We start from the raw sequence: 144179 nt of genomic DNA, 5'->3' as shown, positions 1-144179 counted from the left end.
CCAGGAGTGTCACACAGCCTGCCTGAGACTGAGAGTGACTTGGGAATGAACACTTTTTCCTCTTCACTGAATGCTGTAGGGACATGCCTGGGGGCTGTCTGCCACCCAAAGGGACACCTAACACTCTCCTAGATCACAGATCAGAAGAGACAGATAAAGGTCTGAATTTCCTTCTCCATTTTGTGGATGACTTGTGTGAAGCCTGCTTGCTTGCTTGCCCTAGGGTGAATTTTGCAGAGCAAACATCATGATACCAAAGTATACCACGTGCTATATACCACAGCTAACAGACAGGTATAGACAAACAAGATATTTAAAGCCTGAAACTCAGATGATAAAATACTAGATGATTAGCAAGGTAATTTTACTCCATTTGTAACAAATGTGCTCATTTGCATGAGGAGTGCAATGAACGTAGATTAGATGAAACAAAAGCACAGAGATTGGGCAGTTTTCCTCTTTTATGCAAAGACTATAATTAGTCTGTATTTTGATATGTGATGGTTTGAAAATATCTTAGCTGAATACAGAGCAAGTGTAACTTCCCTGGAAGTGTTTCACCTGCTGTTAGATGCTTAAATTGAATTGCTGGATTCTTTTCATCAGACCAATTAGATTATCTTACATTCTTACATATGATGTGCCCCCCCCCCTCCAACCCCTCTAAACATACTGTTTCCCTGGAATGGGCTTTTTAATTGAGCCTTGCTTATTGCCACTGAAATCAAGCACGTTTTGCTCATAGTGCCAAGAGAGCCCTAACTTGAAAATAATTTCCAGTTACCATCACTGAAATCTCCTACTTGTCTGATGCTGTATTGCTTGAGATGTATGAAGTACTCTTAGAAAATAAAGACCAAATCAGTTTAATTCTTCCTTTGAAATGTCAGTGTCATGCCGCTTTTATGTAGGCATATGCATATTGAGTATTATTTTCTGAGTATAATTGCCTTAAGTGCTGTTGATTGTGCGAAGGGAATGGTGTGTTCTCTAATTCAAGGGTATCAGAGATCCAGGTCCTAAAAATGCTTAAGCATGTGGAGAGGGCCTCCTCAAGGGATGACACAGACATCCAGCTACTCTTGTGCTCAAGGCTGGGGTCTGCATTTAGCAGAGTGATACTAGGAGACACACTCTACATCTTATGCCTGAGCAGTGCTGGTTGTTGGAGGGAGAGACTTGGCAGGAGAGAAGTGATGGGAACAATTGCAGGCAGGAAAAGAGCTGTGTGGATTGAGTGTTTGGAATGAGATGGAAGTAGCCAGATGGGACACAGAAAACAGCAGGATGACAAATGAACAGAGGAAAAAGAGGAAGACTCAAATATGTGAATCCAGTGTGAGGCAGTGATCCTTCAACTTATTGGTGGCAGTGTGGAAAAGGTTGAAACCTGTTTTCAAGGTGTTTCTTGAGGGCATGTGGCTAACTTCAATCCACTCTTTTTCTGAATTGTAATGCAAAGAAAACTAAAGGAGGCTTGAAAACATAGGCTGGACAAAATTAGCAGTGCTGGAAAGTCAGTCTAGTTTGAAGACCACTAGCATTTATAAGATCTGCCAGTTAAAACTCCCTGCTCTTACTGAGAACTCTCCATCTCCTGGAACATTCCTTCTGTTCCACACTGGATGATTTCTTATGAGCAGCACCCCACAGTACAGTATTAGAGTGCTGGAATCTCCTTATGTTCAGCCTCGCTTGCTGACTAGTAAACACTTCATGGGATCCTGTCATGATCACCCTCTGTGCAGCTTCAGACCTGCACAGAGCAATGTGTCTTGATGTAGTGGAGGTAGAAAGACAGTATAAGAAAGACATGGGCCTAAGCAGATACACCTAGTGGATCCAGAGAAGAGCCATAAAAATTATCAGAGTGCTGGATTGCTTCTCCTTGGAGGATAAGATGAGACAATTTGAGCTGTTCAGACTGGAGAAGAAAAACCTCCTAGAAGACTTACAGCACCATCCACTACTTAAAGGAAGGTTATAGGAAAAATGGGGATAAGCATTTTAGGACCTGCAGCAATGGTTTTGAACTACAAGAAGGTAGATTTAGAATTAGGGAAAAAATTCTTTACTGTGAGAGTAGTGTTCAGAGAAGCTGTGGATGCCCCATTCCTGGCAGCAGTCAAGGCCAGGCTGGGAAGAGCTCTGAGCTATCTGGTCTAGTGAAATGTGTTCTGGCCCATGGCAAGCAGTTTTGAACTAGATGACCTTTGAGATCCCTTCTAACTCAAAGCATTCTATAATTCTAGGATTCTGTGATTCTATGATATTTAGACTAGATATAAGGAAGAAATATTTCATTATAAGGGTAGCGAAACACTGGCACAGGTTTTCCAGAGATGTGGTGGATGCCCCATTCCTGGAAATGTTCAAGGCCAGCTGGGACAGGTCTCTGAGCTACCTGATGAAGATGTCCCCTGTTTATTGCAGGGGTCCTGAGCTACAGGATTTTCTAAGATCCCTTACAAGCCAAGTCTTTCTATGATGCTATGAAAAGCAGGAATAGGGTGGGAAAGAAGTAAATGTACAAATATCCACAGTCATTGCACTTTGAGCATTGCTGCAATTGATAGTAAAGTGCAATTTCCTTTTTCATGCATGAATGTTTTGCAAAACACTCATTTTATGGCTCCTGCTTCACAGAGATGCTTGCTCCCTCAAGGTAACATCTCAAGAAAAGTCCTGTCACAGCTTATGAATGAAGGAGGGAAGCTTGTTTTAAGAAGGATGAAGCCAGAATTTTAGAAAGTGGTTGAGAATTTTCATTGCTTTAAAGAGAGAGAGTTTTATTGGTGAAAGAAAACACGACTAATCTGTGAATAGATATATATCTAGAAACCCCATATTTTCTGAACACTGTCTTCTACAGGAACACAAAAGACAAGTGGAAGACAGCACCTATATTTGCTTGTTTTGCTTGTTTCTGTGTAATCACTTCTAGTTTTCAGGCAAGTTCAACCCTTTCTTGCTTTAACTACTGAAGCTTCTGAGTCCTTGAACTACTCAGCTGCACACAAACCAGCCTGTGGGAACACCACGATCATGTGCCTCTTTCAGGGAGCATCTCACAACTTTATGCACTCCTTTCTGTGTATGTGTTTGTTCATCTGCTGCATTTCACACAGCTATGTTGAGAGAAGCTAAACTATGTTTCAAGAGGAGAAAAAACTGTTTTAGATTAGTAGTGCTGTGCCTCTGCTTTCACACGACAATTACTGCCTTGGTGTGTTGACAAAAGGGGCAGGGGAAAGTTTCTGGGATTCTACTCCTTAAAATGACAAATTAATTGTTTCCCCCCCAAATTAAATGACAGAGATAGAACTCATCCTCTTCTGCATGCTTCTCCATAACTGCTGTCTGTTTTGTGAAACAACACCTACAAAAACATGAGTATTTCAGTCTGGTAACTGATGAGGCTGGCAGCATACTATGGAGTGGAAACTACAGCTGGTCTAGCTCTGATCCTGCATGAGGAGGGCAAAAGGGGAACACTTAGCCTATCCTTTCTTCTGCTGTGCAATGTATTCACTGGAAAATGAGCTCCTACTTATGCCCAGCTTCCTCAGTCCCAGCTGAATTTGCAGCACTTATTGTATAGTTAGAGGTAAAAGTTGGAGATGGCTCACAAAATGGGATAGAAAACTGGCAGTGGTGGGGTTTTGTCCAGAGCCCTTTGATTTAGAGCCTCAATATGGCCAAGATGAGGGGACAGTTTTCTGAGTCCTTCCAGCCCTAGGTGGTCAGGAGCTTTAACTGAAGTGTGCTTTTACCCTTATGGTTTGACCTTGGCTGGATGCAAGGCACCTACCAAAGGCACTCTCTCACTCCTCTCCAACAGTGCACAGGGAAGAGAAAATACAACAAAAATTTCATGAGTTGAGATCAGGACTGGGAGAGATCACTCACCAAATACCATCACTGGCAAAACTGACTCAGTTTGAGGATATTAATTGAATTTATTACTAGCAATATCAGAGCAGTATAATGAAAAATAAAATAAGTATTAAAAAACATTTCCCCCTCCTCTCCCCCCACCCCATCCCAGCTCTACCTCCTTCCCCAGAGGAGCAGGTAGACAGGGAATGGGGGTCAGTTCATCCCACGCTGTTTCTGCTGCTGCTCAGGGACAGGAATTGTTCCCCTGCTCCAGCATGGCATCCCTCTCACTGGAGACAGTTTTCCATGAATTGCTGCAACATGGATCATTCTAACACAGGTGCAGTCCTTCAGGCCCAGTCTGCTCCAGTGTGGGTCCCCCACAGAGTCACCAGTCTTACCAGGAAATCTGCTGAATCTCCTCTCTCCATGGGTCTGCAGATCCCTGACAGGAGCCTATTCCAGCATGGGCCACCCATAGGGTTACAGCCTCCTCCAGGCACCCACCTGCTCCAGTGTGGAGCTCCTCCATGGGTTGTGGGTGGATCTCTGCATCCCCCATGAATCCCCTGGGCTGTGGGTGGATCTCTGCATTCTCCATGGATCCACATGAGCTGTGGGTGGATCTCTGCATCCCCAGTGGATCCCCATGGGCTGTGGGTGGATCTCTGCATCCCCAGTGGATCCCCATGGGCTGCAGGGGCACAGCTGCTTCACCAAGAGCTGAACCATGGGCTGCAGGGGAATCTCGGCTCCAGTGCCTGGAGCACTTCCTGCCCCTTCTTCTGCACTGACCTTGCTGTCTGAAGAGCTGTTCCTCTCTCATATTCTCATCCACTTTTCTCTAGCCACAATTGCATCTGCAAAGTGACTTTTTTCCCTTCTAAAATATGTTTCACAGAGGCATTACCATAACTCTTGTCTGTCTCAGCCCTGACTAGTGGCAGGTCCATCCTGGAGCCATTTGGCATTGGCTCTGTTGGACATGGGGCCATTCTTATAGTCTCCCCACCACCAAAGCCTGTCCACACAAGCCCGATACAAGCCCCTCCTGCTGACTCTCTTTTCCTTTGTGTGAAGCAAGGTGTCCCTGTGCACAAAGACAATTTCTACAGGTCCCATCTAGAAAGGACATGATTTCTTGTAAAGACAAGGCATGCAGGGGAGAGAATAAATTTTATTAGCTAAGGCAAAAATCAGGCAAGTTCTTGTATGCATGTCTACACGAAGAATATGCATGTGAGGGAAATATCAGTGATAAAAAGCTGGAAAGCCAAAGGTAAACATATGCCATCTTCCAGAAACCCCAGCTAATGACATTTCCTGATATGACTGTCTGCAAGGGCTCGTGGAAGAAGGCAACTTACTACACTGCAGGTGGCTGGGCAAAGCCCTGGAAATATCTCACTTCCAGTTTAAGAGCAGGAAGGAAAAGCTTGTCAATTCCTCTAGCTCTGCGGGAAGCTTTCAACTGGTGTTTTTAGAGACTGATGTCCTTTAAGCTAGGACTCAGCAATCCCACCCAGACTTGTGAATGTCCACGTTCATATGAGTTTCTAGACAAGAATGATTTCTCTGGTGAGTCTTCTCCTCTGGTATGTGAGAAGCAACATTTCAGTGGTTCCTTGCAACTGTTGGAGACTTTACTGACCTGAAGACCACTGTTTTCCAGACCTCAAAGAGAATTTGTGAAGAAAAGGCAAAAACTTTTTTAAACTGGATGAAGTGAGCAGGGTTGTCTTGTCCAGATAAAAAGCCTGAAGGAAAAGCCGTGCAGAGTTTCAAGGGTACTGTCAAGAATAGAGTTTTCTGAAGGTATGCATGGATCTCCAGAGTCTAATGTAAGAGGGGAGCAGTTCTGTAGGTGTGTGCCGTCTTGGGTGCCTCCAACAAAAGCAAGAAGTCAGTTAATGAGGTGCTGAAAGGTGAGGGTGGAGCTTCTGGGGATGTTATTTCAAAGAGCTAAGGGCTGCCAGAGGATGAGACTCCCAACTGAAATGGAAGATGGGGAGCTCTTAATTTCTGTGCTTTACAGAAAGCAACCACCATTTTCCCAGGCGTGTACATGCTCATTTGGGAGATTTCACTGTTCAATGTGTGAAGTTCTGGCACAGATGGGTTATGAGGGAAGGCAGAAACCCCATATCCATGATGTGGGCACTAGCGCTGCCTGGAGGTAAGTATTGCTTCTGCCTTAAGAGGCTCTAACTTGAGGGCCTCACACAGGCAGAATGTGGCAGGAAGGGAATGTGTGAGAGCCTTTGGTATCACCCTCTGCAGACTGGGATGGGCCAGGGCTGGCGTTTCAGTGCTTATGCTGAGGCAATGGCACTGCGACTGTGTGAAGCTGAGCAGCTGCACTGGGGATGCTGGGACAAGGCGTAAACTGAGCCCTGGTCCTCCACAGGCTGATTTTGGTGGATTTTCAACAAGTCCTTGAAAGCAGATTCATGCCCACACACACTGTGAAACTCCACCCCCGGCCCCTGGCCTCTTGTCTTACAGAGGCTGCTTGGGGACAGAGCAGCTGGAACTCCCTGCATGGAGATGTGCTGTGATGTCTTCTGGAGAACCAAGCAACAAGCCAGACACCAGCCTTTACATTCAGTTGTCTGCTATGTGCTGCCATTAATCCACTTCAGTTTCTTTGGCAGCAGGAATCAGAATGAATTAATTTGGGATTTTCAGGCTGTTGGATGTTTTTCCTCAGGCAGCTTTCTGTTGAGTACTGGGCTTTGGGGATTAGCTGCTATTTAAAGCAGCAGTGTGTGAACTTTCCTGATGGCTTGTGCTCTGTCCAACTGAGACAGAGGAAGAAGTGATGCATGTGGATGCTAGTCAGTGCTCTGCCTTGGCTTCTCCATCCCTGGTGGGATTGATCTTGTCGAGTTTCTAGGATGTAGGCTTTCAAATCTTCCTGTGTGCTGGGGTCTGCTGTGTGGCAGCTAATGAGAAACCTGTACAGTCTCGATCTCTCCAGGAAGAGAAGATGCTTTACAGCTGCTTCTTTGGGGCTAAAGCAGCTGCTTTTTGCTGTTTGCTTCTTGATGGAGACAATTCTATCTGCTGCTTCTGCTTGCAGAGCTGCCCCAGTGGACCTGTCTTCATTGTTGGAAGTAAAGCTACTAAATAGAAAGATCAAGCTATGAAAAGGTGGCAGGGGAGTTTGGGGAGTGGTGTAGGGACATGAGGAGCTGCTGTGGGACAGAAGCTGTCTCCAAGTTGTTCAGAGCATAAGCAGGAGCCTGTGACCAGCTCCTGAATGCACTGACCAGGGGCTGCCCTCTCCCCAGCCCAGCACCAGCATGGGCAGGAGGGGCCACTGCAGCAGCACATGTTGAAGAGGGTGTGCTGTGTTTCCTTGCCTGCCTGAGTATTCCAGCATGCCATTCTCATCTTCCATACCTCGATGTCTCTACCTCCTTCTAATAGACTCTGACTTGGGTGCACACAGTATGGGTTACAGCAGTCTATGACAAGAGCCTGGAGTCTGGAAATTACTTGCTGAAAGGCAGGTGTTTCAAATCTCACACAGAGACTGAGATCTGCAGCCTGACTTTCAGATGAGTTTAGTAGATCTGACTTTCAGATCCCAAAGGGTTTAATAACAACTACTTGGAAACAAAACAACAGAACTACGCAATAGGCTTGTGTAACTGACATCAAGTTTTCAGCTTCTTTTTATGTCCAGCTCCAGTTTTCCCCCCCTATTACATCACAAAATAGCTTTTGCTTTGCTTTGCAGTGATTATTTAAAGGCGGAGCCAGGATAAAAAAATAGAGTAGGTGCAGTGGGACTTCTGGTCTTGATCTTGCAAATGGGATACTGCAATGCAGGGTCTGTGAGATCCACAGAGGAGGTTATGTTTGATCACAGCTGGCCCAAACTTCAACTGGCCAGAACCTGATCACCAATCCTGTGCTCAGAAGCTATAGCTCTGTTTCCTGAAGCAGTTGCAAGAGCAAGCCTTGTACTAACCCTGTACAGATTTATCCTTTGACCTTACCTGTAACCTGTGGTTTAGAAACATGAATCTGTTTTTCAAAACATTTAGATAAAAATCAGTGTTCGCCCCACACCTTCCTATTTTCAAACTAGGAATTTTTAACTGGACAGAAGTATAGGTCTGTGACAAAAAAGACAGCAGCTAGAACTGTCCTGGTGATGGATTTTGTATTTCCAAGTTACTATAGAAAAGTTTTCAATCCAGAAATATTTTAGCTGGCACTTGTTTAAATTGGATTCTCTGAAAATAGCATGAGTTATTTTAGAAATCTTTTCTGCCTTGAGCTTCTTAGTACCTATTAGGAAATTTTAAGTGTGCATTCACTATGCTAAAAGAATAATGGAGAACTCAGAGCAACCAGTTCTGTGGGGGATGCTTAAAGCATTAACATATTTTGAAAAGATTATTTCCAAAATAAGATACCTAGATTTGAAAGTGATTGTAATGTGAAATTCCTGCAGTTGAAAGATAAAGAGTGGGAAATTTGGAGAGCCATGTATGTGTTTTGGGTTAGAATTAAGCGTTTATGTGTGCATTCTTCCAGCCTGTTACTATAACATTATTTATATCCATTCATACATAACTGATTTAAAAGTTATTCACTCTAAGAGTTGGATTCTGTGATCTGAGAACTTTACATGGAGATACTGAACTATGTTCTGACAACTCAAAACAAATAATATTGTTTGTTATTATACAGCTGGTTTTATTGTTTCTCTTTCTGTACACTGGAGGAAATTTTCCTTTTGGTGGGAAAATTACCACTGATTCCACAGCAAGGAGAACAAACCTTTGCCTGTGCCTTTATTTTGGATGGAGAAGTATGTGCTAGAGAAAGCCACAGGATACTGGATGGGGATGCAGAGGAGTGTGCTTCTGCCAGATTCGGCTTTGGCCAGCTAGGAGCCCTCTGAATTTGGAAATGTCAATATTTGCTTCTCTCTGAAAACCTCAGGTAGCTTCAGGATCCCCAGCTGATCTGGTGAAGGACTACTGGGAGGAAGGGTGGGGGATAATTGTATTATAGGCTGGAATATCAGCAGTGTGCAGGAGTATTCTTGTAAGCTCCTGGGAGCTATTCTGAAAATAAGGAAATACTGCAAGGTAGCGACAGCCTGTAGGGGTGGTAAAACTAGTGCCTATTTTCTCTTGTGAGTCACAGGTCCACCCCTGAAACTGTCCTTGCAGCATCCAGAATGAACCCTCCTCTATTTATGCAGTCATGTCCCCATTTATGGACCTTTTCCTGTAATGTGTGCTTATAAAGTACTGAATCTCCCCAAACCCCCAACATGCATATCAAAATGTTTGGAATAAGCCACAGCATGAAAAAACTCTTCCTCCTTGCTTGTACTGCTGCTTGAAGACATCAGTTTAAGCATTACCCTGCTACTGCTCAGTTCTGAGGGACAGAGGTTTCTGTCCCCTGCTTGGACTGCTGCAGCTCTTTCTCAGTCCACCTCCTTACAGAAAGTTGCTGCTATTCAGTCAATTAATTCACTGCAAACACACAGGGTTTCAGAGCTCTGCATGGCTCTTAATCCAAAACCCAAAACCTAAATATATCTGATCTGCATTTATTTTAAAAAGTGATCTGTAGTCAACTGAGTTATTTTCCTTGTGCAATGAGCTGACAAATGTACTCTTACAAACGAAGGATAATGTCTGCATTTGAGGTTTTCTCCTTACTCAGAATTAACTCAGCCCTCAAGCTTCCTTGTTTTATGTTCAGTGCCTTGCAACAGCGCCTCCATATTTATCAAAGGAAACATGAGCTTTTTGAGAGTGTCTTGAGCAATTGTCGAGCCAAACAGCTACTGGTGGGTATTAAAATACTTCACTAGTTAAAAGTGTTCATACAATAAACATTTGGTAACAAACAAGTGTTCTGGAAAGGCACTAAAATGAATCCAAATCAAATTGAAACCCATTATGGTCATGTCTCACCTGGTCCACATTAAATGGATCTTGAGAGAGTGTTTGAATATATCCCTGTGGAACTTCTCCTCAAAATGCCTTCTAAATGAAAACACATTAAACAATTTTTTGTCTAAAAAATCTTTCCCAGTGCCCTTCAAGCCCCAGTGCTTTGGAGTATTTTGGGCTCACACTAGTGCTAAGCAAAATCTTTAAATTTGTAGTAAATAAATACCCTGGAGAAAACACACAATGAGGAAGAAAAGCCCTGGTTGTCTTTGTGAAGTGGTCCTTCTTTCTTAACACTCCCTAATGACAGGACAGGGGACTTAGGTCAGATTTCCAAGCACAGCTTCACTTTCACAGCAGTTGGACGTATCCTCTTGTTGCTTTGGACAGAATGCAACCATGGAGTAGACCTGGGACAGACCCTTTCATGCATTCAACTCTTTCTCAAACAGCTGGAATGCCTTCAAGTTTTTTCCAGCAACTGGGCACAGAGAGGCAATGTTAATGCACCTTCTTTACCTTGCAAGGGGCCACCCTGAACTTTAGATCAGTGATTGAGATATTGCTGCAGATGCATGCTGGATGAAGGAATGACACAGGTCTGGAAACTATCAGCCTGACACCTTGGTCAAATCCTGGTTGCCCCAGGTGCTCAAGGAATACACATGATGCATGATGCAAGAATATAAAATGAGGTGGGATCTGGGAGACACTCTTTCCTTCACATAATGATGTGAAATTGCTGGGTTGTGTCACTGCTCAGTGAATGGCTGTGCCCTGGCACAGCAGGCATGGCAAGGGGACAGGAGCATGGATCCTCCCTGCAGTGCCACTGTTCTGTGGTGCTGAAGCCATGGCCGTAGAACCACTTCCCTCCTTCCTTGCTCTTGGCTTTTGCTACACAAGGTACAGAGCTTGGTGCTGAATCCCACTCTGCTCTGGAGAAACTGTCTCCTCCAGGAGGTTCTTCTGGCTGGTTTGGCATATTGCAGTCAACTAAGACAAGGGTGTGCTGGTGGCAGCCCTTCTCAGACTGACAAAGTGGGACAAACCTTGCTGACATGGCCTTGGATGTGTGCCAACATATCCATTGATAGGTAAATCTGCCTTTGTTTCTAGGAAGAGAAGGGATCCTCCTGTCCACTTGAAGGAGACAGATAACAGTGGGATGTGGTGCTGGATTGGATCCAGGCATCAGGGGGCACAAAAGAAATTACAATACTAAGGTTGTGATAAACACAGATTAGAAAGGAATTACTGAGATACGTACAAAAGAGCCTGGAACCCATTCGAGCTGGGTGCAGATAAATTGTTTGGATGAAGTCTTGCCAATGAAGAAGGTAACCCATATACAGCATGATAGATCTTATGCTGGCTATTCACCCAGAGGACTATCCTAGAGCGGGTCTGGGATACAAACAGCATCATTGGGATAGAAATGGAGCAACCGTGTCACCTCTGTGCTTGCTACTGGGGTGACTGCAGCAGAAATGCTGTGTCCAGCTCTGAGCCTGCAGCTCAGAAATGTGCTGCTAATTTGGAGGAGGCTCTGAGAGGAGGGAGGAATACAAGTAGGATACCAGGAAACTTGCTTTTGTAGTGAAACTGTTGGGAGTTCAATTTATTTGACTTACCACCCAGGAGGCCACTGGCTGACTGGATCCAAATCTGTTAAGTACCTACTGAAAACAGAGATGTGATGACAGAGGGCTTTTCAGTGAAGCAGGCAGACAGATAACAAGACCCAGTTGCTGCAGCTTAAAACAAAACAAATTCAAAGCTGAAATAAAGGGCAGTTTTTCCCATCTGGGTTAATTGAGGGCTGTGGTGGAGTCTCAGTCCTTTTCCAGAGGTTGTCCTTGAACCTCAGCATTCCTGCTACGTGGAAGGGGCAGACCAGCAACCCCTACCTTGCCATTCATATGGGGAAGGCTGATAGGGCAGTGTGGGCTTGCTTTAATCCCACTGTGGCCCAGTCTTCTTCTCCAGAGTGACTTGCAGGTGTTGCATCCTTCAAAGTGGAGGAATCACACAGGAATGCAGCAGCAATGCCTCACCCCCCTGGCTCATCTCAGGGCTTGCTTTACTGCTTTCTGGGGACACAGGGCAGGCTGGACCACTGGCAGCCTCCATGGTGCTGGTGCTGCAGGAAGCAGTGCCCTGGTGTGGGTTGCTTGGCCAGGGGTCTGAGGTGAAGGCACTGCCTCTCTGTTGATAGTGCCCAGACTGCACAGCCACTTGAATACTAGAGAGAAGACTGCCTTCAGATTCAGGGATCTCACACCATGTCCCTTCCTTCCTTTATCTGAGCATAATCCTTTGCTTCCCCTGCTCTTCCTGGGCCCCAAACCTGGCTGATCCAAGTGCAAGGCAAGCCTGTCCTGCTTTGGCTTATGATGCTGAGAGTACAAGGGAGAGAAAGAAGAACTGAGGGGAAAAGGGCCACAGCTGGATGCCAGCTGTGCTTTCCTCTGTGCTACTTCAGGAATGGAGAGAGCATGCCGAAAGTTCTTCCTTAGCCTAGGCAAGGAAGGCCATGGACGGAAGAAGAATTGGCTGGGCACATGGAATTATGAGGGTAAAATCAAAGCATGTATGTTTGGGCTGTCTATGTTGCCATGACTCTAGATGGTCTGCAGAAGACAAACATCATCTTAGGTGAACTGAGACTTGTCTCTTTCTTGCACGGGACTATCACATCCCCATTTCATGGCAGACAGCTCTCCTGGGTTCTAGATTCTATGCTCTGTTGTGTGCACCATGAAACAGGATAACTTTTAGGGTTGCAGGTCTATAAGATGACTATGTTTGAAGACAGTAATGGAAAAATGATCATGACAACTGTGCGTTTTTCCTCCAAGAGAAAGTAAGCTTGAATGAAATCTTTGCTATCAATCTGGGATCTGAGTCTGGAGGTGGAACAGATAGAGCCTGGACCTGAGGTGTTGACATGGCTTTGTCTATTGCTGTATTCAAGTACTTTATTGCTATTCCTGCTATTGGATATATTAATGTTTTATAAGACCTTGCACAAAAGCTCAGAGAGGGTTTCCTTGCTATCTGAATGGCCAAATTCTCACTGGTAGCTCAATGGGCAAATTTTCACTGTTATGCCAAGGACATATTCTAGTGTTCAGGAAGCTATGCAAAGTTCTGTCCTAGCTATGGAAGTAGCTGTGGAAGTTGTCGATACTGTCTCTGAGACTGTATGAGCTTTTGAACAAAAAGGGAAAGCACAGAGATTTTCTGTGAGCTGCTGTGCTCCACTAGGCAGTTACACACTGCATTTGTTAATAGCAAACTGCTGCTCCCTAACAAAGGTTTTTCTGCTCTTTATGAAATACTCACTGTAACACTGAAGTACTCTAAAGTGGAAATTTTTTCTTTGCCAGGAAGAAGACTGTAAGACTCATTTGGGTTCAATGTTTCTTCCCTTGGGGGAAGGTGAGAAGGCTACTGTATGCATGATGCAAGTTGCTTTTATACCTATATTTCATCTGGTTCTAACACAAACCTTGGAGACGATAGCAAGAAGTGACTATCAATTACCCAAAGATATAATGTTCTTCTAACAGGGGTCTAATGCTGGTTCTTCCTCTGTCATAAACATTTCAGTCTAGTAGGTGTAGACCCGAGTGATGTGCCCTCTGCACGTGCAGCTCCAGTGGCCCCACAGCTGCATATGCCAAATTCGTGTTTTGGAGGAAAACATGTTTTATGGTTGTCCAAGTTCCCCCTGGTTTTGGTCTGTGGGGAGACTGGCTGCAGATCCTGGGATTTTCTTTCCCTTTCTTTACTCCTAGTGTTTCCCATGGTGGCAACCTTCTTTCTCCACTGATCATGCCTGTATTGCTTCACAAGGCAGGGAGGAGACAGCAGGTGCTGGGACACAGCGAGCCACGGGAGACACTTGCAGCTTCCTTTTATTGACTCCAGAGGGCTTCTTTTCAGTTTGCAATCTAAATGGCTTTGGACTGCATAAGGCAAATCCTTCCCTGACAGACTCTCTGGAGACTGCATGTGTGCTCAGGGCTTGAATCAGCAGAAGAACTTTCAGTGACTCCATATACTTTGAATAAGGCATGGAAAGTTAGGCCAGTAGTGACAACAAGGGAAACCAGAGAATGAGTATCTGAGAAGCACAGGGAGAATAGAGAGAGAGAGAGACAGGATGGCTCTTCTAAGGTCTTTGATATAAAAATATGTAATAAAAGCAAAAGGAATCATTTTCTATTGTAAAAAAAAGCCGATTTTATAATGAGTGAGTAAGAGATTTCAGTTCTGACAGGAACGGCTGGCTCTGGGTTTGTAAAACTGTTATGCTTCCAGCTCTTTCACATATACCATCTTTGCTGAAAATGATGTTTGGTTGAAATCTGCCTTATTTGGATGTTTGCCTGTAACTCCAGATGTTCAATGTCCTGATCAGAGTTGTTATGCAGAAATTTAGAACTGAAGCACTGCAGAGGAAGTGGTGTGTTCTATGCAAGTGCCATATTTGCTATACACTGATATGGATGTTTTGAACCTTTTGTACACAAAGCAGAGGAAATCACTCAGGATCCCAGGGGTTCATTGCATGATCTTGTCCATGATGTGACATGTTCTGTGCAGTGAGCTGGACACAGAAACATAGGATCATAGACTGGTATGGGTTGAAAGAGACCTTAAAACATTACCTAGTTCTAAATCCCCCACCATGGGCAGGGACACCTTCCATTAGACCACATTTTTCAAAGCCCCATCCAACCTGGCTGTGAGCACTTCCAGGGATGGGGTACCCATAACTTCTCTGGACAACCTCTTCTAGTGCCTTCCCTCCCTCACAGGGAAGAATTTCTTTCTAATATCTAATCTATATTCTTGTATTTTAATTTTAAACCATTTCCCCAATATCTAATCTATATTCTTGTATTTTAATTTTAAACCATTTCCCCTTATCCAATCACTGCATGCTCTTATAGAAAGTTTCTCTCCATGCATGGACATGATTTCTCTCCCAGAATATCCTCCATGAGGACAAACATGGCAGGCCTGTTCAAGGAGAATATATATGATACTGAATGATTAAAGTGTTTTCATGATTAACAGGATATTGAAAATCTCTGCTTCACAAGATTAAGGGAGATTATCTGCCCCCTGAGACTAAGATCTCCCTTTTGCTGGAGAGGTCTATAAATGAAATGGAGGAAATGCTTGACTGGGACCAGAGATCACAGATCACCCAGCTTCAGTATCCAGTCCTGGACTGTGACCAGTGACAAATGCCCTTCTGGACAAGGATAATATGGGAGATAGCGTCTGGAGACTATTTGGCAATTCACCTGAAATTCTGTTCTTGATACCTCTGACAGATAAGTTTTGTTGAGAAAAGACTTTTTCCCATTTTGTTTTTAGGCTGCTGCAGAGTTCAATGGCTCTTGTTCTGTGGTGTGGGAGTAGTGATTTCTGCTGCTCCAGGACTGCCCTCACCATCCTCAGCTGTCCCTCCCCAGGGGAAGTCTGTGCCACTTGTCACACAGGGCAGGTGTCCTTTCCCTGGCCCCGCTGTCTGCCTCTGGCTCTTCTGCCCCACATGGCCACCTCTGCAGCAGGTCACCTTGTGTGAGTACCAGCACTTCTCACTCTTTCCCACCTCTTAATCACTGATGCTCAGAGCACATCACCTCAAGCACTTTCTTCTTCCAGTCATGGTTATCTTTGCTGACCTTTGGGAAGCGGTCTTGCAAAATGTATCTTATTTGCTGTGAGCTAGAGAGAAGGTAAATTTTAATTACTCTCTGAAACCAATGGGTTGGACAACATCTCCCTGCAGCCCCTAAGTACCGTGCTTTCTGTTCTGTAAATCAGGTGCTTTATTAGATCCACTGTAGCAGAAAATGAAATGTAAAACTAATGTAGACTAAAATGTAGACTTATTTTAGAGACAGTAGTAGCAGAATTAAGAAGGGAAATATCTTTGACTTACTGGGGGAAGTCATTTAGGAAGAAATTGGAATGGTTAATTAGAGAAAATTATCTCTATCTAATTCTCAAAGGCTAATTTAAATGTTCCAGTCTTTTTCATGTAATGAAAGATCTATTTTAATAGCTTAGATTATTATCAAGGAATGTAACTTTAGTGGTTGCAAAAACATTAATAAATTTTTCATGAAAAAAATATTGTTAAAGTGGATCTGAATATTATGACAGAGATGTAATAATCATAGTGGGCCTCTTTTTTAAAAAATTATTATTTTATTCTTGGGGGGTGGAATGTTGGGGGCAGGAGGAAGACAGGGAAAGGGATCTATCAAGCTTTTCAAGTTTCATGTACACTGTAAGTGCTAGAAACTTTGAGACCAAAAGCTCTATCCATGGGATTCCTGAATTTTATGCTAAATAACAAAATAAACATTTAACCTCTTGGCAAAATCTCAGGATTTATAAGGGTGTAAGTAAAAATACTTATTTTATACAGGGGATATGATATTGCAAGTTCCCAAAGCATGTTGTTTGTTTGGTTTCAACTAAAGAAAAGTCTTGTGTTGACTAACTACCCTTTTTCAACTTAAATCTTTTACTCAGGCTTTCATTGTTAAAGTGAGAGCTTGGGAGTAATATTTGACAACTTCCCCAAAGCAGAGTTCTGCCTTTCACCTGCTGAAGACCTGAGGTTTTGCAGACTGTGCTGTCTGTGAGGTGGCAGTAGATGATCATCTTGCAACTGTAGAGCAGCTGCGAAGACCAAAGTGAAAAACACCCTTGTCACATTACCAGTATGCTCCAGTCTCCTCTGCCTTGGCTGGGACTGACTCCTCTAATGCAGTAGTTCTCTTCTAGATGAAGAGACTTCTCTCCCCAGACACCTGGCACCTGATCCCTTGCTAAAGCTCTGGTTGCTCATGAGAAGCTTTGGTTGGATTTTACCTATTTTCCAGTTAGAAGAGGACATTACTCCTTTTCAGTCTGACTAGTTTCCTGTGCTGCCCGGGCTGTCCCACCTGATGTAAAGGGTGCAGTGCATTAGAGAAAAATGATGAAAGAGGGCCTGGAGACAGTCTGTGACTGCCACTATCACTGTGAATGTGCTGCACCAGAATTTGTTTCTGTGGGCACTGTACTTTTTCTGGAACAGTACAAAGCATTTGGACACCAAATTAATTTCTTACTTTAATTTACCTTCATTCTCACAAGAATTAAAAACAAGCCAGCCAACAGCTCCTCTGTCAGAAAACCTTTTTCCTTCAAAAATCAGTAAAAACCTGTTGCACAGTTACATGAGTAACAGCATGAGTCCAGGCCCCAGCCTGTGCCTGGTCATCAGGAATGAGGGAGAGTTTGTATGGGAGACTCCAGGAAACTGTGTTAGGGAGTCAGCAATACAGACCACACAGGAATAGCCTTTCATTTTCTCCTGAGAGATGGTAAACCTATAAAGCCCCCTTTGGGAAGGATGAATGACATTTAGTCATTGGGTAGATAACCCAAGCCTCATGACAGTATCTGCAATTACCTAATGAGAAGTCATAGGCTATTTTTTCCCTTTGGGAGATATATTTTCCATGCAGTTATGCATCTTCTGCAGCAGGGATACTTTGCTTCTTCTAGTGTAAATTCTGCTTTTCATTGAGGTTTTTGCAAAGGAGTGGGACAGATTTTGCTATGTTTGTAAAAAATAAATATGCAGTGATTTGATTTTTCAGTAGAATAATTCCATTCTGACAATGTTACTATAATAAACTTGCCCTTATTTGGTTTGGTTGGCTGGTTGATTTGTTTTTGTTTTCTTTGTGGTTTTTTATAACCCAGTTCTGACAATATCGTGTTTTGAAAAACATTAGAGGTGTGGACTAATTTCCACAAAAGTGGTCAGGAGTTCACATCTTTTTTATACAAATGTGATGTGGCAGCTTTGAGATCAGAATACTGACTTGTGAAGTAATCTTTCTACCTACAAGTCTTAATGTTATGTACTCTATTGACAGCTAAATTCCATGATGACTCTTTTGTGCCAAAGCCAGTGAGAAGGGCATGTACTGTTCTGATGACTTCTTTTCCAACTGTTTACTAGCATCTAGCCCACAACTTTGGTAATCAGGATCAATAAGAATATTCTTTTTAAATGACAAAAAGGAGTTGCAAGAAAGCAATCAGCACATTCAATCCTATGTTTTCAGGCAGAGATTATCCTTCAGCTTCATTGGAGGCTGGAAAGAAACAACCTGCAAGCAGCTTACTCAGTAATAACCCAATGCCCAAGACTTCTGTGTCTTTCCATGGAGCAGTGGATGCTGGCCAAAGGATTCTTCATCACTGAAGTTTTCTAGTATCACAGACACTATATTTACAAGTGCAATTAAATAGTTTTGGAAGGGATTATGTAATAGCACATGGGACACATGGAGAGTAAAGACAGATTCTGATCTCATTTGGATTAAATTTAATGTGGAGAAAATGCAAGAATTAAAGCAAAGATAGTTCATATGCAGCTACTGTACAATCTGAGTCTCAGTTTGCTCCAAGCTGTCACATGCCTCTGTCCATCCCCTCAGCCTTCTTCCCAGTGCTCAGGCACTCAGGCAGCTGCTAACCTGATGCTGTTGTGCTGTCACAGGAGGGTGGGTGCTGTGTGAGGAATCCTGTTTCTTGGCCCTTTGTTTGCTCTCTGGCTTTGCAGAGCTTCGAATCCACCAGCAGCAGACTCCTGCCAGCTGTCACCATCAGAGGGCATGTCAGCAATGTGGCTGTACTCAGAACAATGGTTTCATGTATCTTCTATGTGCATCTGTGATGCCCTAAATGTAACAGTGCAAATAGCCATGGGGAAAGGGAACTTGCAGGGGGTAGGATGGAGCTGCAAAAGCAGGAGACAGAAAAGTCTGAAGTGGCAGGGCAGAGAAGAGATGGGTAGACTGGGTATGAAATGTAGGGGCAGAGAATATCAGATCTTTGAAAGGCAAGTGAAGGAAAGAGGCAGACAACAGTTAAAGTGGCTCAGATCAGTGTGGAGAGCTTCCACTGAACAGCCCAAAGGGAGAAAGGGAAGTCTTTCCTTCTATTTTTAGCCAAGCAGCTGAATTACTGCACTTCCCTGCCCGCGGGGGTCAGGCAGTAATGGAAGCCACCCTCTGAGCAGGCACTGAGCAGGAGCAGGGCTGTGCTTTGCCTGCTGGCAGGGCTCATCTCCAGGCACTGTGTGACAGCACAGGCCTCCCCTGGGCTGGAGTTCAGGAAAATGAAAATGCTAAGGGGTCTTGTCCGTGCTTGGGCACCTGCTGGCCGCCCCAGGGGACTGAGCCATCGAGGATGCAGGTGGCCCTCCCCTCTTGATTTCTGGGCACCACAGCTTCGCAGGAGCAGCGTGTGCTCCGTGGCGAGCATGGAGCGAGCCCATGGTGAGCTCCCCATGAGCCTCGTGCAGCCCAGCCAGCCTTCATCTCTGCACTCAGTGCAGCCCCTGAGCCTGTGAGCTTGTGTGCCACATCATTTTGGGTGTGTTTGGTAAATCCTCTACTCTCTAGAGAGATCATCTTCCTGATTTATCATCAAGCACCTTGCTCTTTTCCAGAGGGCAATTCAGTGCAGCTAAATTAGGTTCCTGCCTTGCTTTTTGCTTTGGAAGAGCCTTTTTCTCTGTCTAATGACTGCAGAGTACATGCTTCCAGCTCACATGCTCAAGTTAGGTTATGCTGTGTATGTACTACTGATTATTCCTGGCCTTGTTGAGGTAGTATAATCTCAGAAATACAGATCAAGGCTGAGGGTGACAAAAGAAGAGAGAAAATCAAAGCAGTCCTGACATGAGTGTTAATAACACTTTAAAAGGCTTGGGATTCCTTCTCTGCAGGGAATTCTTGATGTTGTATTCCCAGGAGACATTTTCATTGATGGTGGTTTGTGGGGAAGTATAAAAAATCAGTTCATTGTGCAGATATTTTTGTTATTTTTTTTTTTTACTTTTGTTTTTTTCATCACAACTCTGAAGCTGGTGTTTGAGGAAGAAATAGATGAACTGGTATCACCTTTTCATCCTTTAAAGGTCTATGAAGAGGAGGTGAAATGTAGCAGATAATTCATCACTGCCAGGATAATGTCTTTTATGCAGAACATGGCCATCAGGTTTCATTTTTGGTTTTGCATTTTTGATTTATTATCCCAAAGGGTGGGCACAAAAGGGCCACAGAGGATGGGGGTTTCATGTCTCTCTATTGAGATAATTCTTTGCAGTTCAACTTGTAGCCTGTGAAAAGCCAGGCTTTGCTGAGCCTGTGTGGTTTGGAAAGCATGGGTTATTGTACTGTTGCTTGTGGTGCCCTAGGAAGAGGCAGAGCTGATTCATCCCCTACAGATTAAGAATGGTGTGAATATGGTGACTACAACCTAAAGGGGCAGAATCTAGTAAGAATGGCCCCTACCAGCATCACAGGGCACCTGTGGGTACAAACCTCATCCTGCTGCATTAGGTGTTGTTGATTAGTTTAGTTTGTGGGTATGTACAGTTTATGGTGAGAACAAATGCCCTGCCCAGATGCTGCCTGGGGGGAAGAAGGATGAGCTGGTGCTGAGTTACAGCAGAGCAGGACAATCCCCTCCCTTGCCCAGCTGGTGATGTTGTGCCAGATGCCCCCAGGACACAGGTAACCATCATGGCTGCCAGGGCACTGCTCACTCATGTTCAGGTTGCCATCATCCAGGACCCCCAGATCCCTTCCCATGACACTGCTCTCCAGCCGCTTTTTCCCTAATCCATCCATACATCCAGGGTTGTCCTGTCCCATGTGCAGAATCAGCACCTTCCCTTGTTAAATGTCACACAATTGGTGATTGCCCAGACCTGTAATTTTTTAGGTGTCCCTGCAGAACATGTCTGCCTTACAGGGAGTCAAGACCTCTTACCAATATCTCCCTTGGCTCTTGAATAACTGCTGAGCTGAATTTGGGCAATTTATCCCAGCTGCTGCTCTGAGTCTTTCAGCTGGTGAATGCACTGCCAGATTCTGAGGCGGACCTGAGTGCAGCAGGTAGATGTCTCCTGTTGAGCTCAGAGCTGCAATCTGCCTGCTGGCCCTGAGGAGGAAGGGTATCACCCCACACACCCTGCTGAGCTTGGCTGCAATGTGATCTTACTGTAGCATCTGCTTTTTATGGCTGAGAGACAGCATCAACTCAGGACCAGCTACGATCTCTGACCTGGTACTCCCTTCCTTCTGCACTAGCCTGCACCTCTGGGGCACCAGTGGGGGCTTAGTGGTGTTGTGGCCAGCAGTTCATAGACAGAAGCAGGGGAAACAACCTTCTGCTGCATCCCACTTATGCTCTGTTGGTTTTTTTTCTTTTTTTTTCCCTCTCCTCTCTGTCTGGAATTTTTTCCCATTGACATGCTAACATGGCAAGTGATATGGGGAGGCTCCCTGTCCCTTTTTGGAGTTTCTCTCGCAGGGCGGGGTGGGGAGGGAAGAGAAGAACACTTGGAGATCAGGGGCAGGCAAAGGAGATTGGGGCCAGCTGCTCTCTAGCGCATTTTGGCTCTCGGAGGAGAACAGCCCCTGGAAATCCTCGCCTGCCATCCCAACCCCGGGAGATGCCTTTCCTCGGCTGTGGGACCCCACACCCCTGCTCCGACACTCTCCCCCTTCTGCCTGCCATCTCCAAGCATCCTGCTGGAGCACCGGGACCGACACCGCCCCAAGGACCCGTGAGCAGAGCCTCTCCTCCACCCTTCCCATGGGGAAACGGCCTCCGTCACCCCCAGCGCTCCCGCAGCCCCGCGGGATCACCACATCTGTCCCTGCCCCTGGGAGCTGCTGGCACTGACTGCCAGTGGGATGGGAACAGCAGCACAGGGGAAAGGTGTCCACAGCCAGAAGAACTGCTGCTGGGGTCCTGGGCTGTTTGTTGGCAATTTCATACCTGTTGTTGTTTTGTTTGCCTTGTTTTATACATATATATATATGTATCCGTAAAGAACTGTTATTCCTATCCCTATATATTTGCCTGAGAGCCCCTTAATTCCAAAATTATTCTAATTCAGAGGGAAGGCCCTGCTCTTCCCTAGCACATACCTGTCTTTTCAAAACCAAGACATGCTCCAAGATCTGGGCTTTGTGTGCCAGTGCAGTCCCAAGGTGGGGACTTGATGTCATTCTTCCTCAGGGTAAGTTACTGCAAGAGGAGAAAGACAGGAACTCCTCTCATAGGTGAAGGAAAAGCATATGAAAAGCAGAGAAAAACAAATGCTCAAATATCAGTCACTCAGCATCTCTGTCCTCATTTAGGAAAATGCACAGAATGAGTCTCCACCTATCCTCTGGCTGATCTTGGGGAATCCAAGGTTCACTTTTCATGGATGGGAGCCAGGAAATTGATTTTCCCTGGTGTTGGGGGTGGGTTCTTTCTCTTTTCCCTCTGTGGAATTTTCCCCATTGTCATGCTAAGATACCTGTTGACTGGGCCCTGGTGACAAGGGGGAGGGGAGAGAGAGGAGGGAAACCCTGTGAGATTCAAACTGCCAAAAGAGGAAGCGGAAGGCTCTGGCTTGGCCCATTTCCCCCCGCGGAGTTTGGACGAGAAGGACGATCACCACCTCAGCTCCATCCCTGCCATCCCAATGCCGGGAGCCATCCTCACTGCTGTTGGACCCTGCACTGCTCCCTTCTTGCTGTAACCTGCCATCATCCAGCACTCTGCTGAGCACCAGGACCCACACCGTGAGCAGAGGGCTCTCTCTCTCCATCTCTCTCTCCCCCTGGGACAGCTCTGCCATCACCCCCAGCCCTCCTGCGGCTCTGCGGGACCCGCCCGCTCCCAGCACCAGGAACTGCAGCTCAGGGAAAAGGTGCCTGCAGCCAGAAAGGGACTGGGACTGAGTTACTGTTCTGTTTGTGGGTAATTTCATAGCTGTTGTTGTACTTCTTTATCTTGTTAGATATACTAGTAAAGAACTGTTATTCCTATCCCCATATTTTTGCCTGAGAGCTCCCTTAATTTCAGAATCATAATAATCTGTAGGAAGGAAGGATCATTTCCTTAGCAAACACATGTCTTTCAAACCAGGACAGATTTTGGTCGCCCAACGTGAGGCCCGAGGGCATTGAGAGGAAAGGGTGAAAAAGGAATAACAGTTCTTGAGTTACCTCAGTTTTGTGTTAGGTGGCATCATGTTGTCCAGCTTACCGTGGTTTGGGCTCCATGTGGCCACAGCTTTATCTCTCCCATTTGCAATCCCTTACTTGAACATGGGTCCTATAACTCAGGCGGCTGTAACTATTATCCAGTTAATTTTGTGGGCTGATAATGTGAGAAATTAATGGATTTTTAACTTCTTCTGGAAGGTAGGCACGTGGATTCAGGGCTATCACACTCTAACTGTATGTTTTTGGGGTTACTTTAACAATGGTATATACTGTGAGGATATGACACCAGGAAAAATTTTGTCCCAACCCCTTTCACAGTTCTTTGGGTCTGCTCCACCAGCTTTTGAGGGGTTCAAATCTCTTCTAAGTAGTAATGATATCATACAGTGGCTGACATTGCTAATAGGCCTTGTAAACCTGTTCTATTTAACATTCCGAGATGAGGGGAGATTGACTTGGATGACAACCCTGATATGTCCCCCAAGAAGTAGGGATTCTGCCCCAGAGCCTGCCCCTGCCCCTGCCCCAGAGACTAAGGATTCTGCCCCAGAACCTGACCCTGCCCCTGCCCCAGAGACTAAGGATTCTGCCCCAGAGGTTAAGGATGTTGCCCCTGAGCCTGATTCTGCCCCAGAGCTCACCTCAGAAAGGAACCACCCAGAGTGGGTGGGGTTTCTAGTGAAGGAGATGGGCCAGATGCTGAAGGAGTACCTTTCCCCAGCTCTTGAGAAACTCTCCCCTTGCCTTAAAGAGGGAGAACCTGATGGTACAGCAGTGGAACCCACAAATGTTACATCTCTCCAGGTTCCAGCTGAACTGCAAGGGCACTCACAACCAGCAGCAGTTGCCCCTGTGGAAACTAGAAAGTCTAAGGTGAAAACAAAGCACCTAGATAATAATGATCAGAAAGCAGGGCCCTCACAACCAGCAGGGGAGCCAGAGGTTGAGATCATCACCGAGTCCCTGTCATACGAGAGTCTCCATAATCTATGTAAAGACGTTGTACGAAGGGGCTGTGAGGCTTTTACAACGTGGTTACTGCGGGTCTGGGACCTTATGGGTACAGGTGTGCAGCTGGATGGTACTGAGGCAAGGAATTTGGGACCCCTGACCCAGGACTCAGGTGTGGATCACGTATTCGTAAGGGAACCAGGCCCCCTTTCCCTCTGGGAGCGGCTTTTAATGAGTGTAAGAGAGAGGTTTGTCCATAGAGAGAGAATGCAGGAGCACCACCATAGAATGTGCTGGAAGACCGCTGAGGAGGGGATCCAAGAGCTGAGAGAAGTGGCAGTACTGGAGATACTCTTTGGGAGGGGTGGACAACATGACAATGACCCCGACAAGGTCAGGTGCACAGGGCAGATGTTGTGGAATCTGGCACACCTGGGGCCATCTGAATACACCACATTCATTGCAGCCATTAATGCTGACACCAACCACGAGACAGTGGGTTCTGTTGCCAATAAGTTCAGAAATTTTGAGAGTATGATCAATGGCCTAATGCAGGCTCAAGTCTCTGCCGTGATTAGGGAACTCAGAGAGGAGTTCAAGGAGGAGATAAGAGGGGTGAGGGAGGAGATGAGGAAGGTCAATGCAGCACCAGTGCGAGTCACAGATCCCAGAGTTAGAGCCCAACGTCCCCCAGCTAGGGATAGAGGATACACCCCACGAGCTGACCTGTGGTTCTTTCTGCGTGACCATGGGGAAGACATGAGGAGGTGGGATGGGAAACCCACTTCTGCCCTGGCAGCACGGGTGCATCAACTCAGGGAGGGAAACACTAACCAAGGGAGCTCCACTAAAGTGAAGGTAGCCTCAACTTCCCATAACCAAGATGCAGGGCATTACAAAAGGGAGGATGATTTGTCAGATCCCCTTGAGGGAACCTCTAGTCTGTATGCCCAGGAAGGAAATAATAACCAGTGCTAGAGGGGCCCTGCCTCTAGACAGGGAGAGGCACGGGAAAACCGGGTCTTTTGGATGGTGTGGATCCGATGGCCTGGCACATCAGAGCCACAGAAACATAGAGCATTAGTTGATACTGGTTCACAGGTCACCCTAATACCATCAGAACATGTGGGGGAGGAGCCTGTTTCTATTGCTGGAGTGACGGAGGAATCACAGGAATTGACTTTGCTGGAGGCTGAGGTGAGCCTGACTGGGAAGGAGTGGCAGAAGCATCCAATTGTGACTGGCCCAGAGACACCGTGTATTCTAGGCATAGACTTCCTCAGGAATGGCTATTACAAAGACCCAAAGGGACTCAGGTGGGCTTTTGGAATAGCTGCTGTAGAGGCAGAAGGCATTAAGTAATTGAACACCTTGCTTGGACTGTCAGAGATCCCATCTGCAGTGGGACTCCTGAAGGTGAAGGAGCAGCAAGTGCCAATTGCCACCTCCACAGTGCACCACCAGCAGTACAGGACAAATCGAGGTGCCGTGATCCCCATCCACAAGATGATCCATGAGCTGGAGGGCCAAGGGGTGGTCAGCAAAACCCACCCACCCTTCAACAGCCCCATCTGGCCTGTGTGCAAGTCTGATGGAGAATGGAGATTGACTGTGGACTATCGTGCATTGAATGAAGTGACTCCACCGCTGAGCGCTGCCGTGCTGGACATGCTGGAACTCCAGTACGAGCTGGAGTCCAAGGCAGCAAAGTGGTACGCCACCATTGACATTGCCAATGCATTTTTCTCCATTCCTCTGGCAGCAGAGTGCAGGCCTCAGTTTGCTTTCACCTGGAGGGGCGTGCAGTACACCTGGAACCGACTGCCCCAGGGGTGGAAACACAGCCCCACCATCTGCCATGGACTGATCCAGGCTGCACTGGAAAAGGGTGAAGCTCTAGAACATCTGCAATACATTAATGACATCACTGTGTGGGGGAACACAGCAACGGAAGTCTTTGAGGAAGGACAGAAGATCATCCAGATTCTGCTGGGAGCTGGATTTGCCATCAAGAGGAGCAAAGTCAAAGGTCCTGCCCAAGAGATCCAGTTCCTGGGAGTCAAGTGGCGAGACGGGTGGCGCCAAATCCCCACTGAGGTCATCAATAAGATCACCGTGATGTCTCCACCAACCAACAAGAAGGAAACACAAGCTTTCCTAGGTGCCATTGGCTTTTGGAGAATGCACATTCCTGAGTACAGCCAGATCGTGAGCCCTCTCTACCTGGTCACCCGGAAGAAGAACAAATTCCACTGGGGCCCTGAGCAGCAGCAAGCCTTTGCCCAGATCAAGCAGGAGATCACTCATGCTGTAGCTCTCAGCCCAGTCAGGACGGGACCAGAGGTGAAGAATGTGCTCTACTCTGCAGCCAGGAACAAGGGCTTGTCCTGGAGCCTTTGGCAGAAGGTACCTGGTGAGACCCGAGGTCGACCTCTGGGATTCTGGAGCCGAAGTTACAGAGGGTCTGAAGCCAATTACACCCCAACAGAGAAGGAGATCTTGGCTGCTTATGAAGGAGTTCAAGCTGCCTCAGAGGTGATTGGCACAGAAGCACAGCTCCTCCTGGCACCCCGACTACCAGTGCTGGGGTGGATGTTTAAAGGGAAGGTCCCCTCTACCCACCACACCACTGATGCCACATAGAGCAAGTGGATCGCCCTCATCACACAGCGCACCTGTATCGGAAACCCAAATCGCCCTGGGATTTTAGAAATAATTACAAACTGGCCAGAAGGTGAAAATTTTGGTCTTGCCGATGAAGCGGAGCAAGAACAAGTGACCCGGGCTGATGAAGCCCCGCCATACAACCAACTGCCAGCAGATGAAACTCGCTACGCTCTTTTCACGGACGGTTCCTGTCGCATCGTGGGGATGAACTGGAAGTGGAAAGCAGCCGTATGGAGCCCCACACGACAGGTTGCACAAGATACTGAAGGAGAAGGTGGATCAAGTCAACTTGCTGAACTCAAAGCCGTTCAGCTGGCCCTGGACATTGCTAAAAGAGAAAAGTGGCCAAAGCTTTACCTTTACACTGATTCATGGATGGTAGCCAATGCTCTGTGGGGTTGGTTGGAAAGATGGAATAAAGCTAACTGGCAATGTAGGGGAAAACCAATCTGGGCTGCTGATGAGTGGAAAGACATTGCCAGTCGGGTAGAGAAGCTACCCGTAAAAGTTCGTCATGTAGATGCCCATGTCCCCAAGAGTCGGGCTAATGAGGAGCACCAACACAATGAGCAAGTAGATCAGGCTGCAAGGATAGAGGTGTCACAGATAGACTTAGACTGGCAACACAAGGGAGAGTTGTTCCTGGCTCGATGGGCCCACGATGCTTCAGGTCACCAAGACAGAGATGCTACCTATAAGTGGGCACGAGACCGAGGGGTGGATCTCACCATGGACAGTATTTCCCAGGTTATCCATGACTGTGAGACGTGTGCTGCCATTAAGCAAGCCAAGCGAGTGAAGCCCCTCTGGTATGGGGGCAGTGGTCCAAATATAAGTATGGGGAGGCCTGGCAGATTGACTACATCACACTGCCTCAGGCACGCCAAGGCAAGCGCTACGTGCTGACCATGGTGGAAGGCACCACTGGATGGTTGGAGACCTACCCTGTGCCTCATGCCACTGCCCGCAACACCATCCTGGGCCTGGAAAAACAAGTCCTTTGGAGACATGGTACCCCTGAGAGAATTGAGTCAGACAATGGGACTCATTTCAAGAACAGCCTCATAAACACCTGGGCCAGAGAACACGGCATCGAGTGGGTGTACCACATTCCTTATCACGCACCAGCAGCTGGGAAAGTGGAACGGTGCAATGGGCTGCTTAAAACCACCTTGAAGGCACTGAGTGGGGGGACTTTTAAGAACTGGGAGATGAATCTACCAAAGGCCACATGGTTAGTGAACACCCAAGGTTCCACTAATCGAGCAGGCCCTGCCCAGTCTAAGCCTTTGAGAACACCAGATGGGGACACGGTTCCGGTGGTGCACATGAAAGGTATGCTAGGAAAAACTGTTTGGGTGAACTCTGCCTCCAGCAAAGACAATCCAATTCGTGGGGTGGTTTTCGCTCAAGGGCCAGGTTGTACCTGGTGAGTGATGCAAAGGGATGGAAAGACCCGATGCATACCCCAAGGAGACTTTGTTTTAGGGTGAACTACCTACAATACTGTGCCTGTATCTGTAACTGTATGGATGTCTATAATTTGAAGATTTTAATTTGATGTAGCATGATGGTAGGGAAAAATTCAGGGTGGATAATGTTGGGGGTTGGTTCTTTCCCTTTTCCCTCTGTGGAATTTTCCCCATTGTCATGCTAAGATACCTGTTGACTGGGCCCTGGTGACAAGGGGGGGGAGGGGGAAGAGAGAAGAGGGAAACCCCGTGAGATTCAAACCTCCAGAAGAGGAAGCGGAAGGCTGGGTCTTGCCCCATTCCCCCCGCGGAGTTGGGACGAGAAGGACGATCGCTGCCTCAGCTCCATTCCTGCCATCCCAATGCCGGGAGCCATCCTCACTGCTGTCAGACCCTGCACTGCTGCCTTCTTACTGTGAACTGCCACCATCCAGCACTCTGCTGAGTACCAGGACCCACACCGTGAGCGGAGAGCTCTCTCTCCATCTCTCTCTCCCCCTGGGACAGCTCTGCCATCACCCCCAGCCCTCCTGCAGCTCTGCGGGACCCGCCCGCCCCCAGCACCGGGAACTGCAGCTCAGGGAAAAGGTGCCTGCAGCCAAAAAACACTGGGACTGAGTTACTGTTCTGTTTGTGGCTAATTTCATAGCTGTTGTTGTTCTAGTTTGTCTTGTTAGATATACTAGTAAAGAACTGTTATTCCTATCCCCATATTTTTGCCTGAGAGCTCCCTTAATTTCAGAATCATAATAATCTGTAGGAAGGAAGGATCATTTCCTTAGCAAGCACCTGTCTTTCAAACCAGGACACCTGGGGATGCCAATAGCAGTACCTGCTAAGAATAGGCAGCATTCCTCGCACTAAAAGGCTCGAGAAGGGCGTATCTGCCTTCAGAAAAGGGCTGTAGGTAGCCCCAGTAACAATGGATGATTATCGAGGAGGTTTTGGAGATGACTAGTAGAATTATTTTAATATTGCTGAGATTTTATTATACCTGAGATGTGTTAGACCACTGAGAGCCTTGGGCAGACTCGTTTTTATTATTGCTTAAGCTGACATGATAAATCACTCTTGGTACCTGGACTTAGCTAAATCTGATGCAGCAACTGTCTCTACCTGCTGTTCTTGTTGTGCAGATTCTGCAGATAGGATCTGTGCTGTGATTTGAGCATTAAATATTTGGGGTATATATAAACAATGAGATTTTCAGGAAGCTGAAAGGTACATGAACAAGACTGCTGCATGTTTGAATCTTGGCTCATTTGGAAATTCAACAGATGAAACTATCTTCTTCAAATTTTGCTGGCAGAGGTGTCACAGCTGTACTTGGAGCACTTTTCCCTTTCTGGCTTTACTTCATAATTCCAGCCAATTTGACATTTCTTCTTCTGCTTCAGAGCTGCTGTTCTGCAGCCTTCATCCCCACAGGCAACACATGGTCCACAGTGGTTTACAAGAAGGTATTTATTTCCTTGGCTTCAACTCAAAATCTAATTTGCTCTGTGTATTTTGAGGTGCACATAAACAGATACCTCAGGCAAGCAAGGAGAGTGACTAAGAGGCAAGGATGTGCTGTGGGTGCACCCTGGAAGTGCTGCTACATTATGTAATGAGGACCTGGGCTCAACGTAAGCATTAGGTCACAGCCTCGAACACATTCCTGCCTCTCCCAGCAGATTTGGACTAAGCTGCTGACACCTAAAGCAGCTTCAGTGTTGCTTCAGTGCTGCTTTAGTGTCTGCACAATAAGCAAGGCTGAATGTACATGGTTTTATTGCTCTCTTGCCTGTGCCAAACCAACCCTAGGCAATATCTTGGTTTTGGGGGCAAATGAGGGGTAAAGCAACCAACCAAACAAACAAAAGAAAAAAAAAGGAGAGAACACAAGAGAAACTGTTGGTAGCAGTTACTATTCAGTTCAGTCAGATGACAGCATTTTATTATCCCTTGCATGGTATCCAGGGGAGCCTCAGGAGCTCCCTAGCAACAATATAGCAGGAAAAGGAAGTGTCTTAGTTCTTGGGGCTAATGTGTTTGTGCAGGGCTATTGGCCCGTGGGCGCTATCTGTCCTGGTTGTCATAGTATAGAGAGCTGCTACCGCCTTCTGCAATACTGCCAGGCAGCAAAAATGGCAAAGGCAGCAATTTCTGGAACTGAGATAGAAGAGAAGGAGCAGACATCATCTAAGGAGCCACGTGGTCAATCCATGAGGAAGAAAATACTTCTCCGGTCATTAACTGAGATGCATGGCTAATCTGTGAATTTTATAGAATAAAACTCTTGTGATCTCTGTGTTACCCGTGCTCTCCTAAAAATTCAGCTTTTCAAATTCCTTTCCCTCTTTTCTGTCTCCATTTAACCATCCCTTTATCCATATCTAATGCTTCCTTGCCTCTGAAGAAGATGTATATGATCCTGCCATTGTTCCTCCTACTGCTGTATCATGGCAAAACAGGAAACCATACTATCTATGTTCCCTCAGGACTGGCTTTATTAAGGATCCCAAATTTCCTTGACAGCAAAGCTTTCAAAGGCTTAATGTAGTCCTCTAAAACAAGAAGGTACTGAGATTCTCTAGGAACTGAGAGACCACTGAGACTGGAGACAAATGGCTCCATGTTGAAATGTCATCTTGCAAAATTGATTTTAGATTTTTAATTTTGAAATTGTGCTTAGACATGTCTCCCCTTTATTTATACATGGCATCAGTGCATCTTTAATTTCCTCTGCATTTGGGATTTATTCACCTGTTGCTATTCCCCTGAAGGGCAGCAAGACAGGAAAAATTTTGCATGAATTCAGCTTCGGCTAAAGGCAGTACCTGAGAGCTGGTGTGTCCCTTCAGTTCCTCCAGCCCTCTGCTTTGTTCCACTTGGCTAAGCTGACACATAAATTTCTGTAGGAAAACTGAGCTGTTGACAAAAGACTCCCTTACTCTCTCATCATAAAATCTTGGAAAAAACCTAGTGTGTTGCTCTCTTATCTTCACATATAAGCTCTGTTCTTGGCAGGCACAGGTGCATCTTTTTCCAGGGATGGGATCACTAGGAAGAAGTTCTTAGGTGGCCTCAGGTGTCCATGGGACAGGTAGTTCCCTTCTGTTACTCACCAGGGTGCAATTTCCAGGCACCATGTTAAGGTAAGTGCTGCAGACTCCTGGAACAGAGTGTGCCTTTCTGGTTGGGAACATATGAAGCATTTTGTCTAGAACATTGCATTTTTTCCCCTAGATTATTTGGATGACTGGAAAGGGATGGAGTGTTCTTCCTCCATGGCATACATTGCTTTTCCCTGTCATGACATGAAACGTTTTCCTCACTAAAGGAAATGTGGACATAGCTGTGTAATTTTTCTGTACTCTAGAGTACTCTGACAAGACAGGAATAACATTTGCTTCACCACAAATGCACACTGCACTGCAGACACCTTGTCATGGTGTGTCTCTCCTCTATTCAACTCTGCTATGGATACCTGTATATTATGACACTTTCAACATCAGCAAGGCGTACTTCTGCCAGCCTCATAGCCATCCACTATCTCCTGTGCTCGGTCATTTGGAGATGAATCTGTGTCCCCCCCACCCAGTTTGGTGCTATTGCAGCATTTCTAACCATGATGAGCTGAGCAGAACCTGGGCTGATGATTCATTACTGGAAGAGTGTTGAGCATACAAATGAGAGGGTACAATCAGCAGTGAGGCTTGCTTTGCGTATTTCTGCTCTGCTTTGCTTCACCAGTAGGAACATTTCTCAGACCAGCACCAGCCTGCAATTCTCTGCAGCCCTGATGGCAGCCTCTCTAATGATGTAGCACTGTAGAAACTCCTCTGACAGGCACAGGAAAGGAAAACCTGTACTTACTGAATGTAAAGTGCTGCTGGCATGCACGTATGCTAAGCTCCTCCTTTACTGGTGGCCTTTATCAGTTTGTTTTATTAGTCAGGCAAGTGAGGAGTTCAAACAAAGACTGAAAGAAAAAATAATGGACATATGCATGTCACAGCCCACCTCATATAAATCAGTGTGCAATGATGAACCATTATTATTTGTGTGCTTCTAGATACTTGTAAATGGCCACAATCCAGATTAGATGCTCTCTGTGCCAGTACATCTGATTGTCAATAAGAAGCAGCTGGACTCAGCTGAAGCAAAAGCTTTTTCCTGCATGTGACAGAAGAGTGTTGCTAAAGTTGGCTGATTCCTGGGCTGTGTAGGATATATTCCAACAAGAATGTTGTGGATTTTTTTTGCTAAACACTTTCCAGCTTTTTTTTTTTTAAGAAATGTACTCAGAATTTCCCATAATGCATTTTGCAAAGCTGACAGTCAGCATTTTATGTGATCTTTTCTCCTTCTGGAAATATGAGGTAGGGTTTTTTGTGTAATTCTATTGACTGTAGTGATTTTATTTCCATTTGTCCACATCAAAGAAGTCAGAATCAGGACCTGACATTTATCCACTGGTGGCTGAAAGGCAGGTGGAGGTGGAAGGGTAAAAACATCAGTGAAGAAAACAAAAGGATTAAGATACCAGCCCTGTTACAGAAAAATCTCCTATTAATGCTTTGGTGGCCAGCAGAAATTCATATCTCACTAAAACCAGCAAGTGGTGGTGTGGTAGATCAGCAGCTCATCCATTTTCATGCAAGAATTTGAGTACAAGAACTCTGCATCCAGATCTGGGGTCCCAGCACAGAAAGGACATGGACCTGTTGGAACAGAGGAGGCCACTGAGATGATCAGAGGAATGAAACATCTCTCCTATGAAGAAAGGCTGAGAGAATTGGGATGTTTATGCCTGGAGAAGAGGCAGCTACAAGGTGATCTAATTTGGCCTTCCAGTAACTGAAGGGAGCCTACAAGAAAGAAGAGGAGAGATATTTCCAGGAGCATATAGTGACAGGGCAAGGAGAAATTACTTCAAACTGAAAGACAGTAGATTTAGATTAGGTGTAAGGAAGTTGTTCTTTACTGTAAGGGTGGTGAGGCACAGAAACAGAGAAGCTGTGGCTGTCCCATCCTTTGAAGTGTTCAAGGCCAGGTTGGATGGAGGCCTGAGCATCCTGGTCTAGTGAAAGTTCTCCCTGTCCATGGCAGGGGTGTTGGAACTAGTTGGTGTTTAAGGACCCTTCCAACAAAGGCCATTCCATCCTTCAGTGATTCTCTGATTTATGATCTCTTTGGGGAAGCAGATGAACTGGACTGTCATGCTGCCTCCCAGGTAACAAAATGGCTTGTTGTCCCTTTGCATTAGTTATTTGTGTTCAGATTGAAGTGGTATTTCTAGGTTGAAGTGGGTAAATATTTGTTCTGATGATGCAGTCTGATGCCCATCTCCTCTGAGCAATACAGATATTCATAGAAGCAAGGAAATTTAGCAAGCAATAGCTCAGGAAACTCACTCTTTCCTATTTAGAGCCCTAATTAGACCAATTAATCACTGCTGCTTCTGCCATCTAAGCTTTCAGGCTAGAATATATTGTCCTCTCTTGTCAGAGCAGAAATGTAAAAATGGTTTCCCTTTACCTGACACTTTGCCAGTACAGCCTTTATCAGTGTCTGCCTCCTACCAGCTTCTATCTTTCCTGAGAGCAGGAGTTGAAAATGCAAAGAACAAAATGATGTGACTGTTCCAAAAGCAAGAAGAGGTGTGAAATTTTAAGAGATCAGCTTCTACTCTGTTACGTGGGTTTAGCTGGGTGTTTCTGTTTGCATTACCTTTCCTGGGAATTTCTTCTGGGTTTCCATATTACTGTAGCAAGGTGACCATTTCAGGGGGAAATATCCTGACATTTTCACTGTATACAGGGGTGTTCTTTCCATTTGATGTAACTAAAACTACCCCATACAAAATCCCTTCCTATTGAAGTTCTCTAGGTATGTGCCCAGGAGAGGGCAGGATGAGAATTAGGTTGCCTCTTTGTATTTGCTCCTTGCCTGCTCCATCAGTATTTAATTTAACTGGTTAAATGTGATTGTAATTCTGCTCCCTCTGCTTCCCCATATATCAGTGTGCATCAGGTGATAAGCTGTAGGGGCTGGAGGTCACAGGACTGCACCCTGGCCCTCTCTATATCAAACTACATAACTCTGTAAGTTAGGAGATTAGTGTTTTGGTCTCCTATGTGTTCTTGTGACAATAATTTCTCCTCCAGGAAATAAAGGCATTTCTTTTGGCACCTTAAAGGCATTCCTTTTGGCACCTGACCTGGTGTGCTGTGCCCTTGGGTGCGCTGAGGCTCTCTGCTGCTGAGGATCTTGGGGGCCTGCAGTATAATGTGAGAAACTGAAGATCTGAACAGTACCCTGCTTACCTTTTTTCCTGATAAAAACTGTATTGGTATCTTTCAGGTTCCACTGGGGCCCCTGATGGAGTGTGACAGAACAGCCAGGTGTGGCTCCACGATGCTGGCAGTGCCTGCTCTTCTGCTGCGATTTAGAGACTGAGTGGGGGTGCTCTGATGTTCTGCTGCAGTGCTGAACAGGATGGATAAGCTTGACTCTGCAGTGGCAGTAGGGAAGATGAAGATGGCCATCTGTCAACAGCCAGCATACACATTTTTCACACACACACACATTTTTCACACACACACATTTTTCACACACACACACACACCTGAAAAGTCCCAACATGTAGCTATGAACACAGAGAGTACTGGACTGCAAGACTAGTCTAGTCATGTATAGAAGTTTTTGAATATCATCTGGAGACTTGCAGCATTCCCACTTGCATGCACAAGGGAAGTTGAAATTCATGGTCTTTTTAGCCTTTGCTAACATTATGAATGGTCTGACAGTAGCATTGTGAAATATCAATTTTCTTCTGGTGTACTTTTTGCTGCTTCTTTATCAGTCAGCTTCTAAACCTCTTACAGTGAAGTATTTCTCTGAATTTGAGATGTTAACACTAATGTTTGTCTTTTTGCTGCCCTTGATGAAAAATTAATGAACCATGAATGAATCAACGCTCCTGCCCTCTTTATGCTTTTTTTTCCTTTTCATGCTTGGATGCCAAGATGCATTTACTGAAACACAGGAGCAGTTGTTTTTTGACTTTTGAGATAAATCCATTCAGGAAAACTTCCAACAGGGATCCTCATTCTTGTACCTCTGGATCTTGCAGACCTTAAGCAGTCAAGAATTGCCACAGCCCTTTGGTGAAGGACAGCCCAGAGCAGCTTATAGCTCTTATAATGTGCCAAATATATTTTGTTGCTCATTTCTATTTATTGCCTTCCCCCCATATTACTGATTGAGTAATTAGTGATTGAGTAATACAGTACACCATTAGCAGGGTCCCCCCCTAAGCAAAGAGGCAAGAGACAGCGAACACCTGGCATTCCTGAGCTGCTCCTTTGGAGAAGTTGCTAGAGGAAGCAGAGGATAAATATTGATTGAATCCAAGCCACAACTTAACACCTCTGTTGTAAAGGTCTGCAATTGGATCCCTTTGTTTTGTTGGAGGGGGTGGGGGGGGGTAGCAATAAAGACACTGCTCTTCCCATTCCACTTAACTTGAGCAACTTGCTTTAACTGAACCAACCCAGAAGCAGCTCCCCAAATGCAGCCAAGCTCCTGCTGCACCCCAGGACCACTGCACAACTGATCTGGAACTTGGCATTGTGACAGCAATCTGCTTTCCTCATTGCTGTAACACAGAACAGCATTTCACCTGGGCTGTGCACCTCCCACCTTCCCCACTCTCGACAGGTGCACAGAACGGTGCCACAGCACACTGACTCCCAGGAGCTCCCTGCACGTAGCCAGCTCCTGGATTAGTGCGTGACAGGAGACAGATGCTTGTTCTCACTGGCAAGACAAGCTCCATTGCTTAGGGGAACATGAAGCTCAGTACAGTTAACATTGGTCCAGGTAAGCCTGGATGATAATGGTGTCTTTCAGTGCATTTCTGATACCTCTCCAAGGACATTACTGATAAGGAAGTCTCTGTGCTAGCCAAATGCATTTCTGTGCAGCTATCATCTCCCAGTTTGTTGAGAGTAGCACCCTTATGTTCCATTCAGGATAACAAACTGTATTTCTTAGCAACAGTTTCACAGAGAGCTGTATCAGAATTTCTTCCTTTTTTGATTTAGAGCAAAAGATTAATCAGAAAGCAGAATATGATTTTTCTTTTCCAGTCTTCCAGTCTTATTTTGGTGGTAGTAATTTTTTTCAATTCTAGTAATTTTGAGTGCCCAGGTCAGAAGGATATGCTACTGGAATTAACATAAGTTTTGATTACACATCAAAAGGTTTTGGACAGATTAAGTAGTTTTCAACACTTACAATTCCTTTTCCTAGGAGTCTAATTTAGACAATCTGCATACATGAGTAGCTTCTGTGTCATTCAGGAAATGGTAAATATACCAAAATGCAAGGAATTAGAAATTTCTCAGTGGCTCTTTCCAGTGAAAGTATGAGCTTCTTTGGTAGGACTTTTCCATGTTTCTAGGAGCCATTGGACCTAGACGTAGCAAGATTAGCCTCTACTCAGATCTACCACCGACAATCCCTTGTGTGGACATTCAACATTCGTTGTACATATCTCATCCAAAATCCATGACTGTCTGATTGCCTGGAACTTTCTCTTCTCTTCTCTTCTCTTCTCTTCTCTTCTCTTCCTCTTTCTCTTTCTCTTTCTCTCTTCCTCTCTCTTCTCTTCTCTTCTCTTCTCTTCTCTTCTCTTCTCTTCTCTTCTCTTCTCTTCTCTTCTCTTCTCTTCTCTTCTCTTTCTCTTCTCTTCTCTTCTCTTCTCTTCTCTTCTCTCTCTTCTCTTCTCTTCTCTTCTCTTCTCTTCTCTTCTCTCCTCTCCTCTCCTCTCTCTCCTCTCCTCTCCTCTCCTCTCCTCCCTCTCCTCTCCTCTCCTCTCCTCTCCTCTCCTCTCCTCTCCTCTCCTCTCCTCTCCTCTCCTCTCCTCTCCTCTCCTCTCCTCTCCTCTCCTCTCCTCTCCTCTCCTCTCCTCTCCTCTCCTCTCCTCTCCTCTCCTCTCCTCTCCTCTCCTCTCCTCTCCTCTCCTCTCCTCTCCTCTCCTCTCCTCTCCTCTCCTCTCCTCTCCTCTCCTCTCCTCTCCTCTCCTCTCCTCTCCTCTCCTCTCCTCTCCTCTCCTCCTCCTCTCCTCTCCTCTCCTCTCTTTTTTTCTTTTTTTCTTTTTTTTTTTTGGAACCACAACTTCGTGCTGTTGTCTCTTTCATTTGTGAGGAAATGCCAGAATTTGAACACTGGCAAATAAATCATCCATACCATGTGTCAAATTCCTTATATGACCTCTACAGGAATTGGTGGCAGTCAGTTATTTGTAGGACAGATCTACTTAATCTCCCCAAATTTAATAATTTAAATGCCTGGAGATTTCACTGAGTATTTTTGTGAGATGAGCTTTCATTTAAAATGTAGAACCTGGGAGAAAAAGCAAATTCTGAAAGAACCTTCTCTAAACCTAAGTATTAGGTTTCTAAAAATATAAATCCTGGAAAATAATCCTTTTAGATATTATACATATTCTTCCATTCTCAAATATTAATACAAAACCAATGAATGTATTGGAACATTTAGTCCTCTGAACCCATTAAGAGGATGATTATAAGCTTTCTCTCCTCCCACACCTCACTTTATCCTCTGCTAACAATGGCCACAGAGGAGACAAACTGGTAAGGATGCCTGAGGTATTTAGTAGGTGTTTAAATCCTACCTGCTGAAGTGAAACAAATGATTAATTTGCAAAGACCATGAAATGAACTTCCCCATCAGACAGACCCAAGCCAGAAGTAAGCCCTAAATGAAACCCTACTATGTTGTATTGCTATGGGAATACATCTACACTTGACTTTTCTGTGTTCTGGTGAAGTGTTTCCTTCCACAAAGCTTAAGGAGGTCTTCCAGATACCTAAAATTCCACAACCAAAGTAGTGGTGAACGGTATGGTCATCTACACTCCTGCCTCAAGGTAAATTCACTGAAGTTTTAGGTGTTTGATTCTGAAAAAGGAACAAAACAGGACAGCAGGACTTTCTTCTGTGAAGGAAGTACACCTAAGAGAGTCTTATGGCTTCTTAGATGACTTGATCTTCAATTACAGACTATCTAGGCTGACACCAGGGAGACAGAGCCATAATCTTCAGCTGAACTTCACCATGGTACCTGAACATTGGCTGGAAAGTGCATACCACACCTGGCCAATAGAAAGCGAGGCAGTTACTTGAGCCATATTATTAGAAGACAAATTTGAGGTTTTCACTCTTCAAAAGCTATGCCGGGAAAGAATTTCAGAACTGGAATTTTAAGAATGAGGACACAATGCGCTCAACTTAAAATCTCAAATTTCTTCTAATTATTTTGTTTGGGCAGTCCCTCCTTTGGGGCAGGAAACACTGCATGCTAAATTGTTGCAACAGGTAATTGAAGCTTTCCCCCCAGCACTCCATTAGCCTTTGGATTTCCTGAAGTCCATCTGTTATCTGCTAAACTGTTATTAGATGCTGATTTTGGAATGTACACCAAGCCCTAGTCCCATGTTGTTAACTACTGAGGGATAAATAAAGAATTTAAAAACTGTACAGCGACGATGACAAATTTGAATTTTACCCTTATGCATTTTAATTGGAAATATGCACCTGTATTAAGGAGAAGTAACTCTAGCACATATATAGATTGCCTTAATATGAAATTAACAGATCCTTACCAGCAAAATTTATCTAAAATATTTGAACATCTTATAACTGAGAAATACCTGACTTATGGAAACAGACTCAACTTCATGGTAAAACCTTGAATTTTATATCATGGTTCCACTTGTACCAGTTGTAAGTCTCTGTAAACCAAGTTTCTGTAATGAAAATGGAAATTAAATACTAGTTTCAGTTGTACTATTAGACATGCGCCTAAGACAACAAAGAATAGGAAATGAAGAGCATTAGGCTTTTCTTATAGGATACGCTGTGCTTTAAAACTTATTTTATTGATCCTAAAGTTACAAGATCAATTACTGACATTTTCTTGAGGATCAATCTTGGATTAAATGGCAAAATGAAGAAAAGGTTTTCATATGTACTATATCCCAAAGCAGAAACAGATTGCTGTTCTTATGTGAACATTCAGAAACCTTTTCTGATTATTAAACAGTATGTCTGAAATATATCTAAATTATACCAGCCGCCATAGCACTTTTTGGTTAACCAAAGAAGTCCTACAGTGAAATCAACCTTTGAGTAAAATCTGTACTACTTTAATACAATTTCCCTCTAACATAATTTTTTCCTGTTTTCAGATTCATGTATATTCTGTCAATTACAATGCAAAGTATAAGTAAGATTTAAGCAAGGATGTTGGAGTGTGAAAATAATTCATGTGAATTGCTAATAGGCTGGTGGGAATAAATTTTTTCCACATGAAGGCAAATAATGTCTCATCAAAGACAGCAGACTTGATTTTCCACTGTTTGAGAACTCAACTAGCCACTATTTCCTGCAGTAGGGACACAACAGCTGAGAGCAGTCTGCTACTAAATCCGTACTTCGCTATGACCAAAACTGTGGTATTGAGCCTATTCTTCCCTCCCTTTGAACAGATGTCAGTAAAGCTGGAAGAAAATTAAAACAACAAGCCATAGAGCAAAAAGAAGTCTTGTCATTACTTCAGGTAGGCAGAATGGAGATTTCATAGCACGCAAATGTTTCTCTTCTGTTCTCCCTGGTTTTGCTACTTAAGGCAGAAGCCTTGCAGTTATCACCCTTCAGTGACACGAATTGATCAGTTTTGCATTCACTTTGACAATCCTGGATTGTGATGTAGAATGGGAAATAAAGGGACAGTAGGAGTCCTCTCAGGTAATTAACCCAAGCTCCAATGCTTCCCACACCAGCCTATTTTCAATTTTGGCACAGTATAGTTTATACACTCTAACATTATTGCTCAGAAGATAGAATGATGATTCAGGTTTACTAAAAACAGCTTCACAATACTGCAATCATGCTGGTGAAGCTTCATCTCATATCCTGTATTTCTAAGTTTCTTCTCACTGAGAAATAAATTTGTGTGGTGTTTCATGTTTTATCAGAAAAGTTAGTCACTAGATACCTGAAACACTGATATACCATCTTTAATAAAACATGGCTTGTTTGGTCAATTTGCCTGCCAATTCCTTTTCCTGCTTTTAAAAATGTGTACAATACCATAGGTGACCTCCCTTAATGCTGCTATCTATACGAATCACAAATAACTGAGAAATAATATGCCACTGCTGCATCCTGTCATGCCAGAAGATCAAGATTACTTTGAAGATTATTTAGAGTAGGTGTTACATATAATTTGTGCCCAGATCCACCGAAGTCAATGAAACAACGCCTACTGGCTTCTGTGGGAGTCTGACTTGGACATTATTCTGGCAATCTGTCCACCACTAAATCAAACTATTCCAGGGATAAAAGCCCAAATGAAGAAAACTAGAAATTTGGGGACTAAAACTGAGCCGCAAATAAATATTCTAATTCAATGGCATCCTGAAAAGACTTAAAAAAAACACAAACACACTTACACAGGCATGTACTCACACATACATACAAAAAAAAGTTATGACTTTAACAATCTTAAAAATCCATAGTCTAAAATTGTTTACATTTAAACAATTGAGTATAATAGGTAGCTTTCTTGACTTTCCATTTATTTCCCTGAGCACTGATCTTTGGAACATCTGGAGTTTCAGAATTATCTAGTTCATAATTCCTAAAATAATTAAGTAAAATGCTGTCTTTTTATGACAAAAAAATCAATTCCTTAAGTAAAGCTAGGATACAACTTCCATGAACTGCAATGTATGTAGCCAATTTTTAAAAAACCAACACCTATTATTACATATCTGCATCTGTATTTAGGCACCTAGCTGGTTCATCTGTTTTTCAAAATCACTCTGCAGTCTAGAAGTTCCCATTTAATTCAGTATCAGGTACTATGCTGTCTCATAAACTCATTCAATTGGAGACCTACATATGAATTTAGCCTCCCTGCTTTAGTTACTCATTTTGCAAAATCTTGTTTGTATGAGCAATCAAGTATGCTATGGAATTGGTCTCGTGCCTAAATCAGTATCACAGGCAAAGATTGCAGGAGTTCTCACTTTCCCATAAGGGGTTAAGAAGGTGCATCTGCAGAGAGGCAGCATAAAACCAATCTTCAGTACTAAAATGGGACTTAGCTAGGGCATATGTTTGAGACTGGCATTCCACACCAGGAAATCTGCTGGCCAAAAGGAGCTCTATTTTAAATTTCTGCTATTTAGAACTACTTGACAAATTGGCAACTGCTGCTTTTCACTCTCTTTTCTAGATTAGAGCTTGAATTGTGAGCTTCACAGACGTCAGTTTGCAACTTTAAGACTTTTCAGGCATTCTGCATTTTAGATTATACAAAGTGTGCAAGTCAAAACATTTTAGAAAACAACAGTGCAGATATTTGAATATTTTAGAATCAAATCTTTCTCTCCAGTTCTAAGGCTGCAAATTACGTCAGCCTCTCTGCAGCTAAAAAGTTGAAAATAATTTTCCATGAACCACAGAAATAGACTGTAACTTAACACACTCTTAAGTCTCTCTCCACTCTGTCTCCCCTCCTCTCTTCCACGTTTCCCCCCACCACCCCCCCCACCCCCTGGGTAGCTGATAAACTGGCATTATGCAGCAGGCTCCAAACACAGGATTAACAAAAAGATTATTTTGTAATACTTCATTTCAGTATGCCTTAACTGGAGGCGGAGGTGTTGAACCAAATGCAACCGGGAGAGTGAGTTGCTTTCTGGTTCTTCGTGCATCATGAAATCAAGCCTTTGTCTGCTCCCAAATGATCTAATAAAATATGCTGCATCTGATTGTCTTCGATTAACACTTTTTTATACTATCTGGTACTGGCATTCCACAGCAGAATCCAAAGGGAGGATTTAGCACTTTTTGTCTTTGCAGAAACCCTTTTTAATACCTCAAAGTTCACAAAGAGTTAACAGCATACGATCCCATCGTTAACGATCCCATCACTTTCCCCCACCCCCTTTTCAGAAATTAGACTGGCCTTCCTTTAAATAAACAAACAAAACAAGCAAACAAAAAAATCCCTTGCTTTAAAATAGGAGTAAAAATACTGTTTTGAAAACACATTTGGAAGATGTCTTCCAGGATGGTTTATATATTTTTTTATCCTTTAAAACTGTGACTACTGCACCAGTTAAGGCTGTTTACAATAAATATATTTTCAAATAAAACTTTTAATATTCAAGCTTACCAGATTGATGAATTGTAACAGGTAAAATGGAACTCTTTACAAAGTAAACCATGTAGTTGTACAAAATAGAATTATACCCTTCACCTGTGCAAAACAAAAAGAAATCCTGCCTTGCATTAAAAACACGGAACCTGTTTACAAAAAGGAATGTGTACTACATTTGGACTTCCTTTTTAACTGCCATATCCTAGCAACATCTCAGTTATTTTAGTAAAGGAACTAATCATCAATTTTAAACTGCAGTGAATTTACCAAACATTTTCACTATAGACTTCTGAAAGCTTTTACAGTAAGAAGTTATCAACAAAAGCAGGCACGTTAGTGTACAAAAACGTTGTTGATTTTTTTTCTGTTTCTTTTTCAAAGTGCAGGTTTTTCTCAATGTGCATCTTACAAGACCAACGAATGTTTTAACTCACTAAATCTTAAAACAGAACTCAATTCTCCCAAGGAGTAGTGTAAACGTTAAAGATCCCCAATACACCTCTAGTAAACGTGACACAAATGTCTCTGCGTTGTTTAGAAATTTAGCTCTTTTGAGAGGTAAAGAAGCTTCATGACACCTTTTCCTTACACTGGCTGGTTATCATAAATGGGTAACTCTGGACTGCTAAAGCTGGAGACTGATGAATCGCTTGAAGGGAACTAAACTTGGCTACAGAGGAGAGGCGACGGGAGGAACCAACCCTTAGGCGTTTCTTGCGCAGCCTTCGGAAAATTCAGCCGCCGGAGGACGAAGGGTCGGTGTGGGGGAGGGAAGGGGGGAAGGAAGGGGAGAGCAGGGAGGGAGGGAGGGAGGGAGGAGAAGCTTCCGCAGAGCCAGAGGCACGGCGGCACGCCGTCCGTGTCCCGCTACGTCCGCGGCGGCGGGACCATGCCGTCGGTGGTGCGAGAACTGTCCCCGAGCCCCGCGGCTGCCAAGCGCCGGCGGGCTCGCTCCCGGCTCTCCCGGCGATCCGGAGCGGGGCGCCCCGGCGGCGGTCGGCTCTAAGTGCCGTGAGCGCAGGGCTCCCCGGGGTAGATCTCCTCGTAGGCGGGGGGCTGCTCGCTGGGCAGAGGGTAGCAGTAGGGGTAGGAGGCGTTGAGCTCGGGGTCCATGGGCGAGTAGCCGGGCAGCTCGACGGAGGGATGTCCGCCGCAGTGCACCTCCACGCCGGCCTCGTCAAAGACGTGGAAGACGCCCACGTTGATGTAGGAGACGGCCTGGAAGGGGCAATCCCCGGGGCTGAGCTCGGGCTCTCCGCCGGAGAAGAGGGAGCCCTGGCTGTGGCGCGGCGCCCGCCGCCCGCCGCCGCCGCCCCTCCGCCGCCTCCGCCGCCCGCCCGCCGCCGCCGCCGTCGCCGGGGCCGCTCGCCGCCGCCGCCGCCTCCGTCCGCGCTGCTGCGCCGCCTTGTAGTTCTTGACAAGAAGCAGGTTGAGCAGGCCCAGGAGGCACTCCAGCGCGTTGAAAACGGTGGAGAGCACCAAGCCTTGCTGGTAGTCCCGCAGCTTCTGGCAGCGGAGCGCCGCGGCGGTGCCGTCGGGGGCCGCGGGTCCGCTCCGCGGGCGGGCCGCGCCGCCGGGCTGCAGCAGGCAATAGTGCGAGTACTTCCTCTCCACCAGCGACACGGTGTCGCCGTCGATGACGGCGCCGGCGAAGGCGCTCAGCACGCCCAGCATGAACACCAGCACCCCCAGAAGCAGGAAGTTCTGCCGCCCCCCGGGCGACGCCTTCTCTACCGGCCCCGACGGAGCGGCCGCCGCCTCCGCCCCGCCGGGGCCGCCGCTCGCCGGGTCCGGGTCCCCGGCCGGGGCCAAAGCAGAGGCCGGTGCCGGTGCCGGAGCCGGTGCCACGGGCGCCTCGTCGGGCGGGCGACAGCAGAGCAGCGCAGCGGCGAGCAGCGAGAGGCCGGCGGCCAGCAGCAGCCCCGAGTAGAAGGCGCCGGCGGCGGTGCCCAGGCGGAAGGGCTCGCCCTTGAGCTCGGAGCCCAGCGAGAAGCACTTGAGGCCCACGGCGGCGGCGCTGAGGGCGCAGGCGAGCAGGAGGCAGCTGGAGAGCGCGGCGCAGGCTCCCCGCACGCTCCACTTCATCCTCCGCGCCGCCGCCGCCGCCGCCGCCCCGCCGTCCGCCTCATCCTCCTCCCGCGGCCCCCCCCGGCCCCGCGGCGGCGGCGGCGCGGCGCGGCGCGGCCATGCGAGCGCGGCGCTCCCCGACGGGGCGGCTGCGCTCCGCTCCGCTCCGCACGGCAGGCAGCTGCCGGCCGCAGTGAGCCGGGCGCGGCGAGCGCGCAACGCTCCCCCCACCGCCTCCCGGTCGCCGCCGCCTCCTCGTCCCCGCCCGCCCTCTCTTATCGCGGCGGCTGCGGGGAGGCGATTAATTATGGATGGGAGCCGCGGCGGGCGGGGGGACGGAGGGGGCGGCCCACCGGGCCGTCGCGGGTGGCGGGGGCAGAGTACGACCCCCGGAGAGGCCGGGGGCGGCGGAGCTGCCCAGCCCGCCCTCCCACCCGCGGGGCGCGGGGGGCTCGCACGTCGCCCTCCGGCCGGACCCGCACCGCGGAGCGCGGCGAGGGACGCGCGGCTGGGGCAGGGGGGTTTGAACACCCCCGCGGGCTCCGTTGCCGAGGGTCGCTGCTTGTCTCCGTGTCCCTGCATTCTCTCCCTCTCTTTAATTTTATTAATTTATTTCTTAGCTCTTGCGGTCGCCAGGAGGCCGGCGAGCCTCCGTGCATCGCTGTGACCGCGTTGCGGTGTGTCGGCGGCTCTGATGCAGCCGGAGGATGGACCGAGCCCCCCCACGCCGCCCTGCCCGGCACGGGTCCTCCGTGCCCGCGGGGGCGGCGGTCCTCAGCAGCCCTCTTTCTTTGGTGCACCGCCGGTGAACCCCTGTGGGATTGCACCCCGTGGGCGGCGGGGCTCGAGGGGACGAAGAGCCACGGCGGCATCCTCGGGACGCCCCGTCCGGTAGCGCCTGCAGCGCCGGGGGTGGAAGCCGGTTTGTGGGTGGTGCTGCCAGTTGCCCCGGTAGAGGGTGGGCTGGCGGCTCCTCGGGGAGCACCTGCAGTGGCCTCCTGAAATAGAGATTGGAACCTCAGCCTCGGAGCGGGCAAGACCGGCAAAGGGGTTCTTGAGGAAGGCTGTTCGTCGCCAGTCCCTGTTTCTTCCGGGAAGCTGTAGCCTTTCAGCTCCCCCATTTTCCCTTTCTGCCGTGCGCACGCCAGCCTTGCTGGGTATTTTTAGCCGGCGCCGCTGATTAGCATTCCGGGAAGCAAGCTAGAGAGAGAAAGCAGTTTTCCAAATCGTTTTCTCTTCCTGCAGCACAAGTGCACCTGTTGGTGGCAGGAGGGGTGTGCGCGGCGTTATCCGGTGTTTAGCTTTCTGCAGAGTTGCGACTTTGCTCCCTCTGTCCCGTCGGGGTAGGCCCTGTTGGCACCTCGCTGAGGAGCAGCAGCGCTGGCTGTGATCTCGGGCAGATGGGCACAGATCTCCTTTGCAGCAGCTGACGCTCCCCGAGGGAGGTTTCTGGCCCCTGTCGGGGGTAGGGGTCCCCCCAGGGACACTTGGTGGGAGGCTGTCTTGCCTGGAGCCCAGCTCCCGGAGGCACAGTCCAGAAGCATCATTGGCTCAGTATCAAAAAATATCCATCCTGCCCCATAGGACCACACGGACAAAGGAATTTTGCTGTCCCTTGTTCCTAAAGGGCCCGTGGAACACTGAGTATATGAGAAAACACTGAAGTCCTGATCAGACTTCTTGTGTCCCTTGAGAAAGGGGCGGCTGCGTATGTCATCCCAGCCATCCTCAACTTCCTCTTCCCAGGCTGTTCCTTACCCTGAGTGTGTTGGCCTGCTGATCTGTGTCCATGTGAAGATTTTGCTATGGGACCTGTGACTTTGGCTCTGTTTGTGGTGAGTCGCTGGAATGCTGGGAATGATCTTCAGGTTCTGAAAAAGAACTCACCCCATCACTCTTAAATAGTGAATACATAGAAGACACACAGCATTTTATAAAATGCAGGACACCCACCTCCTGAGATCTCTGTTGAGCATCAAATTATTGCTTCAGAAAGCACACATAAACTCTCAATCCAGATGCTAATCCACAAGACCCTGTCAACACACTCTGTGTGGAGGTTGAGCAGATGTAGTTAGTGGGAAGTAAACACTTAATGAACTAATTATATATAGAATGGGCAAAGTGCCTTACTCCCTGACACAGAACATAAAATTACATGTGAGAGGAAAGTGTGATATGTATAACTTGATTGTCAAGACCTTAAAAATGTGAATTATTTATTGTGAATGGTAGGAACATTAATTTAACACTAAATAAATACAAAGCTGAGAAAAGTTCTAAGCCTCTATGCATCAATTTATTAATTAGTCTTTAACTTACAATGGTTAGAGTAGAAAAAGCAAACCTTCCATTGGTGGCAAATGGTTCCTTTTTTTGTACAACGCGCTTCTTGATGTTTCTTTCCTTCTTGTTTTGGCAACTGCCAGAGGTGGGCAGCAAGGCTTCTCCAGTGTGGTTCTTCAGGTGTTCCTACAGCTGTTTCAGGTGTTCAGTCTTCCTCATCTTGAATGTCATCTTCTAAAGAGAGGACCTTCCCTGTATTTGTGATAGGAGACTGATCTTTGATTACATCCCACAAAACTGTGCCTCGTGAGAGGCCAACACACAAAGTTAGATGTATAATTAATAATTCTGCTGTAGCTTTTTATTCCTCCTGTGAAGCAGCTTGCTACTGTTAACCTTTTCCAGATCTTGCCTGCTTCTCCCCAAAATACCTCTTTGTCTTCCGAACATGGTGTTCATTATGCAAAGCCAGAAGTTTCACTACCAACTTGTTTCACCATGTTACTTATTATTCATAAACTTCCTGTGTTTTGCTGCCACTCCCAATTAGCCCAGTTTTTCACCAGGTTATTTACAGCTTTGCACTGTGACACATTTTCAGTAATGGGATACTTTTGAAACACACACATACACACACACACACATACACACAGGCATACACACAGAGTATGGTCATATGTGCATATACTGCACATTGAAGGTCAGCTTCTTTGGATAACAACTCTAAATATGTTGTAATGATGCTGTTACATTAATAATAATAGACATTAGACTATAAAACATCTATATACCTATACTGAATAATTTGTTGATGACTGAATTGACTTTACTGTAAAAAAAAACCAAACGGGCTGACCTACCAATGAAAATAGAGGTCATTGAAGAGTTCTCTGGACCCCAAAGGGTAATGCTGATCACCTCAGTCCTAGCTAGTGGCCCCATCTGGTATGGTTAGGATGCCCTCTTTTGCATGTTCATGGCTGATCTATGTGTGTCAAATTCCTCAGCTGAAAAAAAAGATTATCTGTGTGCAAAAAAAATGGGAGAACTGCAAGCTCTTGGCCACATCAGTTTATCTCCTAAATTAGTTACTGCAGGTAGTTTTGAGTCTCTGACAGCTGTTTTATCACTAAGCTTTATTAGTCATTCCAAAATTTATAGGTAGTTTTCAAGAGTTTTTCTGGTGGCCTTTGGAGCATGTGTACAAGGTTTTGTAGCACAGCACCAACAGTTTCTTCACAGTCACTGTCTGGGCTTTCTGTGTGTTGCAGTGGTAGTAATTTATGGCCTGTTCCTGTCTCCAAAGACGTGTAGAAGGTCTTTGGTTCAAAGTCTTGTTTGGCTCACAGGGGAGCTGAGGGAGCTCTGCTTGTTGGGTTGGGTGCCTTGTTGGGAGTAGGCACTGCCATGACCAACAGTGTTAGCTTGCTGTGCTTACTGTGCACAGAACTGGACATTTTCAGTAACTTGCACATCAGCCTCTTTTTGTGGTGACTCAGTGGCACAAAGGACATCAGAGCTATTAATTATTTGCACTCTGGGCTTGAATTTAACGTGCATACTTGTAAAATAGATGGAGATCTTCATCTTATGTCACGAAACTGCACAGTATTGCGTTGTTTTATTGTCTGCCTCTTCTCCCACACTGTGTTTACAGTAAGATATATGTCTTGTTATTTCTGTGCCAGTTTGATAAATGGTTGTCATAGCTTTGACTATTCAGTCATGATGGCTGTGTAACCTACCATAACTTGTTCTGTTTCCTACTATTGCCCCCCCTCCCCCCATTTCTTTAGGGGACACTATGGACTGTAAACTCACTTTGCAACAATTTCTCTACATGCAGTTACTAGGAATACATTAGAAATCAGAAATTTGAATCTCTGAAGGTGAAACCCATGGTACTTCTTTCTGGTTCTTTTCCATTTACAAGGTCCACAAGCGTATTTCTGTGTGCTTGAGGCCTGCTGTTCTCTAATTTTCACAGTATTTTATGGGAAACACTCATCTCTGCAGGGAATTTGTAGAGAACACATGCTGGAAAAGGACTTACATAGGGCTACAAGCCTGGACCTAACTGGTCGCTGGGCACTGATAAAAAAACATCTGCAAATGCTGCTTCAGTGAGTGACATTTCAAATAGGGAGTGGAGAGGTTGGGAAGAAAATACAACGATTTAAAATAGAGAAAGCAAAGCCTATTCTAGAAACTGAACATGTAAGGCTTTCCTGTCAGCTGTTAGTGCTAGGAGTTTTGGAATAAGGGAGAAGGTGTTTGAGAAGTTAGGGTTATAAGAACAACAAGGTGGATTGCAGTCTAAGATCATGGTATAATTTAGGTTGGAAGGGACCATTTGAGGTAGTTAGTCAGACCTGCTCAAAGCAGGTGCATCTCTGGGGTTGGCTGGGTTGCTTGGGGCTTTTTTATACTATTTGGTACATTACTTAAACAAGGACTTTCTTACTTATGTCACAAAGTTGTTAAATTATGACAAATTTTTGGGAAACTAATAGTTTCCTAACAGCTGTTCTAATGGTGGGACTTGGGTGGTATTTTATTGTGTAGGTTCTAGGAAGGTGTTAAGTTGATAATAAAAGATTGTTGAACACTTTGCCAGCCAAAAAAGGGTCTCAAAGTCCTTCTCCTTGGGGTCCCAGATTATTTTGAAGTGTGTTTCTGTTTAGTCTTTCAGTTCAGTCTGCATATTTGATATATTCCCATATCTTTGAAATCAGAGCTGTACAAAGGCTTAAGACTGACAAATCTCTTAGCTTCTAGTTAGACCTTCAGCACAGACCTGAGCAGCAATCATACATTTGTGCTTTGTCTTCTGCTGAACAATGAATGTGCTAATAAAGATATTAAGAAGTTTGAAAGGTCTGGATGCTTTTGTGGCTTAACCCCAGCCAGCAACCAAGTAATCACTGTCTCACTCTGCCACCATTTGGACTGGGGAGAGAGCTGGAAGGGCAAAAGGTAGAAAACTTGTGGGTTTTTTGATATAAAGATGGTTTAATGGGGGAAGGAAAAGCTGCACATGCAAGGAAAGAAAAATATGGAATTAATTCACCACTTCCCATGAGCAGGTAGGTGTTCAGCCATCTCCAGGACAACAGGGCCACATTACTTGAAGAGGAACATCACTGGGAAGATGAACACCATCACTTCAGATGTGTTCCACTCGTTCTCCTTCTTCCCCCCACTTTAAATATCGAGACTGATGTGAAATGGTCTGAAATACCCCTTTGGTCAGTGAGAGTGACCTGTCCTGGCTGTGACTCCTCCAAACCTCCCAAGCACCCCCACCTTCCTCTCCAGCTTGGCTGTATGAAAAGCAGAAAAGGCCTTGGCTCTGTATAAGCCCTACTCAGCAATAACAAAAACATCTCTATATTATCAACCCTGTGTTCAGGACAAATCTGAAGAACAGCCCCATATTTGACACTGTGGTGAAAATTAACTCAATCCAGGCCAAAGTCAGCACAGCAGGGTTTATTCCATGTTTAGGGGAAGGGGAGCTAGCTTCCTAATTTGGGAGAAAAGGGTTACTTGGTTCTGTGTCCTGTAATTTAATACTGTACTCTCCAGTCTGTTGGTACAAAGATCCTGTTTGCATCTGAAGAGAGGAAGGACTGTGTGTGCTTGAGCTGAGTTGTGATAGATCACATGCTGTTCACTTATTCAAGGAGGTGTCTTGTCAGTTTCACCTACCCAGGTCCAAAAATTTAGGTACTGGGCTTAAGGAGACTCTCCTCAGAAGACGCTACACTTCTGCATTTCTGTGCACCTAAATTGCATTTCATTCAATAGCTGTTTAGTATCAGGGGCATAACTTGCTCTTGAAGGAGGGACTAGAAGTCACCTTCTAATGATTGCTCTACTAAACTTTGTTGCCTGTTGGGGTGCTTCTTTTTTAGCCTAAACAACCTTGAATTTTCTACAGAAAGAGATTTCAAGGCAGGAGTGGAGGGGGAGGGAAGGTCCCCACTCCAGCAGGACTTGTGATGCTGGGAAAGTGTACATTAGGATCTTCTTCAATTAGAATAACAGGGAAATCATTCTGCCTGGGACTGCCTTGAAAAGTCATGTGCTAGGAAAGTGTAGCTCACTTGCATCATGACTTCTTCCTTTGGCTGTATGTTGGGACAAGGAATAATCTGGCTGACTCTTGAATGTAAAGAGCATGGTGAGTCTGCCTCTATGTAATCTGCACAGATCTACAGCCCAGGAAGTGCCTCCTGCTGCTTGAGGGCTCAGTGTGGCTGTTGTCCAAATGATGCCTACAGATTCTTGCTTTTGTGGTTGAGCTGTGGCTTCTTCTGTGGCTTGGTAACAAACTGCTGTGCTAGCTGGCTGCCGCAGCTTGTTTCTCCCAGAGGTCTCAGTCCCTATCTCAGCTGCTTGCCTGGCCTTTCCCTACCTTGTAATTGCAAGTGATCCCCATCACAGTGCATCCTTTTCCATGCCAGTTGAGAACACTTTCAGATATGGGTTGGTGAGCAGTAGGCAGTGAAGCCGTACAACTGAAGAAGAAACAGACACACACTTTTTGCCCATAGCAGAAGCTGCTGAGGGAAGCTGATTCTCCATGGACACGACATGGTAGCACTGGACTTTTCTTGATTCCCTGGGACATTGGTAGACTGCTTTGAAAGGGCTGGTAAGGGGAAAATTTTGTCAGGGGACATAAACTCACTGTACTGAAGTCTGCAGCAATACTGGAAATATTTTAAGGTTAAAAAGGGGTGAAAATTGTTAGCAAATGCTGGGACACAAGGGACCTCATAAGATAGCCTAGAAATCTGCTGGTCTTGCACACATCACGTCCCCATCATGGCACCCATGAACAACTCCCACTTTTGTCTAGAATTCATTTCTTGCATGTTGGAAGATTATGCTGATCCTGACAGCTCTGGTGATTAGAAGCTGCCTGTCTCAGTGCTGTGTTTTATGGTCAGCTTGTACACATTTGTTCTGTGCCAAGATTGTCCTTTAACTTAAATGGCTCTTCTCCTTCTCTGATGTTTACTCTCTGGATGTATTTATAGACAGCAAACATACTCCATCTGAGATTTCATTTTGCTAAACAGGCCAGATATCTTTTTCTCATTCTTTTTATTTTCTCCTTTGTATTAAAAAGTGTTTATACTCTGCAGTTTGACTTCAACCCTAAGCACACAACCAGGACAGTATGCTGTATCTTTTGTGGTCTTACCAAGGCCTTGAATGATGATATTACAGCTTCCTCATCTCTAGTGGAATGCTCTTGTCCAATTATCTTAGAATTTTGATTGCTTTTTACCTGGTTTTTTTCCATAGGAGTCTATATTTGTACTCAGTGTACCTCATTCTTTGTCCTCCACCCAGCTGTGGGGCTGCCGGCTGGGGACACTGATGACCTTTCCTCTTATTTGACTGTTTCCCCCCAAATTTCTGTTATTACCTTAAGGTAATTATTTTTTTTTTCCTGATACTTCAAACTCCCTCTCTGTTGAAAACATTGTGCTTCCTGCTACTCAAAGAACCTTTTTCCTCAGATGACAGATTTTTTTCCCCCAGAGTCCTTTGTTATGTAAATCTGCCCCTCTCTGGTTTGGAGGTTTCCAGTTCTCTCCATTATAATTTTCTGTCTATTCTATATTGCTTGTTCCCTCATAGAGCCTCTATTTGCCCTTCTTTCTCATGTTAGGCTTGCTGTTCCCTTTTTCTTGACCATCACAGTTCCTTCTGCTTAATTCTCCTTTTGATTAGCTGGGTGCAAGCAGTACCTCAGCTCTAATGGGAGTATGTCACTCCTCTAGAGGAAGTCTTTCTTCATTGTATGTTTTCTGCTCTGTGCATTGACCAAAGTTAAAGATCCATGCTGCCCTATATGTCTTCAGACATGTTCTTATTTTCTTTCTTTCCCTCTGTCATGGCTATATATTCATATTTGAATTTGAGGTGTGTTTGTCAGGGACTCTTTTTCATACTCAAGAATGCTGTAAAGGATGCCTAATCTTCTCATCTGCTGTTGATGCCTACAAATTTTTATGGTCTTCCCATTACTGCTATGATTTCAGACTTTTGCTTCTGGCATTCATTTTCAAAAGCATGAAAGAACCTATCACTGCACTTAGAACTTAATTTCTGTTTCTAGATCCCTTAATTCCTGCCTATTGACTCTTTAAATTTCTCACTCAGTTGTCAAGGTAATTTTTTCTTCAGTTGCTATGTCTGAGAACTACAGTTCTTTCCCTAGATCAGATCCTACTGGCTTTATTGTAGGTCTGTGTTGTGAGTTGTCCTTTCCATGATTTTGTAGGCAGTGGTCTTCTCTGATGGCAAAAAACCTTGGACAAAGTTGCAGGTTTCAAAGATGAAGTGCTGCATGGGTAATTATTTTTCCTTGGCTAGGAAAAACTCATCTGAAGCCTAGGAGCTGACAGCTAGGGAAAACTGATTGATATGAATCCATCATGTACTCCAGTTTTGCTTTGGAGGAGAAAGACTGGTTTTAGGTGCATGAAATCCATTTCCTATAGGAATCACAGTGAGTGAACACTTAAATATAGAATATGTTGGTATTACATTGCCATAGGCCTCGGTAAGGGGGTCTGAAGTATCTTCTAGCCCTTACCACCTTCCTGGGAACATGTTGAACTGATTTTGTCTTGAGCAAGCTCTCAAGGCCCAGAAAGGTGGGATGAAAATCCTGCAAAGAATCAAATACCTCCAGCTCTTTACTGAGGATGTGGTCTGACTCCCCTTTCACCTCATAAGGGTCTTGCTAAATCAGAAGCCTGTGCTGTATCCCACCATTACTGTTTTGTAAAACAATTCATCTGGCGATAGTTTTGATGTTACTTGTTCCCTTCTCTGAAGCTCATCCCAGCAGCTCTGAGCCTGCTTCCTTGGCAGTCCCAGTCGAGGTGGCTGTGCTCAAATACGTAGTTTTTTTCTGATGCAGGACATGAGGAAGTGGTTTTGTTAGATGTTTTGGACCTGACCATTAGGTCATCAGTTGCATCTCCTCTGGTGACCCAAAGCAGGAGCAACTTGCTGACAGAGTCAGGATAGTGTTTGTTGGCCTCTTTGTCCAGATGATCTGGCAGTGACTTTTTTGTGTTAGCCCGTGGGGACTGCAGAGCCCAGTGCCCATCTGCAACGCGGGTTTGTGCCTGCGGGCACAGCTGGGTGGTTAGACCCATGGAGTAGGGCTGGAATGAGGAAGGTGGTGGGTTTCTTTCAGCAAGTGAGCGTGGGGAGAGAAGGGAGTCAAGGGCAGCCCCTCACAGCTACTATCAGAAGGAAGGTGTGAGCAGTTGTTGCTCTTCAACTGTTGGCACTCTCTGCTTTTGCTTTCGAGCATATCTGTTATGTTTTTTCTTTAAAACTTCATCACAGTGTTCCCTATTATGTGTGCTGCTTGTAGTTATTAAACATACTTGTTTTGAGATAACTCTCTGCAATATGTTACATACATAATTAGGTATAATTAACTTCAATTAACCATATTAAGCTTTGCAACACTTATGCTGTATTTTGAAGCTGGCTTATGACTAACAAATCCACATTTGCAGGTTCAGGTTATACAAACTCATCCATATTCCAGGTGTACACTTTTTCCTTTCAATATTGTGCCTTTGAATCCAATAATTTGTTGTTCAGTTGTCTGCATAATTAACTTGAGGTTGTAGGACTCTGAGTGCAGGATCCTCACAGTGCATCATTGGTGCTTTTCACATGATGCTTCTGGGAGATGCTGATCATGACAACATCTCAGTGTCTATTTTACAGCTCTTAACCTTGCCAAAGCTGGTTAGATGAGTGTGTGCTATGTTTGACAAAGGCCCAAGTGCCACACATAATCAATAAGTCTTCACCTTTCTGATTTAACCACTGAGCCAACATTTTCGCTTTTATTCTTTTTGAAATCTGCCTGTCCTTATTTTTTCCTTTTAGTATTAATCTTGTTGCTTTTGTTAGTTTTGTTGGAAAGTGCTCTGAAGTGTCATGCATTATGAAGTTATAGAGAATATTTGATTGATTGAAAGACAAATGCAGTTTGGCAATACGAGGAAGATGCAGTTTATGTGTGAGGAGCATACTGTGGCATCATGTGGTAGTCTCTGGTGCCCAGCATCCTGCACCGCTCATGAAGTGAAATTGGCATCTTCCTTTGCAGCTCAGCCCATCATTTGACTCTTGGTGCCATAGGTGCTGGCTGACACATTTCTCATCATTTTGCCTCTCAAAGAACAGCTGGAAACAGTGAGACTGCTAGTGTAGGTTGCAAGGTCTGCCCTGTGTCTTGTTGATGGAAAAGAGGGGGCACACACACAGTAGATGCCAGAAGTGCTGACACTGGCAGAAAGAGGTCTCTTTTCTGGCCTTCATGCAAAATGGTTTCTTGACATCTGCAAAACAGTTCATCACTACCCCATTTTTTAAAGCTGTGTGGTTATTAATTTGCTTCAGGTTATAATCAAGCTGTCACTTATTTTAATGGCCCTTGGATCAGACAGGCCTGAGTTTGTTTTTTTTTTTATGGCTTCCATTACAGTGTTAATTAACTTAGCGTGCAGATTTAGCTATGAAACTCAGAGATTTCATTTAGTTTTCATAATTTAATTGTGGAGACATGGTAGTAAATGCAGATGAGAGGTTATGTGCAATTAATGTTGACCCAGGACAACTGAAATGTCAGACACTTTTCTCTGAAGACTCACTAGGAAATCCAATGTGTTAACTATTTATTTTGTGGTGTGGAGTTTTCAAACAACCTTGGTTCTGGCCTATTCTTCTTGAAGTTGTACCCTTTCAAAAGTCAGGATTATGTGGAACCTTGATGTCTGTAAGTGCAGTGCCAACACAGAAAGCCAGAAAATCCTGTCACTTGGCAATGTTAGTATCACTGTTACCTCCTGCAAATTTTAATCAAAAATTCTGAACTACAAACAGAATTAGCCTCTGTGTGGATGTGGGTACATGTATAACGGCAGTTAGGAGATTGTTTTGTTTTCATAGATTTGAAAGGTATTTAACTTGGAGTTGTTGATAAACAGCTCATGGAAAATTTGGGGAGAGAAATTATTTTATCACAGCATTTGGTAAACTTTTGCCTGACCTGAAAGGGTCCATGCAATGATGGGAAGGGGGGTTAGTTTCCATGCTGACCTTGTCCTTGGAATGGCTTGGAGTCTGAAAGTTAGGCTGACTGCCAGAAGATGTATTGATACTGGTCTCTTGAAATCTCCCTCCAGAGAAATGGCTCAAAGAGGCACTGGGATTTGTCCTGTAAGTGGCAAAAGCTACCAATTGACAAAATGAGTAGCGTGTTGTCATATCTACTGGTGACATTAGTAGCCACTGGTCCGAGGCAAAACTTCCAGTCTGTCTAGATACGTTCCTGGGGAGCATGTGGCTTGATGCCTTATAGAAACGATGTTATTAAAATTGCCCAATAACAGACTGGCAAGTATCTGCTCTAGATCATTCAGGTGGAGCTGTTCCTGCTGAGGTGCCTCTTTAGACTGCTGTTCTGAAAGGCTGTACTTTTTGGTTATATGTGAAATTTCAAGAAATGAAAAGTCTTTGCTCTGCTATTGCCCTGATGTAGATGAAAGATGAACTCTCCTGGCTAGGTTCATCCTCAGGCCTTTGGGATGGCCCATCACCTAGAGAACTTCAAAAGGTGCTTATCATAGCACCTTCTAGAAACAGTGAGGGAGGGCACTAGATTTTTCCTTTGGTGCAGCACTTAAATGTGAATTTTAAAGCTATGTATCCTTTCTACCCATTCATTTAATCTGCTATACAGCTCAGCCTTGCAGGACAGGGCACTGAAGGGCAGCAAAAAGTCTGTACCTGAGCAAATGATGTCAGTACAGGGGATCCACAAGGTACACTACATTCTCACAGCCTCACCCCCTCCCTCATCTTATATGGGCTTTCAGAAAAGATAGGGGAAAAATGCAATCCCTTCCCTCCCCACTCCCTCCCATGTTTTTTAAGACAGCCTGAAAGAAATGAAATTTGGAGCAGAGTGATAGCTGAGCCTGAGTTTATTGCCATTTTCAGAGCATTGTCTCTCCGTGTGAAGAGCTGAGAAGCTAGGCTGGGACAAACAGCCTCTAATTGCTGCTCCAGCTTCTCCTGGAAACGTTCCATTTGGTCTATGAAGGGAAAAGCTGTATGGGCAACTGTCTCTAAGCACTGGCCCCAGACTCTGTTTGTTACACAAAGAAGAAAATATGCAGCTGCCTAAGATCATTTTGATGGCGTGCTCTGCAGCCCATGTGCACACTTTAGCTGCTTCACCTGCTTCAGGGCATCTGACAGTGTTGAGTTACATGTGGTGACTCAGAGGGCTTTCCCTTGATGGCACATAAAAGTTCACTTGCACAACATCAGCTTACGTAAAAGTTTGAGCTATTTTTGTTCAAGTGCATTGCCATACATTTTTAGACTTGCTAAACATCATGCACACTCTGTTTGCCAAATCTACCACGTTGCTACTTCCAGTGAGAGAGTTTCAAAATCCCTGTGAAGCTTTTAGGGACTGCAGTCGTGCAGCATGCTCTGTGAACACAGCCATATTGCTTCTGCATCCAGATCTCAGGGGCCAAGCCACGGATTTGTGCATGGTGTGGTTCCCACTTTCTAAAAGTTACAAAAAATACTAAAAATGTCTAATGCATGAACTAAAGTTTGGATTTACAATGTATTGAAATATACTAGGATGGATCCTTGTAAATTTTAGCTGTTAAAACCTTCATGATGTGAGTGTACTTAGTCTTTGCCACTGTACAGTGCTAAAACTGTACATATCTTTGCCTTTTCTTCTTTGTTCTCCTCTTCATTCATGGTCCATTTCACTATGCATTGGCTCCTGCGTCTATTTGGTCAGTTGCTCAGAGTGCCTCTGTGTCTTTTTCAGCAAAAACTTCTAAATCTGATTCAGTGTCCCTGAATCCATCTGCCAGGCCTCTGGACATACTTATTTCAACAGGTCTGCTGGAACATTTCCTTTTCCTTTTCCTTTTCCTTTTCCTTTTCCTTTTCCTTTTCCTTTTCCTTTTCCTTTTCCTTTTCCTTTTCCTTTTCCTTTTTTTTCCTTTTTCTTTTCCTTTTCCTTTTCCTTTTCCTTTTCCTTTTCCTTTTCCTTTTCCTTTTCCTTTTCCTTTTCCTTTTCCTTTTCCTTTTCCTTTTCCTTCCCCTTCGCCTTCCTCTTCCAGTTCTAATTCAGGAGCCATCTTTCTATGTTGGGAAAGAGGTTTGCTTATGCTTGTATTTTTTCTGTGCCTTATCTCTCTTGAAATTAAAATGGGAATGCCTGCATGGTTTTGGTTTATGTTTTTAAACTATTATTATTATTATTATTATTATTATTATTATTATTATTATTTAGTGACAGTGGAATTGATGTAAAAAATATTTTCCCAATGTAGAATTTTTTAAGAATTTATTTGTTTGTTGCTCCTTGCTGTGTCCCAGGACACTTTGAAAATAAGACTTTTTTTCAAGAGTTTTGTCCTGCAGGGAATATTTATATACATCATTTTGCAATAAACCCAAACAATTTTCTCATTAGCAATGCCGTCTGAAAAAGTAAAGTAATTTCTCCTGTGGCTGTATTAGGGACACTGTGCACTTGAAGTAGTGGAGAGGAAAAAAATGTTTCAAAAATAAGATTCAAGATTAGCACCATGTATAAGAGTAACATCATGCACTCTAATCAAAGTATTGAAATTAGCCTTTTCATCATACCATATTTATTGTTGTAATTTGCTTTGGTGGCATTTGGTGTTGGTGCATGAAGTATGAATGTGCTTGCTGCATGCACAGGCACAAGGTAAAAGGATTTAATAGAGCCCATTCATATGAGGAGAACCTGAACCAGACCAGGTTCATGAGTGGTATTAGGTGAAAGCAGCACTAAAGTAGCTCAAAGGGGCTCTAAATGCTTCAGAGAGGTTCATGTTCAACAGGGGAGATAATCTGAGGCTCCATGCATGGAATCTGTTGCAGAATTTATTGGATATGCACCTTTATGCTGGCAGAAAGTCCCCAGAACTTCAGCAGCTAGAAGAGGAAGGAACTTGCATGGATCATTGCTCCCCTGTCTTCAGAGCTCTGGTGTCAGTACATCCAAGTCTGGGTTTCCTCATAGTGAAGTGCTTGCGGATCATAACAAACAGAGCTGCTAGAATGAAGTCTCTGTGCTCCCAGTTCCATCAAGGCTGTAGAGAAGCCAACAGTCTCCTCTGTTAATATTCTGCACCTGGCAAATACATGCCACTGGAGTCAGTGCTGCAAAGCAAGCAGAAGTGGTGTGTGTCCATCCAGGTAACTTCGGGGAGAGAGGGAGCGGAGCTAAGGGAACGAGTCATGTCATTAGCAGCACACAAAGACAGTAACCACCAGTGGTCTGCAGCACTGGTGGAGGTGGCACAGTAACTGAGCCAGCAAAACTATCAGCAGCCTTGGATAGTAGTCTCCCATTAGTCGGTGCCTTGTTCCCATCCCACTAATGCAGTTCAGAGACAGCTAGAGATGCAGCATCTGTGTGTGGGTGAGGAGCTCTGCAGGGAAGCCTATGAACTCCAAAGGGCAAATAGAGGCTGCTTATGTATGTATTTTCCTTTTTGCCTCTCAAAAAGGTTATAGGGTAGATTTTGGGTTGCTGATGGTTTTGCTTGGGTGCAGTTCTTGAGACTTATGCTGTTTTCCACAGCAGGATGTCCATTTCTGTCCTGTTAGTGTGTCCATTATCACAGCATCAGATATTTGCCGTGAGCAAAGAACAGGGCTAATATCTGTTTTGTGTGTGTATCTTTCCTTGCTCTGTTCCCTGGTGGGGAGATCTCCGTGGTGGTTTATTAAATAGCTGATGTTCTATGTGCTTGTTCCTCTCCAATGAACTCCAGCAATGGAGACGGAGTTTATAAAAGAGATAGCATCTTTTCTCAGTTGTTTGTCTCCTACTCTGCCCATTTGTAAGCGTTTAGCATCGACAGGCTCTACAGATGTGTCGCTATTTCTGTAAGATGAAATCTCACAGTCAGACAAATGTCAAAACCTAACACTTGCTCTCTCTGTGCTGCAAGAGACTTCCCGCTTATGATGTACAGAGTGGTGACATCTCATCTCCAGAGCTGCATCTCCTCAAAAGTTGGGATGGACAAAGAACTCTATGGATCAGAGCAGGTATTCCTCAAAAACATTTTCAGTTTTATTTCCCTTTTGGTAAAAGGATATACTTCACAGTGACTCTCTGAAGCTCACTTTTTAAAATTTTATTTTATTCTTTCACGTGGGCACCATCATTCCAGTCATTGTTGCAGCCTCTGACTTATGAATATGCTTAACTTGCAGGGAGTATTCTGCCCGTTTGGAGGCCAGAACAAATATTCAGGAATACTGTCAGGATTTTTTTTCCTGGACTGTATCACTTGTGTCATAGTCTGGGAAGTGTCCAGCACACCAGCTCACAGCTAAAATGCTGGGCATTGGCCTGGGAAAGGTACGTGCATGAGTGATGTACCTTTTCAATCTCAGATTTTGTCTTCAGTGAGGCATACACATGGGATTAGGAGCTGAAATAAGAAGTATAACTCTGAAATAAGGGATATAACAAAAAGAGGAAAAAACTGCACTAAGGGGAGTTAAGGATGAAGAGGGGAGATAAAAGTAGCAAAAAGCAGGCATTTTAGGCAAGAAATGATGCCACTGAGAGTGACAGACACCTAATTTAGTATTTAACGGTGAACAAAAGGTGCTGGAAGACTGAATTTCTACATGTGGAAAGATAAGGTGCCTGGACTCTGTGCTTGTCCTCTCATTTATATTCAGAATAAGCTGCTGCGAGTTCTGGTTTTCCAGTCCCATAAAGCTCAGGAAACTCAGAAGCTGGTGCTGGTCAGAGAGAATTGTGGATCTAGACATGGTGCAGCAGGGTCAGTAATGGAAGAACAATTTGATGGCTACCCTGGACTCTCAACTGCAGATAGTGCTATTTTTTTTTCCCTTCCATTTGGGGACTATTAGAAAAATGTGGAAGTACAGCTCCACTTCCTACTCTTCCCTACATCTGATAATTCCTTACTCTGTATGCAAAACCAGATGGGGTCTTGAAAGAGGGGAAGGTAAATAGCAGTACCCTTCAGATCAGGAAGATCAGGAAATGGGAAATGTAGGCAGTAATAAGTATCTGTGCCAGTGGGCACGCCTCCAGAAGAGATGGGGGCAAAACCAGGATGTTACTGCCCAGAAGGTGAGAGGAAAATCAGGATGTACTGAAGGGACAGCAAAGAGAGACAAGGAAACCTACCACAGGACAACCTTCAGTGCAGTTCTCAGGTCCCTGTTCACTGCAGAGAGGAGCACAGAGGGGGGCTGTGAAAATGAGAGGAGTTCGTGAAATGAGACAAGGACTTGACAATCAGATGGCTCAGTCAGAGAAAAGACAATACAACTGTGTTTACTCATACTTAAAAAAGGCTGCTGCAAAGATAAAAGATTTAGGCCAATTATTTTTATTCATTGGCAAAGGTTTTTCAAAGATAACGAATTTTGAGGACCAGCAAGGAAAATCATTGAAATACACTAGTGGAACTTGTAACTTGCCAAGTTTTAGTTCTCTTGAAACAGAAAGAAAGGCTGTCAGTGGGCATGAGATACATGAGATCAGCAACACAGCCAAGAATGTAGCTAGCAACCAGGGCCAGTTGTAAAATAGCCAGTGGACCAGCCCTTCAGACTAGAGAGTTTGAAGGAAAGGGCTGTTGCTGTGTGAAGGGATTCTTTCCTCACACCGATTCCAGCAGAGCTCCAAATTCAATCTCTGCTTTTCCTGGAGAAGATGATTGTTGCTGAAGTTACAGAAGGTTCTTTTAAAATGGGGAAGGAGAAGTCAGATTTGCATTTATTTTTATGACTGGATAATAATACAGTGATGTGTACCTCAGTCCAATTGTCTGAATGCAGTAGCCACACCTAGTCACTCTATATGGATTTGCATGTCAACGTGGTATAGAGCAGATGAGTCAAACAATATTAAGTGCAGAAAGGAAGTAGTATACAGAATATTTTCATCTGGACTATACTTTCCCCAGAAATGCCTTTGTATGTAGAAGCATTATGGTGGGCTAGGATCTTGGATTTCAGCACTGGACTCAACGACCCACCAGGGTGCTGTTTGTGTACAATAAAGTAATGATGCAGAAGGCAAACTGACCTGAATTGCCAAACCAAATATAACACCTGACAACTTTGGACCCACTGGTTGATTTCAGCTGTATGAGTGCAAATTCTAGCCAGACAGAGAAAATTGACAGCAAGAGCAAGTTATAAATGATAAATCTAAATGGAATACCCAATTAATCCTCATCTATTTATTTTAGTTATTACTGATGAATATTCTGTGACAAGAATGGTGAAATATTAACCTGTGATGATGTAAAATGTGTTTCTTATCTCTAAAGAGGGCAATTTCAAGCTAGATTCTGACATTCTTGCTTTTATTCAGTAATAACTTCTTGGCTATTTAAAATCCATTTGTTTACTAAGAGACAGATTAATGTATAAACATCTGACCAAATATCATGGAAAAACTTGTCTGGTTTTGCTTATACCTAACTCTAGCCCCATTTTCATTTTTTCTAGTGCTATGCATTCTAGTTTATTTTTGAATATTTTTTTAGCCCTGATGGCACGTCCAACTGGATACAGAAGACTGTTTTCATATGGTCTTTATTTATTTGATCAAACACTTGATCTGGTACATGAAATATCTTTCCCATGTGGCTTTTGTAGTGGACAAGTTGACTCTGCTGACAAATAATTCACTGAATCTGGCATGCATTTATTCTTTTGCACTGAGCATCATGTTTTCATCTGATCCAAGGTTATTCCCCCCCTTGCTTTCTGCCTCCCTTCTCTGGCAGCTGTTCTCACACAGCAGAAGGACACTATGTGGAAGGCATGCCTCCTGCAGACACCCTGTGGGTACTTCTTTCTTAATGCTTCCTGTGAACTTCGGCAGCTGTAGAGCATGTATACAACACATTGAGCCTGCCTCTTCAGCTGGCAGAGGGAAAGGGACAGAAATCTTCAACTTGGAGCTGCTCTTGTGATCCCATGCTGACTGGACTAGAAATGTGAGCAGAGCATGCTGCCCACTTTACGACAGTTTACCAAACCTGCAGGAATCCTTATTGCATGTAGAAGAGAAATTGTCACAGTAACTCAAAATCAAATGTGTACTCCCTACATACCAGAATAAACAGTGTGTTTGTGTGTCTGTATAATGTAGCATAGCAGTGTGCAGCAGTCCTACTTCTGGACTGATTTTGCAGATGCACTTGCATCACTGGAGGCCTAATTTCCATAGGAGACTGAGGGTAGAATGAAGATGCATTACTTCTGCACAAAGCTTGCAGCCACAGTGAATAATGAGTAATGTCTCTGCAAGTAGCCCTGCAGTCCTTTATGAGGTAATGTGTTCTTTGACGTCAATGGGAAGCTTGCTTAGACAAAATCTGAGTGGGGACTGCTGGATTTGGTTTCATAAGGGTTTACAAAGCACAGTTTTCAGAGCCATTGAAAGAAATCTGGATGGCAGCCCTTCTGGTTTGCCTATTTGTGATGCTTTTTTGCTGCCACCTTGGTTTATGGCATTGCTTCTCTGGTTTGTATTTTGATGCCTACACTTGTAAGTCTGTTTTTCTTCACCCACTCCATTAAGGCCATGGAGTGGGTGAGTAGGGCAGGTTTGTTACTCAACAACTTCACTCTGAAGTGATGCTTTTGCAGGAAATGAATGGGGACATGAGCTTTTGGGAATTCAATGGGGTGCCAACCTGCTGACTTCAATTTGAGGAGAAATGCACTGTTTATAGCCTTTGCAATACAATACCAAGCCAGTAACACTTGGCTGTGTATTTGTGCTACCCTGGAGGGTCAGTCATGCTGGATTTTGTCTCCCTTTAGGGAACAACGTCAATGAAAACAACAATGAAAATTCGGGGGAAAGCACACTTCAAACAGAAAAGTTTGAACATTTTAAAGTTATGTGCTCTTTTGGACAGTGGAGCTTTTGGTGGAATTTCATGCTGTAATAATGCCTGGCTCTCTAAGCAAAGGCAGTGGGTGCAGGAGAATAGTTAGTCTCACCTGTGTATTTGTGAAGCCCTTGTATCATGAACCCAACCTATTTTTCCTGCCTGAAACTTTCTAATTATATTCCACTTGGGTTTTTTATTATTTTTGCTTAGTATTGAGCTTCATTTTCAAATTGGGATAATGTTCATACTGGAAACTTCCCATGGTCCCTGCAAACACCTGTGACTCATTGTTATGGGCAGACCCCTGTATTGGGAAAAACTGGGAAAAATTTCACTGACCTTGTCGTAAAGCAGCTTGCAGGGATGAGCGAAATGTGTGTGCCTTTCTGTGTGTGGAAAGAAGGGATGTGAGGATAAAACCAGCAGCAATCTTAAGACCAGTCTTAAATGTATGAAGAGCGTTTTAAGAGTTGGGAATACAGGCAATTATTTGCAGCATGTCAGGAGAGGCTTATGGGAGAGTTCTCATAAGCTCCATGAGGAATATGGTGCCTGTGGGGATTTACCTAAATTTGCCTGAAGACTACATTGGTCCTGGTGTTGGGAAGCAGGCACAGACAGACCAGTGGCCCACTCCACCCACTTTTTTCATTCTCTATTTTCTTCAAGACCTACAAAACAGCAACCAATTTCTGGCATATTTCAAGAAGATTATGAACAGACTTCCCAGGTAACAAAAAACCCATAGATGTCTGGATCTCCAGTATTTTCTGTTCTTTGATAGCTTTTATACAGACTTACAGCTGCATTTAGGTTAGCTTTCCTCGTCCTCCTTGCCCTGCCAAGTCTAATTCTTTGTAATGTAAGGGAGAGGGAGTGGTTAGCCTTTCTCCATTTATTTTACTGGATAAGGAACATTGTTTTGACCCTCTCTGGGATCCCCTTTTCAGTGGACTGCAGTAATTTCTGTGTGTGGTAGGTTGACCTAGGCTGAAAGCAAGGTGCCTAACAAGACACTTTATCTTTCCTGTCCTCAGCAAGTATGGGGGGAAAAAGTAAACCAGAAAATCTTATGGGTCAATATAAACATAATTTAATGAAGGAAAAACAAAGTCTGCATGTGAAAGCAAGGGAAAAAAGATTTATTGTCTCTGTCCCATCAATGGGTGATGTTCAACCACTTTGCCAAAGGTAAGACTTCAGGACACATAGTGGTGGCTCCAGAAGACAATAATAAATGCCCTTGGCCATCCTTCCTCTTAACTTTTGTTGCTTGAACATATGTTACATGGTATGGAATATGCCTTTGGTCAGTTTGGGTCACCCAAGCCCACTGGCCTTTGGGGATGGTGCTGTACTGCTGCTCAGAAGCAGACAAAGCACTGGTGGGTTACCAACACCTTCCGAACTACCAGTACGAAGCACAGTTCTGTGAGGGCCACTGTGGGGAAAATTAACTCTGTCTCAGCCAAATCCAATACACTGTAGTATCACACTCTTCAGTTTCCCAGTTTCTGAATGCAGCCATCATTATGGAACACCACCAGAAACTTGTCTTTCTGTGCTAGAGCAACCAGAGCACTTGAGCTTGTAAATATCATCCATTTCACCAGTGTGACAGCTAGAAAGGTTATATGTCCAAAGACCCATGGGAAATAAGTGACAGGAGGAGAATAAATTTGTGTCAGTCTTTGAATTACTAAGTCATTGTAAAATCAATTAGATTTCTTCTAGGTGAGGCCCTTGTGCTGTTTGTTTTACTGTGTGTCCTGTCAGTCACTTTCTCTTGTGCTGCATAGTAGTTTTTGAGCCTGTAGACCTCAGTTTTTTCAGCTGTATGGGGAAAACTCTGCTACCGCTAGATTTGTAAGGAAGTTGAGGGACGCAGAGATGAAAATCATATTTTGATACTGATTACAGGGCTTGTGGATAACTGTTCTGAGTCTGGGCGCCCTGACTGAAACACTGCTCTGTGCAGGGGAACACAGACTGGTGATGAGAAGCCAGGACTCCATCCTGTAGTCACCTATAGTCACACTGTAGTGTGGGATACTGATGACCATACCAATATTGATGCCTATGGAATGTATGAAAATCCTTGGTGTACTATAGGCACTCTGGAGCACAAAGTGTAGGAAAGAAGGGGCTGCTGCTGTGTGGTGGCATCCTTCTGGCATCTAACTGACTGAGTACTCCCTTGCTAATAAAAATAATTGCAATGGAAAGTGCCTGTTTGTCTCTACATGAAAAGACTAGGGTGCAAAATGAGCTGGGGAAGAACTAGGGCCCAGTGAAATAGGTTTGTTAGCAGAATTTTTCAGGTGGTACATGGAATTCAGGAGAGATGCCAATCTTAGGCCAATCTAGTTTTAATTAAGCTGTGTCAGCTGTGAGCCCAACCCCAGTTGTGCAAAGCCAGGCCACTGGTGCCAGAAGACTATCTGGAATGACAGTGGGCTAGTGGGGGTTGTCAGGGAGGTGAGCAGGAAGAGGTCAGGTGCAGAGTGGTGACGAGTGATGATGAAAGCTGTATTGTGGTATCCTATAAGAAGAAAAGGTCACCTCCTCCCATTTTGGAAGTTTTCTTAATAGAACTGGTTGCTGCGCTAGATTTTTGGTGCCAATATTCCAGGGAATTGGTACAGATATATGCTGACTGGATATAGTAAACTAATGCTCCAAAAAGCCTTGTTAGTTAGAGTGAGTCTGACCAGAGTTCAGCACAGCTAGTGACACAGATTTCCTAGAGGGACATTTTCCTTTGCTCATTGGAGACAGTATTTGCCAATATGGAAATCAAGATGATCATGGTTGGTTTAACAAAGAGTTTCAAGCAGTCTCAGTCAGTTTCTGACAGTTTTTGACCTTGCAACAGACTCGTGAAGGCCTACTTTTGAGGAATGTGGGAAGCTGCCTTGCGATGTTCCATGTCACTGGACTAGAAACACTGGTGGTCAGCTTATGTCTTTCGAGTATTGTTGTAGCTGTGATGGTCTGAGGGCACTAGGCAAGATTTTGTGTATGAATACTAAGTTTTACGAAATTAGCCAGTATAATGGGCAAAGTACCTAGCTGGGTACTTTCAGACACACAGTTTTTTTTCTTCTGTGCCTGTTTTGTCAGGGGTTGAGGTTTGCCCTTGTCTATTTTTTTTCTCCCTGCTATTTCTTCTTCTGTCTTAGTCCTAGACAAGAGTGTAAGTTCATGCTGAACTACTGCAACTCCGTGTGAATATAAGCACACAAGATATTAGTGACAGAAGTGTTACTAAGTGTCATGGGCAGCCAATCTTATCAGTAGCTAAACTATTTGTCAAACTCTACTTTGAAATGTACTTACATGATTGCTCTGCTTTCTTGAGCAGAACTCTGCAATTTTATGTAGATGAGTGTTCTGTTTCATAATTGGAGGCACATGAGATGAAATCTGATGATTTTTATTTAGGTATTTGTATGCAACTCTGGAATTTAATTTGGGGGAAAAAAAATGCCAGGTTATTTTTATACAGAAAAATGCATGTTGTTCATTTAAGTGACTGCAGCAATTCTGCCAGCTGAGGCATTAAGAATCCTTTAGTAATAGTGAATGTTTTCTAGAGGACAACATAAAGTGACATTTACTTCAACTGCCAGAGCTGTAGTTGCAAAATATTAGCCTGAGTTACTACTAACCCAACCACCATCCTACCTAGTGATTAGATCTGGGCCTTTCCTTGCTTTCATATAATTTTTAGGAAACAGCAAAACCAAATGTGTAAATCAATAGGGTAGTTGGAAATTTTATAGCAGAAGTGATACTTTTTCCCAATGTGTTCTATGGGTCTGTAAGCAGCTAAACTAGAGAGTGGAGGAGAATAATAAATGGTAAATCTGGGGATTTCAGTTTAGGATCAAGTCACCAATGGAACTGGACAGGGTCTGTTTGGTTGAACATATTTATAACTCTTTGGACAAAGGAAGTGATTAGTGAGGAGAAAAGTTTGCTGATAGTGCTAACCTTATTCAGAGTTTTAAAGGCTGGGACTGTATCAAAGAAGGATCTCATGAGACTGAGTGGAGCATAAACATGCGGCTGAAATTCTGTGTAGGCAGATGCAAAGAAAAACACATGGGAAGAGCAATACTAGCTTTATACATAAAGGACTCTGGACTGACTGTTTTTAACAAGGTGTGACATCCCGATGTTACAGAGGGGTTATGTAAATGTCAGCTCAATGCACAGCAGTAATAAGCAAACAAGGGCAAAGAACACAGCACTGGGTAATACTGGGAAAGGAGTAGAAGACTAAGCTAAATACACCATTATTTTACTGCACAGTACCATGCACATTCCTAAGTGATATAATAGAATAATTAAGTGGAAGGACCAACAGTGATTAACTAGTCCCCCCATGTTGTTTTTTTTTTTTTTTTTCTCCTCTCTGCCTGTGGAATTTCTTCCCATTGACATGCTAATAAGGCACATGGCTGGGTCCTTGAGACTTTGAGATGGAGGGAGGGAGACCCTCCCACGTCTTTTGGGAGTTTCTCTCGGAGGGTGGAGGGAAGGGGAGGAGTTAGAAGACTTGAAGCAAGTAAAAGGAGGGGGGGAGGTACTTGCTCACTCACTCGTGGAGCCAGAGGAGAATGGTCACTGCTGCTCTTCCCATCAGTCTCATCCCAGCACTTGGAGCTGCCTCTTCTGCTGTTGGATCCCACACTGCTGCCTTGTCTCTTCAACCTTCTATCTCCAAACACCCTGTGGAGCACCGGGACCAACACCATGAGCAAAGTCTCTCCTCCATCCCTTTCCCACCTGGGACACCGCCATCACCCCCCAGCCCTCCTGCAGCTGTGCAGGATCTGCCCCTGCCCACCACGGGTACCTGCAGCACAGGGAGAGGGTGCCTGCAGCTAAAAAGGGACTGGGACTGGGTTACTGCTCTGTTTGGTGTTAATTTCATAGCTGTTGTTGTTTTCTGTTTGTCTTGTTAGATATATTAATGAAGAACTGTTATTCCTATCCCCATATGTTTGACAGAGGGTCCCTTAATTCCAAATTTATACTAATTCAGAGGGAGGGGTTTATTAGCTCCATTTCAAGGGAAGGCCCAGCTCTTCCCTAGCATATTTGTCTTTTCAAACCAGGACACCCTGTCTGACCAATCCAAGCTGACTGGAAGATAAAACATGCTATTAAAAGCATTTTTCAAATACCTCTTAAACACTGACAGCATAGAGCACTGACCCCTCCAGGAAGCCTGTCAGTATGCTGACCACTGTCTTGGTGAGTAAGTATTTTCTAAGGTTGTGTCTGAGCCTCTCACGATGCAAATTTGAACCATTTCCACATAACCTATTTCTGGATATCAAAGAGAAGACATCAGCACTTCCCTCTCCTTTTCCATCCTCAGGAAGCCATAGGGAGCAATGAGGTCACCCCTCAGCTTCCTGCTCTCCAAATTACACTAGCCAGGGTCCTTACCTGCTCCTCACAGGACATGTCTTCCAGCCTTTTCACCACTTCTATTGCCCTCCTCTGGACGCATTCAAAGACCTTTGTGCCCATCTTAAACTCTGGGACACAGATCTTCACACAGCATTGGAAGTGAGGCTGCACCCATGCTGAGTACAGCTAGATAATCACCTGTTTTGACCACTTGCTGATACTCCAGGGTGTGGTTTGTCCTCTTGCCTGCCAGGGTCCACTGCTGACTCATATTGAGCCTGCTGTCAGTCAGCATCCGTCTTTTTCTAGGGCTGCTCTCCTGCCACTCTTCTCTGAATTTATACTTTTGTCCAGAATTGCTCTGTACCAGGTGCAGAGTACAGTACTTATATTTGTAAAATCTCACACTATGGATTATTACTATTATCTTACCAGGGGCACAGTCAAAGGCCTAAAGGTATAGAAGGTGGTGGGATGGATGAAATAACCAATTGGATCTATTAAACTACTTCTTCAGAGTTGAAAACCTGGAAAATGCACAAAGGTCTATGAAATGATAAATAGCATGCAGAAAAGAGGAAATTCACTTCTCATCCCCAGGCTAGAGGGCAGGCAATAATAGTGACTCAGGACCATCTCTTCAACCACCTCTCACCCAAGTTCTATCGAGTTGTACAAAACAGATGGATAAAATTATAGAAGAAAGTTCTGCTACAGGCTAAACAACAGCTGACCACCTCTGGCTTGGGAAACTACTGGGAAAATGTCACATCATGCTTGCTCTCTTCCTATTCTTCCACAGCGCATGGTGGGGTACCCCGTTATGGTACATATGTTTGTTCTTCAGTTGGAAATACTGCTTGCACTGGATGTACAAATGAGTGGTTGCAGTGTTTTTGCCTTCTGACTGACTGAGAAGATGTTCTGTTCTGGCTCCTTTAGCATCTCCAGATCCAGTTAAGTGAGGTGGTATTTGTCTTTTTTGAAGCATCATTGACAGCCTGAGATGAGGCTTATGCTTTCGTGCTCTTTACTGCTTTAGGCTCTTGTGAACCTCTCAGGCTAGCTTTTGTGAGGATCCAATGCAAGATAAGTATTGATGGTTCTGGTAAGGACCCAGGTAAAAGGGTGCCGTATATTTGCAGTTCATCCAGTTCAGTGAAAACTAAAACACTTAATGTTATAATGTGTTGGTGTTCTGGGACTGTGCATTGAGAAGGAAACAAGATTTTGTATTCCTTGCCCCAGTCAATCCAAATTCTGTTGTCTGTCCCACATTGCTCATCTTAGGATGGAAATCGAAAATCTAAAACACATTTGGAGGAGCATAGCACTGCAAAATTCTGAAAGTGCTTCCAGTCCATCATTTGGCCACTGGTGAGTACCTAAGAGAAAGGCAAATATTCAGTGAATTTTCCTAGCATAGTTCCCAGCTCTCAGTGCAGGGTCTTCTGGAGCATGAGGCATTCTTGTAGTTAGAAGGAGGGTTTCATTCCATGGATTTGCCTGTTTTGCATAGAGGACTTTCTTTCTTTCTAATCCAGTCCCTGACACAGGCTGGGAGCAAGTCCGGAGCACTGCTCATCTCCAGGCATTTATCAGCATCTCTTCTTAAGTTTATTTGCTAACATGCACATTCCTGTCTTTTATTCCCTCCATGCCTGCAAGGAGCACTGCTTCCTCTGCTGTTTCTTGGCAGTAGGCAATGAAACATCATTGAGTTTCCCATCTCAGACCTCACCTGTTGTTGAGGAGTGTGCCCTTGCTTTGACATGGGCACCCTGGAAGGACCCACAGTTTTGATGTTTTTGGATGTTCTGAATATCATGAAGCATGTGGCACACGTAACAGTGAAATATCATGCTGAAAAAAAAAATGCTGAAATATCTCTGCTGAAAAACTGAGTTAAAAATCTTAACAGTAGAAAGAATAAACAAACTAAAACACCCCAACCCCAAACCCTCAGAGGAGAGCAGCAAAAGAGATTGTGTCTTCACAAGGATTCAGCAAGGATTTTCTGTGAATGAACAGCAAGAACTATCTGGCAAGTGGCACTCAAAGATTTTGCTCAGAGGGTCACGATATTACCAGAGATCAGAGTAAGGCCATTGCACTGGAAAAGGTCTAAAACTGTTTCCAGAGAAAGCTAGCACTATTCCTACTGACTCCTCACACAGTACTGCAAGAATAGCTAATGCTGCTTGAGCCTACTGCAAATTTTCCATTTTCTATCCATTAATAAATTTTTCCCTGTATTGCAAGAATAATTTTCATGCATTGTGTCATCATTCTCATATCCAGAGTTCTGCTATACCACTATTGAATTATCCCTAACAGCATTTTCTCCCAGTTTAATCTTCCTTATAAAGGTTCTGAAAAAACTTAGGAAATTATTTGGGCATAGTTTCCCATAAATTCAAAAATCAGAAAGGTTTTCAGCACCTAATTTTTCTCAGAAGAAATTATAACTTCTTTTTTTCAGGCTGTGTATGTTTGTTTTACAGTCATGACCAATACATTAATAAATTTTTACATTTGAGAACATAAGAAACAAGTGCAAAAATAAGAAGTCTGCCGAGAGTTTATAAGAAGACAGAAAATTACAAATACATTGTAAATTTTCTTTCAACTTTCCTATCTGATCTGTTCTTTAGAAGCATGAAAATATTTTAAGAACAATATTCGAGGAAATTTTGAATTTGAGCTTTCCAAAACGAAATAAAAGGAAAGCTTTCAGATATTTCAAAGAGATTTTTGAAATGTCATTATATATAATGAAATAGGTGTATCTGAACCTCACCCTTAAATTTTTGGAATAAAATCACAAAGGAAAAAGCCAATAAGCTTCAAATTATTTCTTACATGAATGGAAGTCATAAGATGAAACAAATCATTATCGTTTATCCTTGAGACATGAAGCGGAAATAAAAGACAACTGAAAGACTGGAGCCCATCTCTATCTCAGGACACATTGTTGTAACTTCACTGAAGTGACAGCTGTAGCTGTAGGTCAAATTAGCTAAATACAAGAATTTAACAGTGACTTTGATCATCACTTTTTACTAATAGCAACTGTATCTAGTGTAATTGTTCTGTATTTTTGGAGTTTTTAAATTTATTTTTATTGATCTTCTATGGTTCCACAATAGATTGTCGCAAATCTGGCAAAAGTGGATATGATGGTTTAATTTAGTCTCTTTCACCTCATCACTGCTTCTGCCTCTGTATTCTCTGACACGTAAATAAAATATTGTTTTATTCGTAAGTTTGGCTACTGAAAATCACAAAATGGGAAAAAATTATTTAAGGTAGGGATTTCTCTTCAAAGTATTAATAAAAAATTTTTATTATTCATGCTTGGTTATCATTATTATTCAAAGCATTATTATTTTATCATTCATATATTAGAGTTACTGAATAGTTCAAATATCTCATGGATAATTTATGAGTGGAAGAGGAGGACCTCTGTGTTTATTAAGAAGGTCACACAAGCAGACAGAATTATATAAATCTTAAATGATAATCCAGGGCGAAGAAAAGCTTATATTTGTTATATCATTTTTGTGAACAAGGCCTACATTCAGATGATTCTTGGATGAAGATATTATTTACAGATACTGTGATTTCTAGTAAAGCTCCTGTGACTGCTAAAATTCAAACTTCTAAATTATCCTGTGTTCATGGAAGAAGGCAAATGCTGTAGGTTTCACGGCTGCCTTAGTCAAACTTTGTTAATGCTACAGTTCATGGGAGAAACAAGTTAGTAAGGTGGAGGACAGGGCTGGCCAACGCATTGAGTCTTGGCTTTTAACCGTGGATATGCTGCTGTCAGAGATGAACGCCTGGGAATAAACCTGAGAGCCATTGCTCTACTACATTAATGCTTCTGATGACTGAGGGGATGTTGGGTGGGAAGGGTCAGCAGGCACCATGCTCTGGGCAGTTACAAATGGTTTCATACTTGTGCCTCCACAGAACTGTGGAAATGCTCAGCAGTCACTGAGTGCTGTACACACTGTGGGTGCAGCCCAGGATAAACAGCATAAGGATCACCTCTTGAGCTATTTCTTCTCTCATACAGTGGGGTGGGAAGAGGGGCATTGTGTGGAGTCATTTAAGAGAACAATGGTTGGGACTGGTCACCTGGAAGGGGGTCTTTGCAAGGGCAGCAGGAAATCTCCAGCAGTACTTGGCAAGTTCTGAATCCATGGTAAATCACTATCAAGTGGCATATACACTCAAATACTGGTTATCTCATGTTGGAGCCTCACACAGAATTCTGCACAAAAGCAATCCACAGTAAAGCAATTAGGAGAACCCTAGTGCTTCATTTATCCAGGGCTCCCTTAGTATGCAGAGCTACTCCACTCCTTACCTTGCTGGAACTACAGCGAGACTCAGTAGGACTATGAAGTGATACATCCTGAAGGTAAAAATCTTTCAATTATTAGCTTTTTCAACAAAGCCTATTCCTCCACCTGGAAGAAGTTTCCCAGAAATGCATAAGGACAGGTGTAGACAGTTGAATCCCAGCCTGGGTAGTTGGACTGGTACAGTGCTCTAGGGTTTGTATGTGTCTAGTTTGTACACAAGAGCCATGATCTTTAGGACATACTTTATTTTGCCATTTGGAATGCCTTGGAAACTGCATGTGGTTTGTAATGTCTCCTTAAATTTTTATCAAAAAATGTGTTTTTGGTGCTTCAGTGTACTCTGAGTTCCCCTAATAGTCTGAAAGAACACTTACAATATGAAGTCCTAACTGGCAAGAGGGATTTGTTTTGCTTTGTTTTGTTTTGTATCCTTTGTTAGAAGGACTCTTGTACAAGCTGTAAACTCAATTTAAAATATATTTGGAGTGGTGGACTGTTCTCCCAAAAACTGTTAAATCCAGCAGGTTTAATTGGATCAGATTGCTCAGGGCCATGCCCAATTAAATCGTGACCTCCTCTAAGGATGAAAATCTGACAACATCCCTAGGCAATCTGTGTCAGTATTTAACTACTTTGATGGCAAAAAATATTTCCTGCTACCTAATCAGAATTTCCCATCTTCTTACTTGTGTCCGTTACTTATTTTCATTTTACTGTTCATGAACATGTTTGAGAAGGCTCTGGTTTTATCCCCTATATAACCTCTGGTCAGCCAGTTGTAGTGAACAGAAATGTGTTTCCTTTCCCTTCTCCATTTTAAGATTAAGCCTTTCTGCTTCTAGAGCTTTCTTTCACTACATTACTCCAAATCCTGACTATCTTTGTGGCCCCCAGTGGATTCACTGCAATCTGTCAATGTCCTTTTTGTAGTGACCAGAAACAGACACAACACTAAATGCAGTATTGCAAGTGCCAAAGAGCTCTCCTGGCCCCAGCAGTTACACAAGTACCAAGAAGGTCTGAATGCAGCTCGCCCGCTTTGCTGCAAGGTCACACTGCTGGTTCATGTTTGACTTGGTCACAAGGACAGTAGATGCCACAAGGGCATTAACATCATTCTCTGCAGAATTGCTTCTCTGACAGTCAGCCCTGGCCTGTATTGTTCCATAGGTTTATTCCATCAAGAATCAAAGCTGAGTTTTCTCCTGTGGGACTTTACAAGGTTCCTGTAGGTAATTTCTCCAGGTTCCTCTGAAGAGTAGCCTTTCCCTCCAGTGAATTGTCTACTCATCCTGTTTGGTGTCATTCACAAATCCGATGACAGACAGCATCATCTTAGCATCCTGGTCATGGATAGAGACATGAAGGAGCCTTTGTGTCAGTTTTGATCCCTGAGGGATGTTGCTGGCTACCATTCATCACCAATTCCTACCCACTCCTGGTCCGCTTATCCAGTCCATGTGTCACCCGTTTGCTGGTCAGGATTCTATGAGAGACTGTGAAAGGCAGCAGAAAGTCAAAGTCTGCCTTGCAACATCATCTGTCTTATGCATAACAGTGGTGTCCTCATTGTGGAAAATGGGGAGGAGGATCAACCTTGAGTGAAGTTCCACCGAAGGCTTAGTGTCACAAGGAAGAGAGAAAGTTTATTTAAACAACTGTGGTTGAAGAAATCACAATTTGAGGTTGTAGTGGGTTGACAGAGGCATGTGAAATGATTCCTCAGAGGACATGGGTGCTTTGGGGAGCAAGGCTCTAGTGGCTCACAAGATCTCCTGGAAGAGCATGAGAATAGCCTGGGATGGAAAACAGGATAATTAAATAATTTGGTTGGTTAGGTAAATATTAATTCACTGAGTGGGGCTGCATTGTCCACTGCAAAGTGGAGCTTTTGCTGGAATGATAAGCAGATAAAATACAATATCTCACTCTATTAAGAAATCTTATAGTATTAATAAAAAATGAGCAGTTTACAGGAGAAGTTTAAGAAATTAAATACGTTCCTTGAAGTTGATCAAGAGTGTGTAGACAGGAAGATGAAGTTCACATGAAAGGGTTCACTGAAGAAAAGAGATCTGTAAACAGATCTGTGTTTGGAATTCATGTGAGCTACTGGAAGAACAGTCTATGAAAAATACTGAAGAAGAGAACAGCTCTTCTCAGGAATACTGAGGGCGGCAGTCAGGTTTTACATGCACACCAGAACTCACCTCTCCCTTTGATGTCTTACAGAGGGCTCTGACTAACCTTTCTCTGCCTCTGTAGTCCTTGCATTACCTAACTCCAGCATGGACTGCAAAATATGACAGTGTAGGATTACTTTACAATCCTGCTTTCTGAGTGCTCAGAGAAGGGATTAAAGATTTTATTGCTACTGGTGTCAGTGTGGAGAAGATGATAAAAACTCCTTTTTCTGAGAAAAAATAGAATAAGTAGGATTCTGATGTTCTAGTAAGTCCTTGTTCAAATCTTACAGAGAAATTTGTAAAGCATGTAAGTATTCTTCTGAAAACAAATGAAGTTCAAATGCCAGTTAGGTATAATAATCAATACAATCAATGCAGAACTCTGTAATCAAAGTTTCCAAATTTTAAAAACCTCTGTTTTGCACACCTTACTGGCCAAAACACTGTGTTACACAGGCCATCTGTCTGAAATGGGCTCTGTATACAACACCTGAAATGAACCTCGGGAGAAGGTCATTGCTGTTATATAAATGGTCAAAGAGGGAATTTTTAAGAGGCTTAATAAAACATACAAAGTTGCTAAACACAACCAAGCTACATTATGCCATTTGAGAAGAGTGCACATATTTTTGGAAATGATTAGACAATGAAGACACACTCAAGGTGTGAGCTTTATGGACAGTGCTGCATTTTTTCTGTGATAGCATAATGCCTTGACAAATGAGGCACGCTGAGTTTGTTAAACAGAAGCTTTGAAGTACTTTTCTGGGTTGCTTAATATCCTTAGTTGATCAATCCAAAAGTGCCACAAGTCACTGTGCATGAATAAGAGCTCATTCTCCTCTCGTTTTCTCCTTCTGATACCATATAAATCTAGGCAAAAGGACGCAAAAAAGGTTTTAAGATTTACCTTGCCTATTTGTTTTGAACTTGTCATAAGTAGTCACCTAGATGGCATTGAAAAAAATTTGGTCTTTCATGATGGAGTTCCAATCTTCCAAACGGAGAATTTTGTATAATTGTTTGGCACTGTTTTTGATATATTATTCAAACAAAGACAGGACAGGTATTTAAATGTCACCTTAATAGCAATGAATATTTGTACATGATGTTTTACATGAGTGATTTATGCATTGTTCTTCTGTCATCTCTCTACAATATTATTTTTTGTTCTCCTAGAGAAGACAAATTTTTTTATCTATAGACTAAAATAAATAACTGGAATCATTCAGAAATAAATAAATAAATGAATAATGCCTGATGTATTGTCCCCCTTTTATTTTTCTTGAGGATATGTTTACATTTTTCATGTGTGTTGATGAATTGATGGATTTTTCTCTGTTCTTTTGTTTCTCTTTTTTTCTATGAGAAAAATTATGCTGCTGAGAAAGAGAAACTATTATAAAGTATAGTTGCTGCAGTCAAGAAGAGTTTGTTTTCTCTGCAATGAGATGAAGTGTCTTCCTTATACCGTGTAGAGGAAGGAGTGAGCATAAGCAAAGCTTAAGCAATTTTTACTCCTGGGTACTGTATCGAGGCTGAAGCAAATGGCTCTGGAGCTACATTCTAATAGGTTGTCTCTTGTTTTCCTTAATTGGTTTTTTGTTTTAATATGTTTCTGATGAAAAAAGAACATAGAACACTCCCTTGAAGACATATTTTTTGAAACTCTACATCTTTTACCAGATTTGAAAGCTCATGTTCTTATGCAAATTGATATTATCATAAAAGAACTGTTTTTCCATACCAAATGTTGCTACTATAAATGCAATCTACTAATAGACCTTTACAATTCATATTTATCAAAAATGGGTTTGATATAAAATATAGCTCAGAACAGAAGGGATAAAAAATTTTTGAGTGATTTTTTTCAGAGTTAATTTCTGTAGTACGCTTCCCATGTTTATAGTTCAATGGTCTACGAACTCATCTCACTTCCACTCTGGGGGAAAGGTTCCCATTAATTCAGGGGGATTTGGCCTACAGGAGCAGAAGTTATGAATGTTCCTGATTGGCATCTGCATTTTATATTCATAGAACTAAAATTCCCCCTGTGCATGTTAAAAAGATCTGAAAATTTATTTTAAATACTAGTGTTGGAAAAAACCAATGATTTTTCTATTCATTGATGGTGAAGTAATCTGACTAACAAGAGCCATTTGAGAGCTGAAGCAATGGAGAGAGACTGAATGTAGCAGCTTTTCATGAAATATCCAGCTACTTAGGCACAGCAGTACTAGGACAAGGAGGCACAAAGGTTAGTTTTAATCTTTACTTCCAGAAAGCAACTACCTGAACAAAAGTAATGAAAAAGAAAAAAAATTGCTCTGTGTACTGATTGGTACACAGTGTGAAATTTCACTTCAAAAAACCTTTCTGAACTATGCCCATAAAACATCCCCTTATTATCCTTAGAAAATTAACTTTCAGAAAAGTTAAGCTACTAGAAACCAGCTGCAGGATAATCATATGCCTTTGGAAACACCTGTAGCTCTGCCTGTTTGCAGATCCAAGAAGTAGTCCTTGGAGGTTTGGGTTAATAAAATACCCCATGATTGATTAAAATATTTTTCTGTGTGTATTTTTTTTTTCCTCAGAAAATTCTGGTAGGAATTGTATCTCCAATCTGTGCAAGTTGAACAAGAGTACTTTTAACTAAATTACTTAACATTCAGTGCATCAGCATGAATCTTCACCACTCAGAATCTTAATGGTCACTCCATGAAATGTGTCTTGTCATTTCAGCATCCATCTACATTTCTGAAATGACTGGATTTGGGCTCTACATTTAACATCATTCTGTTATATACTAGAAATGTTAGGTAAATTCAAAATTCCCTTCATTAGTTACTTTGCTATCTTACCAAGACTAGCCATTTTTTAATGAACTAATTATTAGGCACTTCTTTTGGACACACTAGCTCATATTTTGCTACTTTATACACAAATTGACATATGGTTCAAGATTTTTAAAATGATTTTTCATGGCTAAACAGGATTTATCACTGATTCTTTTGTGTTTCTGATCCTCAAGCTATAAACTTGCATTTTAGGGAACTGCCTCATGTTGTGAAGCGAGACTTCAAAGGTTTCAGAAGTTATCTTTTTTTTCTTCTTTTCCAGCTGCCTTTATTATTATTGTTACTGTTATTATTATTATTGTTATTATTATTATTGTTATTATTCTTATTATTTGGAAGCAGGTGATAATGGAATTTTCCTCGTTTTAAGAGCTAATTCTGTGACTTAAATAACCTTTATCTTTTAAGTACAGGATTCACTGCGATGGACTACCTTGGAAGAAGTTTATCCTAAAAAAGAATTTTCTCAGCCTTTATTAGGAGTTACTGGTGTGGTACAAAAATTGGCACCTGAAAGATTCTTCCTCTTTCTTTCTATAAATTTTTATATGCTTTTCCAGTAAAATACAGACTGAACACTTCTATCTTTCTATTTTGAAGCTAACTTTGCCTTTATTTCACCATCAGAATTTGTTTGGGGACAAGAGATGCCTTCTGATGAAGAACACTGTCTTCATTGCTCTAGTGCTTGTTTTTCCAGCAGTCAGTCTCAAAAGCTGACAGACTATCGCACGGTCAAATCATAGATTCATTTTTTTTGGAAAAGACCTTTACAGTCATCAAGTCCAACTGTCAATCTAGCACTGCTAAGTCCACCACGAAACCATACCCTTAAGCATCTAGACACCTTTAAAATACCTCCAGGGATGGTGACTCAACCACTTCCCTGGGCAGTTTGTTCCAATGCTTGACAACCCTTTCCATGAAGAAGTTTGATTAGTGACTTCTTATCTCTTTGATTAGTCACTCTCAGACTTGGCCTAAAGTATCTTAACTAAACTTTAGGCTTTTGTGTCCACTGTGTGCCATTTGACTGCGGTAAAAGCACACCTATCCAAACGAGAAGCTGTTTTAAGCCCAGAGAAGAAGCTTCAGCTGAGTTTAACCTTTAGAGAGAAGGCACTGTCACACCACAGAGAAGGACATAGCCTCAGAGGACACTTTGGCCAAGTTCTCCTTATGACTGCATGTTCTTTCTGGATGCGCAGGTGTGGTGGGACTTTCAATCAGATCATCTGAGAGCTCTCACCAGCCAAGATAATTGGCTTGTGACAGCTTGCATGCCTGGAGTGACAAGGGACTTTTCACAACTCAAGCCAGGTCAGCACAGCAATGTCAGGAGGTAATAAAACTTCATTAGGTTCAGAGGGAATAAAATTTCCATTGAAATGGCCTGAAATACTCAAAAACTCATCCTGCATTTTCTTAGCCTTTCCATAATGCTGGAGTTTTTAATGAGGAACCTTTTTGTATACAGGTGCTTAGTTCCTTTAAACTGCTCTTTCTTCACAATACCTGAAGGTTAGAAGAAACCTAGAAGGGAGAGAGTGTTTCTAAACCCACTTTCTGTCTGGATTTATGCCCCACTGTGTATCCTTAAATCTGTAGCCAAAGAGCTTCTAAAGTCATGAGGCTGGTTTGCAAAAACCAAATCCAGCTCTCTTTCCACTACTCACTGCATAGCACCTACTTCTTGGGCATCTTCTTACACTTAAGGGACTCCTCAGCCACTGCAGCCTTATCTGACTTGCATGTGAGGGTCTAGATGCTTGTCCCAGCAGCGTGCTGCCCCCACAGGTGATCACTGCCAGCCAAAAGGAAGCAGTGTTGCTTGGGCTAACATTACCCATAAAGAAAGAACGACCTCCATGGTTTTTGAGTCTCCTGGACTCTAATCAAGAAGGTGGCAGGTTTTCATCTCTTCCTCAGGAGCACAGGGAAAGAAAACATGTAAATACACTGTGAAAGGGAGCACCATCAACCTGGGTAGATGGAATAACTCAAGGAATATATTGAAATGCTGGAGGGAAAACTTGTAGCCAGAATAGCAGGTGAGACCTCAGCTGGAACCCTGCATCCAGCTCTGGGGTCCCAGCACAGGAAGGACACAGAACTGCTGGAGGCAGTCCAGAGGAGGGACACCAAGATGATCAGAAGGATGGAGTACATCCTATGAGGAAACGCTAGGAGAGTTAGGGCCGCTCAGGAAAAACGAAGGCGCCAGCATAACCTTATTATGGCATTCAGTACTTAAATGGGCTTCTAAGAATGAGGGGGGTGGACTCTTTAGTTGTGACTATACTAATAGGATATGCGTTAATGGTCCTAAACTCAACAAGGATAGATTCAGGGCTAGAAATAAAGAAGAAAATTTTTATGCTGGGTGGGGGGCATAAAACACTGGCATAGATTGCCCAGAGAGGCTGTAGATGCCCCATCCCTGAAAACATTCAATATCACGTTGGACAGGGCTGTGGGCAACATTATTTATTAGAAGGTGTCCTTCCTCATTGCAGGGCGCTTGAGCTAGAAGATCTGTAAGTGTCCCTTCCCACCTGAACCATTCTGTGGTCAATGGCACAAAGTCTAGCTAAAAGCTCATCACCACAACATCCCAGGATGGATACTGAGGCTAATTCTTTTCTGAATGTCTGTGAATACCTTGGCTAAGGGACAGAGGGTATAATCAAAAATCTGCAAATCATCTAGAGGGAGTCCAGCTGTATGCAGTCCTGGGAAACCTGCTCTCATGAGCTCTGCTTAGAAGAGGAGGTTTAGGTTAGAGGATCTGCAGAGGAACTTCCCAGCTGCAGCCACAGTGGCTCTAAGTTTTTTTAAGAGCTTGTTTATTTTTTTGTTTTTGTTTTTGTTTAGTTTTTGTTTTAATTTTTTAGTTTTGTTTTGGTTTAGGTTTTATTTTTTCTTTTTTTTTGTTTGATTTGGTTTTGGCTTTGATTTTGTTTAATAGTTTTTCAGGTATTTGCTTTTTACTAATGCTTAACTACTTTGGCACTGTCTCCTGTGTTTGTATGTCTGCACCCCAAGTGTTTCACTGGCTGTCTCAAGTTCACAGGCACTGATATGTGACAGATCAGGACTAGCTTAGGAGGGGGTATTAGGAGAAAGTTACATTGTCCTGGGCATTTTTTCCCATAAAGTAGTATATCAGGCTGCTGTCCTCATGTTAGTATGAATAACTGCTACTGCGTTCATTCCATACAGTATCGTTCTTGTGAACCTCCAAACATTCTGCCTCACACGCATTCTCTTTCCAGCTGCAAAATTTTTGTCTTTGGAGTCCCAGCATCTAATAAGGATTAGGGCCACCTCAGTCTTAGAATTCTCACTGGAGGATTAGATGTATCCACAAGTCCTTGAAGAAATGGGCACATTGTGTAGTGTGTATTGACTGCAATGGTCAATGTGTTTCCACTGCAGAAAGCACTTTTATTTTTCTCCCCTTTCCCTGGAGATCTCATTTGTCAAGTAAGTCATAAAGCTGTGTCCAGTATATCCACATGAAACAGCCTCTCTCCTTCCCTGGCATGTCTCTGACTTCCTGGATCCGTGCTACTTTATGTTGGGATGATTGTAGGGTTAACTTAGATTGACTCATCCTCTTTAGATGGACTGTCAGACCATGTTTACAACACATTTCTGAATATGTAGTCTCACTTCTTTTTTAAAGGGAAAAATAAGGAAAAGTGTTGAAGTGAATAACAAGTGCTTAATGGGGTTCACCACAGGTGGGTGATCAATTGGCTTTTTAAAAAATTCTAAATAATACTGAGTATAATCTCAATCTCACTCCTTACTTCAGAGGAGGGAACCAACATGTTAAAGGGTGATTTTGGCAGGCCCACATGAAAAAGGTGATCTTCCCATTCTGCCTTATTTGTTGTCATAGAATCTGCGTTATGAGAGGAAATTGAGAGAGGTGGCTACACTGTGGTGGCTGGTGGGGCATAGATTGTATTCTCCTGTCTGGATTGATCCTAACAAGGATCAAACTTTTATTTTATTTTCCTCTTTAGTGAAGTACTGCTAGGATCTGTACCATCTATCTTCTGGTTTTTCTGAAACTTCTTGGTATTTACAGTTTTTTTCCACATTTTTTCTTCTGTTGAGTGTTTTTGAAGTTGGTTGAATGCAGAATTATTTTCAGATGCAGAAGGAGGACATCAGCAGACAAGGATAATGTGGCCATGTATGCTAGATTTTAAGATGTCATTAGAAATGCAGTTGGGTTTAAAAACACAAAAAGTTCATTACATGTGCTAGTCTCTCAGGACCTGTTAGTCTTTTAAGAGTAATTTGACAACAATTTCACTGTAAGGGAATGGGGGAAGTATCATTTATTCAAGAAATGTAAAGGATTTTTGTTGTTTTGAATTTATTTTGGGGTTGTTTGGGTTTTTTTTTTTTTGTTAGTGGAAAAAAGTAAAATTAATAGATTATTGCTTTGACACTAGCCTTGGCAAATCACTGTACTAAAAAATCCAGCTGTCCCCAAAACATATTCTACAGTGACAACTGCAACACCAACATTTTCCAATGGCCAGATTTAAAGGCCAGGTTGGATATCTTGGCAGTAAGATAATAGCACTGCATTTTGCAGAATGTCATGGTAATTAATAAATTTTCTTCTACCAACTAAAACATTTTTTTACTGAATTTTTATTCTCTTGAAATAACCATTCTTATTAGGAAGCAGAAGATTTTCGGTGATGCAAGAGTTATTAAAGGCAGTAAATTAAGGCTCTTAAAGAAAAAGCTTACCATAATGAGAACATGTAACTACATAATACAAAATGAAATTTATCTGGAAGAAATTCAGGCTTGCAAATTTAAGGCATTTACTTTCTATAGTTAGTACAAGTTTGCAGGCAATTGATTTATAAACATCTTGATTAATTGATATTTAATACTAATTCCACTATGTGAGAAGTGTCCCTGATGTGGCAGTAGGAAGCATGAAATATTATTATTTGTTAGCTTTTTTCAGGGCACTTTTTTCTAACTCAATATTTCCATCTGTGATGTAGTACTTGTTCTACTTTTGCTTTCTTGCTGGATGGCACAGCCTTTGCAGAAGTCAGGTCTGAAGGATACAATTTTAAGAGCCAACAGAATAGATTAATGTCAATTTAGGTGTTGGCAAAATCAGATAGACTGAGCAATAGATCAGGTAGTATACCTGAAGCTACAGAGCAGTTATGCAGAAGCTGCTTTTTCATGGGTATAAGACTAGTCTGCAGGTGGTTTTCTCCTTGCTGTCTCAAAGGGAATACTGTCTGAATTCTTGTAATATACTGATTTAAACTGCACAAGTTGGTGATCATTCACAGCTGGATGTACTGGATGTAAAAAAACTTACACACCTTAACCTTGAATTAATTTAATGTCCCTTTATACTTGTTTATAAGACTATGAGGGGAACAGATTAGGTTCTCTCTGTGCTATTACAAGGCAGACTGCTGCACTACCATGAGCCACCCACTATGGCTGGAATGCAGAGGCAGACAGTGCTCTGCTTTTCTAAATGTTCTCGCATAAATTAAATCAATAAAACTCCAGTGGCTGAAGAAGAACAATTGAACTGAAAAGGTCTGGCTTTTATTCCTGGCTTTGTTGTAGATTGTCTGTATGGCCTTGGATGGAGTTTAACTTCATTTGTGTAGTGATGGAAGCCAAATAGATGTTCTTTCTTCTATTTATTTTGGCTGGAGCTTCAGGGCAACAGCAGACTCTCAGTGTGTTGTGCAAGACAGAGAATGGCAGGACCTTCACACAGTCAGAGAATCCTTAGGTTTGGAAGAGACCTTTGGAGACCATCCAGTCCAGCTTCTCTGTGAAGGCAGGGTCAGCCTGAGCAGGTGTCACAGGAACATCCAGGTGGGTTTTGAACATCTCCAGAGAGGGAGGCTTCATGACCTCCCTGGGCAGCCTGTTCCAGTGCTGTGATAACATCAATATAAAGAAGTTCTACTTCTTGTTGAGCTGGAATTTCTTGTGTTTTAGTTAGGGACACTGCTCCTCATTCTGTCACTGGGCACCATGGAATACAGTCTGGCACTATCTTCTGGGTATGTGCCTTGAAGGTATTTGTATGCACTGATGAGATGCCCTCTCAGTCTTCTCTTCTCCAAACTAAACAGGCCCACCTCCCTCTCCCTCTCTCCCTCTCTCCCTCTCTCCCTCTCTCCCTCTCCCTCTCCCTCTCCCTCTCCCTCTCCCTCTCCCTCTCCCTCTCCCTCTCCCTCTCCCTCTCCATAAGAGAGATGCTCCAGACCCCAAATCTCCTCTGTGGCTGCACTGGACCCTCCCCAGTAGCTCCATGTCTCTCTTGTGCTGAGGAGCACACACAGAACTGGACACAGCACTCCAGATGTGCCTCACCAGAGCTGAGCAGAGGTGGGCAATCACCTCTCCTGACCTGCTGGCCACAGTCTCCCTGATGCCCCTCACGATCCCACTGGCCTTCCTGGCTGCAAGGGCACTGCTGGCTCATGGACAGCTTGCTGCCCACCAGAATCCCCCAGCTCCTTCTCCACAGAGCTGCTTTCCAGCAGGTGACCCCCAGCCTGGGCTGGTGCCTGGGTTTGCTCCTCCCCAGGTGCAGGATTCTGAACTTGCCCTTGTTGAACCCATCAGGTTTCTCTCTGCCCAGCTCTCCAGCCTACCAAGGTCCCTCTGAGTGGCAGCAAAGCCTTCAGGTGTGCCAGCCACTGCCCCCAGTTTTTTATCATCTGCCAGCTGGCTTAGGGCTCATGCTATCCCTTCATCCGAGGTGTTGATAAACAAGTTGAGTAAGACTTGACCTGGTATTGATCCCTGGGGAGTTTCACCACTACGGGCCTCCAATTGATTCTACTCTGCTGGTCACAACCCTCTGAGCTCTGCCACTTCAGCCAGTTCTTGATCCAGCTCACTGTCTATACATCTAACTCACATTTCCTTAGCTTACCTGTAAGAATATTATGTGAGACAGTGCCAAAAGCATTGCCTCCCATCCATGAATTCAGGACTGTTGTGCTTTTGCTCTACTGAGGATGCATTGACTACTCACTGCTTAATGAAAGTAGCTGCTCACCTGCTTGCTAAGGAGGTTCTACAGATAATGCTGTAGCCCTATGAGTGGGTAGCTCTCATTCTTGATAGCAGCTGTGTGCAAGGGAAGCACTGAAGGTAGCCTTAGATGAGAAGTGAAGTGGCTGTCCCATTACTACATTGCTACATAGATGTGTCATAGGGGGGCAGACTTGGAGAACTTCTTTGTAGTTATTTGTGGAAGAAAGTGGAAAAGCATGTTCAACAAAAAGAGCAGAAGCCAAACCAAGTCCCTAATGACCTATTATTCTTCCTTCCAAGTGGTTACATGTGTTTTATTGCTGAGCATCCAGCTAAAACTTTCAGGGAAATTTTGGTGTGGTGTGCTGGGACTGCTGACTCAGTGCAGCTCTTGCAGCCTATTCAACAAAAACATCTGGTACAGCCCTGATTTACACTTGTTTGAAGAGAGAAAAGCAGGTGCAGCTACTGCTGCAGTGGGAAGCTGTCAAAAGAAGGAATCTTCTCCTGCACCAGCACTTATCCTGACAACTCTGAGAGCCACCACTGCTGTGACTCTTACACTTCAGAAGCCTCATACTCTACCTCAGCACATAAATGTAAGGCAACCCTTAATCAATTCACAATAATAGACCACTATTTCTTTCTTACAAAAGACAATTTATACCACTAACGAGGGATTTATCTGTTCTGTGTAAGTAAATTTAAACCGATTTAGATTAGGTGGATTGATTTAGCTGAATGGAAGAATATCTTACAATGAAATAGAGATATCCTCCCAGGAGCTTAATGACTAGTAAAAGTTGCTGAAGCTTTCTCCTACAAAAGAAGCCTGTTCTGACAGATGCCCCTAATGAAAGTGTTAAACACTGATCCCTTTGCTGTGATACCTTGCCACAATCCAGGAAGCTGAGAGAGAGTTATGAAGTGATTCTGCTCCTCTGGTGCTGAAGAAGTCTGAAGCCCCACTCTGTGATGTTTGTAAGCATGCATGAACACCATTTGAATTGTCCTGGCTTATGGTTTCTTGGGCACCAATGTAGCAATACACTAGTGAAGTCAGGATATATTCCTGTCTAGAATGCCCCTTTTCCAACAATTTAGCTGAAGTTTTAAGTGCAGAAACCATCTGCATTATAAAGCTACACTTAACTTTATGTTAAGTAAGCTTACTCCAGGATTAATTAGGCTGCTGTAGTTTCATTCAAATCACTGAGTTATCACTGGCATGCAGTTGGAAGAAGTGGCAAATGGAGCTCTAATTCCATGTCATCAGTGAGCAATGTACTCTTGTGACAAAGTAGGTCAACAATATTTTTTGCTGAATTAGGAAGGGTGCTGCAAACAGATCAAGGCATGCAATCCTTCTACTCAGGTCAGCTCTGTTGAGACATATCTACAGCTCTGGGCACTCCAGTGTAAGAGGCACATGAACATATTGGAAAATAGTGCAGCAAAAGGGCACAAAAGGGATAGAGAAGTTGAATCATGTGACATACGAGGAGACACTGAGACAGCTGTGATTTTTTTATTGTGCAGAAGGGTTGGGTGAATCTCACTCTTGTGTATGTTGGGGAGGTATGAAGAAGATGGAGCCAAAATCTTTTCAGAGGTGCCCAATGAAAGGACAAGTGACAATGGGATCAAAGGAGATTTTGGTTTGTAGATTTGATTTTGTTTGTTTCACTGTTACAGTGGCTGAACACTGGCAGAAATTGGACAGAGAGACTGTGGAGTCTCCATCCTCAGACATTAAAAATCTGATTATTCCACATCCTGAGTAACTTGATGTAAGCAATCATGATCTGAGCAGAGAGTTTGGTCTAGATATCTCTGGAGGTATCTCTGGGGTCCCTCCTAACCTCAATCGTTCTGGGATCTCATCACTGAAGAAACATGCAATGCTGCATCCAGCTTCACAATGGTACAGAACTGTTATGGTCTTTAATTTACCCTAAATTTAGAGATCCTGTTCATGTACTACTTAGGCTTCACTTATCATTCTTCCATTCTTCTAAAAACGGCTCATATAAATCCAGATAACAAGGAAACTCTGCGACAGATTTTATTAGGGCACAAAGGATTGTCTAAAATACAGGCAATCTTTATAATCACAGAAAAATACGGGGAGAAAGATGAACAGTGCTCTGACTGCTACTCAGTGACAGAGCAAATGAGCTAAGACAGCAAACAGACAGTGCTCTGCTGAGCCAGTCAAATGGAAGGTAGGATATTCAAGTCTAACCATGATTCAGTTTTGCATGTCATTTTGCTATGAAATACCCTGAGTGTTAAATTTCATGTACAGGTTTCCTCTGTTTTTGCAGTTAAATCTACTGGGATTAACCAACTTGTACTTCATTGCAACTTGTACTTTATTAACAATGCTTAAGATGATAGCTCAGCTGAACAGAACCTGGATAAATCCTCCATAGTTACTCAGCTCTGTAGGATGAGGATATAGCAGGAAGCATTAACATTCTGAACAAGCTTAATTTTCACAGGTTTGCTTCCCCAATAAGATGAAATTCCCATTCTCCAAAAGGTAATTATGGGTAGAAACTGGAGTCCTAGACCCTGCTTGTGATGTGTAATGGAAAACAGCCTGCAGCATGCAGGTAGACACTATAATCCCAAGGAATTTATCCAAGGTTGCTCTGTGGTTTAGGAACAAAAGTTCACCTGTACTTCAGAGCACTGTTTTTTACCTGGAAAAGCCTTGCAGAGAGTTTTTGAAGCCTTCCCAAAGGTTCCAAGGGGGAACAAAAGCACATCATGCTGTTCTAATGTTTTACATCTATGTGAGTGATCCCTAGCTTTCTGAGATGCCCAAGTGTTAGGAGGCAGCAAGGTTTTACTAAAGCAGTTTCTGGGAACACTGTATTATCTATGCAAAGCCACTTCAACTGCAAAATACTAGCTATGTTAAAAGGAAAATAAAGCAATTTGAAAGTTTTGTGGCAATGGCAGAGTGCTTAAATAGGCTTACATGATTATGATGTTGTGAGAAAATATTTTGACTGTTGGAAACCATCAGGTTTGCACCCAGCCCCTGTTCCTTTGTGTTTGCAGGTGCTTGCTGTATTCCTGTTTCTCTCTTGACTGCTATTTTTTCATTCCAGGTGTATTTACTCTCTCAACACCAAGAGTGCTTGGATCACAGCTATTATCTTAAATCATCTACTATTGCCCACAGTGAACCAACAGACTGTAGAAGCAAGGGCAACTTTTTTGTTCACATATGCAACGAGGTCTCTTGCCCAGAAATTGACATGATCACCCACTGTTCTCCGCTTTCAGGTCAGTAACTACAATTTCTGATGATTACCAGACAATACAAATGATTGTGGCTTAATTAGGGCATGAAGAAACACAGCACTTTCTTCCTGAATTTAAGAAGGGGTCTTGAGTATTAAAAAGATTTTCAGGTATGTCTTGTTCATGGTGTGACATGGTGAAAACAGTGCCTAGGCTCTCAGGACACAGAGAAGGTCCAGGGGTAGGTACTCAATATTGTAATAGGAGAAGAGGTACAGTGAACAAGGACTGTATTCAGAATCCAGCCTCAGCAGCAGAGGGGCTAGGACACCACTGGGCCTGCAGACATCCATGTCTTGAATCTTCATGTTACCAGGCTCTAATCTTTCTTGTACACATGACTTTGGATGCTTAAGGATCCAAAGGACTGAAGGATGCTACAGTGTGAAATGGACTCAGCCATTGTCCAGTCAGGTCTTGAAGAACTCTGAGGATTGAGACTGCATGTCCTCTTTGGATCCCAGTCTATGCAGCAAAACCCTCCTGTTTATACCTGGTCTGAAACACTTGTTCAACTTTTGCCCATTGTCCCTCATCCTCCCCAGATGAGAAGTCTCAGCCCTGTGTCACTGATCCCTTCCCCATAGGTACAGTGAGATTGTCAAAGCAATGCTGTATTGATTGTTCTGTACAATTTGTGGCCAGCTGAGATCTAGACAAATCTGCTCTACCACCTTCTCCATCTCACTAATAAAGATGCCTTACTCTGCCTTGGCCCAGCTAAGGTGTTACCATTAATTGTGCTAAATCAAAGTAGTCTAGGTAACCTATGCAGTGTATGTTCACCCTGTGTTCAGCTCCACAATGGCACAGGAAATTAAATTTTTATGGAACTAATCTTGCTGGGTGCCTTTCTTGGGTAAAAAAGGTGAATTTTAAACTCCAAGGATCGTGTAAGAAATTGTACATTGTGTTTATGTGTGTGCACATAGTGTAAAATTTTGTATGCAGTAATATTTTCTTCAATCAGTATATTATTTTTGCTTTTTGTTTTTGATGTTACAGTTGTGTAATGGTTATATTTCCTCTTCACAAGGCCTCAGCTGACTCCAGTGTCTGTCCTTCACAGAGGTGCTGAAGAAGGTGGCTGGTACTATCTGGGCTATAGCTCACAAAGAGTCACAAAGCAAGTGCATCTGTTTGGGATTTCTGACCTGCTAAGATGAACTCAAGTTAACTGGTATGATCAGCTGGTTGTGAGATGATAGCAGTCTGTCAGGGAAGTTGATCCAGGTGGTCACTGTGGTGTGACAAGGTGACATTAAAGGACTTCTGTGCTGCACTGCAGCAGAGGAAGCTCTGGCCTGTTACTTAGATATTGGTTTGGTGGCACTGAGATGAAAACCTTGTTTATGGGATATACAAGTTGACTGACACAGATGACAGAAATGTAAAAAATGGAAAAATGAGGTCCAGGTTGTGGGTAGGAAAGGAAGTAAAAGTAAGTTCCTAGCGGCAATGCAGTAGTGTATGAAGCAAGACCTAAAAATACAGTGTGGATAACAGAGAGAAGGAAGGAAGGAAGGAAGGAAGGATTCCAGGAAGGATTCCAGGAAGGATTCCAGGAAGGAAGGAAGGATTCCAGGAAGGATTCCAGGAAGGAAGGAAGGAAGGATTCCAGGAAGGAAGGAAGGATTCCAGGAAGGAAGGAAGGAAGGAAGGATTCCAGGAAGGATTCCAGGAAGGATTCTAGGAAGGAAGGAAGGATTCCAGGAAGGAAGGAAGGAAGGAAGGAAGGAAGGAAGGAGGGAAGGAGGGAGGGAAGGAGGGAAGGAAGGAAGGAAGGATTCCAGGAAGGAAGGAAGGATTCCAGGAAGGAAGGATTCCAGGAAGGAAGGATTCCAGTAAGGAAGGATTCCAGGAAGGATTCCAGGAAGGAAGGATTCCAGGAAGGAAGGATTCCAGGAAGGATTCCAGGAAGGATTCCAGGAAGGAAGGAAGGAAGGAAGGAAGGAAGGAAGGAAGGAAGGAAGGAAGGAAGGAAACTGAAAGAAGAGAAAAGAGAAAGAGAAAGCCAGAGAGGAAAGAGGCTTTGGGTTCCCTTAAGCAGATGCTGCTCTGTTTGAAATGGCATTCATCAGCTTGTGCCTCTCAAATGAGCAGCTCAAGTACAGCTGATGCTGCTGTCCTTACCTGGAAATGGAGCACACCTCTTTATGTGAATAATGCAGCTGGTTCACTATAAATCTCAAACATGAAGAATAATGAGGACAGGGAAATAGCATCATGTAAAGATTGCAAAACTTTGGTTGGGGGGAGAGTGGTGGAAGGAGCAAAACTCTACAGAGTGACATAAAGTAATCTGAAACTGAACACAAATATTTTCTCTGTGGGTGAGAACAAGGTGAGAAGCAAGGAGCTGGAGGCGTGACCAAGGCACTGTGGTCAACTTTGAATTATCCATCATTATGCTGTATTTCTTGCACTCCCTGATCAAAAGCACTTTGTCCTGGAACAAGGAGAAAGTAGGCATTGTCTGTACCTACTCCAGTTCAGCTGCTGCATTCAGGGCTTGGCAACAAACTTCTGAAAACCTTTTAGGAGGTTGGACATAACAGCCTAGTGATGAGGGTCTGTGAGGACTGGTTAATTAAATTAAAGAAGGTTGAGGGCCTGACTAAGTGTGTGTGTGATTACAGCTTTTCTGTCTTCAAGACAAAGGTGGCACAGCCTGTGTCTGAGCTACAGACTTCAGATTTACCACAGCCAGCTTTCAGCTCATGAATTTTCTGCATTGATTATGGAGAACTCTAAAATGTGTGTTCACACTTGGTCTGCTAAAGCCCTGCTGGGTTTTCAGAAGAGAAAACTGATCCATAAATAAAGAGAGCTCCTTGGAGAATAGACAGGCAAAAATTTAACACAGAGTGAAACTGAACCTTCTGAGACTAATGAAAACATCCTCAAGCTTTGTGTTTTGCAATGATTGCAGCGGATGATGTTGTGTGTCTGTCTTTGCTTGATATGTACAGCCGATAAGCAAACGCAGGCACAATATAAAATCTTTGCTGGTTGTTTCCATGAGGGAAACAAGATCAGTGGTAAATTTTTCAGAAGATTCTATGAGGAGCTGCCAGACCCTGGATTACAATGAGCAACATGGACTCTGTGGGGAGTGCAGCAGTTGTGCTGACCTGCATGTAGGAGTGCATTTGAGACCTGACCAGTCATTTCAGAGGGAGGAAAAGTCAACTCAGGGTGCCAGAGGGATTTCTTCTGCAACAGCTGGAGGTTGTTCCTGAGCTGTCATTCTATTTTACCAAGAGAGAAGTGTGGTAACTTGGCAGTGAGCAGGAATAGTGTTGCTATCTTGGGTCCTTTTCTTTCACACCTCTCAAATGCTTCTTGGAATGGATTATGAGACACCAAATTTGTTTGCAGACTGCAGCTCTCGCTGTATCACTGTGCAGGAGATGTTTATCTGGTTGTCTCTTTCTGCACAACACATTTTTACCACCTTTCACTAGGATTTTGCTGTAAACTGACGTATGCAATGCCTTGTCTTTGGGTTTGCCTGTCTCTGTTCAGTTAGGCCCTTATCCAAGCAAACATTTTCCTATCTCTTTGAAGTTAAGCCTCCTGCCCTTGCTGAAATCATTAAGGTTGCTTGGATCATTAGTTTTGATGTATGTGTGCATGCACATGACTAGCAATGATGCTTAGTGGCTATGAAAAAATACTGCCCCCCTAGGTAGATTGCTGAGAGGTGGTTCAGTCTATAAAAATCATGTAGTTACAAAAACTCTTCCACTTCATCTTAGCCTGATGAAATCTGTGGCATCTCTCCAGATGAAGACTGGAAATGTTTTCCTTCCTTTTTTAGCTCACTGGGTTTGTGTGTGTGCCACAGGCACTTTATATCATTCTAGTTTATTTATACTTTCAACTTATTGATTGGTAGATGGGATGGTAGCCTTTTGGATTTATTTTGCTGCTCATTTATAATTAATTTGGCGCAGGCATAAAAAAATCAACCTTTATTCATTTACCATCTATTCACTGTGATTTTTTCAGGAAGCTTAAAAGCAGAAGAGCCACTCACTAGGCAACAGGCCAACATGCACATGATTCTCACATGTTGCTGTAGGACCTGGCTGTCAATTTTACCTGCAATTCCCTAAAAAGGGTAGTATTCTTTGGCCAACTGCACAGTGTGAGGACCTCCAGCCATTCTGGTCAGTGCTTGTGCAGAGCTGCCAAAGTTGTTGTGACTTCCACCAGTATGTTTTATGGAAATGAAGAGGAAAAGCTATTGCTTTGAGGGCATCAGTGTCCTTGCAAGCTCTTGAGGGTGATCCATACTGGATGAAGCAGGAGGTCATGAGAGAAGAATGGCCACAGAAGTGAGCTTTGGGCTCTTGACAGAAAGCAAGCCCACTGCTGTGCCAGTTGGCAGCCCTGTGGCTGGAGCAGAGTGATGGACTTGTAGAATAACTGTGCTGCTCCTGAGTTCTGATCACTTATAGCCCACTGGGCTGATCACACACAGCTCACAGGGATTATGCTCTGTATCACTCTCCCCAGCTGCCAGTAACAACTGCCTGTAATTTGACTTGATAAATACAATAGATATGAGCATTTAATTCAAAATGACAATTCAAGGTTTCAAAGCAGTTCAACTGCTCTGCAACACTTTAAAGATCTCCCAAAAGCAATCTTTTGTATGTGCTTGAAATCTGCCTCTGCCACTACTCAGATATATTTATAGACTACTGGTGGGCTGCCTATGAAAATTCTCATCCCACAGCTTTTCCTTAAGGTTGGTGAAAGCTTCTGTGTTTCATGAAGGTTAAGCTACAAAGAGAGAGGATAGGTCTGTAAATGCCTGCTAAGCCCCTGATTCTGTGATCTCAGTAATGTGTTCACTGTGCACTGTAGAAGCACAGTTCTGTATTGCTCATGTGGAATCAAAGGGTTGCTTCACTTTCCTTGATCCTTGCAATATATCCACCTATGTATCTTTTAAATCACTCCTGCAGATTATCTTTTGTGGGTTTCCACTACTGTCCAAAATAATAAAATAAAAAGAAGTCTTGCTTCACCCTATTTTCCTGCCCCCCTCTTCCCAGCTTGCAAGCATGCCCAAGATGAATCACTGTATAATTATATTCCTATTGCTTGTATCCTTCCGTTGGCTCTCCCTTTCCGCTCATTTCATGCTTACTTGCCAATCAGGCATATCATTTGGGGTCTGATTATTTGCTGGGGTTCATTAACTAAAGAGAAGATCTTCAGCAGCAGTCTAGGGGACACCTGAGAGCCTGCAGCCCACATCATGGTCTCAGAGGGTAGGCTTTACATGGTCTTGCAGGTACTTGATTTACCTTGAAGTACTGCCTGCTTTAGGTTCCTAGCAAATGTTGTGCTTAGAAATGGTGTCTGGCATGAGAGAAGAGTTTGCCTGACTTTCCAACTGTGCACGGGGAGCATGAGCTGTTGGGATGCTGTCTTTCAAGGGCAATAATGGGTGCCAGGGATATGCTTGTATTGCAGATAAGGACAGGGAGTGAGCTCATGTAGGCCAACACTTTGTAAATGAGGTGATGGATTGACAGAGGGATTCAGGACTTCACTTTGACACTGCATTTTCTGTAGACATGCTGCTGTGCCTCCTGGGTTGGGAGCTCCCCTGGGAGGGCAGTCATGTATACACATGGGAGGCAGGAAAGATCTGCTGTCTTTGAAGGCTTGATAAAAGTGTGCCCTAAAATATGCTGGACAAGATTAAACATCAAGTTAAGAAACCAGGGTTGGACACTTGTGAAGTTAGAGGCCTGACCAGGTAGACTTGATCCTTGTCTTCTGTTTTTGTCAGTGAGTTACTTGGGTTGCAGTGCTCAGAGGGACCCCAAGTGTGTCAGGAGCCTGAAGTGACTGGGCATTGTTTTGATGCCTTCTTTCAAACCTCACAGCCTGTAGTGGTAATAAGGGCATTCTTGCAGTGTTAACAAACATCTTGTAGCACAGACAGGTGCTGCAGGAGTACAGCAGTGCTTACTCCCCCTGGTTTTTGAACTTGCTTGGTACCTCTGAGTCTTCATCCCTGTAGCTCTGTGGGGAGCCACCAGCCCAATCCAGCACCTCTGCTTTTAGGAGAGGTCAGGTTCCCTGGTGGGAGCTGGGGCCTTTTTCTCTCCCTGTTCTAGCGGTACATCAACTTCTGGGTGTCACTTCTTTGTGCTGTTGGTTTCAGCCATCACTGCTGCACTGCTCTCTTTTGTTCTGTCTCTGGGCTTTTTGGTTGCAAAGCACTGGACTTCTTAGGTTGAAGTTAGAGCTGCTGCTTTTCTCTGTCCAGCTCCTCTCAATTTCAGCTGTGTATGTACTGCTTATCTCCTGGTACTTCAAGCAACATTTCTTCAGGTTTATTAGTGCTTTAACTTTTTGTAGCTGTAAGGTCTATCTTCCATCCCCAAATCACCATGCAACTACAGTGCCTCAGCCAGCACCACATCCAGCCTTTCTGTGGAGCAGGGTTTCTCCTCTGTTGCCTGGAGAGGAGGGATGCTGCTTTGCCCTTGGTCCAAGGCTGTTTCCAACAAAGAAGGCCTTCCCTCCAGAAGAGAAAGGCAGGGCAGAAGGAAGCAGTGTTCAGTTCTTCCTGTGCTGCTGTGTCTGCTGCAGCACCCAGCAGAGCTGACTAGCTGAGAGTGTTCCATCCTCTGCAGCACATGCTCTCTTGAGGATGTGCTGGGTGAAGTCCTCCCCCAGCTCCACCTTGGCCAGCACACGATTTTCCCAAAAATACACAATACAGTTCTTAATGTCTAATCTTATTCTGAGAACACTTTCCAGCTTTTCACTGGAAAGATGATTAATACTGCATTGCCCAGCCAGTCACACTATCCACAGTAGAGCTATAAATAAATACCACCCAGCAGTTGCATACAGCAAGCTCTATTTTATTATGCTCCATTCATAGTAAAAAACACGACGAGGAACTGCTGGTTAGAGCAGAGGCTGTGTAACAGCTGTAGTTTAGTAGGCACCTTAGTCTTTCATCCTCCAATATCCAGAGGTCAAAGAAATCCCACACTTACTTTTGTGTAAGTTTTGCTGTTCTCTGCTTACAAAAGTTATTTGTCCATCCAGTTGGCTGACCCATACATGATTAAATGTGCAATGTGCTTCATGTGGCCCTAGGAAGGTAGGCTTTTTCTTTCCAAAATTAGGTGAAAACCTCTACCAGGATTGCTTTGTTCAATGGAAAATTGGTTTCTTAGCCAAATGCAAACAACTGCTATGGTTGCCATGGTTTTGTTATTTCTTATAAAGCAGAAGTCCCTCTTCCAATGTTGGGCAAGCAGTTTCGGTAACCAAAAAAAAAAAAAAAAAAAAAAAAAAAAAAAAAAAAAAAAAAAAAAGCCTCCAGTATTTGAGATTAAACTTGTCAAGTGAAAAATTAAGCCCTTTTCAAGAATGGTTTCCACTGACATTTTACTGTATTTTAAGACTTGGAATTTTAATTAAAAACAAAAATCCCCCCGAAAAACCCCCACATCATGAAAACTGCTGCACGGCAAGCTCTAGAGATTCCCACCCAAAACCATTTTTCAGCTAGCTTTATTAATGACCCCGCCTGAGCTATTCAGCTGTGAGTCACTCCAGAGGGCGGGTGGATGGGAGGAGGGATGCGGGAGGGGCTGGGATGGATCGGGAGAGGGAGGGGCGGTGCGGCTGCCTCCCTGCAGCGGGCGGAGGGTGGGCGAGGCTCGGGCTGTGCTCCAGGTCCCTGTGGCACCTTGTGGCACCTTGTGGCACCTTGTGGCACCTTGTGGCACAGAGCTGCCTTAAGAGCCTGGGTAGGGCCCCCTCTCCCCCAGGTGTCAGCCCCTGGGTGCGACTACAGAGCCTTCCAGGGGAAACGCAGCCTCTCCTTCACTGCCAGCGTGCGGCTTAGGGAACGCGGGAAAGGAACTGCTGTTATATGAACACTTCTAATTATATGGGCTTTGTTTTCACACAGCTGCTGGCTTTCTCAAACATAGTAGGGGAAAAAAAAAAAAAGCAGAATCTGCCATGACTGTATTACTCACCAAAGCCTAGATTTTATCAAGCACTGCGCACAATAAACTTGCAGAAGCTACATAATTTGTTGGGAAAAATATTCAATGCGCTAATAAGATGTTTCACAGGATTAATTTCTTTGTTTGTTCTACAAAAACCTAGACAAAGTAAAAAATGAAATCCCTCCAATCTCTTACACAGAAATTGTTTTATAATCTTTTTGGGGGATACTTTCTCCAGCTCGCTAAGGCCCTTGCTTAATGATTAACAGAAAGGACTTAATTGGTTTCCAGTAAAGACATGCTTTCCTAAAATCAGCCGATGGTAACTCTTCTTCAAATTATAGTCTTTATGATTTTGCCACAGGAAGTCAAACACAGAGCTAATTATAGCACTGTTGAGGGAAAAAAATAGAATCAAAGTAAGGATTTACAAAAAGAAAATAAAAGGTAGTATTATCTTGACCTTTGAATGATGGCTGCATAATGAGTTTCTGAATTCTCTTTGCTAGAAACTACTTCTTGCTTGTTTTTGGTGAAAGAGGATAATTTTTTTTTACATTATGCCAAATAAAATGTATAGCAGCCATGAGCAAAAAATGGAAACGTTAAGAAAACATGGGAAAACAGGTTTATAGAGAAATATCCTAATGACCCAATAATCATTTACTCAGGTGTTTGGTCCCCTGTTTTGAGACTGGGGGAGATGAAGGTTATTAGTTATATATTCTTATTGTTGAAAAATCATGGCTGTCTCTCATGATTTGTAAGACTTTGTTAAATGTCATGGGCTTGGAGCTGGGATGGAAGAAGATTTCTCTCCTAGGCACTCACACTTCTCTGGTTTCATCCTTTTTCTTTCACATAAAGCACTGGAAGTGTCCTCTTGCCTGCACTGGTGCAGCTGAGGCACTGCCAAGCCCTCAGGAAGGACAGTGCTTTTATAGGGAAAAATATCTGGGATGCAAGACTGGTGTCATGTGCAGCAGGTAATGTCCTCATGTTACTGCTCTTGGTCAGGGCTTATGTGGTGCTGTTACAAGGACTGCCAATACTTCAGGCTGCAGTCATCCAGGAGCAAGTACATCTTCAGGTGGTCCATCCAAGGAACCTGATGCAGCAAACCCTGCAGCTTCCAAAACTTCATCTTCCTCTTAGGCTCAAACTGCTGGCTGCTTTTGTGAGATTTCTCACACTCACTGTTCAGTAAACGGCATCTACAAGAAGAAGAGGATGATCCTGAACAGGGATTTTCTCCCTCATCATCAGGGAGAGAACAGGTCCTGCCTACCTGGACCCCTGAGTGCACCCAATGACTCTCCAATGACTCTGCAGTGACTGCTGAATATTTTCTTCCTGTGAGGCTGCAATTTGAAAAGTGCCCTCTGGGATGGAACCAGCCAGGTTTGAAGTAGAAGATTTTGTCACCCTGACTTGCCTTTTCTTCCCCATTTGGCAAATTATGAAGCTGAAGATAAGAAATACATATTCCTGGATGGACACTAATTAATATTAATTTCTGAATGTGAGAAAGCCCCCAGTAATAAGGTCACTTGAAAGCCACTCTGAGGGGACATCCACCTGGGCTTGGAAGTCCATGTAAACTATCAGGTCAGGCTACCAAAGTGAATTCCACATGTGACAAACAGCATGCCCTGTGCCCAAGTTGCTCCCTGTATGTCTGGGACAATGGCTTGTTTTCCTGTTGAGGGGCTCCTTTCCATGGAAGACAAGGCAGGAATCTGAACTTTTAGCAGTAACCAAGGAACATGTGCAAGTGGAAAAAAAAATTATGTGGGAAAAAACACATAAACCAAGCACTTAACTCATTTGTGCTAGTCAAACAAGCAAGATTTTCTAAAAATATTCCCAAACACAGGCTCACATTTTTTTTTTTTTGATGCCACCTTTATATATAAAAACAGTAAGTCCAGCAAAAGGAAAATGTTGAGTGGTTCTGCCCTGGTTTCTTTCAGAGGAAGACACTCTCCACAATATGAAACCTCAGCCCAGTTCAAGAATCCACCAATTGTCCAGACATTTTTCTGAGCTATTTGTGTATGCCTGAGGGTGTGAGGCTAAATTATTACCCAAGGCAAAATCCTGGTAGGTGTTACTTGCAGAAAAATTCATCAGTTGTGTTTTTTCCACACTTGAGATTGGAGACTGTGTGTCCTTCCTTCTTTGAAGGTGGGAACAAGGATGCATATTTTGTTCGTTTTAGAATGCTGGTTTCATTCAAATTGGAAAAGAATCAGGAGTAGGGCTAGACTGAGCACTTAAGCTAAGAGCAGCTGTGCATAACAAATGTATGAGTGACGGGTTGACAGATATGAAGAACAATACTGAAAAGTAAAATTTCTTGACTCTTTTCCTTTGTACCCCAGCCTGGTTCCATACAAGGACACACATATTTTATTGGTAAAACAGTTTATTTAGTAGACTACATACAGGTCAGGGTCTCCAGCAGCCTAAACATTTTACTTAACTTTACTGCTAGTCAGCCTATGTTCTTAAATACTTCATATGTTTTTCTTCCCACATTCTGTCTGGTCCATATATTTGCTGCATAAATGTGTGAGCGCACATTTCATCCATCATGGTAGATAATGTTCAAACTATTACATGCTATTAGAAATCTCATTCAGCTGCAGAGCACAGCGGCATTTATTCTCAGCTGTAGTAAGCAGAGGACTCAGGATTTTTTTTTGTACCCTATAAACCTGCATATTGCAGGTGCAGTATTTGCTCTCTAACATTAGAAATCACTGGATGTTTGGCTGATTAATGCTTGAGAATATATAATGCACCTGGCCAATTTATTTTTAAATTAAAATATGGATCAAATATTACATTAGAAACAAAAGTCTCTTCATATCTCTTTGTTTTTTTTAAATTATTATCTCTCTTGATAATGCATTTTAAGAATTTAAATGCAAAACTTCTCTGTCTGGAGGATCATAGCTTTGTATTTGATCTCAGACACCATGCATTATGGATTTCCAGTATGTGAAAAGTATTTAAAATGTCTGCAATAAAAATCTTTCACTGCTTTTGAGATTAAAAATCAATTTTATATGCATTATGTTGCAGGCAGTTGAAATTTGTAAAGTAGGTTAAGAAGTGGGAGGAATATTACAGAAAATTATTGCATTCCATTGTAAGATAAATTAAAAAATAAGTAGAGAAATAAAGTAAGTTCTGCAATTAAATATAAAAATACACTAATGCAAAGTTATTGCTTGGTGTTGAGGAAGAGATAATGTAACGCTGAAGTCTGATCTGTAATGACCATCTCCCTGACAGTTCATCTTCCTTTAGTTAATGAATCACAGGTTGCATCCCAGGTAATAAGGATAAAAGTCTCAGCTTCTAATTCCCAGTTAAGTGTCTTTTTGCAAGCTTAATTCCAGACTGAGTGGACCAGGACCAGGCTGCCATTCTGGGGCCAGAAACAAAGCAGCCACTTTATTTGCCCCTGCTGCCCTTTCCTCTGTAGAGGAAGAGGTCTAAGGGTGCAGCAGGGAGATTTCAGGTGTAGGGCTCGTCTCACCTGTGCTTGACTATAGCACCGTGCAGGATCCAAGCTACCTGTTTAGGCTGTCTTTGTAGCTGCTGGGTAACAGCAGTCAGCTTGTTGTGTCCCTGTGCTGGGGATAGCCAGCACTCCCTGCAAGCTGCTGTGGAAGGCCAGGCAGCAGCCCTGCATGTCTGCCTGCATGAGGACAGCGTACCTCACACCAGGGTCTCAGAGCAGCAGCCTTGCTCGGGTTTGCTCCCCACAAAGCCTGGTTATTCTACACCCTGCTGTGGGTGCGTGGCCTCGCTCCCTGGGCATCTGCATACAGTTTCCTCAGAGATCTGTGTTGGCCCTCTTTAAGTTGGAAAGGTTTGCAGTTCTGGAATAATCTAAGATTTCATGTGTTTGCTTTCTTGAAAGCAACCCTGGCTCTGTTCCTTTTCTCCTGAGAGCAGTTCTAGTTGATGCTGCTATTGCACAATGTAGAATGTTGTCCCTCCATGCTGGCCCCTTCTGAATGGAGTTCCCAGGGGAGCCAGTCTTCTCAATGTTCAAGCAATGCTACAGGCAGCTTTCTATTACAAATCAGTGTGAATTTCTCTCCTTCTCCTCCTCCTTGCACCCCCTCAAAGTGCAATCTCATGCATGTTCAAGTTTGAGTCTCTTCTTATTTTTGTAACATACTGGAAACAGAACCAGTCTTACCCTCTTTGGCTTGAAAGTTTGTATACTGAAGGGAACAATAATGACTGGACAGCTTTGATTCACTCTCAGTTATATGAAGAATCCTTTCACAGATCCAAAAAAGCACACACCAGCCTCAGCTTCTCCTATTTGCTGCCTTGTTCCTGGGTTCTGCTGCCAGCTCTGCCTGGTAAAAGAGAAATTTTGCTCTCTGGATTTTCCTCCTTCACATTATTTATTGGCAGCCTCTCTCTCGTGAGTATAGATAGTAGCCTGTCTAAGTGACATCTGAGCTTCCTCTGGGCACTAAGAAAAACCCATGGCACTAAGAAAGCCATCATTATCATAGTGCAGTTTTATAGGGTTTTAAATACATATTCTATATATATTTGAGAAAACAGCTAAAAAATAGAAAAAAATTGAATTAACAGAAGGTAAACACTAGCTCCCTTGACTTCTTACTGGCCATCTCTTCTCTCCATTCGATACAGAATCTAATCTGATGCAATTTTTTCTTTAATTGCCCTCTTTGATATTCTCTATAAAGAAAGGTTAGGAAATGTATACACATACATTTGTGTTTCTGATGCTGGTCTGATCTCTGATCTTGTTCACTTGATTTTAAGAACCCTTATGATATTCAGGGAGATCCAAGGGTGTCTTAGTTTCCCCAGGGTTGTCAAAGAATGAGCACCAAGTTCCAAAAATGCAAGATTTGTCCCTCTCCCTTTGGACTTTTTTCTGTGGTTTGGTTTATTTTCTCTTTCCAGAATAAACTCTACTTTTCCCTCTCTTACCTCTTTCCACCAATACAAGGTAATTTTTATTAGCTGCTGCTACTGCAGAATATTGCTACTAGTCGTGATAACAGTCATAGATTCATTACTTTACTTGCCAACAATCAAGGTGGCTGATTTTCATGGTGTTCTTTTTTGAGGGGAAAGTGAGATCTGCAGCAGTGCATAATTGTTTATGTCACAACTAACTTTCCTGTTTTCCAGACAATTAAGAGAAAGAAGCCAGTGGCTTGCAAACTTAAGATAAATAGATTAAAACTTTCTATACTAACAGCTAACTAATTTTCCATGAAAATCTATTTTCCTGGTCTTAATGCTGCTACTTTTCTTTAGCTTTGGGAGTTTGTTACTATGTAGAATAACAAGATCACACATAGATTAGCATAATAGCAGTTGCTACAATAGTATTTTTTAACAGATCATTTAGTAGTGCTTCGATGTTTTCAACAATCTCTAATGGTTCAGCATTAGAAAGGATTCTCTAAGTGCTCAGAAATTAGGCCTTAAAAAGAAAAAAATGCTCTCATTATAGAAAAGGCTGCTATTGATCCTTGTTACAGAACTGGGATGCTGTCTCACCCTCTAGTTCTTCTGAATAAATAATGACCTTTGACATAATGCAGCACTGGACAGGTTAGAAATAGCAGCTAGCCTGTGAGAGAGGCTGAGATATAACAGCTTCTCAGCTAAAATGAAGCTGAGATCTGCTAGGGATGGGGTCACCTTTTCACTCAGCTCTGCCACAGGATCTAACTAGAATTAAATATATTTGACAAATGACCTGGGAGATTCTTGCTGAAGAGGTTCTTCTAATCAGAGACAAAGAGGTCTGAGATTCTGTAGAAGTCCTCCAACAGGCTGAGCTCTGCAGATGTGCCTGGGGGTGTGGTTTAACCATAACATGACTGCCGTGGCAGAAGTGGATTTCATTGCTTGTTCTGCATCAGACCCAGGGCCTTTCGGTACTGGTATTTGTTTTTAAAAACACTTAATCAGAGTCTTTAGAATGCATTCCATATAGTCCAAATGAGGATGTGCCTCCCTGAGCTGCTGCAAGGCAGTCCACAGTACCATCTGCCAGGGGTCTTTGTTGAACAACACCTGTTACTCTTGCCCTTCACATTCCTTGGTCTCTTCTGAAACCCTCCAGGTGTAGCACAGGCTATGCAGTGCTACCTTGCACAGACATCTTCAAAGTCTTCTGCAGGCAGCATGCTCCTTGTCTCTGTGTGTGGTGGGACATTCTTTGGCCTCTGGAAGAAAAGCGCTTGCATTGGCACATCAGACATACAGGATAAGTAGGATTTGCTGAGGTCTCCTTTGGGCAAGAAGGTCACTGGCACAGCTGTATCTGCGCCTGTTTCTGCAGCTAGCTCAGCCCAAGCAGGTCAGCTGTTGGTGTGTGGTGCTGCACCTCAAGGCATCACCATCATGTGAGCAGGGGGCCCTGCAAGTTCCCTGTAACCTCTGTGAAGGTGGTCGGAATGGAGATGAAAGTCACCTTTTAGGACAAGCTCCATCAATAACATCAGAGGACTAAATGCAGCGTGCATTTGCAAGTCTCTGCCGGGGTATACTATTTTATTCTCATCCAAGTTCCAGCTCTACACGCTCTAGTGGTCTCAGCTGAAAGTTTTTGGGTTCTTGCTACATGCTATAATTCCTGCTGTTTTCTGATACAGACCTGTAAGAGAGATGTTGTACTGATCTTTGGTGACTACCCTGCATGTCTCTGGAGTTTATGTTTTCCCTTTGGAAGCAGAAGTACTGCATTTTCTTACCAGGAAGATCCCTTTACCAAGCAGAATCTGTAAGAGTTGCACTGAGATTAATTGCAGTTGGCAATTACCAGAACTAGGCAGGCTTGTGTATGCAGAAATTACAAGGTATAGGAATAAGAAATTAGTAAAAACCACAAAATTGCTAGAAACAAGATCTTGGAAGTGTGTGTTTTAGAAGTGAACAAAGGCTTTTGTAAAGTGTGCCACTTCCAAGAAAATAAGGAAAATATATTTCTATTTATTTTTAATTATTTACATGATCTCTCAAATAACCTCATGCAACAGTGTCCTGTTCTTTCACTATGTAGTTGGACATGAACTTTCATGAAAGGTGTCTACAGACGTTACAAAACTGAGAGCCAAGCTCAAAGCCATCCAAGAGTTCAGACGAGTCCTAGGACTCAATGTAGAATCCTTTGAGAATATGGATTTTCTATCCTAGGGAGTTTAAATCTAGATTTCAAAATTATGCATACATAGTTTATATTGGTTTCATCAGCAAAATGTGTCTCCACAGCAGCAATCAAAGCCTTGGGAGACATGTCTGTAAGTCAGTGTTGGGAATCTTTTAAAGAGAAAGCCTCCAAATGGGGTATTTATATCTTTACAGGCTATCTTTAGGTGCCATTTGTCAAGTTCTTGCACAGTGTCTCCCAAACCTCCTCTTTCTGAAACAGCAATATTCCACACCTCATTTTTAAACTTTGGGAAAACATGGAAAGCTCCTAAAATAATTTTCATTCATTTTGTAGAGCAATAGCATCAATGCCAATAAAATGAAATTGAGCCATCTTGAAATTGAGCCTCCTCAAAGGCAATTTTGGAATAGCTTTTTCACATCAGCTGTGAAGCACTTGCAAGGACAGTAGGTTCCCAGCTTTATTGTTTTCTGTGGGAAGAGCAGAGCAGCACACCACGCTTGGGATCTGCTGCATGTAGAAATTATGTGTCCCTGCACCACAGCATCTCCGTGGGGCTGCAGAGAGTGTGAATGAAACAACAGACAGCGTGAGCAAGAGACTGGAGTCATGTGCAGGGCTGGCACCAAGTCTGGGAATGGAAAGGGAGATGCAGCAAGGCACTGTCAAAACAGATGTAAAGCAGAGGGTGCTGCAGCCGTGCATGTGTCAGGGGAGAGTGCTGATTTTTGTGGCATGTGGGGAGAAAAACAGAGAAAAGCACATGCAACCATTATGCATGGAAGGTATAATCCTGCTAATGAATAAGGCAGGAAGGAGCAAAGCAAACTTAAGAAACATCCAGAACAGGAGTTTAATACAAGACTGGGGACAAGGCTCAAGATCTGTTGTAATCTCAGCAAAAGGTATTTGCTGGCCCTCAAAGCTGTGAATCCAGCATGCATTTTGTGTCTTCCCTAATGGCAGAGAGTGGGGGCTGCAGGTAAAGACAAAATAGGAAACACAGAATGGGTGGGAGAGGGAGGAAGATATGCAAAATTATGTTATGTGTTGTTTTAAGTGAGGAAATAGTTTTTAAGGAAGGCCAGGGTCACCAGAAGAAATTTCATGCTTAGGTAGATCAGGACAGTTTGGGACATATAAGACCAGCAACACCTGACATAAGGGTGGTGAAGATGTTGATGAGCAGGAGTGGTAAAAGTATTCCAGTTCTTCCTGTCTCCTGCACTTGGAAGAAGAAGCATGGAATGCTGTCTAACTGATGAAAACTAGGTAATTCAACAGAGACTCTGAATCAGCAGTCTAAGTCTGTCTGTCTTTCTTTCTTTTTCTTTCTTTCTTTCTTTCTTTCTTTCTTTCTTTCTTTCTTTCTTTCTTTCAAGAAAGAAAAGAAAGAAAGAAAGATGCAACTTCCCCTACCATTGAAAAAGCAATTTTTTATTGATAATTAATAAATATATATTAAAATGCTTAGAAAACTGATTAAATAACTGAAGACTAGAAATTGACTATTAGTAGGTGAACAAGATGACACAGGAAGGTGTAGACCAGCTGAGCTAACAACTCTCCTGAGGAAAACAATGGAAAAACTGATATGGGATTCCATTAGAAGAGAAATAAAGTGTAGGAATGTAATTAATGTCAGTCAACATAGCTTTATGCCAAATATACCTTGTCAAATAGATTTTATTTTATTCCTTCAGATAATGTCTCATCAAGAGAGATGTGGAAGTATATGATTCTCTGTAATGATATTGATCTTACAGTATTGCTTTTTTGTTGCAAAAACACATGCTGTTTGACACTGAATGCGCAGGCATTAAGAATTGGCTAGCTGACATAAGTAGTTTTTAAGGGGAGTTATGGTAAACATGGGTTCTTACAGTGTATTCTAAAAATTTTTCTATAGAGCCTATTTGATATGTTTCCTAATACCTGCAGGAGAATACAAACTCCCTGAAAAGTACAGCTGACACTATATCAGACAAAGTGCCTGCAAAAACACGTGCAAAAGCTGCTGTAGGAACAGAACAATCAGGATTATTCAGCAGTCCATTTGAAGAAAAATGGTACTGTTCAGGGTAAGGCTGTGCAAATGTGGATAGGGAATGCTGGCCCTATCTGAAGGGTGTGGGATTACAGCCTGGAAAATAGTTTGGGGATCAAAATGGATAAAACTACTGAAATATTAAAACACAGTTGTTGTCACAGCAGGTGGATGTAATGTTGCCTTTGGAGATACATACAATTGAGAAATGAAGACTAGAAATGCCATGCTGAATATTCATTATAGGAATACAACATTTGTCCATGACAACAGAAAATATTTCAGAAAAGGGAAAATAGTGTGGGAATTGGGGGCTGGGGAGAGAGGGGCTAAAACTGTCTTGAAATGTGGAAATTGGACCTTTACTTTGTAGTTGTATTAGAAAATGCTGTTTGGATGAGCTGCAAATACAAATTTTTGAAAGACTTAGCTCAGGTGACTTGTTTTTTACCTGTCCTCATTCAGAAAATATGACTGTACTTCATTATAAATAGTTCATTCCCCTAGAAAAGAAAAGAAAACTTAACTGAAGTGACTTTCTCTCTGTTTGCTTACTTGAAAAAGGAACACAAATTTAAGAATCAATTCAGATAATCCTGTCCAATAGCCCCTGTAGAGATAAACTTGGAAAGTATTCACAACATTTCATTTGTCGTTGTCGTTCCCCCCCCCCCCCCCCTCCACGTGGTTCCTCCCTCTACTGTCTAAAGTGCCATTACAGCACAAGTACCAGAGGGAAGCTTTGGATGTAGAAAAAAAAAAGGTATCAGGGAACTAATAGTTAAATGTCTGATCAGAATTTCAGGCTAAAGGAGAGGAATGTGTGTTTTTAACATGTTGGAACAAAGCCATATAAGAACTGATGCCTCTCTTGAGCTGTCTCTGGGCAAAGATGGGAGACATTTCTGGAAAAATGCTAAGAGTCAAAAGAGTTTGAGGATTCAGTAGGATGTAAATATGAAATATTAAGCAACTTCAGTTCCACAGGAGATCTTGATACAACATCTGACCATGTTTAATCTTAAGTGTGGTTACTAAAGGGAACTAATGGTCCAGTGAAGCACGTAAGCAACAGTATCATTAAGAAGTCCCAGTCAGAAGTAGTTCTGAAAGAGATGCCACATCAGGCAAAACCACAGTGTGCATCCATCAGGAAGACTGGAGTTGAGCAGGGATATTGTTCAGTCACAGGTTTGGCATGTGACATTCACCAAGGCTCAAAGATGAACCTTAAGGTTTGGGTGTACCAGCCTCCTGGGAGGGCTGCACCCCCATCTAGTGTGCAAAGAAAGGTTTTTACCTACTTGGCCATGCCTGAACGTTATGAAAAGCAGGACTGTGAGAAGCCTTTCCTGCAGTACCACAGAAGCTGTTCAGTCCTTGTCCTCACATTGTACCTGTCATGCTGCACTAGTCTTTACAGCTGGTAGTTTATGGCCTAATATAGTTAAATGTGTATAAATATTTTCAAGACTTTACAATGATTCTCCAACACCTGCTCTGTGGTTTCTAATCGGCATTGAGCTACACCCTGTTACAGAAGGAAATTTAGTTAAACATTTGAAAATCTTCTTTTCTGTTTTTCTCAACAGCCCTGAAGAAAAACTTCTACTGGGTTCACAAAATAAAGAACGTAACTTTAACTTTCTAAGAATAACTCCTTCTGCTAAGTAAATGTAATGTCAAGCAACTGTCTTTATTTCTTCCTTATGTTATTCATTTTGCCTTTGTCCCTTAGGTACTAGTGACTCAGAGTGGCTTATAAAATATGAAGAACAACATTAAAGTCTCTCAGAGAATAAACAGTATTATTTCCTGACAAAACTGCATACTGACAATTATTGAGCAACAGCATGACATGCACAAGATATGGAAACCCTAAAAATGGAGCTGACGTGATTGTGAGACTCCCACACAAACCAAGAGTATAAGAGATTCACAGGTAGGACTCAGTTAAACACTCCTCAGCCTTGCTACTCAGAGATTACATCCCCAAGTAAGGGAAACGTTTTGGGCTTTTTGGACATAGGCAAATGACAAGAGCAGTAGCTTCTCAATATTAGCAGTCCTTTGCTTTTGGGAGCGAGGAATTTATGGTCTAACATTTAAATACCCAGAGATTCAAAGAGATGACTCTTCCAAGTAGATACACAGCATAATTGCCCAAGTACCCAAATGTGCTCAGTGCCTGGCATTTGCTATCTTTGCTAAGATTTCTATTGCCTGATGCTTGGGACGGTTTTCTCTCATGAACGCCTGCATCTCAAGCTGATTCTTTCTTTGTTTTCTTGTTCTCCTCATTACTTTCTCTGAATGTTCATGGGACTTGCACCCTTCTCTCCATCCTCTTTTGGCATAGTTTTAACTTTAAACAAGAGGCAAACTGTTATTTGCTGGTAACTCTCCTGCCTATCTAATTTGAATCAGCTGCTTTTTATTCTGTTTCTCTGCAAGTATCATTTCATGCAGGAAGACATTTTGATTTTTCTTTCTGATATGTTCTTGTATTGTCAAATACAACATGAACAAAATGGAATTCCAGAGGTCTCCTACTAGAATTCTTCCTATTCTACATGCATATTGTAGGTGGCAGCAGTATGACGTTGAACAAAAGCTCCCAAACTTCCAGCCACAAGCACCAAAGTAGGCAGGTGTGACATCCTGATAAATGGACAAGTACTTATAACTGGGGAGCGTGGTTTTATCTGTCTTTTCCTTTCTGCCTCTCCAGTACACTAAGCAAGACAGCTTCTCACTGCCCTTTATTCTGGCAGGATCACCTTTTTAGGGGCTGGACTTGTCTGTCTCCCATTTTTATGGGACAGTCAGTCCCTTTTAATCACCTCCTAGAGATCGTCACCCATTCTCTACAGCTACCCTTTTTACTGTCTGTTATGTTTCTCCTCTGATTCCATCTCACAATTGATGAGAATGAAGATGGTGGCAATTCCTCCTCCTAGTGTTCCAGCAGTACTTAGAGCAGTTAACAGCAGATCAGTTTTCTGCAGCAGAGAAGGCAATTACTGTCCTGTACTCAGCAATGATGAGGTCTTCTTTAGGAAATTAGAAACAAACTGGAGAGTCCACAGGAGGAAGAAAAAGCAATTAAAGGTGAGAAAGTCTGTAATCAGAAAATCTTGAAAGAAAACATTTTCTGAGAGAGAGAAAATGAAAGAAATAACATATACTTCCACTACACATTTCTTAAGAGGTCAGTGAATAATTATTAGCAGGCCCTAGGAGGGTGAGGCAGGTAACCTGCAGTGAAGGAGAGCTGCCCTCACCTTCCTCTAACTGATGTGCAGATGTGCAGATGTGCAGAGGTGCAGAGGTGCAGAGGTGCAGAGGTGCAGGTTTTTGTCCTGACAAAAATGGGTAACCACCAAAATTATAGGTGCAGCCCAGCAATATCCATCCTTGGCAAGCTGTAAGCAAGCCTGACAGAGGAGCAGCACTTTTCTGTCATGGTGTGGGAGCTTGTCACCACGACAGTACCATGGAGTCTGTTTGTGGACTTGCATATCCAAGAAGGTAGGATCAAGGTAGGGTAGTTTTCTGATCCTGTCTGGGTCGTGTGGGCTGGATCCCATCCTACAAAGTGTCAGGACAGCTGAATTTTCACCTGCATGTGAATTCAGTGTGCTCACTTTACTCTTCAGTTTAATTGGACAAAAAATGTGATTTGAAACAGTGCTCATATTGCTGTTAAGACATAGCTCCAGTGTTTCATATCATAAAAGCATAAGCAGTATTTTGACAGGGTTGGCAGCAATCTGGTCTAAAAAAGCTGCCCTGACCTCACAGTTACTTTCCTCTGCTAGCCTGCTCCTCCACCACCTCCCCAAACAAACTTCTGTGATTTGCCTGTGTGACTCCTTTTGAAGACTCAGCACAGATCGCCCTTCTCTGACTCCAATGAGAATGGTAAAATCTGCTTTCCGGAACTGCAGAAATAATCCTCCTATGCTTGTTAGAAGGTCCCTGAAATAAACAGCAAGGGTAGGAGGCTGGAAATCAACTTCACTGAGGAGGCCTGCCTTTGGAAACTTTCTGCAGAAGTGCTGTTTTTAATTGGATGGGGTTATGATCTTTCAGACATCATATGCTGCCTACAGCCAGTTAATCTGCCACACTTTTTCTGGTGAGATTGTTAAGAATCATTTGAGCAGGAGTATGTACAGCTCTTGACAATACTCTGTGTATGCAATTTGCTTCATCATCAGTTCCTCCACAGCTGTAGAGAATGCTGGGACTGCTTCCAGCCTCCTGTAACGTCAGCAAGAATGAATCCTGCTCAGCTCTGTTGCCTATTTCTGCAATTCTAGAGCCCTGAGCACTTTCTGCCCCTTGCAGACCAAATGTTGCTGTCACATGTGTCACATTACACTATATATTGATCCCTGACTGACTCCTTGCTAAGGCAAGAAGCATTAAAACCTGACGCAGAAAGAGAGGGAGAGATCACACTGACCTTCTTCCACATTCATTAGCAGCAAGGTTGAAAGAGGTGTTGATGATCACGGTGTGGCTGCTGGAGAGCCCCATACTAGCCATATAGGATTGTTTAATTGCACCCTGCCAAATTAAGATCACTCAGTCAATTAAAAGTAACTGAGAAAGCACAATGACCTTTCTAGGCCAGTAGCATTTCTGGCAAAATGAATTCCATTTTTAGATTTCAGCAGCAGGGATGCTGAACTATAAAATGAGGATTTGCTGCACCCAGGGTCAAGTTGTACATTTTTTTCCTACTAAAAGATCTAGCATTTTGTGCTCTACCTTCTCCCAGATAGTATGGGCACATTGTAGAGGGACTTCTGAACTCTATTTTTTTTTTCTTCTCCTTATTGATCCAACTGCATGTTTCACGGGCAGTGGGGTTGGCAGGTGGAGGATGCAAGGTTTGCTTGATAAAATACTCATTTGCTGATGGCAGAGTGTAGCTGTTAGAATCCAAGCAGCTTCTGTGGATACAAGCTAGTAAATGCTTCCATGCGATTTCATATGTTCTCTTCCACATAATTAAAGGCAAGCATAAGAAAACAACAAGCATTTTCTTTTGTTCATAAGAGATAGAGGTTAAAGGATTAACTTGCAGAAATGCCTCTGAGAATGATGACTATGAATGTGGTAAACTATAACTGAAGGATTTGGTGATTTGAAATAGATTTGAAATGGATTTTGAGAAAAAATGGCTTATAATTTTACATTAAGTAAGAATATAGATTCTGTATAAGTGAAGGTAATAGTTTAACTAGTGTTATTCTCTTCCTGTCTACAAAAGCTACTGTTTATTTAGAAGTGAAGAAAATAAGGAGTGGCTGGAAATGTGTACAATATTGCAAAACAAAAAGACAGTTGGGTAGAACATGTTTGTTAATGAGTAAGATGTTGAGTGTTTCACAACAGTAAACAGTCTCAGCTCTCCTTTAATGTGAAAAAAACACTGATAATATATCTCTGTGCGTGTGCTGCTGAGAGTGGGGGAAGGGACCACATGCCTTTGTCCCAAAGAAATTTTTGAGTTCTCAGCTGCACTACACATCTCTCATCATCAGCAACCATCTTATATATGTTTCAGCAATGTGCAGTAAAATTTGGCCAGAGTGAGTTGGATAGGTCAACCCAAGAGCAGAGCTTTCTGACAAGGAGAATAACTGCATTTAGAGACATAAAAGTGATACCCCCCTCCTCCCAATTTTTGCAGACTGTGCTGCAGGGCAGCGCTCGTACTGGTGTTATTCTGCTGAATATCCTTTATTCTGCTGAATGTCCTTTACTGTCCTCCTGGTGCTGTGTTTTCTCCTCCTCTCTGTTTTTGTCTGCTAAAGAGACAAGATGGGAAAGAAATGCCATCAACTACGTGTACGGGACATATAGACTCACCATCTTTCATGTATAATTAGTGTTTGAGGGGTGAAAGTGGGTTTTGAGAACAAAGTTTTAAGGAGGCTGTTGTCATTCAAACTGAGTAGCTACAGTCTCTCCTCCTGCTGAACAACTGCATAGCAATATTTAGCAAGGCCTGAAAGGGATGAAAAGCAACTGCTCATTTCTGGAATACTTTTCTCAATGAGATGTCTGCCAGTCACCCTGGAGAGCCCAGGGTGGCAACTGACATGCCTTACACTGCTCATCCCAATACTGAAAGAATACAGGACATAAACAACCAACAGGAAGTTCAGTGAGCCCTAGAGTTTGAAGGCAGGTCTGGCAGAATGCCAGGAGAATGTGTGCCATTGTCTCCAAAGGATCTGGCATGGTTATGCAGACATCTGAAGGACAAAGCCAAGTCTGCTGACCGAGGAATATAATCATATGTTGATGTGCCTATGCATGTTTCTGAAGTGTCTGAAGTTCCCCCCTCCTCTGTGTCTTGCATCTGGCAATTAATTTTCAGGAGACAGAGCATTGTGTATTCACCAATAACAAGTTGCTCATGAGTGAACTAAGAGTGCTTAATGTGCTAAGACCCTTACCCATCCTTCATCAAATTGCAAGCTCAGCTGTGCTAAATATTAAAGGCCATGACCTTTGTGGTAACTTTTTCTTCCTCTTACATAATCCTCTACTAGAACTTGAAGCTGTTCTCATGCTCCCACTTTCCCCTTGTACTGTGAAAGGATCCAAGGAATGGTCATTGAGGCAGTGGTTTTACTTTGGCTCTTCCAGCCTGACTGTGAAGCCCTTTTACACAGGCAGGAAGACTCACCTCCTGGGAACCCAAGGGATCCCACAGGTGTAAGAAAGAGAAGCCAGGCACCATCCTTGCTACCAGAGGGCTATAGCTAATGGCTGTTGCCTTCCTTTGCTAGGCTGGCAGCCTGCTTTTCTATTGCTAGTCTGTGCCTGCTGCTAGTGTATGGCTTACACCCCAAGCACAAAGTTGTAGTGGCTGAGCAGATTTAGAGGGCAGGATGGGATCCAACACAGTTTACCTTTCTTCAGTGTACAATTTCAGCAGCAGGATTTGGGTTGTTCATTATTGGTACTAATTTCAAGTTTAGAGATATTTTTCCTCTATCTGAGTGCTGTTAGTAAATTGTTGCACCAGAGGGACAAATTATGTAGTAAGTACTCAGATATGATGCTTTCTAATGAATGATACTTTAAATCATACTTCTGGAAGGACTCCACCTAGCTTTTAAGTGCTGAATAAACTCCCCCATTAGAATCCTCTCCTCCCCTTTGTTTCCTGACCCCTGCCCCATCTTCCTCACCCTCCCTCTCTTTGTCTTCTATCTGCTTTGATAGAAAAAAGCCTAACTCTGACAAGCTTGGATGGTAAATACAGAGGAAAACTTTGCACTGCCATTGTGTTCACCACCTATCTTTCACAGGTAAAGGAGAGCTATGTGAGGTTAAATTAAGAAAATGGGGGAAGAAGTGGCTGTGAACAAGCAACCCTGTATCTGTGCGCCTTGTACTGCTGAAGAGTCCATGTGGGAGCTCCTGCTGGAACCGGGTGGTTTGTTTGTATTTGGTGGTTGTCCCTTCTGCCCAGGCTGGCTGCTCTGCTGGAAGCCTAGCTTGTCATGTTGCAGTGAGAGCAGAGACTCTGCCTGTCTATGGCACTGGGGTGGCCAATCCCAGTAGATGACCTAAAGGTGAGACAAGCTCTTTGTCACACAACTGTCTGCACTACCCAAATGCTATGAGGACTGAGAAGCAAACATTTTACCTGTCATTTTATCTTATCTATGTTTCCTACAGTAGGTCTGTGCTGGTCTCTTAGGCTGCATACAAAGGTATGTAAGACAGTACAGTGGAAGAGGAGGGATCCCTGTCACCTGAGGAAAGAGTCTGCTTTCTAGGCAGCAGTAACCTTTGGAGATTGATTCCATGGGTGGAGATCAAAGAAGAACATTTCATTTGTTTGGTAGATTATAGCATAGCTTTATGATCAGGAGAGCATCCAGATCTGTTGCGAAAGATGAAAAGGAAAGTTTCTTCCCATCTTGGCTGTACTTATCCTACTGCCAGGTATTTGTTGCAGACTGGCAGGGAAACAATAGTCATAGGAGCATCAGTAATGCAGCAACAGATGCAAAAGCTCAGGACAATGCCAGAAGAATCTGCCACATGCTTTTCTGGATGCTGATCATGGTGTTTGCTGTATCCAACATATTTGTATCACAAAAACCTTTAGTTTCCAAAGAGGTTGGACTATTAATGCCAGGTCCCTGTGTACCTCTCTTCTGCCAGCCTTGATGTCTCTCAGCTATTTTACCAGTGCCTGGTCTACAATCCTTGGGCATAAAAGGGAGTGCTGTTTTCTGAAAAAAAACAAAACCCAGACTGTGGCCAAGTTAAGACTTCCTTTAGACCAAATATCCCTGCCATAGCCTGTTTGTCCCATAATTGTGTTGTCTGGCTTTAAAGCTGGTCCACATTTTAGTCTGGTGATTTCCTTTGGGGCTGTGAGAAAATGTACTGGGTCTCTCCCATCCTACCAAATAATGACTTCTCCATGCCTTGATGGTTATGCTTTCCACAGAGGAATGATTGTACCTCTCCCCTGATGAAACAAATGTTTGCACAATCCTTAAATATATGTATATAACCAGAGGTGCTCAGACAGCAGACTCCCAGCCCTCTCTAAGGCTCTCTCACTGGTTTTCTGCCCCCTTCTTTCTCACTTCTCCTGAGCTCTTCTAAAAATCTTCAGTTTAGAAAAAAATTAGTTTAAAGAGAAAAATAGCCATTGAATGCTTCTCACGTTCATCCTAAGTGGGAAACTTGAGCTGTTGCAGTGCTGTAGATAATTTCTCTGTGGATTCTGTTGCCTGAAACTTCTCATGGGTGAAAAAAAGCATTCCTTTTAAACCATTTTCACATCACAGTCATCACACCTCTCTAAAGCACTGCAAAGCTTCACAGAGTTCCATGTTTAGCAAAGGACTACAAGCCTGTTGATGTTAGCTGCCACTGTGCAGACATAACTTGAGAAAAGCATCATCATTCTTTCTTTGTAAGGTCTTCAGTCAACAAACACTTTTGTACTTTGTTTCCTCTTCTGTGAGCAGCACAAGTGTGGATGTGCCATGCAGGAGGAATCCATGAGGGTTAAGTGGCTTCTGTATGCATCATGCTTCATAACTCAGTAGCATTACACCTTATTCTGACAAGATAAATATAGAGTTGCATTTGTGATTGGAGTTTTAATCTCTGCAGTGTGATTTCCAAGGAAGTTTGTCTTTAGATGGTCTTACAGATGTTTTGTGCTTCCAGCTTTATTGTGAAGTGTCTGTACTTTTACTCTGGGATAAAAGTCATGTCATAACTAACCAGGAAAACTGCTTCAATGCCTCCTTTGAGGAGTTTGTGCATGCTTTGAAACAATTTTATCTTGTTCTGAATGATGCGATGGTGTATAATTATGCTACTTTTTCAGAATGGCTAAAATGCTGTTAGAGATTAAAGAAATGTCTGGCCTTTAAAGCCTTTTTGTGAGAAATGCATTGATACCCTTCCTCTATCTTAAGGCAGATATAGTCAATAGCACTGGAAATGGCTGAAGAAATAATGCAGACATGGATTAAGTTTAGTGTTTGAGCAGTGTTTCTTTTGGAAGGATACTGGAATTTGTCAGCATCTGAATATAATATCTCTGAATAGCCATTGCCAGGATGAATATTTAATTATGCTCCATGAAAGTTACACTTTGAAATAAATGCCTGTAGTGTAAGAAGAATCTGTGAAAGTTCTCTCATGTTTCTTTACTCTTTGTTTCCAACTTCATCTGCATTAAATTGGTGTAAATAACTTTTCACTATATCATAATCTTCATTCTAATAAATAGGGTGCTTTGGGTAAAAAATTGTTAAAAATTTTTGTTTTGTGGAGCAGCAAGGCCTGTTTCTCATTCTTCTTTTTCTTTTCATGCACAAATAGGTTTCTCACTTTCCCTTTAACAAGTCAGTCTCCTTTTACAAGGGCACATGCCAGTATCTTTTCAAAGCAGTGGGATTTCTGATCAACACGTGCCTCAAATATACTATTTCTGGAATATGCTTGGGCTACCTGCATCCCTGCTCTTCCCTATCTCCAGCTGCACATTTGTGCTGTGTGAAGGGTCATGAAAGCATGAGCACCAAGTACCTGCTCCATCACAGCACCCATCACACCACCCTAAGAGCTGTGTAAGAGCTGAGAAGACTACCTGCTTTAGGCCTACTGGGCATGCTTGCTGAGACAGGGACATGCTGTTCCTGCATCCAGACATGTGGCCACTCCTCTCTGGGAATGACCCTGAATCTCACTGGACATTAAGTCCTCCTTCCCATGCTCATCCAGGCTGGAGATTTATCATAAGGACTGGGTCAGTAGGATGTGTGCTCTGAGACTGTTGATGGTTTAACATTACAGCCCGGTGATGTCTTGGGTTAGAGAAAAAGGTGTGTAAAAATGAGATGAACTCTAGTAAGACCCTGTTGTCAATGCTTGAAAGCATTTTCTGTGTTGCTTTCCTTAAATGTTGCCTGCATGATCCAAAGCAATGTTGCAGCCCTGGAAAGATGTGTATGGGTCTACAAGTTATTGTACATTGCTGTGTGTAGGCATCTAATATCTGTTGACTGTTTCCTGCCTGTTTTTTTTTTTCTTTCCCCATTTATTTATGTAGCCTGACCGAATGTTGTCTCATTTTAAAAATGCTCATGTGTGGAAGGCTGTATATACATATCCTGTTAGTTGTTATTCAGCATAAAATCCAAGGCAAATGATGGGAAAACTAATCACCCATACGTAGATACACAGACTCTAACAAGCAAGAGGTAACAGACAGTACTGAAGTTCAGATATCAGCTCACTAGATGGTGGGCAGGAACCACTTCATGGAGAAGGTCAGACAAGAGAAATAGGAAGGGGTTAAAAATGAGATTACCATGTGTCTCAAGGGAAAGAGAAAACTTTGTATGGGATATTTTTGAGTGTTGTAGGATTGTCTAAGAGATTTTTTCAAAGTGACAGTGGGAATGTGTGTTACTTATCGTGAGATGTTCAAGCAAAGACCTAAGTGGGAAGTGTGGGTCCATTATGGTGGATCCTGGAGGAACAAGTATGTTGAATGGATGGTGTGGGAAGAGTAACAGAGTGTAAAACAGGTTGTTGGCCACAGACATTGTGTGACTGAATCCTGCACATGGTCACCGCAGCCTGTCCTGCCTTGGTACGTAATGGCCTCTTCCTATCTTTTTTACCATCTCACTCTCTCTTCAGTGTGCATTTGTGTGGTTCTAAGTGCCAGAACACAAACTAAAGGTCTGTCCTAAGTTACTATGTGAGGTGTAACCCAAATATGCATTTTTCTCCCACCTACATTATTCCTGGTGAAATGTGAATGGTAGGTCTCTTGCAACAGCTGCCCAGTGCACTAAATCCTTGCACTAAACCAAACTAAAACTTTGGCAAGCCCAAATCTGACCATACACAGTCTGGGCACTTTGGGGACTTGGAACACCACCACCACCACTCCTGGGCAGATCCAGAGGAGGACCTGAACTTCAACAGGAGGACCAGGCTTTCCACAGGCCACCACGTTTGACAAGATTGCAACTATCACTTTAACAGGACTGCAACCACCACCCTGACCAACAGGGTTTTACTTTGACTTTGTGGGTCTAAACAAGTTTTCCTGTATCATTGCATTTATTGTAATCTTTCTATTGAATTGTGACTCCAACCTGAAATCTCTCTCAAGACATTTGTGTTGGGTTCATTTCTCCCACTGATTTACTTTCAAACCAGCAAAAGGCCAGAGTGGTCCCATGTTTAAAGTGTCATTCGCTGGGAAAGAACAGAATGTATGCCATCTTTCCCAGAAGATTTCAGCTGTCTGTGTATGTGTGCAGTAGTGCTGTGATCTCAAGCAGTCTGGTAGTGAACTCAGGCTGGACTTGTTCATGAGGAGGAGACTTGAACTGGGAGAGTTCAACTCTGTTCAATTGGATGTTGAAGATGATGACTGGGTAAATACACAAGGTTCATAAGAGACCACGGTCTGTTCCTAAACAGTCATGTAGAACAGTGTGAATCAGCTTAGGATAAATGTGTCATTTTAAGCAAGATGTTAACCCTATGAAATAATAGAATGCCAAAGCCAGATTCTGCCACTAGAGGCTTTTGGTCCTCATACCAACAGCCTCTGTCATATCCCATATAGCTGAAATGTGCAGATTGCCTTCACCAACCTGAAAAGAGCTGACAACCTCTTCAGTGTCTTTACATCTATCTGCCTGTCCTGGTGGAGGTGAAGGGAAATGATTCTTTGGATCCATTTGCAGATATACTCTATGGGAGCCCGTAAGTTAAGGTTTTGAGAGAGGTGTTCCTCTGGAGTCAATGCCAGAGCCAATATTTTCATCAATTATGTGGATGATGGACAAAATGCACTTTACGTCTTTTGTGGGCAACAAATCTGGGACAAAATCGCATTGTTGATACATTGGATGTTCAGTTCCCATTACAAGAATTTCATAATCTGGAGAAATTAAGTGATGGGCCCTCTGGAAGTTCAGCAAAGGGGAGTGTGAATTCCTGTCTGTGACAGAATAATCACAAGCAACAACTTAGTCTAACTGAATAAGGAGGACCTTTGCAGGAAAAGGAGCCTAATGGACAGCAAGATGAACAAGAACCAGAAGTGCTCCCTTGCAGCATTTTTGAATAACCATGTATTTTGTTACATTATGAAAATTGTAATCAGCATATAGAGGAGAGTACTTTTTTATTTTTATTTTTTTTATTTGAGGTCTCATCTAGAATATTAAGTAAAATTTTGGGCTTTTCAGTGGAAATGAAATCCTGAGAAACTGGAGTGGCTCCAGTAGAAGACAGGGCAGAGAACAAGGTGTCTATTGGGAAAAGATGGATTTATTCATCCCAGAACTGAAATACTGAGAGCAGTCTAATTTTGGGGGTATTGTTTGAAAGCCATCTGAACATGATCCAGCTGTCTAGCAATAGTGCAGCCAGCAGGACCAAGACACAGTACTTGGCTCAAGTGAGGTCACAGCTTGAGTCCAGTTTTGGATCTTAAAAAAAGGACAGTGAAGAGCTGGAGCATGTCCAGAGAAGGGCAATGGAGCTGATGGAGGATCTGGAGCATGAACACGATGAGGAGTGGCTGAGAGAACTTGGGGTGTTTAGCCTGGACAAAAGGAGGTTCAGATGTGACCCAAGTGTCCTCTACAACCACCTGAAAGGAGATTGCAGACAGGTGGGAGTTGATCTCTTTTTCCAGGCAGCAAGTGACAGGATGAGAGGAAACAGCCTCCTGCTGCATCAGGGGAGATTTAGGTTGCATATTAGGAAAAAGGTATTTTCAAAAAGGCTTGCCAATCATTGGAACAGGAAGGTGTTGAGCCATTGTCCCTGGAGGTGTTTAAAAGAGATTTAGGTGTAACACTGAGGACCATGGTTTAGTGGTGATCTTTGCAGTACTGGGTGAACAGTTGGACTTGATGATTTTAAAAATGTTTTTCAACCTAAATGATCTTATGATTCTGTGATTCTTATTCCCATGTGGGAATAAGAATTACCCCATGATCTTAAATTGCCCATTGGAATGTTATGAAGAAGAAAGAGATAGACTGCTCAAAGCCACAGAGTGAAGAGATAAGGAACAATGGTGTTGGGGGTTGGTTCTTTCCCTTTTCCCTCTGTGGAATTTTCCCCATTGTCATGCTAAGATACCTGTTGACTGGGCCCTGGTGGCAGGGGGAAGGGGGGAGGGGGAAGAGAGAAGAGGGAAACCCCATGAGATTCAAACATCCAGAAGAGGAAGCAGAAGGCTGGGTCTCGCCCCATTTCCCCCGTGGAGTTCGGACGAGAAGGACGATCGCCGCCATCTCAGCTCCATTCCTGCCATCCCATCACCAGGAGCCATCCTCACTGCTGTCGGACCCTGCCCTGCTGCCTTCTCACTGTAACCTGCCACCATCCAGCACTCTGCTGAGCACTGGGACCCACACTGTGAGCAGAGGGCTCTCTCTCCATCTCTCTTTCCCCCGGGACAGCTCTGCCATCACCCCCAGCCCTCCTGCAGCTCTGCGGGACCTGCCCGCCCCCAGCACCGGGAACTGCAGCTCAGGGAAAAGGTGCCTGCAGCCAAAAAACACTGGGACTGAGTTACTGTTCTGTTTGTGGGTAATTTCATAGCTGTTGTTGTTCTTGTTTGTCTTGTTAGATATACTAGTAAAGAACTGTTATTCCTATCCCCATATCTTTGCCTGAGAGCTCCCTTAATTTCAAAATCATAATAATCTGTAGGAAGGAAGGATCACATTTTTCAGTCCAAAGGGAAGCTTCTGATTTCCTTAGCAAACACCTGTCTTTCAAACCAGGACAAATGGAAACAAGTTGCAGGCAAATTTTGACTGAACAGTAAAAAAAGAGAATTTCACCTGAAATCAGGATTGTGCTTGGACAGGGACCAGACTGTTGAGTACAATGTAATGATAGACATTTTCACAATTAGGGTGCTGCACAGAAGACCTCCAGAGGTCTCATTCAACATTAAATTGTTCCATGATTCTATAGGGATTCAACAGATGGAATTTCTAAATTTCTGGCATACTTGTATCATCATTGCACTGAGGGTGCATGGATACCCTGGGTGCTTAGAAATACAGTTAGGGGTCTTCCACACAGCCCATGTACCCTCTGATGGCACTCATGCTATGCTCCTACATAAGAAGGTGCTGGAGAAGACATTTGGACAGAAGACTTGCAAAGTGATAATAATTGATTGCAGATGAGAAAATGCTATCTGTAGAACATCCTTTGAAAATGAAGGAAAAGAAATCCTAAGAGGTTATTTAACTCCTGAAACAGTCCCCAGATGAATGTTGGTTTGACATGATTTTTTACAGGGGATCCAACTACACTACACCTGAAATATATTTTTATAAAATATAATTGTATACAAAAGAAGATGTAAAAGCATTGTCACTGATTTTTTTTTTCTGAAGGTAGGTCTATATGGTATTCAGGAAGCAGATAAAGGGCCAATCATTCCATGCCTTGAGCCAAAATCAATGTAGAAGCTGTATCATTGTGGTATCTATTAGGGAAGAGTCACCACATAGACATAGAACATTAACTTAGCCCCAGCCGTTTCAAGATTCCAGTCAGCACAAAAGCTGCAAATTGAGCTCTTTCTGCAAAACCTGATGAAGATATAACTCATCTCTTATTCCCCAAGCAGGTACTACAATAACTTACTGGCAGTATCTGCATGTACTTTTATTCCTTCTATGTAGAAATTTAGTCTCTAAAGTCAAGGGATGTGAACCAGTTTATAAATCAAATAAATTTTTTTAGATTTTTGTCATCTTCACTATTTATAGATATTTACTGAAAGGGACATATTGCTAAGGAAAATGAGTCAGGCCTTCTCAGAGAGAAAAGGGTGATGAAGGAAGACTAGGCAAGCATTTTTTAGGAGCTACTTTTTTTATTTGATTTTTTATAAAAGATACCATTCTTTTATTTAGGTTGCATTCTTTGTGGTTACTTGCCATGCTCCTGAGATGCTGTCCAAGCTATAAATTGCTCATTGCAAGCACTTGATATTAAAGATAGGATTTGATGTGTGCTGGTTAATTTGGAGTGGTCACATGTGGAGCACCACATATCCCTGTTCCTTTTTATTTGCTAGATTGGAAATGTAGAACAAACACTTGCCATTCACACTGAAGCCTCAGTGTATGTTCTTCAATTTTCACATATATCTGCTTTTTATGTTGCTGCCAAAATGTTGTTTGTTTAGAATATGCAGGGAAAGCAAGTATGCAAGTTAATATGTACTGAAGCTATGTATTTGCTATGGATTGGCAATTCTGTTGTCCTGCTAAATGGAGTTTTGATATTAAACACTATATGCTGTGCGAGCTTTGGCTGATTCAGCAAAAGTTCCTTCAGGCTGCTGCAAATTATTTTTAAAAAAATGTATGAAAGAGAATGGATTTCATGCTGGAATAGTTAAGAAGCACCATTTCTGAACTTCAGAGATTTTGGAATAGGTTTGCAGGAAAACTTCCCCACACCATTTTATAACATCACTGTACTTTGATTTGATGAGACTTGGGGTCAAATGATTTTACTGTTAAGGAATGGGAGCTTGGGTTAAGAGAGATTTCAGTTGCTAAGGCAACCATCTCAAAACAGTGCAGTATACTGCAGAAAATAATAACTGTTGTAAATGAAGTAATGAAATTAATGATATTGAGGAAACATGCTTTGTTTTTATGTTTTAAAATGCTATGAGAGCAGGCATTACATGATAATAAGGTTGGACAACATGTTCGTCTATGAGCACCTGTTTTAATTTGTAACTTTTTTTCTGGTTGAAGAACAATGAAGACCTATCTTTTTTATACTTTGTCACACTGACTGTTTTGAAATGTTGTTTGGTTTTGGAACAAACATTTGAACTTTCTCTGAAATAAGGTGTGGTAAGTAAAGAAGATGAAAACACATTTACCTTTAAAATAAACTCTTGAATTATCTCACCATTTCTCCTACTTGCTTCCCTAACTTAGTTAGAGGAATTTGTCATTCAAGAACAAATTCATTTTTTGGTAAAAATATAAACCAAACCAAACCAAACCAAATCACTGTTATGTCAATGTCTTTGGTTTTTTTTCTGATATCCGTCAAGTTGCTCTTACAGAAGTGGAAAAATGGGCTGAATCAGAAAGCTTAAATTCAGTAATGAAAAAGAAATCAAATGCTCAACTACAAGAAGAGAATAAGAAAAGGATGAGGAGATGTCACGGCCTTAGTTTAGGTTCTTAAGAATGTATTGTTGTGAAAAAGCCAGATTTTGTCCTTGAGTTTATTAATAGCATAGCCTGTGAGACAGAAAAGACAATTATTCTGAGGTTGGTAAGGCAGTATAACAGTAGCTCTTGAAGTTGTATATCAGGCTCTAAGAAGATACAGACAAATTGGAGAGAGGCAAGAGGAAAATGTTAAAAGAGTTAAAGAAAACATGAGTTCTGAAGAAAGGATGGAGTTTGATCCAGAAAAAAAGAGTGGTTAAACAGGACATGGTAAATCTTAAGTATAGAAAAGATTGAATAGGATGATCATTAATTGTACTTTGTAGCCAAGCAAAGCAGAACAAAAGTAATTTGTTTAATTTTAGGGAGAGAAATGCGGGTTATGTGTTAAAAGCTTTTTAATAATTTTGCCATCATTACATGTTGTAATTGAGGCAGTCATTAAACAGGAGTCAGGAGGAAGTGGTGGGCCCTGACTCACTGGATGACCTCCCATATGGGCAAACTGGAGGAATATTAGTCAAGGGTGGTTTAGATTTTATTTGCTCTGCCATGGGCTTGGTCTTCTTATCACTGTGTTACTGTGTGCATTATTTAAGCACACTACAACTTTACCAAGGTAGTCTGCCCTTTGAATGCTCTGTAACACAAATGTCATGAATTTAGGAAAATCAAAATTAATAGCAGCAAGTGTAGCTTCCCATTTAAATTGCATTCTCATTTGATATTAATACATAACTGAGGAACACAAGACGTCATTATATATGCAGAAAGCAGCTGAAAAGAGGACAACCATTCATGGATCAGGAAAAAGAGTAAAAAAGAAAGAAGAAATTTCAGCCTGGTTGAGATTTCCAACACCCTCTGGAGTGTCAGAACTGAAATTTACCTACAGATCTAGAGACAGCAAAGTGTGAGTGCAAATGAGGACTGAATAGTAGAAATTCAGGATTTGTAAGTGATACTGGTACTTTTCCTGTAAGAAAGGTGTATTTTTCTTGTGCTAGGACCTGCTTGCAACACAAGGCATTGATTTAATTCAATTCTGTAAGCCTCTCACCTGATAAAGTTAGCTGAAATACTAGCTTTTGTCTTTTGATTTTTTGTCTTTAACATAATTGTTTTTTCTAAGACACATTTTTCCTAAGTATTTTAATTTCTTCCTCTGTAGACTTCTAAAACGTAATCTTTCTTCTCAGTCTCTCCCACTAAATTCCTTGTTCATTTCTAATGTCAGCTACTGTAGGATCCACCTACCAAAACCCACCTAAATGTTAGTCATCTTTCCACCTCACCATCTGCAGGCCATGCCATTCATGGCATCAAATTCCTGCTTGCCATATTTCAGTTACTCATATCTTCCTTTCAAGGTATGATTTACTTGGGTGATGTGTTGTTTTTTCCTCCTTCCTGCACACCTCTCCTTCTTAAACCTCTTTTTCTTAACCTCAGGCTTCAAAGTTATAAGCAAAATATTTGGTTGGATAATAAGAGAGATGGTCTAGTAAATTGGTGTGCAACAGCTGTCATCCTTCATTTCTGGAATCCAGGTGTCCCTGTATGGGGAGGCACATGGGGAGCCGTCCTGTTCATAGAAACATAGAAAGATAGTTTTTATCACATTCTTCATTGGAAGGAACCTACAAGGATCACCAAAGTCCATCTTCTGGCCCTGCATAGAACCATCCCAAGAATCACACCATGAGCCTGAGAGCATTGTCCAAACATTTCTCCAGCTCTGTCAGGCTGGTGCTGTGATCACTTCCCTGGGGAGTCCAGGCCAGTGTCCAACCACCCGCTGGGTGAAGAGCCTTTTTGTTATATCCAGGCACTCCTCTCATAAGAATGGTGTAGACTGCAATATGGTCTGCCGTCTCCTCCGGGCTGAACAGACCAAGTAGCCTCAGCTGCTCCTCATAGAGCTTCACTTCAAGGCCATTCACCATCTTTGTTGCCCTGTTTTGGATGACCTCTAACAGTTTAATATCTTTTTTCACATTGTGTCACCCAGGACTGCCTCCAGCTCTCAAGGTGAGGCTACCCCAGCTCAGAGCAGAGCAGGACAATCCCCGCTCTTGCCCAGCTGTGATGCTGTGCCTGATGTCCCCCAGGACAGAGCTGGCCCTCCTGGCTGCCAGGGCACTGCTGACTCGTGATCAACTTGCCATCGACTAGGACTCCTAGGCACTGCCCAGTGCCACTCCATGGCACTGCCCTCCAGCAGCTTTTGAAAAAATAGCTTTTGAAATTTAATAATTACTGGCTGTTATTCATATACAAACTAATGACCATTTCAGGGCATTATCTCAGTGACATAAATCACAGAATGATAGAATCATAGAATCACATAGGTTGGAAAAGAACTGCAAGATTTTTGAGTCCAATCATTAACATACTGCTGACAAATCTTCCACTAAACCATGTTTCTGACTGCCACATCTACACATTTTTGAAGTGCCTTTGGGGATAGTGACTCAACACTTCCCTGGACAGCCTTTTCCAAAGCATTTTGACAAACTTCTGGTGAAGAAATCTTTCCTAATGTGTTTGCAGTGAACTGAGAGACTCAACAACCTCCAAGTCTTGAGATTTTTAGACATGTTGGACATTTGCTCAGAGATACAGTATTGGTTGTAAGTGCTAATGGGATGGAAACTGACCGTGATCCCTGATCATTTCAGAGATGGGCATGACAGAAACAGGATGAAGAAAAGCATGACTGTGACCTCCTGTAAACTGGAGCAGGCAAATAGTCATGATGGGCTATAGATTTTTTATTACTGGGAAATCTGTGTCACTGTACTGGATGGGTGGACAGTGAGATGGATTGAAAATTGGCTGATCCTAGAGGTCCATCATCAATGGCATAGGATCAAGCTGGAGGCCTGTCCCTGGTGAGGTCTCACAACGTTCAATACTGGGCCTAATGTAATTTAACTTATTCACCAATGACCTGGATGAAGGGACAGATGCCTTCTCACCGAGTTCACTGATGACACAGAGCTGGGAGCAGGGTCTGATACCCTAGAGGGGGGCAGTCTTTCAAATGAGCCTCCACAGGATGGAGGGATGGGAGGAGAAGAAACATCCGAAATTCAACAAAGGCAAATGTATCACCCTACACCTGGGGAGGAATAACCCCAGGCACCAGCACAGGCTGGGGATGACGTGCTGGAAAGCAGCTCTGTGGAGAAGGACCTGGGGTCCTGGTGGACAACAAGCTGTCCATGAGCCAGCAGTGTGTCCTGGGGACCAAGAAGGCCAATGGGATCCTGAGGTACATTAGGAAGAGCACTGCCTGCAGGTCAAGGGAGGTGATCCTGCCCCTCTGCTGTGTCCTGGTGAGGCACATCTGGAATGCTGTGTCCAGTTCTGGGCTCCTCAGGACAAGAGAGACTTGATGATGAGAGGACTGGGGGATCTCTCTTATTAAGCAAATCTGAAGGAGCTGGACTGGTTCAGCCTGGAGGAGAGACAACTGAGAGGGCACCTTATCAGTGTCCCTGAGGATTATGTCCCTGAGTCCCAATGTAAGATCTGAAGGAAGGCGGGGTTAGAGAAGGGGACCCAGCTCTCCAGTGGTGTCCAGCAAGAGTACAAGGAGAAATGGGCACAAGAAAACCACAGAAAGTTACATTTGAATATGAGGGAAAAAATTCTTTATTTTGGGGGTGAGAAAGCACTGTAAGACAGGCTGCCTGGAGAGATTTGAAAGTCTTCTCTGAATGTATTCAAACTCCATCTTGATGTAATCAAGATAATGTCATAGTTGTATACATGGCATAATTGTGAAATATGCTATAGGATGGCCCTGCTTGAACAGGGAGGCTGGACTACATAACCCTAGTGGTGGTCCTTTTAAACCCCACTTATTCTGTGATTTTGTGATTCTGTTTTAAAAAGGCAAAGGGGCAGAAGATATGACAATTCATGTAATGCAGTGAGAAGACTGCCAACAAGTGGCAAGCACAGATGCATGCCTGTGGCATAGTCAGACAGGTATAGGTGCAGCCTGCAGAACAGTTAGATGGAGCAGCACTTAACCTCCATTTAATCATTCCACCAGCAATGAGAGAGAGGATAGTAGTGGATGTTGTCTGTTTTATGTGATGAGTATGATCAGTTTTTGCTAGAAAGCAAAACAGAGGGCCAAACAACTTCTTCTCTCTCACTCTCTGATTCTGTTTGACAGCCTGATCTGAGCCATGTGTCCCACTCATGCACTGATGTCTTCCCTGACTTGCTGGAATCAGAGTCATGCAGGAGTATTCCAGGCAGGGCTGCTGGAAAGCAACATATTTTACCTCAATGATGGCTGCTTGCAGGGGTGTTGCTCATATTCATGCAAGGGTGAGACCCTGAGGATCAGAAATGAGAATAATTTAACAGTAAGGACAGGTGGAGATCCTTCTCTTCTGCAGTCTGTGGGAGGGAGAGTGAGCAAAAGAGGGCTTATTTTAAGCATGAACTAAGTGATTTTAGTGGCTTCTTTGTAGAAAAAAAGACACATTTTTTAGTCTTCCTGAGTAATTTAAAGTGACAGAATCTAGTGAGAGACAGAAACATTTTATTAAGCATAAAATCCTGAAAAATACCTCACAGTTGTAACCCTGAGACAGAAATAGATGTGCAAAATTTTTGTAATGTTTTGAGTGGCTTGGTAATATCAGCATACTCAATTTTCTCTTTTCAACAATATGTCAGCCATCAGTGAAAGGAGTGTGGCGGGTGAGAACACTGGTTTGATCGGGGTGGAGAAGCTTTTTCTGAAATTTCTCCTGCAGCAAAATCCTGTTTACATCTCGTCCTGGAAGAAGATGGAGAAGGAAGGGAGATTTGTAGCCCATTCCTGTTGTTACACCCAAATCAGAAGTGATATTCCAAACAATTTGTGTATTTACTGAAATCTGATTTGTGTATTTACTGAATCTGGTACTGTCCATGGGGAAAGAACATAATGTTTTACAAAAGGGGACAATGAAACATAGGGCCTTACAAACTTAGAAGCACTTCAACACAGCAAACAGAAAGAATACCAGGAAATAAGTAATGATAGGGATTGCAAAAAGGATAGGATAAGAATATTTTCAGCATTGTGAGACTTTAGAAAGATTCAGTCTGAACAACATGCAAACCAGCTGTATCTATCACAGCATGAGAAACATGGAAAGGTAATTCTATTGCTGGTTCCCACAAGGGCAACAGCTTTCCCAGCATGCTGCAGGGAAAGAAGTAGGTAGGTCAGTGTTTTGCTGTTACCTTTCAGGGTGGAGATGAAAATGCCTTGAAGCTGTGTCTCTGGTTGGTAAATAACAGCAACACAGCCAGACAGACAGTCAAACATGAACGCTGAGCTGTTGTTCATGGTAATGGTACCAGCTACTCTGTGCACATACGTAGTTTGTCAAGAATGTGAATCAGGAACTCAGAAGCAGTAGCTTGCAACTGGCACTATGAGGACCTTAAAGTGAGCCTTTTAAGGCATGAAGGAAACCACTGTCCTGCTTCTTCTTCACCTGTGGGTACAGAATTCAGCCTCTCTGCTCATGAGTCCCAGCTGAGTTTATTTCCATGTTGTTTTTAAGGCATGTGAAACATGTCACTCTTCCTGAATCCGTAGAGGTACATCTGATAAAAGTATGATTTTGGAAAAATATACACATTTTGTGTAGCCAGACCAAGAGTTTCCATAAACGTATATGTTGTAAGTTGTATGTTTTTTGTAGACTGCACAGGAAAGAAGTAATTATGTGACAGCTATTTGGTATCAGCTGAATAATGATCACAGATTGCACCTGTGTGTCTTCCATTTCTCTTTTATTTCCTTCATCCTACTTTTGTTCACAAGACCAGTGCCCTTTTAAGATGCCTGTGTCCCTTCATGGAAAATTGGAAGTATTGTGGAGTTTGCCTGTCTCTTGCAATGAAGAGGCATTGAGGGCATTCAAGTCCAGAAATTTTATGCAGGTGTGCTAATACAGCCTCTACTTGAAGGCAACAAGCCTAACCAAAAGGCAAAGTGGATTAGCCAAGGTGAAGCAGCAAACTAAGTTGTCCTCTGTACTTCTGTTGTCTTGGGTTTCTCCACAAGCTGCTGCATCATGCTGCATAAGATCACCCTTGCCTGAATTTAATGGGAACTGGGTCAGGCAAGTACTGCCAGCCTGTATAATTTTACTGCAAACTGTGAAGTTTGGGGGTGTTTTCACAGCTTCCTCAGGAAGAGTTGGATGGAAAGGTGCCCACAAATCTGCCCTTATTCAAAATCAGTCACCCTCTGTAGCTGACTGTAAGACAGAGCCAAGTCAAATGGCTGGTCTTCTCCACTTCTCCATATCCTGAAATGTATCATCCATTTTCAGCTGTATTGAAGGGATGCCCAAAGGCAAAAAGACATCTGCTCCAAGTGTGGGGAGGGTGAGATGCTCTGGGGAGCCTAGCATGGAAAAGTGAAAGTGTGCAAGTAGTATTGGAGGGGAGACACATGACAGAAAGAGTTGAGCTTGGAAGAAGGGCTAAGGGCATGGCAGGTTATTGGGTCCCTGCCTAGAAAGGAAGGACAGAAAGATGGCATTACTACCCTCATTAGCTGGGGGGGAGCAGGCAAGGCAGGAAGTCTCAAGGACATAGGGGGGATAATGGTCCTCACAGTAGTGGGAGGAGAAAGGTAAAGAGGAATGAAATGTCTTTCATTCTGTTTGAGAAATCATAATTAAAATATTTGAAGCAATCAGGTTCAGATAAATAGAAATTATGTGCTTTGAAAGTATAGGAGTAAAATTACCCACAGTCTGTAATTATAACTCTTGCCCTCAAAGTGTTTCCAACAGGTATAAATGCGGCAGCTATTGTAAAAAATATTGTTTTAGTCTTACATGTAAAGAGCTGTGCAGTTCACACAAGACTTAACGAAAAAATTACTTGGTAACAGCATATATGAGGACAAATACTTTTCATGGTAGCTATGGCTGTTCATTTGCACTCTTTTTTCTTTGTTCTGGAGGGAAATTTGAAACTGGGGTGAACATGGGGAGGAAGTGGGAACAGTAAAAAAGGAAGGGTGCTGATTCCAGTGGCTTGGGAGGGTAGGTGGAAGGGAGGCAAGTTCCATAACCAAGAATCCAGGCTGAGTCATGGCTACTTGCATATAACTTATTTCTGATTTTGGAACTGTATGCACTACACATGCTTTGGCAGAGGCATAAGGAGGTGCAGCCATTTTACAGGCTAGGCTAAGGACTGTGATTTGTGTTTTCTCTTGTCTTGCTTTCAATCCCACAGTGATCATAAGGGTCTCATGGACATATTTTCTCATGTCATTGAGGAATCTGGATAGCTGGCAGATAGCTGAGGATGCCAGAAGATAACCTTGCTGAAGGCAAGGTTTCTAGAGTCAGAGGTCAGACATGGCTTCCCTGCTCCCTTCCTTGAGAGTCAGACATCACCCTGTGCTTGGACTATGACACTTCTCATGCTCCTGCCTGTGTTTCCCCTGAGTTCTGGAGAGGATTGGCAGTTCTCCACCTGGGCAGTACACAGCTGCTGAAAGAAGCATACATGCTGATTTCTACTGTATGGACCCGAGTAAAATGATTCTGCAGGCTACATGAAAAGCAAATGAGGTAGTATTCATCGAGGTACTTGTGCAGTCCAGATTCCTTACAACATCCCAGCCTTTCTCTGATTGACAGCTACATTAGAAAAACGAGACTTGAACACAGCTTTGCAGGCAGTGCAGAACTTGGATCATGTGAATTTTTCACTTGAGCATCTTCCATTAGCTGTGTTCAGTCAGGGTAAAAGAGAAGGCAAAACTCTGACATTGCCAGTGTTATGCAGATTGTGTTTTCATAGATTTTACTTTTGAGAGTGGAGTGACTTGCCAAACCTCTGATGTGACATGTGATTTGGAGATAAATTTCCATATGCTGTTTAAACCTTGTCACTATCACAGTTCACTTGTCATTTATAAAAAAAATACTCATACCTTAAGTGGAAACATCAACATGTGGAGTTACTACCTTGTAGATACTGTCGTCCTGCAGATCTCTTGTCCTAGTCCACTTCAACTTTGTTGCATTGTTAGATATAAGGCCAGGATGTAACAGCTCGCTTGTAGTCTAGGGATTTATGAAGTTCTTTGTATTTCAGATACTTTATACAGTAAAAGAAAGCAGCTTTAGCTTGGTAATTAATTGCTCAGTATCTTTAATTCTCAGCAGCCACATACTAATTCTTCTTAACATTGTCATTTCACCTTTCCCCTCTGCTCTGTAAATATTTATTATGTTTTGACCTACTTGATCTTTGTTTTGCATTAACATTGATTTGGATATTACAGGGTCTCTGTCTCTGAATCTGGTTTTCATAACAGAACATTTTTAACCTCTTCTTGAATGAACTTCTTTGTAACTCTGGATGTGTCCCAGAGAAGGAGGGACAGTTGCTCAAACTTAAGTGGAAGAGACAGTCACATAAAGATTGACAGGAACAACCTGAAAGTCTTGTGAAGTATTTGTTAGGTCCTTGTTTTTTATGACTACAATGCTGTTAGCATTCCCAGAATCTGTACCCTTTAAAACATTGAACTTTGTATTTTCTGTTTTGCTTTTATGACACCTGATGTGAGACAAGTATGCCTTCTGGTCCATTAAAAGGAATGAAGAAAAATCCGTATTTCAGCATCTAATTGTAATTGAATACTTAAAACTACTTTTGGTATTTTTCCTTGGCTTTCCAATCTGGATGCAGAGGAAAAGTTTTTCTCCAAAGGATAAAATAAAGCTATACCCAGAGAGACTGTATTTCTGATATGCAATTTTATTGTTCCTCTTGCTTTTGTTTACTCTGTTAGCAATTTTTTTTGCACCAGTATTGTCTCATTTCTGTCTCATAACTACTGATCAGAATGAGAGCTCCATAGGGAAAAGAGCACTATGCTGGGATGAGGAGCAGACAGGAATAAGAATACATGTTACTATTTAGCTTTTGGGCTCCTGGGCATCGGTGTAATACAAAAAAAATTGCAATCTAGCATAGTCTAGTGGGAACACTAGATATCGTCCTGCCCAAAGCCCCTAAATCCCACTGAAAATGGGCTAGATATGATTTTCTGGCAGTCATGGAACAATTAAGAAGCAGTATGAATATTAGGATCTTTCATTTTGCTAGTCTAAGGTGCCAAAGAAAATTTAAGCTCCTCATGGAAATAGGTCAATTATTTCCTGCCATGTGTTTATAGTCAGGTAATTATTAGCAGTGAGTTTTATTTATTTAGATTGCCTGAGCAGAAAGAAGCTTTGTTCACAGGATTGTTGTGGAGATGTGAAACAGCCACCTGAATACACTCAGTTATTTCTGCTTGAATATGAAAAGTCTTTGCCCCTGAAGAGGCAAGTGTGTTACCATTCAAGAGAGGATGTCTCCTCACAAAACTGCATGGCAGGAATAGGCAGTGGAGCACTTTGTAGGATTGCTGCTCTTAAATACATACCAAAGGAAGGAGAAGTCACACTAACCACACCATAGCTCTGCATAATCTGTCATACTGAAGGCAAAGGAACAAATGGGGAAACTGGCACAAGGGATATTTCTGGAGAGATGCTTGCTGGGGCTGACCTTTACAGGCCAAGGTCAAGTAAAGGATTTAGGACATGAGTCATGGATTCAGCTTTCCAGTGTTTAACCAGCCTCTGTCTACTATGTCTGTGTGGGCACAAGATTTCATCTCTGTTAGGCTACAGACCCTTACCACACTGCCAGTTTTCCCCACCTGCATTTCATCTTGCCCTGATTGTCAGTTCCCCTTTATGGACATCAGCATAATTTCCAATCCTTTTTACACAAGAATATGCTGGCTAAAACCTGCTGCCATTGTACTCACAAAGACAGGAACTGGATAGGCTTTGACATCCTGAGGACATGGTGACATGTCTTTGTGTGTTTGGTGAGTCATGGTGCAGCACAGGCTTTGTCCAGCACGGTGCATCATTGCTTGGTGGGATATCTGTGTCTGTGTTACCAGAAGGAAGTGGAAGATGAGAATGGTTGTAGAAGGCAAAATGAGGTGAGACAATAACCAACAATCCTGAACTGTGGCTGCTGACAGAAATAAAAGTTGCACTTGTGAGTTTTTCTTGTGAAAATATATGTGGGACAAAGATGCTAGTTACCCTAGGGATGAAAGAAAACGGAGTGAACAAAAGCAGTTACAGAAGGTCACGGTGAAGGTCCTCAGAAGAAAAGGGAGAAATGCATTAAAACTTTGGGTCACATGTAGGCTGTGTGAAAATCCTCAGCTGATATTAAGAGGGCAGATCGTTTTTATCTTGCCATGATGGTATTTATTTGGAGGTCATGTCACAGAAAGTGAGGCAGTTGCGTGGGAGTAATATTGTGAGACTCATCAACGTCTGTAAGAGACAAAAAGCAAAGGGAGGGCAAAATAACTGGGTTTCTCTGTGAAGAAACCTTAGGAAGCTGAAGGGACTGCGAAATTCATGTGTGTGCCCTGGCATTACCACATGGGTGTGCCCTCCCTCTGCCAAGACCCTTATCACCACAGGGCTGCCTCCTCAGCATCTGAGTGATGGTCAGTTTCTTGAGGTGGCTTGCCTTCACTAGTTCTGGTAGCCTGGGAGTCTGGGATGGGCTGTATTTGGAGATAATGAGCATATCTGTGTAAGCTGTGTGGGTCTGCGTCCCACCTTTCTCTCTCTACAGAATGCAAGCCCACCATTTGAACCCTAGATGTTTCTCAGGGGCTGGTTCTGGGCTGCCTGAGCTCTTGGGAGCTTCATCTCAAGTTTTCTGATTCTGACCTTTATCATGTCACAAATTTGAAACATCATAATGTATGCCCTCTTTATTTCATAACAGTGAGGACAACAAAAAAAAATTAAGGCAGAGTAAATCTTGCAGTAAGTCATTAGTTTGCAATCATTAGGTTTTTTTCTCTCATGCAAAGATGGTTTCCATGGAGACTGGAGCAAACCAGTGGCTACGAGTGTGCATTCTGTTTCCACAGAAACATGTACACTGGATTGCCAGAAATTAAGTTACTCTTGTCCAGACAAAAAGTGGCATGATTCAGGAGTAACAAGTTTCCTTCCTATTTTGTGCTCAGATGGTCAGTCACAGAGAGTCTGGGCGTGGCAGAGCATCTCACAGCAATCCGTTTAACAGGAGCAGTGTGCTAATCCCAAAGATCTTTGCTGGCTATGGGGCAGGATTTACAAGGCAAAGACACCATAGAACATTTCAACCTAGAAAAAAACAGGGGTGTAATATGGCCAGTAATTGTTGCTGATTGCCCTGCCACTAGAGAATGCCCTGTTACTGCATTTGGGTGCCACCCTTGGTAGGCTGTGAGAGCAGGAAGACTTGCCTTGTATGTACACACAAAATATTTGTGCTCTTCTGGAGGGCATTCAGCATAGCCACAGTATAAGGATTTCACAGAAACAAACGCTTGTTCCCTCTAGAACCTGGGAATAGCTACTCCATTATTTTCACTAAAGAATCTTTTGGATGGCCAAACAAATAAACTGCTTAGGTGACTTGCGTTTGCTGCTACAAGAAGTTCTCCCTTGGTTTCGCTGTAACTGCTGAGGTCATCTTGCTGTCTGGTACAAAACCAACGAGCACTTAGGAAGCAAACAGTTGGCTAATGTGAACTTCAAGCTGGATAGGGAATACACTACAGTGTACAACATTGTCAAAAACTGAGTTTATTTAGATGCCAGGTTGGACTTAATTTCTTATCAACCCTTACATAAACTGCTTTGTATGCAACAGTAGGCAAGTTGATCCCTTGTGTAACTATAAATGTACAACATCTTCTATTCTTCTGCTTGTAGGATTTCTGTCACTAAAAATTGTTGATTCTGTCTACAAGATAAACATTTTTTATAGCAGTTTTTTCCACTCTTCAGAAAAACACTAAGAATATTGTTCCTGGCAGAGCAGGCCACTAGAGAAGGGCTTAGAAAATGACACCCACTCTAGCTAACAATGGCTTCAGTTGGGGCATTATATCAATTCCATGTTGATCCAATTGAATTTCTTCAGGAATAAAAAAATAAATTATTTTGAGATTGGAGATACAGTTTTAATGTGCTGGATTGGCATTAATAGCCAGATTAAGGGCCACTGTGAGATTAAAAAGTATCTCACAAATCTGACCCTTACCTTCAAAATGCTATTTTCAATAATTGTTGGGTCAGGTAATTTTTTTACTTCATTTTAGAGAAGGACAGATATGAAGGCCAGAAGAGATATCCAGCCCAAACTGCTGCAATAGAGATGATATGCTTTCATCTATTACTGCTGTATATAGGACCATAACCTTGTGGAATAAGCTTCCCTGCCAAGAAAATATTCTTTCTGAATTTGAGCAGAAAAAAGGAATCCACTACTTTCAGAAATTACTTGTTCTAATGGTTAATCATCCTTGCTGTAACAAATGGTTCCTTATTTCTGATTTGTCTGGCATTAACTTCCAGACAGTGAGTTTATGCATGGCTTTTTTATCCATTTTAAAAATCCCTTTAATATTTGTGATTTTCTCTCAGTAAATCTGCCTGTACTCTGTAATCAAGTCACCCCTCTATCTTCCAATTTTTTTTTTGGTGATAAGAAAAGCAACTCAGGCTCCTTGAATCACTTATACAATAAGACTGTCCTGAAACCACAATTCTCTTTTCTCATGAAAGTATCTTCAATTTTTTTAAAACATCTTTTTTTTTGCAAGTATAAGGAAATCTATTTTAAACATTCCTTTAAAAGCATAGACAAGTGAACAATTTATGGGCTTCTGACATTGAACTCATCAGTTGGGTTTAGGAAGCTGGAAAGACCTCAGTGCTAAATCCTATTCCCTCATTCATACACATGGAAACCCATTTACTTGTTAAATATCATGTTGCACTAGGAGCTTATGTGTAATTTTGCTGGTTGTTAGTCCTGAATATTTTTTTGCCTCCCTTCAGCATATAGTTTGCTGATGTGGATTAGGTCTTAAGGGTGGCTGGTGGTACCTGTTTAAGTCAGAAAATAGCTTATACCTCTTAACTAAAAGAACTAAATTTTGCCACACAAACATCACTCGTTTGTCCAGTTTTATGAGGAATTATGAGTGTCTAGACATGGGACTTGCTGGCAGAGCTGCTCATGTGGACTCAGTGTGGTACTGGGTCTGAGTGACCAGGTGCTGCTCATCTTAATCTGGCTTCAAAGACTTAGCCTTCATGGAAGCCTGGCAAAGAAATTAAAATGTGCATAATACATTGCTCTGTACTAAGGAGTTGTACAGCTGCAATTCAGGGAACTGGAAATGCTCTTCACATTGGAGGGTTACCTTTCCTGGAACCATTACTCATTTATTTGCCTTCCCATGTGTTATGCTGTGCAGCCTTTCATTTCTGCAAAGAACTTTCATTTCTTTAAAAGATATTCATTTTAAGTGGGTGTATCCTATTTTTGACACATCCATTTCATATCATTGGAATATCACCCTGCAGTGCTGGGGTGTATTTATTTATTTATTTTTAAATTTAAATTTCTCTCCTATCTGCAACTGGCTGTCACTATGGCATCCTTTCTCCATGTGAGTCAGGAGGGGAGCTGATTTCTCAAGTCATCTGTATCTTCCATGTGTCAGCTGTCAGCTGTACACCAACAGGGGTGGAACAGAGTAATCAGCTGCAAATTGCTTTGGGGTTCTGCTGATGGGAGAGGCATGGGCTTCTCCCACACCCCCAGGATGCTGGGAAGCTGAGTGGGACTGTTAACTGTCCCACTAAACCCACTGACCTCTAGCTGCTGCAACCCTGACCACAGTCATAGCTGAGGCCTGGAAGAGAATTTGGTTGCCTCATGCTAGGCTTTGCTTAACCACCTGACTGTCAGGAGATGAATGAGGGCACCCAGTAGGGCAGGCAACCTCTACCATCAATGCAGGGAGGTGTTTGGGTGCCCTTGACCCTAGTGGGAATGGGATACAGTACACAGCTTTCCACAGCAGGAAGTGGGCTGCTCAAGGCTATCTCTGTATCTTAGAGGTCATTATCAAACTAAATGTTTCCATGACTCCCACATCACTCTGTGTCTGCTGTGCTCCTGCAGTTGCAAGGGGAAATATGAAGAGGCTCAATTTTCCAGTAAGCTTCTTCATAAGGAAAATAACTTTTTCCTTTCTGGATCTCTGGAATGAACTGAAAAATACCTGACCTGCTGGTAACTCCAGATGGAAGTTTGAGGTCAAGGATCTAACTTATGAAATTAGTAGTTTTGTTATTGCCTTTCCACCCTTTCCAGGGTGGGCTTTTGTTATTCTGCTGGTAGCTGCCTGAACAAAATTCTGGACTAATCAGTGTTGGCTCCACTTCCTGGCAGCCATCCTTCTGTTCATAGAGATACTGATAATATGACAAGAAGAAAAGAAATGTATTAGAGTCAAAAAAGGGAAGAGATGGATCATTCTTTGGACCAGAATATAGAATCTGAATGGGACAAGAAACAGCTGGAGACATATGTTTATTTTTGTGATGTAAAGTGTTTGAAGTATTTAAATAGTAAAATCATAGTAAGAAATTATGACTCCTTCAGCTCCAACAGCTGGACAAGTAATTGGGAAAAAACCAAAAAAACAAAAAAAGAAAAGGTTAAATAACTTGTTATAAATCCATGACCAGTTTTGGCTGAATGAGTTACTAAATGCACTCTGGTGTTTTGTTTTCCCTGTCAGGTTGCTTTATGATAGCAGGTTGTCTGCAGCCAACTTGGCCTGCATAGGGGGCAGGACAGAGGGATTCCCATCCAGGAGAGGGCAGTCACTCTGTTGGAGCTCAACAAACTCCTGTTTGACAAATCTTTGCTAATTTGGGAGGAGCATATCTGGAACAGACAACAGGTGTGCAGCAGTGGAAACAGCCTTTAATCCCTGTACATAGGATGGCTGCTTTGTTTCAGAGTGGAGAGAAACAAAATGCAGTGAAGCTGACTGGAGCGTGTTTGTCACCGAGGGCCTTCACTTCAGCTTGTTCCAGATTATGGCCCCTTCTAAGGTTGTGCTGTTGAGTGCAGAACTCACCTCAGGGCTACATTACTAAGAGTGCATACAGCTCTGTGCTGCTACCAAGAGGGCAAGAAAAATGTTCACTCTTGAATGTAGAATCCTAGGAGACGAGGGCTAATGTGTGTGCCCCAAACACCAACAACCTTAAATAAACAGAGAGCTGTGGAGCCAACCATGGATTGTTGGTGATAAGAGCCAAGAACTGTTGGTAATAATACACTGAGAAAGTACAGGATGTGGCTGGAGGAGAAGCCATCAGGAAGTAGGACAGCACATTTCTGGGACAAATGTCCTCATTCTGGCTCCTGGAGATGAGCACAACACTGCACATGTGCAGGGATGAGGCTGAGAAATGGGCATGGACTATCCCAGACCCCTGAAGCCCTCCAACCCTTTTCCAGAAAGGTCTAGAGGAATGGACTCTGCATGATAACAAATTTGCATAGAAAGTGAAACGGGTGGGTAAATACTATGTACTCCCACCCAGCCCAGGGGTATAGGCCCCCCCAGGACTTTCCAGCTGCTTTGTCTCTGGGGCCAGGACTGGTGATCTCTCTTCCTCTTTACAGTTGATTCTCTCTCCTCATCTTTAATTCATGTCTGTTTCTCTCTTTCCTTTCACTCTACTCCTTTATCCATAACCCACTGTCATGTGTTCAAACAGGATATCAGGAACTAACTTACACAAATTTCCATGCCATGAGTGTAATTTACTAATAGAACTCTGAAAGCTTTTGTGGACTCCCTTGCTTTTGTCATGTCATTTTGACCATGAGCATTTATGAAACTTGTGTGTTTCTTTCCCTTTAAGGGTGGGCCGTCACAATGAGATAAACATAAAGCACCCATGAAACTGAGTGTAAATGCTGGTATGAGCACCATTTTCTCTGTATCATCTGGCATACATCCCAAATCCAGTCAACAAGTTCTGTTGCTTCACCAAGTTTTGTCTCTGCCCTGGTGGCAAGAACTTGGCATGGTACATATCTCAGATGTCTGCTCATGAGCTGAGAATTGTAATGGCACAGCAACCCTGTGCTCAGACCTCACTGCTCTGAGAGCTGTCAGCAGTCACTGCCTCCCCCCCTCCAGCGCAGGATGGTGTTTGTTAGCACCATCTACCCTCGAGGGCAGTTCAACATGCAGAAAGGCAAACTGAGCCTGAGACATGAGCACTGTCATCTTCTGCCAACTGCATGGCTGCTTATGGTGGGCAGCAGGGGTGGAAATGTCTGAGACCAGCTCCTCCAGAGTCACAGCTCTCCCTTTCAAACAGCTGCTTGGAGATACCTGTTTGTAGATGATGCTTGTGCATGCTTTTCCAGTGATATCTGATAGACACATGGTCACAAAGCACCACTGAGCACCCTGACACTGAGCAGGTCTGACTGAGGAAGCCACGTCCCTGTTTGCTGATGGCCCTGAAAGAAAGTAGCAAGACAAGACACATGAGTGCTGCGGTTTGTAGAGGATAGAGCTGTGCCATGGAGTATGAGTGAGAGGCTGTTTTCCATGGAACTGGGTGTCTGTGTTCTCCCTTTTTGCAGGGAAGGAGAAACAAAGTCAGGAGGAAACCTGATGCAAGCCTGCTCCTTGGCTTTTATGTGTTTATAAGAGGCATGTTCTAGATACATTGTTAAGGATTACAGTGTCTCTGGAGTCTGCAGTAAATTCAGCAGCCAGCCCATTAGGTTTACAGAAGAGGGTTTACAGTTAATTGTGAAACTTCCCAGGAGATGCTGTTATGCATAGGCTTAAGTTCGCCTTAGTGTGGAATCAGGGTACAGCCCTCGAAGGAACACTTTTATTCTTGAATTTTTGATGTAGAAACTTCTCTGGAATATATCTGTAGCTTTTCTGGCTTTAGTTTTCTCTGTGCTTTTTTCCTTTGTTTAGCATCACTTCAGGGAAACCAGGCATAATAATTTTGAGTTGTGATTTGTGAGTAGTGTTGATACTGTGGGAGAAATCTACTAGTATCCTGACAGAAATAAAATTACTTATGTGGTATTATGCAAACTTCATATCTTTGACTTCTTTTCCTTTAGAAATCCATCCTATAAAACTTTGACATTTCCTTCCTCCCAGCACAGAGGCTTCTCTAAAAATTTCTAAGTGCTGTATAATTTTAATTACTTCAGTTACTTCATAAACTCCCCAGCAAGTCAATAGTTTACTCTTTCCTTGCTAATATGCCTCTACGTTATACAAAGTATTTATCAAGAGAAAAATTTGGACACTAACAGATTTTAAGAATTGATTTTTCTCAAGACACCAGACACTGATCATTTTTTTGCTAGATATGTATCAAAAGATGGTTAAGAAAGTATGTTTTCTGTTACAGCAGAGGAAGAGAAATACTTCATTTTGTAGAAAGCCAAGGTCATATTAAAGAGACTGTAGTACCTTTTATATCTTTGCTGAATACACCTGCAGAGTAGACCATATTTCTAGTGATGAAGCAAATGTATTGAGATTACCAGGCTGGGAGGGACACTGTCACATTGGACAAAGGAAAATAATTAATTTTTTGTCAGTTCAAGTGTCAAGAGAACAGGTGGATAAAAGGTGAAGAACATTTCTCTTATGGGAGGAAGCTGAAGGACTGAGCAGTTGTAACAACAGAGTGATTTTCACTGTGTGTTTGCATCAATATACAGAGAAAGAGAGAAAAACTTGTGCCTTTATACTCCTTTTCTGAAGATGTCTGCTTAGATTTAATTAATCATCTTATGAGTGCATGTCTCAGCCATGATTTACATGTCCAAGTTCACGCAAGAGATCCTGGTCCGTAGAAGTCCTGTAAGACTGCTCAGAACTGCAGAAAGGGTTGAGCCTTGGCTAGTTCACAAAGTAGAGGCAGCAGACACCACAAGTGAGTGAGTGGCTCAGGATAGTCCTCTCTATGCCAGGGACATCCAAGTTGTTATGATCAGTCTTGCAGAGAGAAGGCTCCTTGCAAGGATGAAGGGTCTGTTGTGCTAGCTAGAGGCAGAAGAGCAAGGTAAAAACCTCATCGGGGCAGCCTATCCCTGTAGTGCCTACCCTTACTGGCTGGAAAAGTGGAACAACAGCTCACAGTCACTGTCTGATCCCATCTAGGGGCTCTGCAGTGTCACATCGTCCTCATGTGCTTCACTGGAAACATCTTATCCAGAATGATGACCTCTTTCTCAGCTGGAGATTTTAGCTGAAATGGGCAGGCTCCAGGAGAGATGTTGTACAGTATGTTTTTGAAGTGGAGATGCTGGCTAGGAAAGTTGTCCTGGCCTCATGGTGGTGATTAAACTGGATGACTACTATCTGCCCTACAGGTAACAAATAATGCTTCATTGCCTACTACCTGTTTCATTTTGAACAGCTTCTTGGAAAACGCTCTGGTAGCTATACATAACGTGGAGTGCAGAGGTTTAAATTTCAGATTTCATCTTGCTCCTTAACTACAGTGTGCAATGAATTTACCACACAGAGCACTCTCCAGGTTAATTTGTACTTGTTCAGCCTGATGTAGAAAATCTTAAATGCATCTAAATAATAACCATTTGCCATTGTTCAGGCTGTAGCTTCCTGGACCACCTTCGTATAAGGCACGGATGCAGCAGACAAATCTAACAGATTCTGGGGAGAAGCCTCTGTTGTACACTGGGAACAATTAACAATAAGAATGAAAAATCCCCTTAAAATAAAGATTTTGTTCAGAGATCAAATACATATTAAAGTAAGTACCCTCCACTTGCCAGAGAAAAGTCTGGGACTGATTATGTTTTAAGCCTGAGAAAATCCATTCATTAGAGATGACACAATTTTAAAAATACACTTGATTCTCATGCTCCTGCACTAGCCAATTTGCAGATAAAGCTTTTGAATACACCACTGAAAATGGTGTTTTCACAGCCCATCACAATTACAGTCTGTTAATTGACTGCAGCACCAATGGATGAGGTTTAAGAAAATGTTTAGAATGTGGGGAAGCAGGCCTGCCAGGGAGGATGACAGGATACTTGGTGGAATTGGAGAAGAAATTTCTGTACTCCAGCCCTTTCTCTATTACTTAGGTAAATAGGCCTGAATTCTAAACAAGATAAGATTCCTGTCAGCTTATTTCAGTGCATTCCTCAGTACTGTAGTTAACCCCAGATGGCAACCAAGTACCACGCAGCCATTTGTTCACTCCTCTTCCCTGTGGTGGAATGCATAGGAGAATTGGAAAGTGGCAAATACCATGAGCTAAGAACAGTTTAGTAAATAAAATAAGGTAACTATATAACAAAAACAATTTTAAATAAAAGGGATATAGCAAAAAGATAAAGAGTAATAAAATTAATTTTTAAACAAGTGATACACAATAAAATTGCTCACCACCCACTTAGGACTGCTCAGTCCATCCCTGAGCAGTAACGGGTGCCCTCTGGCCAACTTCCCTCAGTTTCTACAGTGAGCATAAAATTCTGTGATGTGGAATATCCCTTTGGTTAGTTCAGGTCCTATCCTGGCCATACTCACTCTCAGCTTTTTGTGCACCTGCTCACTGGCAAAGCACAGAAACTGGAGAAGTTTCTGACTTAAGAGTAAACACTTCTTAACAACAGCTAAAACATCAATATCTTATCAACATTATTCTCATAGTAAATGCAAACCACTGCTCTACACCAGGTCCTAGAAAAAAACCCCAAAACTATTAACTATCCCACTTGGAATCAAGACATTCAAGAAGCAAGAAATGAGGCAATTGATGCATCAGAGCTTTTCTGAAAACTGGCAGTGACTGTACACACAAGGGCCACAGAGTTGGTTTGACTCTGTTGAAGAATTCAACTCATTATGCGTGTGCTGTTCACAGAAGGAACTCCTCCCTGGCATCTCCCAGCCTCACTGGACTTTGTAATTAAATTGCCCCTCAGAATTCTGGAACTTTTCAGCAGCTTTTGAAGCAGTTCACCAGTTACAGAAAACTGCTTATGCAAAAGCTATTGATTTTAACTAGATGAGCAAAGCCAAGTCCCAGAGTATGGCTCATCATGCCCAATCCCCTTTGATGGATGCCTTAGGCCCAGTTCCACCAATCTTTTCTGGGCTGTGCACCAGTTCTGCAAGTTAACTTGACCCTGGAGCTTTAAATGAGCTGGTTCCTGATGCAGCACTGCCTGGCTCAAAAATGTCTAATGCCTTTTTGTTATAGTATATATATATGTGTGTGTGTGTGTGTATGTATATACATGTATATATAAATATATATGTATGTATAGATGCATATATTTTTATATAGATATTTTAAATATTTTAATAGTTTTGTATTTTTATATATTTACACATACATATGAGTGGCTAGGAGAAGGAAAACAAAAGTAGCAGAGTAAAGAGGCAGCAAGTCCATGATGAACTGAACTACAAGTTTGTCAATCTCTTGTCCAAGTCACTGCCCTTAAGACTTGCCAGCACCACTCATCCCGTGCTCTTCTGCTGGGCCAAAGTGACTTATATGTAATAGTAGGTTATTCCTAGGATTTCATTCTTTCTCAAAGTTTTTATTCTCTCCTTCTGCCTTGTCTCATGCACAGTGGAAGAACTTGACCTGCTGATGGGCCTGAACAATTCCACAAAAGGTGGAATTGCACTGCACTCAAGGCAGGTTTTGCACTATCAGCCATCATTCTGACTAGCTCCCAGTGGGCCCAACTCCATTCACATGAGAACAGCAGCATCAGAAGAGCTGGCAGGAATGATTGATAAAGAAAGCAGAAAGAAAGAGGAAAAAAAGGCCTTACTTGGCACACTGTGTCATAGCAGCTGGGTGTCCTCTGTCTCCACTCTCCCAGCTTCTGGATGAGTTACATATGGATCTTTGAGCAATGCACGGGGTTCATAAAAGAGTAATGTTCCTTCATGAATATTTCAGTAATTTCATCAGATTACAGATACAATGTTTTTTGTTCCCTATCATCTCATCATTATGCCTTTTTCTGTGATTGTAGATAGTTATGCACTGCTGCTCTGTTTTCCTTCATGACTCTGGGCAAGAGCATTCTGCAACAATTAATGATATGGGCGTCTGTTTCCTAATTTCTGAATTAAATAGGATCTTACTTTAATTGGTCAGTTACTAGAATTTTTTAAAACTAAATCAGATATTATTATCAATTCCAGCACCAGAAAATGTT

The 144179-nt window shown here is 42.9% G+C and overlaps 1 protein-coding gene across 1 annotated transcript; it reads right to left on the bottom strand.

Moving 5' to 3' along the window:
* Positions 1–43269: 43269 nt before the first annotated feature.
* Positions 43270–44352, bottom strand: TMEM271 (transmembrane protein 271). Its single transcript, XM_062513078.1, has one exon. It carries the CDS (start codon positions 44350–44352, stop codon positions 43270–43272), a length of 1083 nt encoding a protein of 360 aa, XP_062369062.1.
* Positions 44353–144179: the final 99827 nt, after the last annotated feature.

Source organism: Cinclus cinclus, chromosome Z, assembly GCF_963662255.1.
Source record: "Cinclus cinclus chromosome Z, bCinCin1.1, whole genome shotgun sequence".
NCBI classification, from domain to species: Eukaryota; Metazoa; Chordata; class Aves; order Passeriformes; family Cinclidae; genus Cinclus; species Cinclus cinclus.
Note: the sequence above shows the minus strand (reverse complement) of the source record. Positions and strands in the feature narration are given on the sequence as shown.

What these genes read in the sequence shown, in the direction of transcription:
- TMEM271 (XM_062513078.1), bottom strand. Translation starts at nt 44,352, where the DNA reads ATGAAGTGGAGCGTGCGGGGAGCCTGCGCCGCGCTCTCCAGCTGCCTC.